Below are 144,179 nucleotides of genomic sequence, written 5' to 3'. Positions count from 1 at the left end.
TCTTTTGTGGAATTCCAGACCACATCTGGACAAGAGGAGATCGCTGTTCTCCACCAAGTAGCTGATCCTCATTTGCTGGGGAAACATTACTAATAATTGTTGTATTTTCTGTTGAAAACATGTCCAATTCCTAGATCCATTGAGGTACATAGCAGAGGTTCAAGGTATTCCATAGAAGAAGTTATTATTCTTCCTAACTATACAGATGGCACAGACACAAGCATACACCCAGGGCCACTGTTAGATATCACGGGACCCCGTACAGCATACCTGACAGCCTCCCACTGCCAGAGAAAATATCTAAATTATATTTATGGTAAAAATACACTAAAAACATTATTAATGGACACAATCCCAACCAAATTCCTGTGAAATCTAAATGATAAAACTGAGTTCATAAATAAAGCTGTGTGTGTAATTGAGGTCTTGGGGCTCATTCACATGGGTGCTAACCCTTTAAGGACCAAGGGACGTATGTGTCCCATGTTTTTATATGCCTATATCACTGATTAAGAACGTAAAATACTTTTTTTTGGTTTGAGTCAAAATATTAGTTCTTATCAACAAATGGATCTAGCTTTTTGCCAGTTATTTCATGAAATGGCTTAGTTACAGCAACTGAAGTAGAAACAATAAAGTGCAGCGCTACAAATAATATCCAAGTGACAATTATATATGCGGTCATCAAATATAGGAATATTGAAGATGATAAACAGTTCAGCGATGGGGGACTCTCAGGGAGTATAGATGCAATCCAATCCCAGGAATAGATAAATTGCCTGCTTACCAGAAGCGCAATCTTAATACGCATGTACAGGTTACATGTAGCCGGGGTCCCATGTAGGCGCTGCTTTATAGTACCCAGATGGTCCGTCGGTGGTAAGACGATGCTGGCCTGGTCGGATCACACTGCTCCTTGGATCCACGCAGAGAACCTAAAAATGCTGGGGCTGAGGTATGGGAACTCAGTGCCAGATGTAAGGAGTAAGAATACTCATAGTGTAGTATATTTTAAAATTATTTATTAAATCCAATAACGTAAACCATAAAAGTTACAAAACGCATGCCTGCAGCCTGTAGCCAGTATAAGCAGCTTGAAAAAGAGATTCTATACACTGACCAGTGAATACCAAAGGTGGGCCGCCGGACCTCCTGACCCGGCGGCGTAACGTCAAGGCGTGCGAAGGCTCCTAAGCAACTGAAGTGTACGAACTTTAAAAAAAAAAATTGCTTCTTTTGGCGTTCCATAAAAAGTGACCTAAATAGTCAGATGTTATTGGATCATCTGATATTTGTTGATACACTTGTGTTTGACAACAACAAATGGTTTTTGAGAGATTTTATCATTTGAACCAATCTGGCTGACATTTTTTGCTCTGGGACACATATGTCCCTATGGTCCTCAACGGACCATACCTTAAAGAAACCCTGCCACTATTCAGAGTTGTTTATCAAATAACTTTGGACAGGTATAGAAGTCATTCAGTCTGTGCTTTATCTGAGCTCTGTGGAACTTTAGGGACCGTGGATAAAAAGCACTTTTCCAGTTACTGTACAGTTTTACCTCTTGGAACTCAACAGCAACTGATAAAACTGTCATTAAGCATGACACTAGATGTACAGAGGCATATAGCTAATGCTATGCTAAGCAATAGCAGTGTTAGAAAGTAAAAGATAATTTGTACAGAATAAGTGGGACAAGATAATGTGCTACACTCTCTTCTGTAACCATTTGAGAAGAAGGGAGGGGGGAGTGAGGAGATGCAGCACAAAGAAATTCTGTATAACTGTCAGGGCAGGAGCTGTGGAATGGACAGGCAGGCCTAATGGCAGGGTCACGCACCGACTGACGACAACCACCACCCACAGATCAGAGTCCCTCAGGGCGCAGAGTCTAAGTCCCAGGCTGCCTTTCACCAGGGCCCCTGATGGTGGGGATGGACTTGACGCAGCCAGGGACCAGGTTGCGGCCCCCGAGACACCCCAGCTGCGGTAATGGCCACCGCCAATGGCGTGTAGCTGGTAGCAACCAGATAAGACAATAGCGTAGTCGGGCAGGCCGGGTCGATAACAACGGGACAGACAGTACAGAACAGTAGACAAGAATAACAGGTCACAAGCCGGGTTCAGCAACGGGAGGTCAGATAAAAGGATAACGCAGAGAATAGTCTAGTCAAAAGCCGAGTCAGTTTCCAGGAGAGCCACGAGAGTAGAAACGAAGCTTGTTGCAACACGAACATACAAGACACGAATGCAAGGAGCACGCGCGGACAACAGGCTTATATGTGATCAAAAAACACCCCTCTAGGGGATGGACAGCAGAGGTCTGAAGGCATAAAAGACTCCCACCATGCTCTGCAGAAACCCAAGATAGATGACAGCACATGGAGCAGCATAACCTCTGGGAAAGGTAGGACCTTGACAGTACCTCCTCAAGGACCCCTCCGCGACTCAAAAAGAGGCTTCTGAGGAAAGCGGGCATGAAAAGTGCAGAGGAGGGCAGGAGCATGAACATCCGCGGAAAGAACCCAGGAATGCTCCTCGGGACCATAACCGCGCCAATGAACCAGGAACTGCACCCGACCACGCACCAAACGAGAGTCCAGGATCCGGCTCACCTCATACGCCTCATGACTGTCAACCCGGATGGGACGGGGCCAAGGCAGAGAGGTAGTGAAGCGATTGCAGACCAGAGGCTTCAACAGGGATACATGGAAGACACTGGAGATCCGCATCCCAGGAGGAAGGGCAAGGGCATAGGCAACCGGATTCACCTAGCAGAGGATGCGAAAAGGGCCAACAAAACGGGGGACCAGTTTGGGTGCGGGCACCCGAAGATTGAGGTTGCGAGTAGACAACCACACCCGATCTCTGACCTAGTATGAAGGAGCGGGCAGCCGTCTGCGATCAGCCTGGAACTTCTGGCGCCGTGCTGAGTCCTTCAAGGACTTCTGGATCTGTCCCCATGAAGAACGCAGGGCAGTAAGATGGTTCTCCACAGCCGGAATGTCCTGTGGTGAGAACCTCTCAGGTAATACCGCAGGTTGGAACCCATTGTTGGCCATGAAGGGAGACATCCTGGAGGAGGAGTTGACAGCCGAGTTCCTGGCAAACTCCGCCCATGGCAGGAGATTGGCCTAATCGTCCTGATGGTCCGAGATATAGCAGCGAAGGAATTGTTCCAGGGCCTGGTTGGAATGCTCCGCAGCCCCATTGGACTGCGGGTGGTAGGCAGAAGAGCAGGAGAGCCTGATACCCAACTGGGAGCAGAAGGCGCGCCAGAACCTGGACACGAACTGACTCCCACGGTCCGAGACAATCACCCTGGGCAACCCAAGCAGGCAAAAAATCTCCCTGGCAAAAACCGTGGCCAGTTCTTGCGCCATTGGTAATCTCTTGAGCGGAACACAATGGCACATTTTGGAAAAACGATTGACGACCATGAGAATGACCGTATGACCCCGAGACACAGGGATGTCTACAATAAAATCCATGCCCAGGTGTGACCAAGGACGCTCCCCATTGGGAATGGGTTGCAGAAGGCCCAATGGAAGATGACGTGGAGATTTATTCTGGGCACAAACCGAACATGCTGCTACATAAGAGGCGATATCAGCACGGAGAGTTGGCCACCAGAATAAACGAGAGACGACCCAGGAACACTGGTTCCTCCCCAGATGCCCGGCAGTCTTGGAGTTATGGTAGGTACACAGGAGGCGGGTGCGCAATCCCTCAGGTACGAAACATCTGCCATCCGGTCTCTTGGGGGGAGCGTCAGTTTGAGCCGCCAAAATCTGCTCCCCAAGGGGAGAAGTCAGACTGGTGCGAATGGCAGCCAGGATCTGATCCGGAAGTATGACCGAGGTTGGCTCAGAGTCCTCCCTAGACAACTCAGAGTATTGCCGCAACAATGCATCAGCCCTGACATTCTTGGAACCAGGCAAATAGGAAACCACATAGTTGAAACGCAACAAGAACAAGGCCCATCTGGCCTGATGGGGCGTCAATCTCTTGGCCATCGAAAGATACGTCAGGTTCTTGTGATCGGTAAGAATGAGGACCGGAACCGCGGAGCCCTCGAGCAGGTGCCTCCATTCCTTGAGAGCCAGAATGCTGGCCAACAACTCCCTATCGCCAATCTGGTAGTTGCATTCTGCAGAGGAAAGTTTCCTGGAGTAGAACCCACAGGGAAGTAGGGGTCCATCGGGCGACCGACGCTGAGACAGGAGAGCGCCTACTCCCGTCTTGGATGCATCAACCTCGAGGACGAAGGGCAACCCAGGATTGGGATGAGACGTTATCGGAGCCGAAGTGAAGGTGGATTTCAGAGCCACGAAAGTTACGACGGCCTCGGATGGCCACTCGTGAGGATTACTGCCCTTCTTGGTTAGGTCTGAGAGAGGCTTTGCCAGCGTGGAGAAGTTCCTGATGAACTTCCGATAATAGTTGGCGAAACCCAAAAAGCGCTGAATGGGCCGAAGACCATTGGGACGAGGCCATTGCAGAACCGCCGCAACCTTCTGAGGGTCCATGGAGAATCCCACCGCAGAAATGATGTAGCCCAAAAAGGCAACCTGGGACCGGTGGAATTCACACTTCTCAAGCTTACAAAAAAGTTCGTTCTCACGTAACCGTTGCAGCACCCGCTTGACATCCTGGATATGGGACTCCATGGAGGCAGAGTAAACCAGGATGTCATCCAAGTAAACCACCTCGCACTGCTGCAACAAGTCACGAAAGACATCATTTATGAACTCCTGAAAGACCGTAGGCGCATTACAGAACCCGAAGGGCATCACCAGGGATTCATAGTGACCGGTTCTGGTGTTAAACGCGGTCTTCCACTCGTCCCCCTGCTTGATCCGTACAAGGTTGTACGCCGCCCTAAGGTCAAGTTTGGTAAAGACCGTGGCTCCCTTGAGGCGGTCGAACAACTCGGTAATCAACGGGATAGAGTAGGCATTCTTGATGGTGATATGATTGAGACCCCTATAATCGATGCAAGGCCTCAATTCGCCACCCTTCTTTACGAAAAAAAAGCCCGCTCCTGCTGGGGAAGTAGACTTACGAATGTGCCCCCGGGAAAGTGCATCCGCAACGTACTCCTCCATGGCCTGATTCTCCGCAACTGAAAGAGGATACACCCTGCCACGCGGAGGAGTGGCACCAGATTGCAAGGGTATGGCGCAGTCGTAAGAACGATGGGGAGGTAAGGCACCAGCGCGCACCTTGTCAAACACATCCAGGTACTCCCCATAGTCGGTGGGCAATGCAGAGTCCGAGGAGGCACACAACACCTTAACCGGCCCACGGATGCACCTGGCCCCACACTGTGGAGACCACGAGATAATCTCGGCTGTTCGCCAATTAAAGGTTGGATTGTGCTTCTGGAGCCAAAACCACAGAATAGTGCAGGGGAAGAAATGACCTGAAAACAGGCCAACTCCCTGTGAACAGCCCCAATAGCCCCAATAGCTACTTCAACCGGCAGAGTCTCGTGTGCAACCTGTGGCGGTTGCAGGGGCCTGCCATCTATCGCCTCCAGAACCAATGGGGTAACTTGAGCCTGCAGGGGAATGGAGTGCTGGGCGGCAAACGAGCTGTTGCAAACAACCCGCCGGCCCCAGAGTCTACCAACGCCTGGGCCGTCACCAAGCCCTCCGTCCAAGAGAGGACAACGATGATCAGTGGTTTATCTTTGCGGAACACCGGGGACGAGGAAACTCCACCCAAGATCTCTCCCCGACAGGATCTCAGGTGCGAGCGTTTCCCGGACGGACTGGACAGGACTGCCGAAAGTGCCCACCAAGGCCACAGTACAGGCACCGACCCTCCCGACGCGAGCGGCCCGCTCTCCCTCGGAAAGGCGAGCAAACCCCAGCTGCATGGGCTCACCACCAGACAAGCCCTCCCCAGGAGGCGTGGGAGGAGAAGGAGGAACGGGTGGGACAGAAAATGCAGGTGCCAGTCGGTTGGGAGGCCTCCGCAGGCGTTCCTTGAGTGAAGGCCTCTCCCTGAGCCTGGTGTCAATCAGGATTAGGAAGGAAATGAGTGCTTCCAGCTCCACAGGCAGTTCCTTGGCTGCAATCTTGTCCTTCAACGCATCTGAAAGACCATGAGAAAAAGCAGCCACCAGAGCCTCATTGTTCCAGCCCATCTCTGCTGCCAGGGTACGAAACTCTATGGCGTACTCGGCAACGGTCCGTGAACCCTGTTGCATGGACATGAGCAGCTTGGCAGCCAAGGCGGAGCGAGCCGCCACGTCGAATACCCTACGGAAGGCGTCGACAAAACCGGAAAACTCGTGAATCACCAGGTCATTCCTCTCCCGTAAGGGATTTGCGCAGGCCAAAGCCTTGTCTGAGAGCAGCGAGATGAGGAAACCCACCTTTGACCTCTCAGTCGGAAAAGCGTGGGGTATTAACTCGAAATAAATGCCCACCTGGTTGAGGAATCCATGACACTGACTCGGCTCACCCCCAAAGCGCTGTGGAAGAGGGGCTGAACCAGTCATACCTCTGGGCACCGCGGGTACCACAGCAGCCGCGGCGGTGGGCGCATTCACTGGAGCAGCAGCGGGAGCGACCACCGGAGTGACAACCGGCCTAATAACACCAGGAGTAAGGTGCGCGGTGCGTGCAAGCAGAGTTTGCAACGCCTGAGAGAACTGATCCAACAGGAGATCCTGTTGATCAAGTCTGGCGACTAACATGGGAAGCGAAGGCGTACCTGCACCATCAGGATTCATGGCATTTGTGTAATGTCAGGGCAGGAGCTGTGGAACGGACAGGAAGGCCTAATGGCAGGGTCACGCACCGACTGACGACAACCACCACCCACAGACTGGAGTCCCTCAGGGCGCGGAGTCTAAGTCCCAGGCTGCCCTTCACCAGGGTCCCTGATGGTGGAGATGGACTTGACGCAGCCAGGGACCAGGTCGCGGCCCCCTAGACACCCCAGCTGCGGTAATGGCCACCGCCAATGGTGTGTAGCTGGTAGGAACCAGATAAGACAATAGCGTAGTCGGGCAGGCAGGGTCGATAACAACGGGACAGACAGTACAGAACAGTAGACAAGAATAACAGGTCACAAGCTGGGTTCAGCAACGGGAGGTCAGATAAAATTATAACGCAGAGAATAGTCTAGTCAAAAGCCGAGTCAGTTTCCAGGAGAGCCACGAGAGTAGAAACGGAGCTTGTTGCAACACGAACATACAAGACATGAATGTAAAGAGCACGTGCGGACAACAGGCTTATATGTGATCAACCACACCCCTCTAGGGGATGGACCGCAGAGGTCTGAAGGCATAAAAGACTCCCACCATGCTCTGCAGAAACCCAAGATGGATGCCAGCACATGGGGCAGCATAACCTCTGGGAAAAGGTAGGACCTTGACAATAACTGAAGTCAGTCAGCCATCAGTGAGAAAGGTATGTTTGTTGGACAGTGCTGTCCCATTGCTGTATGATTGAAGTGTGCTGTATAGGAGACATTTTCATTACACAAGTATTATTATCTAATTATAGCAGTACATCAGGAGGCAGCTGAAGGAAAGCATTCACTTCTTCAGCTACATGAAGTGGCAGAGTCACTAACTGTCGTAACCCATTTTATTCGCTATTGTTCATCTGTTCTTAGCAAGGCCTCAAACACAATGGCACGGCGTGAACACTTGTTTACAATACGTGAAGAGGATATACAACGGCTGTTGTTTGTCGACCACAGTGATGAAGAGGACCTCACTCTCAATGACGAAGATCAGAGTTTCTTGCTTGAAGCTGTTGACAGTGTTACCCAGGAAGTGATCATAGAGCATCCTGATCCTTCATCATCAACTGAACCCAGCTCTAGCACAAACCTAGCTTGTACAGCTCTACCTGTCATACCATATCTTGAGGAATTGAATACCCAGTTAGCAGATGATTTGACGTATAAAGTCCTCCCCAAGGATCCAACATCTCTTTATAAGAAAGAATTGATGAAGTTGGTGAAAGTAGGGAAAGAAATGAAGATTTTAAATAAAAAAGAGGCAAAATTTTTAGTACCAGAATCCTGTAGAATCCCCGTAATCTACACGATCCCCAAATTACATAAAGATCAGACTAATCCACCAGGGCGTCCAATAGTAAATGGGATCGAATCAATTTTAGCGAGAATGGGGAACTACAGTTGCAAGAAAAAGTATGTGAACCCCTTGGGATTACGTGGAGTTTTGCATAAATTGGGCATAAAATGTGCTCTGAACATCATCTAAGTCACAACAATAGAAGAACAGTCTGCTGAACATAATACTACAAAAACATTAGATGTTGCCATGGTTTAATTGCACATAACATGTAAACATTCACAGTGCAGGGAGGAAAAAGTATGTGAACCTTTGGACTTAATAACTGGTTGACCCTCCTTTAGCAGCAATAACCTCAACCAAATGTTTCCTGTAGTTGCAGATCAGACCTGCACAATGATCTGGAGTAATTTTGGACCACTCCTCTTCACAAAACTGTTTCAGTGTAGCAATATTCTTGGGATGTCTGGTGTGAATCGCTCTTTTAAGGTCATGCCACAGCATTTCAATCGGGTTGAGGTCAGGACTCTGACTGGGCCACTCCAGAAGGCGTATTCTGTGCTGTTGCAGCCATTGTTTTGTTGAATTACTTGTATGCTTTGGGTTGTTGTCCTGATGCATCACCCATCCTCTGCGGAGCTTCAGTTGGCGGACAGATAGTCATACGTTTTCCTGCAAAATGTCTTGATAAACTCTGGAATTCATTTTCCCATCAATGACAACAATCCGTCCAGGCCCTGAGGCAGCAAAGCAGCCCCAAACCATGATGCTCCCTCCACCATGTTTTACAGTGGGGATGAGGTCTTGATGTTGGTGTGCTGTGCCTTTTTTTCTCCACACACAGTGTTGTGTGTTCTTCCCAAACAACTCAATCTTGGTTTCATCTGTCCACAGTATATTTTGCCAGTAGTGCTGTGGAACATCCAGGTGCTCTTTTGCAAACTTCAAACGTGCTGCAATATTCTTTTTGGACAGCAATGGCTTCCTCCGTGGTGTCCTCCCATGTACTCCATTCTTGTTTAATGTTTTCCTTATTGTAGATGTGTCAACAAAAATGTTAGCATGTGCCGGAGATTTCTGTAGGTCTTTAGCTGACACTCTGGGATTCTTCTTTACCTTATGCAGCATTCTGTGCTGTGCTCTTGCAGTCATTTTTATAGGACGACCACGCCTAGGGAGAGTAGCAACAGTGCTAAACTTTCTCCGTTTGTAGACAGTCTGTCTTACCGTGGACACATGAACATCAAGGCTTTTGGAGATACTTTTGTAACCCTTTCCAGCTTCATGCAAGTCAACAATTCTTGATCGTAGGTCTTCTGAGAGCTCTTTTCTGCGAGGCATGGTTCACATCAGACAGTGCTTCTTGAAACCAGTAAACCCAAAAGAGGTGTGTGTTTTTTAAGGGCAGGACAGCTGTCAGCAACACATCCAATATCATCACACTGATTGGAGTCAAGGTTGGCTCACTCCTGGCTCCAATTAGCTCTGGGAGAAGTCATTAAGCTAGGGCCTCACATACTTTTTCCTCCCTGCACTGTGAATGTTTACATGTTATGTGCAATTAAACCATGGCAACATCTAATGTTTGTGTAGTATTATGTTCAGCAGACTGTGTTCTTCTATTGTTGTGACTTAGATGACGTTCAGAGCACATTTTATGCCCAATTCATGCAAAACTCCACGTAATCCCAAAGGGTTCACATACTTTTTCTTGCAACTGTATATTGATATATTTTTACAACCACTGGTCAGAGAAACTAAATCCTATCTACGTGACACTAAACACCTGATACAAGAATTAGAAAAGGTAAAATACAAGGAAGTCCTGACATATATTTAGTAAGTGCAGACGTTGCATCTCTGTACACAATAATAGGACATGAGGAAGCGATTGAATCTGTGAGTTGGGGCCTCAGAGTGTTTAGCAATTTACCCTGGAAACAGAAAAAGTATTTAGTAGAGTGCTTAGACTTCAGTCTATCACATAATTATTTTTGGCATGCTGAGCAATTCTTCCAACAGATTAGGGGTGTAGCCATGGGAGTGAGATTCGCTCCGAGTGTGGCAAATCTATTCATGGCGCGTTGGGAGGAAGAAATGATTTACTCACATTATAGAGAAGAGTTATTGACATATAAACGTTTTATTGATGATGTGTTTATAGTGTGGAAAGGAAGTTTGGAATCCCTGCGAGAATTTTGTGACACTTTAAATAACAACCAGAAGAATATCAAATTAACATGGGAAATCAACAGTGAATGCATTAACTTTCTTGATTTGAATATTAGAATCATGAATAATAAACTCATCACTAAAACATACTTTAAAGAGGTAGACAGGAATGGTTATATTCCCACGGGAAGTTGTCACTATCCCCCGTGGCTAATGAACATTCCGAAAGGACAATTTGTCCGTTTAAGGAGAAACTGCACTCTAAAGAATGAATACTTGGAACAAAGTAATGTAATAGGTGATAGATTCCTGAAGAAGGGATATACACAAGAATTTATTGAGAAAAATAAGAAGGAGGTAGGAGATATGGATAGGTGTAATTTTCTGAAGGATAGAAATGATAAGAAGAAAGATCAAGACCAGTTGGCTATAATTTTAGATTTTAATTTACATTTTAAAATGGTGGAAGGTATTTTTAAAAAATATTGGCCTCTTTTGAAAGCAGACCCCGTGCTAGGCACTGTTTTATCAGACCGTCCGAAATTTATCTATAGGAAGGCCCCTTCTATAAGGTCGAAAGTAGTAAAAAATGTGATTAATCCACCCAACAAGAAAATTGTGACATTTTTGGATGTGGCTGGTTTTTTTCCGTGTAGGAAGTGTTACGCGTGTAGAGAAACCAAAGGGGCTAATAAGAAAAAATCGTCATTTAAATCGACAGTCACAGGAAATGAGTATAATATTAGTGAATTTATCTCATGTAGAACAGAAGGGGTGGTGTACTGCTTGGAATGTTCTTGTGGTCTTCAGTACGTGGGGAGGATGAAGAGACCCTTGTGGAAGCGATTACGAGAACATGTACAGAAAATTAAGAAGGGATCGGTGAAACACAGTGTACCTAGACATTTTTTGACCCATCATGATAAGGACCCCTCGACGTTAAAATTCTGGGGAATAGAAAAGTATAATGGTCATTGGAGGGGGAGTCATAAAGTAAGGTCCTTGAGTAAATCCGAATCGAAATGGATTTTTGATATGAAGACTCAGGTCCCGAAAGGTTTAAACGTAGACTTTGATTTAAACTGTTTCATTAGTGACTATTAGTGAATATAGAGGTTTACGTGGTAATATCTGGTCTTGTATGCTATATTAATTTATTGCTTTTTAATATTAAAGTTTTATTTATTTATATTTGTCATAAGGTATGACAATTTTATATAGTGATCTGTTTCACGCAAACATTTAGAAGGATTAATATTATGTCTATTAGAGATTTATTTTTGTATTTATTTCTATATCTTAGGAGTATAGGAATATTTATTGATCGGTTTTATTATGGTATTTATTTGTAAACCGATGCTATAAATGAATTCATGGGTATTTTATGGATTATATTGATTTTAGGGAATATTAATAAAAAATTAGGTTTATGGTTATTGTGATGGTATAGTGTAATCTGGAGTGTTTCCAGCAGGGGGAGTGGGAGTATGGAAGACGTTGCCCTTAGTTGTTTTTTATTTTATTTATATCATAATTATTCCCACAGTTTTAGTTTGATTGGCATAATTGTTTATAGAATATATGACATATGATATGGATTGTATTTGTAGTCCTTAGGTGGAGGACTACAAGTGCACCACTGTATAGGGGGAAGTAAGGATTATGTGGCCGGCCCGTTGCTCTGTATCCTCCTTTTAGTCTTTATGGTCACCGCAGTAATGGAAACTATATGAGGACTCCGAGAAAATGGCCGCTCGGGTCCGCCCTCAATGCTGATTGGGGTAGGAGTAGTATTTATAGAATCCAGCCCTCGGTGGGCGTTAACCCTGAGGAAGTCACGTGTTACCGTGACGCAACGCGTCGCTACGCGAGGAGGATTCTGGGAGCGCGGTGACGTAATTTCCGGCGTGGCGGCCATATTTGAAATCCCTGTATCAAAATACCCATGCAGGAGATTTATAGCATGGGGTATTGAAGGCCTGTGAGAAGACGAATATAAATGTGAGTGGGCAATCTTTTTTCATACTTACATCATTAAATAAACAGGTTACACTATGTTAGTCTCTCTTGTTTATTTATGAACCGAGGAGCTGACTGCGGATAGAGTATTAGAGGCGAGGCCCTGGTGAGCTATCTAAGAGGTGTCCTGTTTAAAGCAAGCTGACCCTGTGGGGTCGGGGTAAGGAGGTGAGAGGCCATCACGGCTAAAGTTTGGAGTTACACAGTGTGGTCACGTGTGACACATGCATGAAGATTGAAAAAGAAAAATAGTCTTTTGCTGCATTTGGACAATATATTTATTTTCTGTGGATTTATGTATCAACAGATGGTTGGAGTGATTAATATTTAGCACTAATTTGCACTTTATTTGTATGAATTGTAATACACGGTTTGCACTTTCTTTTTGTATGCACTATTTTGAACATTAATTTATTACCTTGTGGTATTATTTGGAGCACTTGTATTATTAGTGTTGCACTTTATATTTATAAATTATTTAGTACATTTAGAGATAGCGCTGCACTTTATATATATATATATATATATTCATTTATTCACTTTAGTTGGTAAGGAGTGTTGTGTCAGCAGCTTGGTGAATAGGGCCCCATTCCTAACGCAGGAAGTCCTTGCATTTAAATTTTTTGATATTCTATGGCTTACCGAAACGTAAATGTACACTCCAGACTTCAGCAGTGAACTCCGAAGAAGGAGAGCAACTGCCTCTGCTGAAAAAGTCACGATCTAGTTCAAAAACAGTGATCAGTGATCAAAGTCAGTGATCACTGGTTTTGACTTTAGGTGGAAAAGAGGAGCAACTAAAGTCATAACAAACACTACTGAATATGATTATGGACAAGTGAACTTGAAATTAGATGACTCTGCAGATATTGATGCTGTTGAAGTCTTTGAACAAGCATCTGATTTCAGCACTTTAGTCTCACTCGTTGTGGAGCAAAGTGAGCTTTATATGAAACAGAAGGGCATTCCATTCCAGACAAATGCAGATGAGCTTCGAGCCTTCTTTGGAATATGTCATGTTATGGGGTATCATGTTCTGCCATCGATCAGAGACTATTGGTCTACTCAGCCAGATCTTCAGGTACCATTTATAGCAAATACAATGAGTCGTGCTTGATTTGAAGCAATTCGCTGTGCTTTGCACTTTGCAAATAATGAGGACATTTTGCCTAGAACTCATCCCCAGTGTGATAGAGCTTTTAAAGTTCTTACATTGATCGAGCACTTCAATTGATGCTTCCAGGCCGTGAGAAATCCAAGCAAGCAACAGTCGATTGATGAGCACATGATAAAATATAAAGGTCAAAACATCATGAAGCAGTACATCAGGAACAAGCCTGTGAAATTGGGATTCAAGCTATGGTGCAGATGTGATGCTATCTTAGGCTACCTTTATCAGTTTGACATCTATACTAGACGAAAAACAGACACAGAACATGGTCTTGGAGAGAGTGTCATTGTTATGCTGACAAAACAACTAGAACAGCTATGCTGTCAGGTTTTCATCGACAATATTTTTAATTCTCCACTGCTGCAATACGAGATGTTGCAGAAGAAGATCTACCTTTGTGGCACAGTTTGTATGGACAGAAAAGATATGCCCAAAAACTTGAAAGCTGACAAAGAAATTAAACGAGGAGATGTGGATACTATGAGTGCAAATGGCGTCACATGTGTAAAATGGATGGACAATAGATCAGTGATACTGTTGTCAAATTTCCTTACATGCAAAAAGGATGATATGACGCATGTGCTGAGAAGGCAGGCAGGATGTGTAGAAAAGCTGCATATTCCATGTCCAACCATTGTTACCATTTAAAACAAGTACATGGGGGGTGTGGACCTGATGGATCAGAAGAAAGTGTCCTACGAGACAGACCGGAAGTCAAAAATAAAGTTTTATTTGAGGATTTTCTTTGACCTCTTAGATATTGCTGTAAACAACAGTCACTGCATTTATATACAAGCAAATGAAGAGAGGCACCCAGAGTACAAAGCGATTACACCACTGGAATATCGGCAGATGATAGCAAGGAGTCTGGTGGGTGGATACTCCAACAGACAAAGAAATGCTCCATCAGCGCCAGTCAGAAGTTCACGAAGTGTCCTTACAGCACCAAAGCCGACACATTCCATGATTAGAAGCGATAGACGCAAACAATGTGCTCAATGTGCCAAACATGGGAATGGAAATTGCAAGGACAGCCTCTGCGACACATGTAACGTGCACCTTTGTTACACAAAGACACGCAACTGCTTTGCTGACTATCATAGCCTGAACTGTTAGGCTATCACATATTGAGATTTTGCATCTTTGCATTTTGAGACAGTTACAGTACCTTGATGCATACATTTTTGGTTTTGGCCTACCATGAGGCTGTTAGCATATGTACATAAATACATGTTATTGTTGAAATTGTTTCGAGCAAGTATCTGAATAAATGTCAAAATAGTTTAAGAGTAGCAGAATTTGACTCAATTTATTATGACCTTCTTTAGCCACCTCCCGCCCGCCCTATAGTAAAATGACGGGCGCAAGGTGGTTCTCTCGTTCTGATAGGACGTCATATGACGTCCTTCCATTCTCACCGCGCATGCGCGGCTCAGGGAGCACGTAGCGCGGCAATCGCCGGTGCGCTGTGTCCTACTGACACAGCGGATCACGGAAAGAGCCGAAGATGTTGGCTCGGCCATGTGATCAGCTGTGTCCAATCACAGCTGATCACATGTAAACAGGGAAATGCCGGTTATTGGCATTTCTCTCCTCTCAAGCTGTCACGCTGACAGAGGAGAGGAGAGCCGGTAATCGGCTTTCTGCGGAGGGGACATGTACACTGATCATCAGGGCACTGATGACCAGTGTGCCATGATGATCAGTGTGGCCCCAGAAGTGCCACCTGTCAGTGTCCATCAGTGCCAGCAGTCAGTGCTCATCAGTGCCACGTGCCAGTGCCCATCAGTGCCACATCAATTCCACATATCAGTGCATACCAGTGCACATCAGTGCTACATATTAGTGCCCATCTGAGCTGCCTTTCAATGTCACCCATCAGTGCCACCTATCAATATCAATCAGTGCCACCTATCAGTGCCAGTCAGTGTCGCCTAACAGTGCGCATCAGTGCTGCCTATCAGTGCCACCTATCAGTGCCAGTCAGTGCCGCCTATCAGTGCCAGTCAGTGCCGCCTATCAGTGCCATATATCCGTGTCATGTATCAGTGTTGCCTTTCAGTGCCCATCAGTGATGCCTGTCAATGCCCATCAGTGCAACCTACCAGTGACTCCTCATCAGTGCCCATCAGTGCCACCTATCAGTGTCCATCAGTGCAGCCTATCAGTGCCCATTAGCTCACAATCGTTAAGGAGAAAAATCACTTATTTACAAAATTGTATAACAAAAACTAAGAAAAAACGTTTTTTTTCCAAAAATTTTCAGTGGTTTGAGAAAAAATAAAAATCCCAGAGGTGATTAAATACCACCAAAATAAAGCTTTATCTGTCTCAAAAAAATGATAAACATTTCATACGGGTACAGTGTTGCATGACCGCGCAATTGTCATTCAAAGTGTGATAGCGCTGAAAGCTGGAAATTGGCCTGGGCAGAAAGGGGGTATAAGTGCACTGTAGGCAAGTGGTTAGAATTCATTGTAAAATAAATTTAAAGTTCCAGAAACAGACAATGCTTGCAACCTTGTCTCTCTTGAGGACCATAGGGACACATTTGTCCTGTGTCATAACTCCTCGCCCTAAAATGACACAAGTGTGGAAATGGTTTTATTTATTGTTCAAATACATTATTAAAGGGAAAAAATATAATTATTTTTATATTGATGATGATAATTTTATGGTCCTCAAAGGGCTTAGGCCTGTAGAGTGGGAATCAGTGGTTTGTTTTTGTGGCTGTCGCCGTTTGCAGGCAACACTATGGATGCTGCAGGTCATAATTTGACAAGCATATGGGTGCAGGTGTACAGCCCTGAACACAGACAGTGAGCATTCAGGGCCACTTCCCCATGCCTTAACAGCTGTCAGATTAAAACCTGTATTCATACAGCTGCTGTGTCCCCATAGTGTAACAGGTGGCTCCAGCTACATGAACAACCCCCTCATTCGTGCTGTACAGGCCAGAGGACTTGTGTGAATGGGGCATTTTTTACTTTTTTTTCCTCAGCTCATTAATTTCAATGGGCTGCCTAACGTGTGGGAACATGCAAAAATACTGCAGGCATATTATTGTAAAAGTGTATAAAAATTACTAAGTAACTTGTGAGCCACTGAGGTATACTAACAAATATATATTAGATTGCTGGTTAATTTGCCCACTCTCATAAAATGTGCGTTTAACAACAATCAAATAATTAAATAATTACCGCGCTCTAATAGTAACAAAAAGTGCAAAGTGAAAATAAATATATAATATATGATGTCTGATATAAATAAATAATAAAATTAAAAATAAATTAATATAGTGATGACCTAATAACAAATCACTGAATGTGCAATCCTCATGCAAATGTGCAAATGTTCCATATATAAACCACAGAGAAATTCATAATGAGATTACTTAAAAACATAAATATAATTCATGATGTGATTAATAAAAAATAAATAATATAAATAATATATAATGTGGAAATGCAATGATACTGTCCCCAATGTGACTGTACAAATGGATATCCAGCCAAGGTAGATGTACTCTCCTTCAGTATAAAGATAAGTACTTTGCAATAGTGCTGTGAGCCTGTGTAGCTGCAGGGCTGTGAGGGAACTCCCTCCTTTAATCCACTCCTTAGTCCTCTGTCTTTATATTCCTCGTATATCTCATGCAAAAGAGAAATAAAAAATATGGTGCCTTATCCTAGAGATAAAAAACAGCTTTAATGTGCTTCCATAATGCACTCACATGTAATACAATTTGTTTGCGCTTTGAATGTGCCAATATCCGTGGCTTGCAGTTTAAAACAATGCGGAGGGTGTGTGTCCACACACCTTCAATACTCGCCGTATAGTGAATGGAATGCGCGGCGACGTTACTGCCCCTCCCCAACGCGTTGCGCTACAGGGATTTCGTAGCTTCGTCCCCCGGACGATCCATTTGTACAGTCACATTGGGGACAGTATCGTTGCATTTCCACATTATATATTATTTATATTAATTATTTTTTATTAATCATGAATTATATTTATGTTTTATAGTAATCTCATTATGAATTTCTCTGTGGTTTATATATGGAACATTTGCACATTTGCATGAGGATTGCACATTCAGTGATTTGTTATTAGGTCATCACTATATTAATTTATTTTTAATTTTATTATTTATTTATATCAGACATTATATATTATATATTTATTTTCACTTTGCACTTTTTGTTACTATTAGAGCGCGGTAATTATTTAATTATTTGATTATTGTAAAAGTGTGTTGCACCTAACCGCACAGTAGTGTGGTGCCATGCGTGTTGGTGGCTGTGACTGCGTCTGTGTTTACTAGACATGTGGAGGTACAAATAAGTTTTCATAATGGTACCTGTGCACATCTGCAGAGGGCATTGCATTTCTTTGCTGTGCTGGAAAAACGTGCTCTTGCATGCGTTTCTGCACCTCAATTGTTGTGAACAAGCCCTAAGGGCCAGTTCACAGTATAGAAACACAGTCTAGATGTGTTCCAGATGCGTTTTTGCATGCACTTTTTGGATACATGTTTAGTGTGTTCCAGAGCATTTTGGATGCATTTTTAATGTGTTCCAGTGCATTTCGGATGCGTTTTTGACGTGTTCCAGTGCATTTTTATATGCATTGCAGTTAATTTTTTTCCCCTCTCTTTTTCTTAAATTTAATTAGGGAAATGTGCGGTTTAATGCATTCCAGGGCATTTTACCGCGTTCCAGTACAGTTCTAGGCATAAACAATGCAGCCTGTTCGACTTTTTTGGCAGCACCTGCAACGCACTGGAACCGCAAGCGCTGATGTGCACTATGACATTGACAACCATATAACCTTCTTTCTGTGCGTTTTGGATGCAGAAAAAGCAACTGAAACACATGTAGTGTGAACTGGCCCTAAAGGTTATTATAGGTAAGGGAACGGAACTGACCAGGAATTGTGAATTCAATCAGACTAGTGGTGAGATACAATCAGGAATCATATAATAATGCGAGATCTGAGCTGTAGGTGATAGGAAATGAGACACATTAACTTGATCAGTAAATAAATAGTTAAATAAAAAGAGTGGGGCAGTGATACATAGATTTGCAAATGGAACAGGTGATGACAGGGGTGGGTGGGGGAGGGGTCAAGTTTTATAAGGAGAGAGGTTTAAGGGCTCGTTCACACTTGACTTTATTTCTAACTCTTGCCAAACGGCCCTATAGCATTTGACAGGTGTTTGGGAAGCGTTTACAACGCTCCTCAAATGCTCCCCAAACTCCCTATGTGCAGTTTTGAGGCATGTGATAAGCATTTGCCAAGCGTTAAAACTGCACCACAAATGCCTGTAATGGTTAAATGGTATTAACGCTCTGAAAACAGCTCGCAACCACACCGCAAACGTCTGCCAGGCATTTGAGGAGTGGCACCATAGACTTGAATGGGAGGCTTCAACTGCTCCTGACTTGACATGAGGCGCCAGTTTTGCCGTGACGCAATGCTAACACTTCAGTGTGAACAGCACTGTGTGCTGCCATGTGCAGGATTTTCATAGGCGTTTGAGAAGCGTACAAAACGCTTCCCAAATGCCTGTCTGACGCCTGCTGACAAAGCTAGTGTGAACGTAGCCTTAGAGAAGATAAACAAAGTTGCAATGAAATATAAACAGAAGGAAAATTGAAAGTTTCAAACTTGTCAGAAGAACAGGACACAGGTAACATTCACTCCCTTTCCACTTTCTAGTCCGTAGCCAAAATCTTAATTGATTGATCAATATTCCTGGCACTGACAGAACCCTGGAAATTGATCTCCATATTTTGGGCATTCACAAATATCAAGGAGCTTACAATCTAAGACCAGAAACTCAGACATATACTAGGCCCACTTAACCTAACATCATATCTTTGGAGTGTTGGCAGAAACACACCCGTGCAGAGAAAGCATGCAAACTGGGATGCAGACAGGTGCAACCATGACTGGGATTAGAACCCATGACCCAAGTGCTGTAAGTTCTAACCACTAAGCCACTGTAGGAGACAGAGTTTGAGCTGCAATGTAGAATAGTTATATTGTTTGAAAATAATGATAAAGCGAGCGCTGGTAAAATTATATAGACTGCTAAAATGGTATTACACAAGATAAATATAAATATAGGTATAGATATGAAGGTAGCAGCTAGCACTCAGGGTATTGGCAACAGTCCCAGAATAGAAATATGTTAAAGTAATAGTGCAGCGCTATAAATGCATGTTATCAATCATAAACGCATGTGAAATAAAAAAAAGTGCAAATAAGTGCAATAATGATGTAAACTGGTAAATGGTGCTAAAAAAAGTTCATATAATCATTCCTGAATAATGGAATGTCCTTCGTGTGAGAGTACCAACTCAGAGAGTGCCTATGAATGGCATGTGTGGTTTATACATGACGAACAGTAGTGCATGAACTCGTGAAAGGTAATCCACCCTTGGGACGGGTGTACGCTCACCAGAACAAAAGTATTAATGCGCATGGGTTATACACATCACACATCTGGGGGTGCAGCGGTATGCTGGCAGCTATGGAATAGTCATCCAGCTCCATCCATCCATTCCTGGGTGGGTGCCAAAATGGTCCTGGGGAGGAATTAGCTCAGCCACAGGAGCCAGAAAGGTGCTTAATAGTGTAGTACTTTATTTTAATGGTCACGAGTAACAATTTAAAATATCCACGTGGAGTAATAAAAATAATAGCAAAGTGAGTACCAAGATGGCGGCCGCTCCTCAATGGTGGCGGCGTGGCGTCAGCAATAGGGCTCCACCCAATGCGTTTCGTGTACCAACACGTCCTATTGGTGTGCCCCTGAGGACGTGTTGTACACAAAATGCATTGGGTGGAGCCCTATTGGTGACGTCACGCCACCGTCATTGAGGAGCGTCCGCCATCTTGATCCTCACTTTGCTATTATTTTTATTACTCCACGTGGATATTTTAAATTGTTACTCGTGACCATTGTAATAAAGTACTACACTATTAAGCACCTTTCTGGCTCCTGTGGCTGAGCTAATTCCTCCCCAGGACCATTTTGGCACCCACCCTGATGGATGGATGGAGCTGGATGACTATCCCATAGCTGCCAGCATACCGCTGCACCCCCAGATGTGTGGTGTGTATAACCCATGCGCATTGATACTTTTGTTCTGGTAAGTGTACACCCGTCCCAAGGGTGGATTACCTTTCACGATTTCATGCACTACTGTTCGTCATGGATAAACCACACGTGCCATTCATAGGCACTCTGAGTTGGTACTCTCACACGAAGGACATTCCATTATTCAGGAATGATTATATGAACTTTTTTTAGCACCATTTACCAGTTTACATCATTATAGCACTTATTTGCACTTTTTTTTTATTTTTCATACGTTTATGATTGATAACATGCATTTATAGCGCTGCACTATTACTTTAACATAGCATAGTTACATGATTAAAGAGAATGAAGATATATAATTATATTGGGAAATTAGAACTAGACATTCCCAATTATTTGAGATATAAGTGTGAAAATGTTTGACATTTGAAAATAGAATGTATGACATTCATTAGGAAATACATTAGTTGTCTGATGATTTTGGAGAAACAGCAACCCAAAAAAATAATAATATAATAATAATATAGGTGTACTTTTTATTTTGAAATTATAAGTATTCTCATATGCAAACAGAAAAACGCCAACGGGACAAAGCCCGCTGTCATGCGCCACCTAGCGAACATATACGGCATTGCAGCTAGAAATGTGCTAGACGTGATTCCGGATTTACTAACAGGAAAAGAGTCTTTTTTCAATGAGTTTGCTAGATGCCTTTCTGAAGACTGACAGGTCTTGATTGATTGAATTGAGTCTGCCTGAATGTTCAGCTTCTGCTGGTAGACTCAATTCTTAGTAATTCAGGGCCCTTTAGTCTGGCTGGCTGTAGATGGGATGACTTTAGAAAGATACAACAATCTATTTATATCTGTTATCACTGATCTTTTTTTTTTGCACTGAATGTTGCAATGATTTTTTTGTGTTTATCAAACATTCAAAGAGTATTTAATGAACCTCTCCAAAGACCACCTATCTATGACCAGCCTAAATTTATGTTCAATGTGCAGATATGATCTGAGTATCTCACTTTATTGTTTTGGCACAGTCTTTGCCCTAAACTTCAAAACTGGACTCTAAACTGGCCTAGACAATTGAAGTGGTTATTTATCAGGATAATAAGCAACCAACTAAAGATTTTTTTGGACAGGATACAAAGATAATATTCAAGTCTGTGTTCTATTTGAGTTTATGAACTGTGATACACTATATTGCCAAAGTATTGGGATGCCTGCCTTTACACACACATGAACTTTAATGGCATCTCAGTCTTAGTTCATAGGGTTCAACAACTTCAACTCTTCTGGCAAGGCTGTCCACAAGATTTAGAAGTGTGTCTATGGGAATGTTTACCATTCTTCCAAAAGCGCATTTGTGAGGTCAGGCACCGATGTCGGCAAAGAAGACCTGGCTCGCAGTTTGCGATTCAGAGTCCAGTGGTTTACACCACTGCATCCGACGCTTTGCATTGCACTTGGTGATGTAAGGCTTGGATGCAGCTGCTCGGCCATGGAAACCCATTCCATGAAGCTCTTTACACACTGTTGTGCTAATCTGAAGGCTACACGTAGTTTGGAGATCATTAGCAGTTGACTCTGCAGAAAGTTGGCGACTTCTGCGCACTGTGCGCTTCAGCATGTGCTGACCCCGCTCTGTCATTTCACGAGGCCTACCACTTCGTGGCTAACTTGCTGTTGTTTCCACTTTGTTATAATACCACTAACAGTTGACCGTGGAATATTTAGTAGCAAGGAAATTTCATGGATGGACTTATTGCACAGATGGCAACCTATCACGGTACCACACTTGAATTCACTGAGCTCCTGAGAGCGACCCATTCTTTCACAAATGTTTGTAGAAGCAGTCTGCATGGCTAGGTGCTTGATTTTTATACACCTGTGGCCATGAAGGTGATAGGAACATCTGAATCCGCTGATTTGTAGGGCTGGCCCAATACTTTTGGCAATATAGTGTATGTTGTGCCATGGTGCACAAATGCTTAATGCATTTTGCTATAAGCAGCAGCATTGTCATGCACTCAGGTACAGTACAGCCATGTGCACAGTCGCTATGAATATGCATATGTCTGTTGAAGCCAGACTTCACAAAGCTAGTCACAAGTTCGGTGGGTAAACACTTCCTGACATCTGTGCTCTCTTTCTCTGCTCACTGTACCTGATTGTCAGCCCTAGAGGGACAGCCCTGAAGACATCAGCTGTGATGAAATGTGTTGGGTGGGGCTTTTTAATGATGTCATCACACGTGCACACTCGATTGAGTGGCAAGCGTTTGCTATCCTTGTGAGTACCTTTTTTAATTTGATAAAGTGGCATTTTAAAAAAGTTAATGCACTATAGTCCCTCTATTCTCCTCTGTGTTTTGTGGCCATACTGTTGCTGTGTGTCAGGGATCCCGGGTCCTCGGCGGTGCGCGCATGCGCAGACGGCCGATCCGTCCCAGCCGGCGAGCGCAGAGTCCTCGGCGATCGCGGCGGCGGCCGCGCATGCGCAGTAGCGATTGCGGCTGCACCAATGGGAGAACAGGGCGCTCTATTTAAAGCTGCCCTGTGCATCTCCAGGTTGCCGCAAGGTCTTGTTCCTGATCCTGTAAGTACGCTTCCTTGTTGCCAAACTCTGCCTGTTCTGACTTATGCTGACCCTCTCCTGCTCTGACCCCGGCTCGTCCCTGACCATCCTTCTGCCTGACCCTCGGTACCGCGCTGCCCGCTACCTGCTGAACCTGGCTTGTGACCCCGACCATTCTAAGCTTACTCCCCCCTGTACCACGCTGCCCGCACGATACCGACCCGGCTAGTCTGACCTCGCTCACTCCTAGCTGTCACCCATCCATCCTGCTCGGATCGGGATCTGTCATCCGTCCATCCCGCTCGGATCGGGATCTGTCTTCCGTCCATCCCGCTCGGATCGGGATCTGTCATCCCATCCATCCGCTCGGATCAGACCTGTCATCCCCTTCACAGCAGGCTCATCCCGGGCACATACCCTCAGCGGGACCCCTCTGCCACCGCCGGGGGTGCCCAGGGGCGCGACCTGGTTCCAGTCTTGCACCAAGTCCATCCCCACCATCAGGGGCCCTGGTGAAAAGGCAGACTGGGACTTAGACTCCACATCCTGGGAAACCCCGTGCTGTGGACCACTAGAGATCCCGTTGGGCGGAGCCTGACAGTACCTTGCGGCCATGACTGAGCCTGGAAGGGGAACGTCCCCTCTGGATGACATCTGCCGACAGATGGAGACCCTTACACTAGGAATTAGGGGCCTACAGGAGGGTTATACAAAATTGGACAGTCGCATGCAGACCATAGCTACATCTACCAGGGGGTCTGGGGAACCCACTAGGGAGTCACCAGGGTTGTTACCCGCGCCTGAACCCCGTGTCCCCACACCAGAACGTTTTTCTGGAGACCGAAGTAGATTCAGGGCCTTTCGTAGCTCCTGTCAGCTATACTTTGACCTCCAGCCTCGGACCTTTTTCTCTGAATCAGTGAGGGTAGGGTTCATCATTGCCCTACTACAGGGTGGACCCCAAGACTGGGCCCACCGGCTCCTAGAGTATCGAGACCCACTGTTGAGGTCAATGACAGTATTTTTTGAGGCTATGGCCCTCTTGTATGATGACCCGCTGCGCACCGCAACGGCCGAGAGGGCCCTATATACACTCAGGCAGGGTCACCGGACAGTGGAGGACTATGCCGCCGAATTCAGGCGTTGGCGTAGTGACAGCCAATGGAACGAGGCGGCTCTGCACCACCAGTTCCGCATAGGGTTAGCTGAATCACTGAAGGACGAATTGGCCCGAATAGACATACCTAGTACTTTGGAGGCCCTAATAGCATTGACTATTCGAATTGACCACCGGTTGCGGGAGCGTTGGCAGGAAAGGTGCAACCAAGGACAAGGACCAACTGAAACACCCCCTCAGGCTTCAACCCAGTTCCAGCCGGCAAGCCAGAAACAGGATGCTATGGATACACCCAAGACCGGGCCACCGGGAAGGACACGGCCGACACTTACACCTGAGGAACGCCAGAGGCGTCTTACCAACCATCTCTGCCTATACTGTGGGGGAGCAGGCCATGTGGTACGTACCTGTCCAGCCAAGGGGGGTAAGTGTTCCGCTGTTTTTTCTACGGTCAATTCTACCAGTGTGGGCAACACTAGTTATCTAGCGGTACCTGTGTCACTTCAGCTACCGGGGAGAACGGTGGTGACCACAGCAATTGTGGATTCTGGGGCGTGTAGTTGCTTCATAGATTTGGACTTTGCAGTTCAGCAACAAATCCCCCTACAGGCTAAGGAGGTGGGATTGAATATTTTTCTGGCAGATGGATCCCGTATTAAGTCAGGGGTGGTGGACCACGAGACCCCACCTATCCGTACTATCATATCGACCCATCATGAAGAACTCCTTCGGTTAGACGCCATAGCATCCCCATTATTTACAATTATTTTGGGGCTCCCGTGGTTACGAGCCCATAATCCCCAGGTGGACTGGAAGACGGGTTCTATCCAGTTCCTCTCCACATACTGCCAGCAGCATTGCCTCCCTAAGACCTCCCCGATTCCGGAGACCTTGTTGTGTCTAGAGACAGATGTGGAACTGGCGCAAGTCATTCCTTCGGCCTACCATAGTTTTTTGGATGTGTTTAGCAAGCGGGGGGCGGACACTCTCCCCCCGCACCGAGGTTATGACTGCCCAATTGATCTCCTCCCAGGGTCGTAAATCCCATTTGGGCGGATATTCCCCTTATCCGAGCGGGAGTTAGGGGTGCTGAGAGAATATATCGATGAAAACCTCCATAAGGGGTTTATTAGACCCTCCATGTCACCAGCTGGGGCGGGCATTTTCTTTGTGGAAAAAAAGGACAAGTCCCTCCGGCCCTGCGTAGATTACCGGGACTTGAATAAAGTCACGGTGAAGAACCATTACCCGCTACCACTAGTCCCCGAACTTTTTCAGAGGCTAAAGTCAGCATCTGTCTTCACTAAACTAGACTTGAGAGGTGCCTATAATTTAGTCCGTATCAGAGAGGGAGACGAGTGGAAGACAGCATTCCGTACCAGATTCGGACACTTTGAACATTTGGTTATGCCCTTCGGCCTATGCAACGCTCCAGCCACCTTCCAGCATTTCATAAACGATGTGTTCAGGGACTATCTGGATATCTTCGTCATTGTATACCTAGATGATATCCTTATCTTTTCCCCAACCTTGGAGGACCATAGAGGTCACGTGAGGCGCGTGTTAGAACGGCTCCGCCAACACAGCTTGTATGCCAAGGCAGACAAGTGCTGCTTTGAACAGAGTAGTATTTCATTTCTGGGTCTAACCATCTCTCCCACGGGAATAGCCATGGATCCCCAAAAGGTTTCGGCCATCTTAGATTGGCCAGCACCCACCGATAAGAAAGCGGTCCAACGCTTTATCGGCTTCGCAAACTTTTATAGGAAGTTCATTAAGAACTTTTCGGGCCTAGTATCCCCTATCACCCAGCTGACCAGGCAGGGGGTCCGCTTCCAGTGGACACCTGAGGCACAGAGGGCATTCGAAGCCTTAAAAGAGTTGTTTACGGCATCTCCTATTTTGAGCCACCCCGATTCGTCCTTGCCAGATATCTTGGAGGTAGACGCATCCGAGAATGCGGTCGGGGCGATCCTGTCCCAGAGGAAGGGCATCAAAGAGCTTGTGCACCCGGTGGCTTTCTTCTCCAGGAAACTAACTCCTGCTGAAAGGAATTATGATATCGGGGATCGGGAACTCTTGGCGATCAAGGTGGCACTAGAGGAATGGAGATACTTGTTAGAGGGGGCGGTACACCCGATATTGATTTTCACGGATCACAAGAACCTAGAGTATTTGAGAACAGCTAAACGTCTGAGGCCACGTCAGGCCAGGTGGGCACTGTTCTTTTCACGGTTCTTTTTCCATATAACCTATAGGCCAGGGTCTAAGAACACGAAACCTGACGCGCTCTCCCGCATGTTTGGGTATCCCGAAGAGAGTCCCAAGCCAGACACTATCCTGTCCCCAGGGAATTTCCTAGCCCTCCAATCGGAGCTCCATTCTCAATTGCAGACCGCGTCCGTAGGTATGCAAGGTCCACCCGGTGTCCCCTTACTAAATAGGGAGGGACTCCTCTGGAAGGAGGATCAGATTGTGGTCCCTGAGGAAGCCCGTACATTGGTATTAGGATACTGCCATGATCACCCGCTGGCCGGGCACTTTGGGGTACGTAAGACCTTGGAGCTGTTGCAGCGTACTTTCTGGTGGCCTAATATGGCTAGAGAGTGCGAAACTTACGTAAAAACCTGTCCCGTTTGTCAGAGGAACAAGCCTACTAGGAATAAGGCTTGGGGTCTCTTGTGTCCATTACCAATACCCGACAGACCATGGACAATGATTTCCATTGACTTTATTGTGGAACTTCCACCCTCTCAGGACCACACAGCAATCTTTGTGATTGTAGACCGCCTGTCCAAGATGGCCCATTTTGTACCTCTAAAGGACACACCTACGGCCCTTGAGACAGCACGTGTGTTTATTAAGGAAGTGGTAAGACTCCATGGAATTCCCAGGGATATTGTATCTGACAGAGGGGTTCAGTTTACATCCAGGTTCTGGAATTCTATGTGATACCCTGGGAATTAAGCTATCATTCTCCTCCGCTTACCACCCACAGACCAATGGCCAGACGGAGCGTACAAACCAGACCCTAGAGCAGTACCTCAGGTGCTATACCACCTTCCTCCAAGATGACTGGTTTACTCTCCTGCCACTTGCGGAATTCGCATATAACAATGCGAGTCACTCGGCTACTAGACAGTCCCCGTTTTTCGCAAACTACGGGTTCCACCCTGTATTCCTGCCAGATCTGATCCCGGAGGTCGCAGTCCTGGCCACGCAGGATATGTTGAACTTTTTGTCAACCAATAGCAAGGTATTGCAGGAAGCAATGGCAAAGGCCCAGGGTGACAATAAGAGGGCATTTGATAAGAAAAGAAGGGGGGAATTGAGTTTACAGCCAGAAGACCAGGTTTGGTTGTCCACTGCAAATTTAAAAATGCCCTGTCCTTCGAAGAAATTGTCTCCCAAATTCTTGGGGCCTTTTCGGGTGAAACGGAAGATCAACCAGGTGGCATACGAGCTTGCACTGCCCGAGTCTATGAAGGTTCATCCGGTCTTCCACGTGTCCCTGTTGAAACCAGCAACTTGTCAAGGTCCTACCTTTTCCCTGAGGTTATGTTACTCCATGTGCTGGCATCCATCTTGGATTCTGCTGTGCATGATGGGAATCCTTTTATGCCTTCAGGTTTCTGTGGTCCATCCCCCAGAGGGGTGTGGCTGATGACATATAAGCCTGTGGCCCGCACATGCTCTTTGCACTTGTGTCTTGTGTCTTTGTGTTGCTATTACTCTGTTCTGACTCTCGTGACTCTCCTGGTATCTGATTCGGCTTGTGACTTGACTATTCTTTGTATTCTCCTTTGATCTGACCCTCTGTTGCTGAACCCGGCTCGTGACCTGTAATTCTCGTCTGCTGTCCTGTACTATTTTGTCCTGTTGTTGTTGACCCCGGCTTGTCTGACTACTCTTTTGTCTCTTCCACCAGCTACACGCCATTGGCGGCGGCCATTACCACAGCTGAGGTGTCTCGGGGGCCGCGACCTGGTTCCTGGCTGCGTCAAGTCCATCCCCACCATCAGGGGCCCTGGTGAAGGGCAGCCTGGGACTTAGACTCCGCGCCCTGAGGGACTTCGGTCTGTGGGTGTGGTTGTCGTCAGCCAGTGCGTTACATTGTTAGGCCTGCCTGTCCGTTCCTCAGCTCCTGCCTTGACACAACTCCAGACCCCTTCCCGGATCGAGGGTCTAAACCACCGGAGGCAGTAAACGTGGATGGGGAGGAGGAATTTGAAGTTGAAGCTATCTTAGATTGTAGGAAGAGGGGAGGCCAAACTCAGTTTCTGGTTAAATGGAAAGGATATGGGGCGGAGGAAAATTCATGCGAGCTGGCCCAAAATGTGCACGCCCCAAGACTTGTGCGGGAATTTTTTCAGAACCAGCCGTTCAGTAGGGGTCGGTTGGGCATCCGGAGGTTGCCCATAGGGGGGGGACAATGTCAGGGATCCCGGGTCCTCGGTGGTGCGCGCATGCGCAGACGGCCGATCCGTCCCAGCCGGCGAGCGCAGAGTCCTCGGCGATCGCGGCGGCGGCCGCGCATGCGCAGTAGCGATCGCGGCCGCACCAATGGGAGAACAGGGCGCTCTATTTAAAGCTGCCCTGTGCATCTCCAGGTTGCCGCAAGGTCTTGTTCCTGATCCTGTAAGTACGCTTCCTTGTTGCCAAACTCTGCCTGTTCTGACTTATGTTGACCCTCTCCTGCTCTGACCCCGGCTCGTCCCTGACCATCCTTCTGCCTGACCCTCGGTACCGCGCTGCCCGCTACCTGCTGAACCTGGCTTGTGACCCCGACCATTCTCCGCTTACTCCCCCTGTACCACGCTGCCCGCACGATACCGACCCGGCTAGTCTGACCTCGCTCACTCCTAGCTGTCACCCATCCATCCCGCTCGGATCGGGATCTGTCATCCGTCCATCCCGCTCGGATCGGGATCTGTCATCCCATCCATCCGCTCGGATCGGACCTGTCATCCCCTTCACAGCAGGCTCATCCCGGGCACATACCCTCAGCGGGACCCCTCTGCCACCGCCGGGGGTGCCCAGGGGCGCGACCTGGTTCCAGTCTTGCACCAAGTCCATCCCCACCATCAGGGGCCCTGGTAAAAAGGCAGACTGGGACTTAGACTCCGCGTCCTGGGAAACCCCGTGCTGTGGACCACTAGAGATCCCGTTGGGCGGAGCCTGACACTGTGATTGTTGTGGGTGCTAGTGACATCATTCTTAAAGGGGCCAAGTGCCCTGGCTTGCTGCTGCCATGACTTATTGCTGGGATCACTGTGGAGTGTGTGACATGTGTCCCATAGGTTGTCTGGATTTCCTGAGGCATATTTCTACATACAAGCCCTACTAACCTCAAGAATAGGAGGTCATACCATCTGGCAAGGAGGTAGTGTGTTATTGTGGTGTTGAGTACTGAAGTTCACACAGTTTCCACAGAGGAATGCCAGCACATGTTTTTCACAATATATGGGCTGCTTTTGATGTTCTGATTAATGTTCTAATGCACTTTTATTTCACTGGTCATTTTATATACAGGTATTGTCACATATTTACATTTGTTAATATTGTTTGGTATTAAAGGATTAGCACACTTATTTTTCATTATTACAGATACACTTAAACCTCAGGAAAAAATATTTTTAATAAAGAAGTGTTTCCATTATATATGCTTTGCCGTCTGAACCTGTTTTATTGAAGAGTGCATGATGCTCTGTCAGATGATCTGTCAGTGTAAAAAGAAAATGCCCTGCTGCTGTTGGTGATCAGTGGCAGAAAAAATGCTCTGCGTCATTGGTCACTGGGAGAATAAAATGTACTAAGATTAGTGGTAGGAAAAGTGGCCCTAGCATTAGTTGTCAATGTCCTGGTGTTAGTAGTAGAAAGAAAATGCCCCAGTGTTAGTGTTACAGCAAGGAAAAGGTGATGAATGGGAGAAAAAGGAAGCCCAGGTGTCAGTGTCATAGTTACATACAGTATGTTGTAGTTGTGTTTGTGTGTGTTTATGTCACTACTATTTGGTGAAATTTGCCATTGCTTCCTTTACCTCTGGACCACCACCAGCACAGGAAACAATGGGAAATTCACCAATTCTGACATAAAAAGTAGTCAAAACTTGAAAAACGTTTAATTCTTTCCCACTCTGTCCAAACTAAACTGTTTTGGCAGGTTGGTTTTAACAATTCCAAAGGCGCTGTGGACACCCTCTATTACTTTAACTTTTTTTATAAAATGGTTCAGAGAACATGAGCCTTCGTTTAAACGTTGTACTGAAACCTTCCACAAACTACACCACCTTTTTGTTTTTATCTGAAACAGCTTCTGCTCCTTGGAAGGTACCACAGGATATGAATTCTATCTAGAACAGGCCAGTGGACTAAACACACACCACATGAAATTGCAATGGTAAGAGCTGTATTAAAAAAAGAACAATAGTACACAAATCTCTGTGCATTTTAGTAGAAATTACAGCTAAAGTATAGTTGAGTTCTTGGTGACATTCTGGTACGCTTTTGGATGAAATGGATATATTAGACCATAGTGACATCTACAGGACATTTTGCTTTAAAGACTTCAGGGGGTGACTAAAGGAAGTATTGGTTCAGGGAAACTGTGAGCCCTTAAAAATTCAGCAGAGGAATGAGATCAATACAAACATTTCCTGTACACAGTTTCATGTTTACTGGGTTCACACTGCTGTGGTGCAGAATTTGCAGCATTTTCTGTGCGAAATTCGAACCCCATCAGAATCGTACCCCGTTCTTGCAAACAGCTGCGGATGTGTATGTTAACTTAACAACACCCCGAAATCAGTCTGCAAAATGTGGTGTGATGTGCAGAATCTGATTGCATAGGTGAATACCCATGAGATCCGATTCTAGTGCGGACCCAAAAAAGGGTCCTGCACCTTTTTGGTATGGGTGCAGTATGATTTGAGCCATACAAAATGTATGGCTCCAATCACACTGCACACAAATTGCATGTGATTTGCTCAGGAATGCGATGCAGTTCCTGTGCGAATCACATGCGATACACTGCACCACATATACAGTTGCAAGAAAAAGTATGTGAACCCCTTGGGATTACGCGGAGTTTTGCATGAATTGGGCATAAAATGTGCTCTGAACGTCATCTAAGTCACAACAATAGAAGAACACAGTCTGCTGAACATGTTGACACATCTACAATAAGGAAAACATTAAACAAGAATGGAGTACATGGGAGGACACCACGGAGGAAGCCATTGCTGTCTAAAAAGAATATTGCAGCACGTTTGAAGTTTGCAAAAGAGCACCTGGATGTTCCACAGCACTACTGGCAAAATATACTGTGGACAGATGAAACCAAGATTGAATTGTTTGGGAAGAACACACAACACTATGTGTGCAGAAAAAAAGGCACAGCACACCAACATCAAAACCTCATCCCCACTGTAAAACATGGCGGAGGGAGCATCATGGTTTGGGGCCGCTTTGCTGCCTCAGGGCCTGGACGGATTGTTGTCATTGATGGGAAAATGAATTCCAGAGTTTATCAAGACATTTTGCAGGAAAACGTACGCCCATCTGTCCGCCAACTGAAGCTCTGCAGAGGATGGGTGATGCAACAGGACATTGACCCAAAGTAATTCAACAAAACAATGGCTGCAACAGCACAGAATATGCCTTCTGAAGTGGCCCAGTTAGAGTCCTGACCTCAACCCGAATGAAATGCTGTGGCATGACCTTAAGAGAGCGATTCACACCAGACATCCCAAGAATATTGCTACACTGAAACAGTTTTGTGAAGAGGAGTGGTCCAAAATTACTCCAGATCAGATGTGCAGGTCTGATCTGCAACTACAGGAAACGTTTGGTTGAGGTTATTGCTGCCAAAGGAGGGTCAACCAGTTATTAAGTCCAAAGGTTCACATACTTTTTCCCCCCTGCACTGCAAATGTTTACATGTTATGTGCAATTAGACCATGGCAACATCTAATGTTTGTGTAGTATTATGTTCAGCAGACTGTGTTCTTCTATTGTTGTGACTTAGATGACGTTCAGAGCACATTTTATGCCCAATTCATGCAAAACTCCACGTAATCCCAAGGGGTTCACATACTTTTTCTTGCAACTGTATGTGAACCCAGCCTAAAGCTATATTTACTGTGCTTAGCATAATCAATTCTCCAATATTATGACATGGAGGACAGACTTTCCGTCCAATGACACATATCTGTACAAACTGTACGTTGCCTTTTTTGCTTTGACAGCCTGGTGTAACTTGCAGCTTTGCAGTGATAAAATCCCTCCCTGGGGTCCTGTTTACAAATGTAGTGGTGTGAACCGTGGTGGATCTCTCTTCAGCGGGCACTTGACAGGTGGGTGGGTGGCCAGGGGTAGTGACATTATGCAAGCACCATTTCTCAAATGCAAAATGCATGCTTCCTGTGCACTTTGTCACATATTTGGGAAATGCCAAGTGTGAATGTGGCCTAAGGGCTCTTTAACATATTAACACGCTTGGGACAAACAGATCTATGTAAAAAAAAAGGAGAAAAAAATAGGGCTGCCTCGATGGATCACTTGTTTTTTTTTTATTTCTGACATCATACTATTTTGTTTTTAAGGGTTTGTTCAAACGTGTGGCTAGCAAAGGTAAACCAATAGACATGTGCAATTTGTTTCGTGTTTTGGCCGAAAATGTCATTTTCAGAAATTCAGATGTATCCAAATCTATGAACAGACACAAAACCGAATGGCAATGATTCCAGAAAAAGTTATATTGAGATTACTGAATGCATTAACTTCATTCAGATGACATCATATCGTTTGATAATTAAATTTACGAATGGATCCGAGTTTCGTTCTAATTGTTAATTCGAATGCACATGATGCCAGTCGATATTATCCAATCAGCTCATGCCAATTCTTCTTATGGGTTGGAATAGCATCTGAAAATATTGAATCTATCTGATTCTAATCCAAATGCAATCTTCTGGAAAAACGAATATACGAACTGAATGCTGAAGATACAAAACTGATCGGTTCAACATAACGAATATGACGAAACTAAAATCTTCAATGACCAAATGCATCTGAACAAAGTGAAAATTTCTGGCGTGCACATGTCTATAAACTAGGCCATTGCAGCTTTACCACCCCCCTGACCAAGGGAATGCACCTGCTCAGAACTGTACATGCTGTTACTACCACGCTGTGCCATTGAACATGACTTGTGAGTTTATGGGTTGCACCACAACCGTGCATGTGATTGCAGCATTTACAAGGTTAAATCAAGCAGTGAGGAGGGAACTTTTTGCCTCCTCACCATCTGCCATACGCCTCTGAAAAGCACTTTGGATTGCTTTTCAAAGGGGCGTCAAAGTCTGCCACACATATAAAAGAGCCCTAAGGCTAGGTTCATATCTATACAGATTGCAGTTGATGCATTTTCTGGGTGCATTTTGTGTTTTTTTTTTACACCCATTTTTTTGCAGGTTTTTGTGCATTATGTGTAACTTTACCTGGTTGTCAAGGAGCAGGCGACCACCATGTCCTTGACAACCCATGAGTCATCAGGTGTCATCAGGTTTCCCTGCTGACAGCTGAATATAAACAAGCCTATTGCCGGCAAATAAAAAAATTGGGGAAAAAAACACCAAAATTAAATAAAAAAAAGTACCCCACCAAATCCATATCCAAGCATGCAGTCCAGCAGGTTACAAAAGGGGAGGACGAGCACGGGCCCCCCCTTCCTCAACCATACCAGGCCACTTGTCCTCAACATGGGGGGGGTGCTTTGGGGCAAGGTGAATCCCCCCCCCCCCAATGCACCTCATCTCCATGTTGATGAAGAAAAGGACCTATTCCTCACAGCCTTGGGCTGTGGGAGTCCGCGAGGGGGACTTATTGGAACCTGGAAGCCCCCTTTAACAAGGGGGCCCCCAGATCCCGCCCCCCCATGTGAATGAGTATAGGATACCTGTTCACCAAAAAAGTGTAAAAAGTGAATAAAAATCATACCAGGCTGTGACAAACTAGCTCATCAGAGCTGGAAGCGGAGTTCTTCCTTTTCTTGTTCCTTTCTGTTATTTGAGGTATTCCTCGCTCATTCCTCACATCCCCCCTTTCCAGTCCTGCAAGGCGAGGCAAACGTTATCTCCTGACAGATGGTGCGGGTCAGCCAGGTTAAGACATCTTGACTTGGCACCAGCAGTCTGGGGGAACTGTCACCTTTCTCACCTACGTCTGATAAGGCCGAACTTCTCAGAGGGCTGGGAAGCATTGACCCAAGACGGCGTAAGCCCACACATTATCAAACTGACCAGAGTAATTGCACATTCCTCAGGTGAACCGTATGTTTCATGTCATGTATTATGAAGCTATAGTTAATTCAGTTTCCCACTGACCACTCCCAAAACGTGTAGTAAGAGCCCCCCTCCCCTTTGAGAGGGACTTTTAAGAGAGACAAGTGACATTGACACTGTTATCATCCACCAGGTGGTGCCTCAGGCTGCCAACTGACAGACCTACTCAGAGCGTGGGGTCTAAGCCCGGGCTGTGCTTTCACCAGGGCCCCTGATGGTGGGGATGGACTTGAAACAGTCCCGGGCCAGGTCACGACCTCCGAGCAGGCCCACCAGTGGCTGAGGAGACCTCCGGGGACAGGTACCGGGAGAGCCAGATGTGAAGAGGATGGCGGCCCCAGCAGGGTAGTAACGGATCGTGGGCCTGTGAGGGTAAGCGGGGTACAGAATCGGTGGGCGAAGAATAGTCGGGTCACACGCAGGGTCAGCAGGGCAAGTCAGTCCGTAGAATGGTCAGGGCAATCCGGGTCAAACGCAGGAGCAGGCAGAGTAGTCAGGACAATCCGGGTCAATCACAGGAGCAGGCAGAATAGTCAGGGCAATCCGGGTCAATCACAGGGGCAGGCAGCGTAGTCAGGGTCAATCAGGGGCACTAGACAGGTGCAGGAACTCAGGATCACAGAAAGACCTTGCGGCAATCTGTGACAGTGCAGGGCATCTTTAAATAGTGCGCCCTGCACTGTCATTGGTCGGCTAGGACGCGCCCCCGGCTGTCATTGGACGCCTGAGGCGCGCCCGCGGCTCCTACTGCGCATGCGCGGCGTCCTGTCAGCCGCGGCTCGCCGGGACCTAGTGCCTGTGTCCCGGCGCGATCTGCCGCCAATGCGCATGCGCGGGGGACGGCGCCGCGATCCGGGATCATGGAGCCGCGATCCCTGACACTGCCCCCCCCCCAATGGGCACCCTCCGGGAGCCCCACTGATCTCTCCACCGCGGGTGACTACGACAAAATTCCCGGATGAGCCTGGGTGCGTGAATGTTCTGGGCGGGCTCCCATGAGTTCTCCTCAGGGCCATAACCCTTCCATTTCATCAGGAACTGTGTCTGACCCCCCCTCTTTCGGCAACTGAGGATAGTCTCCACTTCATATTCCTCCTGGTCACCTATGGTGACTGCCTGGGGAGGTCCGGTTTCACGGTCCGGGAAGGGATCTGGTCTGGATGGCTTTAGGAGAGACACATGGAACACAGGATGTATCTTGAAGGTCCGCGGAAGCTCGAGTTCGTAGGCCACCTCGTTGATTACTCGTCTTACCGGAAATGGGCCAATGTACTTGGGTCCCAGCTTCCTTGAAGGGCACAGCATCTTCAAGTTGGTCGTTGCCAGCCAAACCTGATCCCCTGGCTGAAGCAGTAATTCTCCTCTTCTTTTTCTGTCGAACGCCCTTTTACTGTCCACTTGGGCTTTAGCGATGGCTTCCTGAATCATTTTGTTATTGACAGAAAAGAAGTTCAAGATGTCTTGAGACGTCGGTACTGGATTCTCAGGCATTAGATCAGGGAGGAACGTGGGATGATACCCGTAATTGGAGAAGAACGGGGATTGACCCGTAGCTGAGTGACTCGAGTTGTTGTATGAGAATTCTGCGGAAGGCAACAACGACAGCCAGTCATCCTGAAGGTAGGATGTGTAGCACCGTAAATACTGTTCCATCGTCTGGTTGATCCTCTCAGTTTGGCCGTTGGTCTGTGGATGGTAGGCGGATGAAAGCGACAGCTTGATTCCCAGCAATTTACATAAGGCGTTCCAGAACCTGGAGGTGAATTGGACCCCTCGATCTGACACTATATCTTCAGGAACCCCATGAAGCCTCACCACTTCCTTGATGAAGATCCGTGCCGTTTCCGGTGCCGATGGGGTCTTCTCCAGGGGCACGAAATGTGCCATCTTTGAGAAGCGGTCGACGATCACCATTATTGCAGTGTAGCCTTGGGATGGTGGGAGTTCGACCACGAAATCCATGGCTATCATTTGCCAGGCCCGCTTGGGTATGGGTAATGGACGTAACAATCCCCATGCCCTGCTCCTGGAGGGCTTGTTTCTTTGACAGGTGGGACAAGTCCGGACGTAAAGCTCACAATCCTTGATCATGTCCGGCCACCAGAACGAGCGCCGTAGTAGTTCCAGAGTTTTCGTTACCCCGAAGTGGCCCGCCATTGGATGGTCGTGGCAGTGCCCTAGGACCAAGGTTCGCACTTCTTCTGGGACCATGATCCGGTCTTCCTTCCAAAATAGCCCATCATGGCTCTGGAGGGGTGACCCAGTCAGAGCTGGTAGTCCTACAGAAGCATCGAGAAGCCGGGAGCGAAGTTCCGTTTGTAGCGCGAGGAAGCTTCCAGAAGGTAAGATGGTGTCAGGTACCACGGCGTCGTCGGGGTCCTCAAACATGCGGGACAAAGCGTCTGGTTTGGTATTCTTAGTGCCGGGTCGGTACGTTATATGGAATGAGAATCGAGAAAAGAAAAGAGCCCATCTCGCTTGGCGAGGTCTCAGTCGTTTTGCCGTTCTTAAATACTCAAGGTTTTTGTGATCTGTGAATATTAGGATTGGGTGCGTGGCTCCTTCCAGTAAGTACCTCCATTCTTCTAGAGCGGTTTTAAAGGCCAGGAGCTCCCGATCTCCAATGTCATAGTTACGTTCCGCCGGTGTCAACTTCCTGGAGAAGAATGCCACAGGGTGCAGTAGTTCCTTGGTACCATTCCTTTGGGACAAAACAGCTCCTACCGCGTTTTCGGAGGCGTCCACTTCCAAAACATATGGGAGAGAAGAATCTGGATGGCAGAGAATGGGAGCAGAGGTGAACAATCTTTTGAGCTTTTCGAATGCCGTCTGAGCTTCGGGAGTCCACTTAAAGCGAACCCCTTGTTTCGTCAGTTGCGTGATCGGGGAGACCAGACCGGAGAAGTTCCTAACAAACTTTCTGTAAAAGTTAGAAAAACCGATGAAACGCTGTACCCCCTTTTTGTCGGCGGGTATTGGCCAATCTAAGATCGCCGTGACTTTCTGGGGATCCATCGCGACCCCCGCGGAAGAGAGAACCAGTCCCAAGAACGTGATTTCGTGCTGTTCGAAACAGCACTTTTCTGCCTTTGCGTATAGCCCGTGTTGACGCAACTGTTCTAATACCCGTAACACGTGACCTCGATGAACCTCCAGTGAGGGGGAAAAAATTAGGATGTCATCCAAATAAACCACCACGAAAATATCGAGAAAATCACGAAAAACATCGTTGATAAAGTGCTGAAAGGTCGCCGGAGCATTACAGAGCCCGAACGGCATCACCAAATATTCATAGTGACCGAATCTCGTACGGAACGCCGTCTTCCACTCATCCCCCTCCCTGATACGGACAAGGTTATAGGCCCCCCGCAGGTCTAATTTAGTAAATATCGTTGCCGATCTCAGTCTCTGGAGGAGCTCAGGGACTAGGGGTAAGGGATAGCGATTCTTTACCGTTATCTTGTTCAGATCACAGTAGTCTATGCAGGGCCGTAACAATTTGTCCTTCTTCTCTACGAAGAACAACCCGACCCCGGCTGGGGATGTGGATGGAGGAATGAATCCTTTCCGAAGGTTTTCGTCAATATATTCCCTCAGCACTCCCGATTCCGTTTCGGACAAGGGAAAGATACGGCCGAATGAGATTTCAGATCCGGGTAGGAGAGCAGATGGAGGACTCTGAGCAGGGGGAGTCAAGGGGGCTAATGACTCCATGCGGTCCTCCAGTCGGGCGCAGCGACTGTGGAAATTCTGGAAGGCCTGGGTCAAAGTTGCCAGGTGCTGGCAAATATCCTCTAGGGACGCCGGTCCACTTCCTGGCTCTGTCATGGCCGCAAGGTACTGTTATGATCCACCAGGTGGTGCCTCAGGCTGCCAACTGACAGACCTACTCAGAGCGTGGGGTCTAAGCCTGGGCTGTGCTTTCACCAGGGCCCCTGATGGTGGGGATGGACTTGAAACAGTCCCGGGCCAGGTCACGACCTTGGAGCAGGCCCACCAGTTGCTGAGGAGACCTCCGGGGACAGGTACCGGGAGAGCCAGATGTGAAGAGGATGGCGGCCCCAGCAGGGTAGTAACGGATCGTGGGCCTGTGAGGGTAAGCGGGGTACAGAATCGGTGGGCGAAGAATAGTCGGGTCACACGCAGGGTCAGCAGGGCAAGTCAGTCCGTAGAATGGTCAGGGCAATCCGGGTCAAACGCAGGAGCAGGCAGAGTAGTCAGGACAATCCGGGTCAATCACAGGAGCAGGCAGAATAGTCAGGGCAATCCGGGTCAATCACAGGGGCAGGCAGCGTAGTCAGGGTCAATCAGGGGCACTAGACAGGTGCAGGAACTCAGGATCACAGAAAAACCTTGCGGCAATCTGTGACAGTGCAGGGCATCTTTAAATAGTGCGCCCTGCACTGTCATTGGCCGGCTAGGACGTGCCCCCGGCTGTCATTGGACGCCTGAGGTGCGCCCGCGGCTCCTACTGCGCATGCGCGGCGTCCTGTCAGCCGCGGCTCGCCGGGACCTAGTGCCTGTGTCCCGGCGCGATCTGCTGCCAATGCGCATGCGCGGGGGACGGCGCCGCGATCCGGGATCATGGAGCCGCGATCCCTGACAGACACACACAGAGATCTCCCAGCATCATCGTAAGAAAAGGAGATCAAGAAATCACCCTGTTCTATAACTTGGATCTGCAAACCCAGGCATATGGGCAAGTAACTTAACCCTGTAATCTTCTTCCTAATTATCTCCTTGCTGTGTCTTTATATACATACCTATATATTTTTGTGACATCTCTTTGTAAATATTTTATTGCACCTGTCTGATGCTTTTAGTAATAAATCTTTCTTTCTGAAAGTGTTAAAACTGTTTTTAAGCGCTTACCTGCAATTCACAAATCCCTGCCTTTGAAGAGATGCTACTGTTTGTTATATCTCTATATAGCAGGTCCGCGGGCTGTGCTATATAGATCAATATTTCAATCATTATAGTGTATATTTGATAACGGGAGTTTCCCAGTCTCCGACAAAAGTGGTGGTGGCAGTAGAGGGTTAGTTGCGTAATTAACCCGACCCAGTAACAAGCGCATTTAGGCTGCAGGCACCGATTGTAGTCCATTAGCTGGGCAATCGCTGTGTTGGGTGCGGCTGAGTGTGGCCTTGTTACGCGCGTCACACCGCGGTTTTAAATGGGCCGGTCCTTCGGTCACGAGTTTGGTGAGAAGGTCTGGGGTCTGACGCCGTGGGCGTGACGTATTACTGTTAGTCGCGGTCGTGCGATTGTCGCCTGTTGGTGGCGGCGACCGCGGGCCGTGACACAGGCCACATGCCCGCAACATGGGGGGGGGGGGTGCGCTGCGAAAGAGGGGCTCCAGCCCACTCAAAGCACCTTGTCCCCATGTTGATGAGGACAAGGGCCTCTTCCTCTTATACACATCAGGCCCCGATCATCCTACTCACATAAAATTAATTCTGCAACCAAACACACCCCTCACCTATTGATTGACTCCAGCTGTGTAGAAGGTGGAGCCAGTGCTGAACATGCCCCATTATGTCACTAGCCGGCTCCCTGTTACAACAGGAGGATTGTGTGTGCCAGTGTGTGTACCAGAGAGGTATGGACCAATCCTCTGATCAGAGACTACTAAGTGCTCATGTGTGTGGACAGGCTCATGTGAGACAATTATGCAGAGTAAAGATACCATCATTCCCTGTGTATGAGTAGAAGGGGACTCCGCAGAGAAATTAAGAATTCATACAAGAGGTCCATAGGCCACAGAGAGAGAGAGAGAGTGTCAGCCTGTGCTGCACCCAGGTGCCCCTAGTTGGCAGTATGCCCTAGGCAGCTGCCCAGTTTGCCTAGTGGAAGCACCGGCCCTGACCGTCTGAAAGCTCTTAACCACTTGCCCTCCTGAGGATCTACCCCCCCCCCTTCCTGACCAGGCCAGTATTTGCTGTTTGGCACTGTGCTATTTTAACTAATAATTGTGTGGTCGTGCAATGCTGTACCCAAACAAAATGTATGTCTTTTTCACACAAATAGAGCTTACTTTTGGTGGTATTTGATCACCTCTGCGGTTTTTATTTTTTGCTCTATAAACAAAAAAAGACCAAAAATTTTGAAAAAATTTTTTTCACTCTTGGTTATAAAATATATCCAATAAACTCAAAAATTTAGGCCAAAATGTATTCTGCTACATGTCTTTGGTAAAAAAAAATTTCAATACGTGCACATTACTTGGTTTGTGTGAAAGTTATAGCATCTACAACTGGTATATATACTGCAATTTACGTAGTTTTTACTTTCTGACTGCCTATCACATTTCTTGAGATGCTAAAATGCCAGGGAAGTACATACACACCCCCCAATGACCCCTTTTTGGAAAGTAGACACCCCAAGGATTTTGCAGAGAGGCATGTTGAATCCATGGAACATTTTATTTTTTGCCACAAATTTTTTTAATATGCTTTTTTACACAAAGTTGTCACTTTAATGATAAAAGACTCATGCATGCCATGGGTATATGTGGAATAACACCCCAAAACACATTCTTCTACTTCTCCCGAGTATGGGAATACCACATGTGAGAGGTGAGTATTTTACAGATATAATTTTTGTCACAGGTTTTTGAAAAAGAAAAAAAGAAAAGAAAAAAATAAATTTTTTGTTTTCTTTCTTCATTTTCAAAATTATATCTGCAAAACACTCACAATGAATCTTAGCAAATACCTTGGCGTATGCGAACAAGAAAGTGATTGATTGTCCCAAAAGATTATAAAACATAAAAATAAATGCAATTCTTCAAAAAAATTCAAATATGTGAAACATCTTCCTGCTGGTGATTGCACCCAAAATCCCAGTGCTGTAAATCTTCAATACATGTGAATCACCACAGTGAACATAGATTTCCAGGTGGACTCTCACCTTCTCGCATGGACCTGTATGTGGACACAGGTCAAACAAAGCATCTCCTTTATTAGTGGGGGTAGCACATAACACATAACTTGCTCCTATGAATCACTTACAGGCGTTCTGGAGGCATAAATTACATATCTCAATTCCTGACTACCTATCACAATTTTGAAGGCCCTGGAGTACCAGGACAATGGAATTACCCACAAAATTACCCCATTTTGGAAATAAAACAGCCCAATGTATATTCTATGAGGCATAAGGAGTCTTTTGAACATGTCATTTTTTTCCACAAGTTTTCAGAAAATGTGGAAAGAAAATGAAAATGTATTTTTTTTTTACACAAAGTTGTCCATTTATAAGATATTTCTAACAAATAGCATGTACATACCAAAAATTGCATCCCAAAATACATTCTGCTATTCCTTCTGAGTATGAGGATACCACATGTGTAAGACTTTTCCACAGCCTGACCACATACAGAGGCCCAACATCCAAGTAGGACCTACAGGCGTTCTGGAGGCATAAATGACTCATCTGATTTTCTGACTACTTAGCACAATTTTGAAGGGCCTGGAGCACCAGGACAATGGAATTACCGTTGGATGCCTGCCTATCTTCTGGGAATGCTGCGCTGCTTGTACTCGCCACTGCACTGCTGGTGGATGCCTGCTCCTCCTCAGATCTCCTGAACCTCTTTGTTTGGACTCTCTCCTCCTCAGAATCCACTGCTTTCAATTGGCTCATCCTCAAAAGCTGAGTCTCACAAAGAAAATTCCCTGCTACTCTCGTCCATCATACTCAGTATCTGGAAAGCCTCCTCGCTGGTGTATAATTTTTTAGACATTTTGATGTTCACTGGTACAGATGTTTATCACTGGTACAAATGTTTCTCACTGGTACAGATGTTGATTTGACACTGGTACACTGTGACAGATATTGAGCACTGGTATTGTGACAGATGTGGATAACGGGTACTGTGACAGATGTGGATCACTGGCACTGTGACAGATGTAGATCACAGATGTGGATCATTGGTACTGTTGCAGATGTGGATAACGGGTACTGTGACAGATGTGGATCACTGGCACTGTGACAGATGTAGATCACAGATGTGGATCACTGGTACTGTTGCAGATGTGGATAACGGGTACGGTGGCAGATGTGGATCACAGGCACTGTGACAGATGTGGATCACATATGTGGATCACGAGTATGGTAAAATATGTGGATCATGGGTATGGTGACAGATGTGGATCACGGGTACGGTGACAGATGTGGATCACGGGCACGGTGACAGATGTGGATCATGGGTACTGTGACAAATGTGGATCACTGGCACAGATGTGGATCTCAGATGTGGATCACAGGTACAGTGACACATGTGGATCATAGGTACGGTGACAGATGTGGATCATGGGTACGGTGACAGATGTGGATCACGGGCACTGTGACAGATGTGGATCACAGATGTGGATCACGGGTACGGCGACAGATGTGGATCATGGGTACTGTGACAGATATGGATCACGAGTACGGTGACAGATGTGGATCACTGGCACTGTGACAGATGTGGATCACTGGTACTGTGACAGGTGTGGATAATGGGTACTGAACAAAGATGTGGATCACTGGCACTGTGACAGATGTGGATCACTGGTACTGTGACAGATGTGGATAATGGGTGGTTCATGGGTACGGGGACAGATGTGGATCATGGGTACTGTGACAGATGGGGATCACTGGCACTGTGACAGATGTGGATAATGGGTGGTTCATGGGTACGGGGACAGATGTGGATCACGGGTACTGTGACAGATGGGGATCACTGGCACTATAACAGATGTGGATCACAGATGTTGATCACGGTTACTGTGACAGATGTGGCTCACTGGCACTGTGACAGATGTGGACCACTGGCACTGTGACAGATGTGGACCACTGGCACTGTGACAGATGTGGATCATGGGTACTGTGATAGATGTAGATCACTGGCATGGGGCAGATGTGGATCACTGGCACAGATGTGGATCACTGGTACTGTGACAGATGTGGATCACGGGTACTGTGACAGATGGGGGTCACTGGCACTAACAGATGTGGATCACAGGTACTGTGACAGATGTGGCTCACTGGGACAGATGTGGACCACAGGTACTGTGACAGATGTGGACCACAGGTACTGTGACAGATGTGGATCACTGGCACTGTAACAGATGTGGATCACAAATGTGGATTACAGGTACTGTGACAGATATGGATCACAGGTGATCCACATCTGTCACAGTACCAATGACAGATACTGGTACTGTGACAGGGTGATGTGTGGGCGATGTGCTTGTGTGTACTCGCTGATCGCCTCTGCTTCTCCTCAATCACAGGCTCTGTGTGAGGAGAGGCAGAGCCGTTCAACTGAATGGCAGCTTTGTTGACATCACATGATGGCTGTGATTTGACACAGCCCTCATGTGATCAGAAGGGCCAATCAGAGGGCCCTTCTGCTGAGCGGTGTTTTGCTGTGTCCAAGGGGCACAGGCACACCGAGAGCGCGTAGCTGTACGGCCACGAGGCCGTGCTTGTTCTGAAGGACGTTCTTGAATGTCCACTCAGAACGACGAAGCTCCCACCTGGCCGTTTATGTGCAATGGCCAGGTGGGAAGTGGTTAAACTGCTGACAATAAGTTTGTTTATATTCAGCTGTCAGCAGTGAAGCCCACTGACAGCTAATGACTCATTGGCTGTTAAAGTAGAACTTCACTCTCTCAATCAACATTTGTAATCCCTATGCTTCTAGCATTAGCAAATAGATAGGAAAGTATATCATATTTATTTGTTTTAATTTTTTTACATTTCTTCAGTTACTTCCTGGTTTCCATGCCTAGGCAAATAATGTCATATATCCCAGCAGTCTTCAGGAGGGAGGGGTCTCAGCTCAGCTGCCTGAGCTAAGAGTAGATGGATTCCAGGAAGTATATGCTACATGAATCATCTGCCCTTACTCAAGATGGCCACGGACAAAAATGCCAAGGGGTGTTTTTCAAAATAAAGCATGGAGACACAGATGGATGGGGGAGTTTGCTTTGAATATTTAAAAGTAATTAAATAGCATTTTTGTTTGTGGCGTTCAGATGCAGTGCAGTTCCACTTTAAGGACATGGCGGCCGCCCACTCCTTAAAGGATAAGTTCAACTTTGGGAACGTTATGTGTCCTACCCATTTTTAGGGTGGAACATGTTCTCATAGCTGCAGCCATCGCCCCCCCTTCTCCCTCTGACAGATAGTACAAGGAGAGTTCTCCCTGCACTGTCACATTTGAAACCAGCGTGGCCGTATCATTCATTCACAGACTTCCATAAATGAATGAACTGCAAGTCCCAGGGCTGTGGAGCTCTGTGCTAGTTCGTTGAAGTTTCCTGTCAGAATATCTGCTTGCTCGTAAATCTGCTGCATGGCATCAGCGATCTACTGATCGCTGGTGCAATGCTTTCCAGTTTCCTGTAGACAAAAATAATAAATGCACATTTTTGTACCTGCAAAAGGTGAACTTATCCTTTAACAACCAGCTTAAGTCACACAAAATGCATTTAAAAAAAAAAAAGCATAAAATGTTTCAAGAATATTTGTTTGATTTTCTAACCGTTAGTGGGGTCCAATCGAAGTTTGTTTTCGACAGAGGTGACAAGAAAATTCGAAGGGACAGGAAGAAAAACTTTTCTTGATCAAATTCTCAGCCAGCATATGTCGTTCAGAAATTACATTAGTTTTAAAATCAAAAGTTAAAAGCAAAAGCCAAATTTTTGAACGACATTCGTCAATTCATCAAATGTTCAAAGAATTTTTTGTATGACTTTTGTTATATCGTCCGACCATCTACAGGTGTATGACCAGCTTTAGTGTGTGGTCCTTGGTTAGGCATCGGGGCTGATTTACTAAAGGTAAATAGACTCTGCAAGGGCATTTGCTCCACAGATCAGTGAAGCTGTGCTGCCTTCCGTCATCCAGTCATGTGCAGGCAAAATGCTGTTTTTTTTTTCCTTGCAGGTGATTTGTGCATTCTCTGCAAAGTGAAGCTGCACCTCATTTACTAAGCTCCGTAGCAAATTCCCTTGCAAAGTACACAGTCTATTCGCCTTCAGTAAACCAAGCCCACTGTATCACCTCGATCTGCAGTGCAAGTGCCATTGATTTCTTCTCCCCATCTGCACATCCTACAGATACAATCCAAACCAGTCCAGAGACCACAACTACAGGAAATACACCCTCCATATAGCATAAGATGGTGGGTGGATACCTCCTATATAATCACACGACGATGGGCGTACACCTCATACATATCACACGACGGTGGGCGTACACCTCTTACGTATCACATGACGGTGGGCGTACACCTCTTACGTATCACATGACGGTGGGCTTACACTTCTTGCATATCACATCACGGAGGGAGTATCACATGATGGTGGGCGGACACTCATTACATGTAACTGGATGATGACTGGACGTACAGCTTCCCTTGCTCTATCACATGATCTAGTAGAAGACCGGAAGTTGTTTGGCTGCCAATCGCTTAGCCTAGGTGGCTCTCCGTACTGGCGATGGCCTCCATTCTCGAGGAATACGAGGACTCCTTGTCTCGGGCCAACCTACCGAGCCAGACTCGGGTGCCTGGGATCCCGCTGTCCGGTAAGGCCTCGCAGCACACAGAAGATTGGGCTTATGTCGGTGTGGATGGGAGGATGTGTGTCTATTGCACGTTGCGACTTGTGGTTTGACAGCAGAGACCTACCCTGTCATACACCTGGGAGCACTTCTACAGCTTTACGCTGCCTGATCCATGGAGGGCCGATGCAGAGCCTCATTCGCGGCTAATCTCCACCATCTCTACTGTATCTCCTCCTTTCTGAAGAATTCCTGCCTGTCCCATGTTGATGACACTTCCTGTAATAGTCCCCCTAATGGTCAGGGAGCTGCCCACTACCTTGGGGCCCATGTAGAGGAACTGGCCGCTACCTTGGGGCCCATGTAGAGGAACTGGCCCACCCCCACCCGCCTGATCGCTGACATGCAGTTGCTCAAGGTGCAGTTTGTCAGGTGCAACGGAGTTCTTGAAGGATTTGTTCAAACAGGCGCTTGTATCCATCCTGTGTACAGTTTGCTTGTTTTGGCCTCTGTATCCACCCTGAACTGTGCGCAGACAGCCTATAGAGGTGGACACAGCGGCTGCACAGACACCGCTGCTTGTCAAAATCTGACCTTCATGCAGGAGAGGCTGAACAACCCTGATGATGGTTGTAAAGGCAGACGTTTTTCACCTTCATGCATTCTATGCACAAAGGTAAAAAAAAACCTTCTGTGTGCAGCTCCCCCCATAGCCCCTCCCAATATTCCCCTCGCGATCCAGCAATGTGCAGAGGAGCCTTGGCTGACCCCGGACTTGTTTTCCTCATTGGCTGTGATAGACAACAGTGGGATCCATTGACTCCCACTGCTGTCAATCGCAGCCAATGAGGAGAGAGTGGAGCCATGCCATGACTCTGTGGTCTTATGGACGTATAGAGCTAGGCTCGAGAGGGAGCATGCACCAGGGCCCTCATAGCAAGCAGCTTGCCTTTCAGGGCACTGGTCAAGGTGGAGGGGAGCCAGGACCGCCAGTGGGGGACCTAAGAAGAAGAGGATCAGGGCTACTCTGTGCAAAACCATTACACAGAGCAGGTAAGTAGGACATGTTTGTGTTGTGTTTTTTTTTTTTTAAATCTGAACCTTTAATACCACTTGATGGAGGCAGACATTGTGGGTTCTGGGGTGTTCAGCCGTTGTCTGATGGTCACTGATCTGTTTTTAGCTGCCGTATTTTCAGTAACAACTGACTGCCAAGTGACAGTAGTCTAGGTATTTCTATCATCCTGCAATGTCATTCTTGGTAGCAGAACACAACAATTGTGTGATCCATATCAAATTAATTGTTTTGACTGTTATAAATTTCATATTTCTCACTAGCCACAAAGGCTGTAAATCCTCTGTGTTCACCACAGGTATTTGCAAACCCAGATATTACCTTGTAATAGTGATATCCAGGGCTGTGGAGTCGGTAGATAAATGTTCTGACTCCGACTCCTCAGTTTTGTGTACCTCCGACTCCTCTGTATTAATAGGCGAATGTATTTTATACATTCCTTGAAGGAAAGAAAGGCAACATACATGTCATTACCACAGGACTACTGGCTGGGAAGCCAACAGTCTACTGTATTGAACAGTTTAAGAAAAAGACAAACACAATGAAAACAACAAAGTTTTATTAATTATTTTTTATTAATTAATCAAGTGGCTGGATAGTAGCAGCAGGCATAAACAACAGGAACTTTACCAGTCCAAAAATACAAACCACATTATTTGGTTGTTTTAGAACAAAAACAAAGATATCTATATCTATCTATATGAACCAAAAACAAAATCTGTAAAACCTAGAAATGGTTTATATTAATCTTGAAATGTAGTTCTAGGCTTAGCAAATGCAAATCAATTCAATGAAGAGTTCTAAGGAAGAGAATTGCCTCTGCCAGATCCTCTTTCATAGAGGCTCTTAAGTCAGACTTTATTATTTTTAGGGCTGAAAATAATCTTTCGACACTGACTTGGGTGGGTGGCATTGCAGTAACTAATCTGGCCACATCTCTAACGATAGAGAGAAGTAGAGAAGTCATTAATTATAACTTTTTGTGAATTGGGACATTTAAACTTTTTTTTAAATTCCAATCTAAATTTAATCGGAGTCGGAGCATTGTTTGCCGACTCCGACTCCAGGTACCCAAAATTTCCTCCGACTCCACAGCCCTGGTGATATCACTGTGCTCTACATAGCCTGTGCAGGAAGCAGAGCTGTGGGAGGGGCCAGGCAGGCTCCACCCACTACAGGCTTCTTGCAGAAACCTATGATGGGCATAGACTAGACCAGTTACGCTGCACAAGGAAAGAACAGCAGTGACTGGTCATGATTACAGGAGGCTCTAGCAAAACAGGGAACGTTTCAGGCCCTGTTCACACCATGGCGTTTGATCATGGGCAGAATTGCCATGATTCTGTGCACAATTTCAAAACACAAACAAAATAAGAAATTGCACAACAGCGTGAACAGGGGGCATTAATTTTAATGGCACCTAAAAATGAAGTGTGTTTTTGCCACTATTGTTGTGCTATAAATCACAGCAAACCATATCGTCCAAAAGAAGCTCCTGAACTCTTCACTTCACACAATGTGGTTTGCCGCAATTGCAGAGCAATTAATAGAGCAACTATCGCACCTGACCGCACCGCGTTTTTAGGTAATGTATGGCACCTAAACACGCCGTTGTGTGATTTATTTTAGCACAGCATTTTGAAATTGCGGGCAGATTCACAGCAATTCTACCTGGAATTCAAAACGCCATAGTGTTATTGGGACTCATCCTGGATTACTGCACAGATCTGGAAAAAATGCTCCAAGCACACCAAGGTTCAATTAACTACACATTATTATTATTGTTATAATTATACAAAATGTATGTAGCACCAACAGTTTATGTAGCACACATGAATCTTGTATTAAGATTTTGTTTTGTTTTTTAATCCTGGAGCCCAGCTCCAGGCAAAATTGGAAATTTTCTCAACACATCATGTATTATTGTCTTTCCTGGTGAAGGAAGATATTCTCACCCAAGTACACCATCCAGGTCCCTCCATTGGTACTGTTTCCTGCTGCGGGTAATGCCAGTCTGGATGAGTAAGCTGATCGTCACTGTCTGTGTCCCCTGCTGTCTCTTCACAATGACATCACTCCTCTTCTGGCTTCTGAAATTACCCATTTTCAAACAGCCAATGAGAAATGTCCACATCACACAAGCAGAGATGTGGACACCCAAAAGGACCTGCCAGAAGGAAACAGAAGAGTGAATGATCAGGACCTTAAAGCCGCCAAAAGTAAAAAGGATATTTAGATTTTTTTTTTTTCCCCATTACATCGATTAAGTAGTAGGTAGTGGTAGGGAGGGACAAGTGTGTGTGTTATGGAGGGGGCTGTAAAGTGGAATTAGACTCCACTGTATAATTTATTTTAAATGAGCCCCCAGGATGTTTATGCCATAATTTGTTAGTATGCACAGCATATAAGCATATTATGACAGACTTACCTATGAAATGATGCCCTCCAACACTCCACCTGGTCCTAGGCACTTCCATCTTTTCTCGGCCTTCCTTCCAGGGTTTTTTGTGTTCAGCTGCTTGAATGGCCAGGCCATGTTGAAATCACTCCCGCACATGCAGATAGTCACTTCATCACAGCACAGAGTGGTACCCTGAGCTGTGCATGCAGTTTTTAGTTTTTGGAGTTTAATTCTGCTGTAAAGTGCTGGGGGGCAGCAGAGGCACATTATTATTATTATTATTATTATTATTATTATTTACATTGCTTGTGTTCCACATTAACTTTTTCTATGCTTAAAGTTTGTATTGTAAGATGTAGTGTTTCCAATAGAAATTGCCAAAAGTTAGTTTGTCAGGTTCTCTTTTTTTAATAAACTGTTAACTGTTTGGTTGCTTTCAGGCTATGTTAATGCATGCCTAGAAAAGGAAACTCCAATATTCAACAAACAAAGGATCGATTTCACCCCTCCAGAGAATATCAACAGCTTGGTGGTGTGCAGTAATCAACTTTGCATGAGCCTGGGAAAGGATGCCCTTCTCAGGTATGGTGAGAGGGTTGAGTGGTGTTAGTGGTCTGTTGTTGTCTCATCTGTCTCATGTTCATGTTTGCGTTAAACAATCCAGACACTATCCTAAACAAGCAAACCCACAAGTATTCTGCTAAGAGGCTTTATACTTGTCTTTCTGGCAGGTGGGGGGCCAAGATCTTTGCTCTTTTGAAGAGCTCCAGTCAGGTACAGTTCCAGCAGTGAAAGTTTCAGCTAATGACAATCTTTGTGGTAGTAGTTCCATAGCCACAACTTTAGGGTTACATTGTCTATTGACTCCAGACAGCATTTAAAGGGAAACTAAAGGTAGGAATACTCAACTCTGCCCCAGAGGTCTGACATCCATTATCCACTCACTGGCATCTTCTTCTGGGTGCCGGTCTTTAGCCATCTTGATTGTCCTGTGTGGCAGAGGAATGCCAGCAGGCTGACACATTTATTTTATTGCAGAATAAACACTGCATGTCTCTTTTGCAATTGTCTTTATTTTTTTACCTTTAGTTTGTCTTTGTTATTTAGCAAGAAATGACTGCATAGAACAAAATGAATGTAACTTTAATACTGGGATATGGCTTTCACAAGACTACATATGAATTGATTTGTTACTGAAAGCAGAGGTATGCCCTAACATGTTGTTTTCTCATTTAGGATAGATTTAGTAAAGGCAGACCAGCCAAACCAAGCAGACCTGGGACGTAAAGATGACTTCAAAGTCTACAAGATGTTTTTGGATCCCACAGGTGCTTTTTTTTTTTAAATTTTATTTTTAATAATTTTTATTGAAGTGCACGAACAAGGTTTACAAAGGATAACGTTTACATTGAATCATATAGGTTCATATTCAACAATGATTAACATGCAATAAAAAGAATTAATATGATTAAATACAAAACCACATGTTTTGTCTACATTCATAGTGGGCTCATAATGAATGTGGAGGAATAGATCCACAAGCAGGATTCTTGATCATCAACACTGTACGGGGGGGGGGGAGAGTTAATTACTAACCCCATCCATCAAAGCTCTGCTTTCCAGACATGAGTATGCGGTTCACAATGGCAAATATGTAACGAAGTGTAGAAAAGAAATAGATTAGGTAAAGGCAGGAAACACAGGTGAACAAAGGGGAGTCAAATGTGGTATGAGAGGAGGGAAGGAGAAAAAGGGAAGAGGCTCCAGAGTCACCCATTTGTGTCTTTCCAGATTAGGGTTCTTTAGACCTTGTTCAGACATGCGGCAAGGGCTTCAACTGCTTTGAAAAGCATTCCACGCTTGGATCGCTTTTCAAAGGAGTTTGACAGGTGGCGAGGAGGCATTATTATTAGACAAGATTCATATAGCGCAAACAGTTTGTGCAGAGCTTATGTTGCCTCCTGACCACCGATTTAACACTTTAAATGCTGCATAACCACAGCAAAATCTCTTGAATTTGTGGTTGTGGCATGGCCCCATAGAATTGCATTAGCTGCATTTGGCGGTGGCAACACCCACTGAAAGCGACATGCTATCTAATTTTTTCCGTGAGGAACATCATTGTGTCTGTAGCATGTGTACAGCCGTGAGCAGCTGCTCACCATTCTCCTAATACAGTTATAAACATTAAGATGCTTCAGTGTTTTTGTTATTTTATAATATTTACTAGTTTGTTTTTTTTATAATGTACATGGGCACATTTTCTTGTGCAGTGTAAATACACTGATTCTGGTACCTGGGATGTGTGCAGCTCTATGCCACGATTTGTGTAAAGTAGTTTATGCACACAGACGTAATGCATCAAAAGCAGATTATGTGCATTACGTCTGTGCACTTTGCTCAAATAACAGCACATGGCTCTGTATGCTGACCTTCACCCATTCATGACTATGGGCGGCTGTAAGCGGCTTAGGACATCCCGGGCATAATAAATATGTAGTGTCTTTACATTGCATCGGAAAATGTGTTCATGTGCATGTAGTCTTAAATGCCCTTTCCTGTATATAAAGTTGACTTTTTCAGTTTTTGCATTGTTGATGATCATATAAATATTAATATGGCAACACTCTACAGTCTTGAGTAACACAGGACTTTGTTAGAGTTGTCAGTCATGGGTAGACAAACCATCATTCTTGTCACCTAAAGCTGTTTTAAACGCAAAACAGTTATATATTTAATATATTGCAGCTTACCAATTAAATGTGTCTTTTATTGGTTTTCTTTTATCTTCACTCGTTGGATCTGACCACTACTGTCTACAATAGTTCACTTTTATCCACATTAGACTCACTTGCACCTCTAACTACCCGAAGTATCAGGCCCTGGCCATTACAACCGTGGCAGACCGATGACACCAGAAATCTTAAGTGACATAGTCGCGCTCTGGAGCGATTGTGGTGTAAAACCAAATCTCAACAAGCTTTCACCCTATATAAATCTGCTTTATTGACCTACAATTTCTCCCTCCATGCTGCCAAACAAGCCTACTTTGTCACTCTCATCAATAGCGTGTTATCCAGTCCTTGTCCTCTCTTTTTACTTTTTAACTCTCTACTTTCTCCACCTCCACCCTGTAACTCACTCACTTATGAGATTGCAAATCATTTCAGAAACAAGATTGATGCAATTCGTAGGGGCATCTCCATTGACATCCATCCCACTTAGCATTCCTTATACTAAACCTCCCTCAACACTTTCTTCTTTTAACCTTGCTACTACTGAAGAGGTCACTAAAGTTTTCTCAGAAGCCTGTCTCACTACCTGCTCCCTGGATCCTGTCCCCTCACAACTATTACAGTCACCCTCTTCTTCTATTCTATGCTCCCTCACTCGCATATTCAATCTCTCCTTCCCCACCCCTCTAAAACATGCACACATCACTCCCATACTTAAAAAGCCCTCCCTGGACCCCACCAAACTGAACAACTTAAGACCCATCTTGCTGCTCCCGTTTACCTCGAAACTCTTTGAACGCTTAGTCTACAATCACCTGACAACAACCTTCCCGACTATCTACAGTCTGGCTTTCGCTCACTACACTCCACTGAAACTGCCCTACTAAAACTCACTAATGATTTACTGCTAAAACCAATGGCCACTACTCCATACTCTTACTACTTGACCTCTCTGCGGCTTTTGATACTGCTGACCATCCCGTCCTCCTCAAAAAACTCCACTCTCTTGGCCTCCGAGACTCTGCTCTCTCCTGGTTCTCCTCCTACCTATTGCAGCGCTCCTTCAGCGTTACCTATAATTCTGTCTCCTCCTCTCTACTCCCTCTTTCCGTAGGGATCCCTCAAAGTTCTGTCCTTGGACCCCTTCTCTTCTCCATCTACACCTCCTCTCTTGGTCACTTGATAAACTCCCATGGCTTTAATTACCATCTCTATGCTGATGACACACAAATCTATCTTTATACTTCTCACCTCACCCCTTCAGTCTCCTTTTGCATTACTAACCTAATAAGTGACATATCGGCATGGATGTCACTCCACTTCCTCAAACTCAATCTTTCAAAAACTGAGTTCCTAGTATTCCCTCCAGCCCTTGCCCCCTCCCCTGACTTTTCCATCAAGATCAATAACACAACCATCAGTCCCTCCCCTCATGCCATGGTGCCCCAAAAATCGCTGTCCAAATCTTGTAGACTCACCTCCGCAACATCTCCTATATACGCCTGTTCTTAACCTCTGAAACTACTAAGCAACTTATTAACTCCCTTGTTATCTCTCGCCTTGACTATTGTAACTCCCTCCTCATTGGCCTACCTCATCGCAGGCTATCCCCTCTTCAGTCTATCATGAATGCTGCTGCCAGATTCATCCACCTTACTAACCGTTCCTTATCTGCCATCCCTCTCTGCCAATCCCTCCACTGGCTTCCTATGCCCAACAAAATTCAAAACAATAACAATAACATATAAAGCCATTTATAACTCTGCCCCAAATTACATCACCAATCTTGTCTCCAAATATCACCCAAACCGTACTCTCCGCCCCTCGCACGACCTCCTGCTCTCTAGCTCCCTTGTCTCCTCTTCCAATGCTCATCTTCAGGACTTCTCCAGAGCTTCCACCATCCTCTGGAACTCTCTACCCCAATTTATCAGACTATCACCTACTCTGCTTTTATCTATGAAAACCTATCTCTTCAGGGAAGCCTATCCTGCCCTCAGCTAATAATGGAATCTTCTATTCCTCCTACCAGTCCATCCCCCACAGTTATTACCTTTTTGTACCACTAGATTGTAAGCGCCAAGGAGCAGGGCCCTCCTAACCCTCTTGCATTGAACTGCATTGCTGGTATATTGTCACTTTTTATATTGTAAAGCACTGAGCAAACTGTTCGCGCTATATAAATCCTGTAAAATAACCTGTGCGCTTTTTATTTTATGCACTATAAACAAAAAAAGACCGAAAATTTTGAAAAAAGTATTTTCTCATTTCTGTCATAAAAAATATCTAAAAAACTAAAATTTTATCATAAATTTAGGCCAAAATGTATTCTGCTACATGTTTTTGGTAGAAAAAAACCCCCAATAAGTGTATATTGATTGCTTTGTGTGAACGTTATAGCGTCTACAAACTATGGCATAGATAATGGAATTTGCTCAGCTTTTACTTTCTGACTGCCTATCACATTTCTTGAGTTGCCAAAATACCAGGACAGTACAAACACCAAAAAAATTACCCATTTTCGGAAAGTAGACACCCTAAGCTATCTGCTGAGAGACATATTGGCCCTGATTTACTAAGAATTGAGTCTACCAGCAGACGCTAAACATTCAGGCAGACTCAATTCAATCAATCAAGACCTGTCAGTCTTCAGAAAGGCGCCCAGCAAGCTGATTAAGAAGAGTCTACTTTTTAGACTCTTTCCTATTAGTAAATACTTAATGACGTTGGGCACATTTCTAGATGCAATGCTGGATATGTTTGCTAGGTGGCGTACAACCACAGGCTTTGTCCTGTTGCCATTTATCTGTTTGCATATGAGAATACTTAGAATTTAAAATAAAAAGCACACCTATATTATAATTTTTTTTTTTGAGGTTTCTCCAAAAGTATCGGCCAACTAATGCATTTCCTAATGAATGTCATACATTCTGTTTTCAAATGTCAAACATTTTCACACTTATATCTCAAATAATTTGAATATCTAGTTCTAATTTTCCAATATAATTATATATCTTCATCCTCTTTAATCCTGTAACTATTCTACATTACAGCTCAAACTATGTCTCCTATAGTGGCTTAGTGGTTAGAACTCAGAACTTACAGCACTTGGGTCATGGGTTCTAATCCCAGTCATGGCTGCACATGTCTGGAGTTTGCATGCTTTCTCTGCATGGATGTGTTTTGGCCTATACTCCAAAGATATGCTGTTAGGTTAATTGGGCTTAGTATGTGTCTGAGTTTCTGGCCTTAGATTGTAAGCTCCTTGACATTTGTAAAAGCCCAAAATATGGAGATCTATTTCTAGGGTTCTGTCAGTGCCAGGAATTTTGATCAATCAATGAAGATTTTGGCTACTGACTAGAAAGTGGAAAGGGAGTGAATCTTACCTGTGTCCTATTCTTCTGACAAGTTTGAAACTTTTCAATTTTCTTTCTGTTTATATTTCATTGCAACTTTGTTTCTCTTCTCTTAGGCTAAATTCACACTAGCTTTGTCAGCAGACGTCAGACAGGCTTTTGGGAAGCGTTTCTGCACATGGCAGCACACAGTGCTGTTCACACTGAAGTGTTAGCGTTGCATCATGGCAAAACTCGCCCTCTTGTCGAGTCAGGAGGAGTTGAAGCCTCCCATTCAAGTCTATGCTGCCACTCCTAGCAGGTGTTTGCGGTGCGGCTGCGACACGGTTGCGAAGCATTTGCGAGGAGTTAATACCATTTAACTTCATTATAGGCGTTCTGGTGCAGTTTTAATGCTTGGCAAATGCCTATCAAATGCCTCAAAACCGCGCATAGGGCGTTTGGGGAGCATTTGAGGAGCGTTAAAAAATGCTTCCCAAACGCCTGTCAAACGCTATAGGGTCGTTTGGCAAGAGTAAGGGCTCGTTCACACTTGACTTTATTTCTAACTCTTGCCAAACGATTCTATAGCGTTTGACAGGCATTTGGGAAGCGTTTTTAACTGATCAAGTTAATGTGTCTCATTTCCTATCACCTACAGCTCAGATCTCACATTACTATAAGATTCCTGATTGTATCTCACCACTAGTCTGATTGAATTCACAATTCCTGCTCAGTCCTGTTCCCTTACGTATAATAACCTTTAGGGCCAGTTCACACTACATGTGTTTCAGTTGCTTTTTCTGCATCCAAAACGCACAGAAAGAAGGTTATATGGTTGTCAATGTCATAGTTCACATCAGCGCTTGCCGTTCCAGTTCGTTGCAGGTGCTGCCAAAAAAGTCAAACAGGCTGCATTGTTTATGCAGAGAACTGTACTGGAACACGGAAAAACACCCTGGAACGCACTAAAACGCACATGTCCCTTATTAAATTTAAGAAAGAGGGGAAAAAAATTAACTGGAATGCATAAAAAAATGCACTGGAACACAACAAAAACACATCCAAAATGCACTGGAACATGCTAAAAATGCATTAAAAAAGTGCATGCAAAAACGCATCTGGAACACATCTAGACTTTCTATAGTGTGAACTGGCCCTTAGGGACTTGTTCACACCATTTGTGGTGCAGAAACGCATGCAAGAGCGCGCATTTTCCTGCACAGCAAAGAAATGCAATACCCTTTGCAGATTTGCGCAGGTACCATGATGAAAACTTAATTGCACCTCCACACGTCTAGTAAACACAGACGCATTCACAGCCACCAAAACGCATGGCACCACACTACTGTGCGGTTAGGTGCAACACACTTTTACAATAATATGCCTGCAGTCTTTTTGCATGTTCCCACATGTTAGGCATCCCATTGAAATTAATGAACTGAGGAAAAAAAAAAAAAGTAAAAAATGCCAGCATAAACGAGTGGGTTGTTCATGTGGCTGGAGCCACATGTTACACTATGGGGACACAGCAGCTGTATGAACGCAGGTTTTAATCTGACAGGTGTGCAGGCGTGGGGAAGTGGCCCTGAATGCTCACTGTACATTCACGTGTACATGTACAGGGCTGTACACCTGCACCCGTATGCTCGTCAAATTAGGACCTGCAGCACTTCCATAGTGTAACATAGGTTGCCTGCAAACGGCGACAGCCACAAAAACAAACCACTGATTCACACTCTACACTCTATTTGGACAGCAGCAACAAATAGGTACAGTCAACTTCTTGGTGGGAAAAAAAAAAGAAAAGCAGGATTGATGTTGCTAAAATAGAACGGTCCTGCTCATAAGAGCTTACAATCTAAAGATTATATTTCTAATGAACTGTGCTTTCACAGGTTACAGCAGGAAACAAACGGTTAATATGAATCAAGCAACATTTTCAGGGCCATAAAATGAACACACACCACCACTTAGTACGATTATCTATCCACAAAACAGGCTGCAGATCAAAATATCAATATAAAAATACATAAGACCATGCCAAAATACCAAACGCCTCCCCAAATACCCCACACATACATTTGTCATCAGGTTTGTCCTAAAAATGCATTTCAGTTTAAATAAGCAAACTATAGCCAAGTGCAGATTTGGAAGAGCAGAGCAATTGACATGTGTTAGGATTACAATGCAAAGATAATAAACACACAATCATTGTACAATAATACACAAACACACTTTAGAAGGAAAAAAATGCAAAACATTTACAGCCCACATCAAAACAAAGCCTGAGTGGGGTCTGGGGCAATTCAGCACAATATCTCTTCCACCCCAAACCACCACAAGCACAGACTTGCTGAAAATAACCTGGCCTAGTAAAAGGAAAATCACCCACTGCTGCAGGTCTTTAACCACTCGCCTACAGGGCACTTAAACCCCCTTCCTGCCCTTGCCAATTTTCAGCTTTCAGCGCTGTCACACTTTGAATGATTGCGCGGTCATGCAACACTGTACCCATATGAAATTTTTATCATTTTTTTGAGACCCATAGAACTTTCTTTTGGTAGTATTTAATTTCCTCTGGGTTTTTTATTTTTTCTTAAACCAAAAACCACTGAAAATTTTGAAAAAAAAACAGTTTTTCTTAGTTTTTGTTTAAAAAATTTTGTGAATAAGTGATTTTTCTCCTTCACTGATGTGCGCTAATGAGGCTGCAGTAATGGGCACTGATAGGCTGCACTGATGGACAGTGATAGGTGGCACTGATGGGCACTGATGAGGAGGCACTGGTAGGTGGCACTGAAAGGCAGCACTCCTATATGGCACTGATAGGTGGCACTGTTAGGCGGCACTGACTGGCACTGATAGGTGACACTGAAAGGCAGCTCAGATGGGCACTGATATGTGGCATTAATGTGCACTGGTAGGCACTGATATGTGGCATTGATTTGACGCTGATGGGCACTGGCAGGTGGCAGTGCTGGGGCTACACTGATCAGTGCCCTGATGATCAGTGCACATGTTCCTCTGAGGGATGCCGAGTACCAGCTCTGCTCTCCTCTCGAGCTGTCAGCGTGACAGCTTGTGAGGAGAGAAATGCCGATAACCGGCATTTCCCTATTTACATGCGATCAGCTGTGATTGGACACAGCTGATCACATGACCGAGCTGACATCTTCGGCTCTTTCCATTGATCGGTGATCCACTGTGTCCGATGGACACAGCGCACCACCGATCGCCGCGCTGCGCACTCCTGGAGCTGCACATGTGCGGCTAGAATGGGAGGACGTCGTATGACGTCCTCCCAGAATGAGAGAAGTGCCTTGCGTCCGTCATTGCCTTTTATGGCAGTCGGGAGGTGGTTAAATAACATAGGTTGCAATTGGAGCACACCAAACAAGGCTTCACCCCCAATGAAAGCCACACCCACCACTGTCATTCATTTGGTCAGAGAAAGGGTTTGCACCGGATTATCCAGCTCCAATCATCCTTCTCACCTGCGTTAACCCTTGGTACAGTGAGGAACAGAAGTATTTGAACACCCTGCGATTTTGCAGGTTCTCCCACTTAGAAATCATGGAGGGGTCTGAAATTCACATTGTAGGTGCATTCCCACTCTGAGAGACAGAATTTAAAAAAAAATTCAGGAAATCACATTGTATGATTTTTAAAGAATTTATTTGTCTTGCACTGCTGAACATAAGTATTTGAACACCTGAGAATATCAGTGTTAATATTGGGTACAGAAGCCTTTGTTTGCAATTACAGAGGTCAAACGTTTCCTGTAGTTCTTGACCAGGTTTGCACACACTGCAACAGGGATTTTGGCTCACTCCTCCACACAGATCTCCTCTAGATCTGTCAGGTTTCGGGGCTGTCGCTGAGCAACATGGAGTTTCAGCTCCCTCCAAAGATGTTCTATTGGATTTAGGTCTGGAGACTGGCTAGGCCACTCCAGAACCTTGATATGCTTCTTAGGGAGCCACTCCTTGGTTATCCTGGCTGTGTGCTTCGGGTCGTTGTCAAGTTGGAAGACCCAGCCACGACCCATCTTCAATGCTCTGACTGAGGGAAGGAGGTTGTCGCTCAAAATCTCACAATAAATGGCTCCATTCATCCTCTCCTTAATACAGTGCAGTCGTCCTGTCCCCCTTGCAGAAAATCACCCCCAAAGCATGATGTTACCACCCCCATGCTTCACAGTAGGGATGGTGTTCTTGGGATGCAACTCATCCTTTTTCCTCCAACCACGACGAGTGAAGTTTAGACCAAAATGTTCTACTTTGGTCTCATCTGACCACATGACTTTCTCCCATGCCTCATCTGGATCATCCAGATGGTCATTGGCAAACTTCATACGGGCCTGGACATGTGATGACTTGAGCAGGGGAACCTTCCGTGCTATGCATGATTTGAAACCATGACGGCGTAGTGTTCTACCGACAGTGACCTTTGAAACTGTGGTCCCAGCTCTCCATGTCATTGACCAGCTCCTCCCTTGTAGTTCTGGGCTGATTCCTCACCTTTCTTATCAGTGATACCCCACGAGGTGAGATCTTGCATGGAGCCCCAGTCCGAGGGAGACTGACAGTCATCTTTAGCCTCTTCCATTTTCTAACTATTGCTCCTACAGTTGATCTATTTTCACCAATCTGCTTGGCAATTGCCCCGTAGCCTTTCCAGCCTTGTGGAGGTCCACAATTTGGTCTCTGGTGTCCTTTTTAACAGCTCTTTGGTCTTGCCCATGGTTGTAGTTGGCATCTGGACTGACTGTGGGGTGGACATGTGTCTTTAAAGAGCTCAGGCAGGAGCTACTAAGTTAGATTAATGAGTGGAGTAGAGGTGGACTTTTTAAAGGTACAGTAACAGGTGTTTGAGAGCCAGAATTCTTGCTGTTTCTTAGGTGTTCAAATACTTATGTTCAGTAGTGCAAGACAAATAAATTCTTTAAAAATCATACAATGTGATTTCCTGAATTTTTTTTTAAAATTCTGTCTCTCAGAGTGGGAATCCACCTACAATGTCAATTTCAGACCCCTCCATGATTTCTAAGTGGGAAAACTTACAAAATCACAGGGTGTTCAAATACTTCTGTTCCTCACTGTATACAGGCCCCACAAATCAGAGTCAGAAAGAAAGAAATCCACAGTGAAGTGTACCTGTGCAGCATACAACAGAAAATTGAACAGGGTTGTGAAGGGGAACCCCATGGCAACATTTATTGGCATTATGGGCACAATTCACTCTTGATTATCACATGAGTTAAGGCAGTCACATGACCACATCTCACATGCAATACTGAAAACGTCAATTCACATTTGTTAGTATGCAGGATTTCCCATAAATTGGAAAAACACTCCGGAAATCAAACATAAAAAGATCTTACACCCCGTACACATCAAAGCCGATTTAGAAATCGTGCGACTTACAGTGAAGTTGCCGTTATCCTTGCAATTTGCAAGACATCTGACACAGATATCTATGCAAATCGCCACAAAAGTAGTACATGTACTACTTTAGAAATTAGTGTCGGAAACGCACCCATGTGACCACTCTAATAGCAGACAATAGAGTGCGACTTGGCATACGATTTGCAAATCACATGGCAAGTCGCACTCAATGTGACCGCTAATAAGAGCGTTCATATTGGTGTGGTTCAAACTTGGTCGGAGCCGCAACGATTTCTAAAGTAATGAATACACTACTTTTCATGTGATTTGCAGAGAGATCTGTATCAGATTTCTTGAAAATTGCACTTTAAATCAGCATATCCCCCAACTTTGAAATCATGCGACTTCACTGCAAGTCACATGATGTGCCCTTAGTGTAAGTCGCACCACTTCAAAATCCACTTTGATGGCCCCCAGTCACATTGGGTGCATTTTGGCATGCAATTTGCATTATAGGTGACTTGAAAATTGTAGGCCAAGCCGCACCCTATTGTCCACTATAGGCTCCGTTCACATCCAATCTGATTTTGAAATCGTGCGACTTCACTGTAAGTTGCCCGATTTCCAAATCGGATTAGATGTGACTGTGGTGTTAGCCCCCGGTCACATCGGGTGCAATTTGGCATGTGATTTGCAAGTCGCAGGGCATGCAAATTGCATGCCAAGTCGCATTCAGGGTGCACGATTTCAGGTGCGATTTGGGAATTGAAATCGTACCTGATATCGGATCTAATGAATGTGAATGTCTTAACGTATGATTTGCTGCATCACAATTTCAAAAGTAGTTCTTGTCTAACTTTTTCTGCATTTTGTAGCGATTTCACATATAGACTACATTAGAAATCGCAATGCAAAACACAACTGAAAACACAATAACTTGTTGGTAAATCTACATAAAACATGGTGAAATTGCCAAGAAAAATCTCAATTTTAAATCACATCTATTGTGATCAAAGATTTATTTCCTTTGTTGAATTGTCTGCTTGGAAGGCATGCGGTATCTGCATGCTCGGATAAGGGTCTGTTATGAGTTGGGGGGGGGGGGGGCTCCATGCCATTTTATTTATTTAAATTCTTTTCTCTCACTCTCTCGGCTTGACAAACCCTTCTCAATAGGGGGCGGAGTGCAAACCAGCATTATCAAATCAATCATTAGTCCAGGCCCTTATCTCACCCCATCATTTGAGATTCACATAAGGTGCAGCTTTGAAGGTGTTTGAACAGACAAGGCCTCATTCTAATTCACATTCTAGGAATCATTTAGACAGAAAGCAAAGATGCTGCCAGCACATCTATTTTAGGGCAGCCGCCCAGGGAGAACATGCAGCTTCATTGCCGTGGTTGGGATTCAAACCGACGACCCTACCGCTGTGAGGCAGCAGTACTAACCACTCATCCACGGAGCTGTGAGACTAATCCACCCTGTATTTCTGTGGTGTCAATCCACCCTAAATCCCTGGGCAAGGTCAGTGTAACTAGCCAGATATCTCAAATGTGACACACCTGTTGTGCTATGTTGCCAATTCAGATGTATGTTGGTTCTATGTATCCCAATACAAAGGATTGCAATACTAAAACAGGCGTACCTCGGTTTACCAACGCCTCGGTTAACGTCATTTTCGGTTTACGAATGAAAATCATTTGAAAATAATGCCTTGGTTTACAAATTTTTTTTTTTCACAATACGAAGTGTATGTCAGTGCTGATTTTTAAATGCAATTGCCAGACTTTTTTTTTTCTTCATTATAGTTCACAAGCTTAGATGTCACTTTCCCGGAGTTACAGGAAACTTTGTATGTTTTAATAAACTAAAAGTAAACCTTGTTTCCATTAGGAAAATAAACTCAAAGAAAACTTTCTCTTTTAGCTGGGAGAAAGTGACAACTGAATTTCTGAGCTATAGTGAGGGAAAAAAAAGCCAGAATTGCATTTAAAAAACAGCACCATAATAAATAAAAAGGCATGTGGTCCCCCCTCCCATCCATACCAAACCCATCGGGTCTGGTATAGATCTTGAGAGGAATCCCCACCCCAAAATAAAAAAAAATGGCGTGGGGTCCCCCCCAAATCCATACCAGACCCTTATCCGAGCATGCAGCCCGGCAGGTCTGGAAAGGGGGGGGGGGGGAGCGCTCGTCCCCCCCCCCCCCCCCTCCTGAACCATACCATGTCACATGCCCTCAACATGGGGGGTTGCTTTGGGGCAGGGGGGGCTCCTCCCCTCCCAAAGCACCTTGTTGATGGGGACAAGGGCCTCTTCCCCACAACCCTGGCCAGTGGTTGTGGGGTCTGCGGGTGGGCGGGCCCCCCAGATCCCGCTCCCCACGTGAATGAGTATGGGGTACATGGTACCGCTACTCAGTCACAAAAAAACAAAGTGTAGTGTAAAAAAAAAAAAGACAGGACATGGTCTTTGATCTAAAAGAATGTCCCCCGAAGTAGATCCAACGTCAATCACGATGTAAGCCGCCGGCGACGGAAATAAAAAAAAAAATAATAATAAGGTCCCGTTCCCGACGCTGGCTCCTGCGGTGTGACCGCTCCGGTGGTTTGACAGTTCTTAAATATGTAAGGTGCGGGGCCACTCAGATGATGTCGGTGGCTTACAGCATGATTGACGTTGGATCTACTTCGGGGGACATTCTTTTAGATTTTTCTTTTATTAAAGGACTTAACAAAGACAGGACACGGTCTTTGACTACACTACATTTTTTTTTTGTGAATGAGTAGCGGTACCATGTACCCCATAATCATTCACGTGGGGGGGGGGGGACCGGGATCTGGGGGCTCCCTTGTTTGCTTCCAGATTCTGATAAGCCCCCCGCCCACAGCCCCCCACAACCTCCAGCCAGGGTTGTGGGGAAGAGTCTCTTGCCCCCCTCTGCCCCAAAGCACCCCCCCCATGTTGAGGGTTTGTGGCCTGGTATGGTTCAGGAGGGGGGGTGCTCGTTTTTCAACCCCCCCCCCCCTTCCTGACTTGCCGGCTGCATGCTTCGATAAGGGTCTGGTATGGATTTGGGGGGGGACCCCACTCCATTTTTTTTTTTTTTTTCCTATTTTGGCGTGGGTATATCCCTTAAGATCCATACCAGACCCGAAGGGCTTGGTATGGATGGGAGAAGGGACCCCATGCCAGTTTTTGTTTTGTTTGTTTTTTTTTTTTGTTTTTTTTTTATTTGCTGACCTTTTTATTTTTAGATTCGGCTGTCAAAATATATATTATCTAGACCTTCGAAATATGTAAAACCATTACAGAAATAATTTTAAAGGATAAGAAACAAAAACAGCATCAATAGAACTAAGGAAATCAAATTAGAATACATAAAGATATGCCTAGCTACAAATAGTGCTGTTTGTCAAACACAGTAGACGCCATCCAGTGCCGACTTGCAGAGGACTTCACACAGAGATTTATTATTAAACAGCGTCTAAAAAGAAAGCGCCCACAGCAGATGGCTAAATTGTGTCCTGCACATGCTCATTTCTATCCCTGCATAGACGTTGGAAAAGCGTCTAGCTCTTGACTGTCATGAATTTCCTTAAAAACTATTTTTCCTGCGTCATCTTCTAGGACAGCTCACTTGGGAGATAGGGCTCCTCCCAGGAAACACCCGCTCCGCCTTTTTTATTATAAGTAGCCTCTCTCCCAGGTTGACCCTCAGTATTGGTGTTTCCTCTGGCCAGGACAAGCTACACCCACTTTTTTATTTTTCTCATGGCCGTCTGGCGAGGTACAGAGGCCACCAGGCTGGGACCCACTTCCTCCTATTGTTAGCAAGGCAGGGACCTTGTGGGGTGGCCTCAGCCAGGCCATTCACCAGGCACCCTTCTGGGGTGTCCAAGCGGTGCTCTCCAGGGGGGTAGAGCCCGCTCCACCAACCTATTTGGCAGTACTTTCACCAGTGGGTGGGGTAAGTACAGGCCTACCCTTTCCCCTGCATCGCGCCAGCCCAGAACGAGAAGGAGCCAGGAGGTGCGGCTGCCCGGAGCTAGGACACGCAGTTGTGTCATTTCTGGGCGCCGGGGTGTGACGTCGCTTCCGGTGCAGGAGGAACAGGAAGCGGACCGCCGCCATCTTGGTTGTGTGCGGCGGACCGCAAAATTTGCCCACACCACGGCCACTGCATCCACCAGTGGCCGAGAGAGGAACGTCGGCGCGAGGGGACCACAGGGAGAGGGCGGAGCCCGTCAAAACCTGTCAAAAACCGCCGTGGCGACGATGGAGATGGATCTGTTGGAGCTGGGGGAGTCCTGCAGCAAGGTAGGAGCCTTTTTGGCTGCCACTCATCTCTCTCTCTCCCTCTCCCCCCTGGGGCACCCCCCCCCCCGCTGCTAACCCTCTTTGTCGTCGGGGGGTCCCAGCGGTCGGGAGGGGTGGATGGGGGTCCCTCCTCTCCTATCGCGGCTTTCTGAGTGTTAGTGGGTGCACGTAAGCAGCCCCCGGGGGCCCCTTAGCTCACAGATACTCCATGTCTCCCTATCCCTAGATGGGCCCACAAGAGGAGGACAGAGGGGGAAAAGAGATTTCTTGTGAGTCAAAGAAAAAATGCGCTACCTGCAGAAAGAAGCTAGCTAGCGCTTGGCGGAAGAAATTGTGCCAAGAATGCATAAGCTAATTAAAAATGAGTCGGGATCCCTTTTAAAGATTTTCTGCAGAACATGACGCAAGAGACGTCCAATACCTTTCAGAGCTTTAGGGAACAGAGGCAGGAACCAGCCCAGGACAAGCCCCAACCAGGCACTTCAGGCGTTTTCCCACCGGGGAAAAGGAGGAAGCAGGACCAGGCTGCCGCCACAAGTCGAGAAGATGAACCATCCAGCATTTCGGACTCGGAGGAAGGCGAAGTTGAAGAGCACGCTCAAAAGTCACAAAGGTTCCTTTTTTAGGCAGAAGATATGAAAGGCCTTCTGAAGGTGATCTATGATACTCTGGACCTGGAAGAGGAACAACCAGATCTCTCCCTCCACGACCAGCTGTACGCAGGGCTACAAAAAAAGAGCGGCCGCACGTTCCCAGTGCACTCTACCCTATGGTCTACTATTAAGACGGAGTGGGAAGAGCCGGAAAAGAAGGCTTTCTTTCCTAAAAAACCTTAAAAGGCGATTTCCGTTCAAGGAAGAGGATGCTTCATTATAGGAATCCTGCCCGAAGCCGGATGCCCCCCTATCTAGGATTTTAAAAGCGATGGACCTATCCTTTTGAGGACGGCGGTTCCCTTAAAGACCCAGTGGACCGCAAAGCAGACACATTCCTTAAGAGAGCGTGGGAAGTATCTCCAGTGAACTTCAAGCCAGCAGTAGCAACAACTTGCGTTTCCAGAACCTTGGCTGTATGGCTGGGACAGCTTCACTCTCACCTGGAACAAGGTACATCGACGGAGGAGATCCTGAAATCGCTACCAGTATTGGAAAAATCTGTGGCTTTTATCGTAGACGCGTCAGCGAAGACTATCGGTTACACCGCAAGATCGACGGCGCTCATAAATTCAGCCAGAACAGCTATTTGGTTAAAGTCTTGGCAGGGGGATCTCGCCTCCAATTCCAAACTCTGCGGCCTACCCTTCGAGGGAAAACTCCTCTTTGGGCCAGAACTAACCTCGGTCCTGGAAAGATCGGCCGACAAAAGGAAAGGCAGTCCCCAGCAAGCAAGCGGGACGGAAGTTTTTTCGCCCCGACAGGCAGCATGCTACAAGAGAGGCTAGATTTCAGGGGCAGAGAACAAGCTGGGGCCCTAGGAGGGGCAGGAACGAGTCAAGGGGGAAGGGAGGCTTCCTCTTCAACCCCAACCAGAATAGATCCAAGACCCAGCCCAAGTGACTGGAGAAACCAAGTGGGAGGAAGACTGGGATACTTCCATGCACAATGGCTGAAGATTACCCAGAACACTTTCATCCTAGATGCAATCCACAATGGTTACAGAATAGGATAAGAGGGGGTGCAGCTCTATAAAAGAATCCACAGTATTCGTGAAAGATATTAAAATAGCAAATATAGTGACAATGTGCAAGTAAAAAGGCCACTGAATGGTGGCTATAGAAGTGAAGGAAGTGTAAAATCCATAAATAACTCCAAAACAGGAGTGCTGGTGAGATCTCAGATGATCCTCAGATGTCCAACATATAGAACCGTAAAGGGGGTGACCAGATATATGTAAAGATTGCGCACTCACCAGATACGCAATCTTCATGCGCATAGATAATAGAAAACCACTGGACATCCGGTGTCATCCAACTGGTCTGGTCAGATCTGGTCAAGTAACTCTCACTGCCTGGTGCTGTCACGCTTAGAAGTAGCCTTTTGATAGATGTGGCTGCTCTGTGAACGTATCTGGTTCCCATAGTAACTCAAAAAGACAGAGAGGGCACATAGTGCAGTATCCTTATGATGTTTATTCCATATGCAGGCACATATACGACAAAAAAAGGTACTGACAGATGAATACTGACCAAATGAATATGTAAGATGGCCACCGGGGCCCCTCGTGGCACCGGTGGCGTAGCGTCACACCTGCTGTAGCTCTCCCTGGTTACAAAATCGAATTTTCAAGACACCCCCCCCCCCCCCTCGAAGATTTTTCGCGACCCCCCCCCCTCCTTGCCAATGGACAGGGAAAAGGCAGACCATTGGTGGTCCTCCTGGAGGGGATGCTCCGGCAGAACGTGATTTGTCAGCTGGAGGAGGAAGAGAGGGGGAGTGGTTTCTACTTCCATTTCTTTCTAAGAAAGAAGACGTCCGGAAGTTACAGGATGATACTCAACCTGAAGAAGGTAAACAAATTTGTAAAGCCCAAAAAGTTCCGCATGGAAACCATACACACAGCGAAAGAACTCCTGCCACCAGGCGTATTTATGGCTTCAATAGATCTGAAGGACGCATATCTTCATGTCCCGATAAGGGAGGAGTCGAAGTTTCTGAGGTTTGCACTGAAAGGTGTACGAAGAACGATCTTATTTCAATTCAATGCACTCCCCTTTGGTCTGTCGTCAGCCCCAAGAATTTTCACAAAAATCCTAGCAGAACCTCTACAAGCTCTGAGGTTACAAGGGGTGAACATTTGGACGACCTGCTCTTATTCGCAGATACGGAAAGAGGCCTAAGATCGCACATGGAACAGACAATATCCTTCCTAGGGAAACTGGAATGGTTGATAAACAGGGAGAAATCACAGTTAGTCCCTTCCAGGAGGATCACATATTTGGGGTACATTCTGGATTCCACAAATACCTGCTTATACCTGACAGCAGAAAAAGCTCTCAGACTGCAGCAAGATACGAAGACCTTCCGGGGGATGGCGACCTGCACAGTCAAGACCGCAATGAAGCTGGTCGGGCGCATGACAGCCGCCATACCGGGGGTGCAATGGGCACAGTTACACTCCATTGTATTGCAGAACCACGTCTTCTCCCACTGGGATGGCAGCCAAGCAGCCCTAGAGTCCAGAATCCGCCTCACGCACAAGGTGAGAGAATCACTAAGATGGTGGGGGAACATCTACACTTTGGAAGCAGGAAAGAAGTGGAAGCAAGTCAGCCCAGTAAGAATCACGACAGATGCAAGTATGTGGGGGTGGGGTGCTCATATGGAGGACCGTCTGGCCCAGGGCAGGTGGGACGTGGAGATCTCGGGGAGATCGTCAAACTACAAAGAATTATTGGCAATCTTCAAAGCTCTTCTATCTTTTCAGGAAGAAATAGAGGGGAAAGAAGTTCAGATCTTGTCCGACAATACTACGGCAGTCTCATACTTAAACAGGCAGGGGGGCACGAGGTCCCCGAGACTGATGGATCTGGCAGAAACCCTTTTGAGCTGGGGGGAGAGAAACCTAAAATCCATCACGGCGGTGCATCTAAAAGGAGATCTGAATTAGTTGGTGGACCAGTTGAGCCGGAAAGAAGTTACTCAGAGTGGTGCCTCAGCCGTACAGCATTCAACCAAATCTGCACCAGATGGGGCACTCCCTCCATGGATCTCTTCGCCAACAAGGAAAACACAAAACTAGAGAGGTACTTCTGCCTGCAAAGGGACCCCCTGCAAAGGGAGTGCAGGAACAGACGTGCTAGCCCAACAATGGGAAGGAGACCTCCTCTATGCTTTCCCTCCATTCAGATTGTTACCAAGGGCAATACAGAAGATTCAGTCATCTCAAACCAGAGTCATCCTGATTGCACCATTCTGGCCCAAGAGATCATGGTTCTCCTGGCTGAGGGAACTGAGCTTAACGGACCCATGGATGATACCACCCTCGCGCGACTTACTCGCCCAGGGGGAAGTGCTACACCCACACCCGGAAAAACTATCCCTGACAGCGTGGCTTCTGAGTGGAAAAGGCGAGCTGGAAAAGGGCTGTCAGAAAGAGTGGTCTCCACCATCTTGGATGGACGGAAAAAATCGACAAACGCCATATACGATTAAATCTGGAAGAAATTTTCCTCCTGGAGGGAGAGGAATGAGTCACCGGGGGCCCCCATCCTAAATACAGTACTTGAATTCCTCCAAGCCGGGGCGGAGAAGAAACTAGCTGCCAATACTCTCAAAGTGCAGGTAGCCACTCTATCAAACTTTCTGGAGCTAAGATTGGCAGAAGACCCATTAGCCCTCAGGAACCTGATTACTATCTCTAGACGCCGAGTTCCGTCCACACCGAAATACCCCATATGGGACCTGGGCACAGTTCTGAAGAGTTTTCAACAAGAACCTTTCTAACCCTTGGAGGAATGTTCTCTCAAGCATCTAACCCTTAAGACCACCCTCCTCATAGCACTAGTCTCCGCCTGCAGAGTCAGCGAATTGCAAGCTCTCTCAGTAATAGAACCATACTGTACAATCCTGCTGGACAGAATCATCCTTCGCACGGATCCGGCATTTCTTCCGAAGGTCGCGTCGCATTTCCACAGGTCACAAGAAATAATAATACCATCCCTTGATGGCAACCCAAGCAGCGCGGAAGAGGGGGAAAAACAAAATCGATGTGAGATGTCTAATTGCATACATTGAACGCACGAAAACATTGAGACGTTCACCCCGTCTTTTCATCCTGTTCCAAGGCCCAAAGAAGGGATACAATGCCTCCAAAAGCACCATTGCAAAATGGATAAGAGAGGCCATCTCGGAGGGATACAAAACTGCGTCTCTGTCACCTCCACCTGGCGCATTCGACCAGGGCCACCACAGCCTCCTGGGCGGAAAAGGCTGGGGCCTCCCCCCGGACAGATCTGCAAAGCTGCAACAAGGTCCAGCTTCACCACCTTCGCTAGGCACTACCAACTAGACCTTATTGGCAGCAAGGACCAGGCATTCGGCAGGAAGATCCTACAAGCAAAAGGCCCGCCCTAATGAACATATTCCTATTCAGTCCTCTCAAGTGAGCTGTCCTAGAAGATCACTCGGGAAAACGCAGTTATTTACCTGTTAACTGTATTTCCCGGAATCTTCTAGGACAGCGTAACTCCCTCCCGATTATTGTGTACTTATATACTGGTGTTCCGTCATGTCATGAACTAGTGATAGATTGTCTCTACTGCCATTTTTTTTTTATGCTTTCTCCTAGGCCTTTGGTCATATTCCTATACTGAGGGTCCACCTGGGAGAGAGGCTACTTATAAGAAAAAAGGTGGAGCGGGTGTTTCCTGGGAGTCCTAACTCTCAAGTGAGCTGTCCTAGAAGGTTCCTGGAAATACAGTTAACAGGTAAATAACTGCGTTTTTACCCATTAAACAATATCTTGCATTTCAAAACATTTTTTCAAAGTGAAGTCAAGATATTTGGGAAAGCAAATTTCAATGTGAACATGTTTCTGCAGTGATTTTTCATTTTGTTAGACGTGCTTCTAGCACGTCTGCTTTCTTAGACTGATTCCTGGATTGTGCCTAGTTAGTAAATTTGCTTTCAAGTCTACTTGTTAGACTCTTTCTTTAGTAAATGTCTTTGCCGTCTAAAAGTAGACAGACTCTCGAAAAGTAGACTATCCCACGGAAATGTGTCTAGGCACATTAGTAAATCAGGGTCATTGAATCCATGGAAGATTGATTTCTTATTTTTATTTTTTTATCCACAAGTTTTTAGAAAATGACAAAAACATATTTAGTTATTTGTTTACACAAAGTTGGCAGTTTTAAATGCTATATTGCTCACACAAGCCATGGGTATATGTGGAATTACACCCCAAAATATATTCTGCTACTTCTACCGAGTATGGGGATACCACATGTGAGACTTTTTGGAAGTCTAGTCACATACAGGAACTAAAAATCCAATGACCACTTTAAAAGCCTGAAGGTGCGTAACTTCCTTATTTCACTTCCTCACTACCTATCACAGCTTCGGACCAAGCCCCCCCCCAAATGACCCTTTTGTTGGAAAGTAGACATCCCAAGAAATTTAAAAAGAGGCATGGTGAGTATTTTGCAGATCTTGTTTTTTCTCACAAGGTTTTGAAATATAAAAAAAGAAAGGAAAAAATGTTTTTGTTTTCTTTCTTAATTTTCTATAAATTTGTTGCAACAAACGAGATCTGCAAAATACTCACCATACTTCTTATCAAATTCCTTTGGTTGTCTACTTTCCAAAAAGGGGTCATTTTGGAGGGGTTTGGAGCTATCCTGGCATTTCAGGGCCTTTGAAACTGTGAAAGGTAGTCAGGAAGTGTAATGAGGAAATAAAGCCCTTTAAAAGCCTGAAGGTGCTATTTGGGGTCCTGTACTTGGCTCGACTACCAAAAAGTCTTTCACATGTGTAATTCCACATATACCCATGGCATGTGTGAGCAATAAATCATTTAAGTGACAATTTTTTGTGTTTTTAAAAAAAAAAACATTTTTTTTTTGTCATTTTCCAAAAACTTGTGGTAAAAGAAATTCTTCTATTGACTTAACATGCCTCTCAGCAAATAGTTTGGGGTGTCTGCTTTCCAAAAAGAGGTCATTTTGGGGGGTGGGGGCATTTTATGTCCAGCATAGAAGTTTATGCCATACATCACTCACTCTTCTAACCACCTGAAGATCAAGCCTTTTCTGACACTTTATGTTCATATGAAAAAGAAACAGTATTTTTTGATAGGAAATTACTTTGAACCCCCAAACATTATATATTTTCGTTAAAGCAGACACCCTAGTGAATAAAATGGTGGGTGCATAGTACTCACGCAGCGATTTTTTTTTTTTTCTTTTTTTTTTTTCAAACGCAACATTTTTTGAAAAAAATACACTTTTTTTTTTTTTTACTTTTAATGCACAAAAACACTATATATTGGACAATTATTTGGTAAAATATAAAAGATGATGGTATGCCAAGTAAACCGATACCAAACATAACATGCTTTAAAACTGCGCATGCCCCGTGCAAACTGCATATATTTTTAATATCCATAGGCAAGGCTTTAAAAGCCTTTACAAGGTACCATTTTAGATTTACAGAGGAGGTCTAGTGCTAGAATTACTGCCCTTGATCTGACGTTCACAGCGATACCTCGCATGCATGGTGCAACCGCTGTTAACATACTGGCATGGGGTCAATGCTCACGCATGCAAGTGTGTGTGTGTGTGTGTGTGTGTAAGGGGGGAGGGTGCTTTTTTATTTTTATTTTTTTAATTATTTTTACACTGTCCATTTTCATATATTATATTTTTTTTTAATCACTTTTAATACTATCACAGAGAATGCAAGTATTCCCCTGTCGTGGTGGTTTATGTAAGGATATATATTATTTATAAAGGGCGTGTCCCTTTCCCTTAGATGAAATATTACAGTGCCTCCAGCCGTTAAAATACGGCAAATATTTAATAAACCAATAATTTGGACACTTTGATAATTTGATCACCACTTATTATTATACCTTGAATTCTTTTAGCCAATATGATTTCGTACCATACACACAAAATTTGCCTTATAATAGATAAATATAAAAATTTATTTATGTACAAAAATTATATATATATTAACACAAAACGCAAAAGACTGGTGATAAATGAATATTGGTACACACAATCAAAAATATATCCTACCAATGTAAGACACACTAATAATGTCTCTAACTAATTACATCAATCACAAATTTTAAATGATATGATATTTATTAAATTTATTAATAATTAATAATTTCGAATATCTCAAAGGTTATATTCTCGCATGCCGTGGCCATAGGATTGCAAGAAGTAAGCCCTTGATATGTGATACTCTGGTTATTAATATTCAATAAATTATGAAATATGGAAAAATTTTTAATATGGCAATAAACAATTTTTAACAGTAACACAGTATCTTTCTACATATATCTAACTACCCAATATTGTTGTAATACACTAAGGTAATTTTATGATTCTACACAACAGAGAAAGTAATTAATACAAAATCAAATAAACATCTCACCACACCCGGACGTCAGACTAGGCAACTCTCCCGTGGATTTAGCTGGCAGTGGAACGCCTTTAGACTGATATATAGGCAAGTGATAGATTCAATAGGGGAGAATGTAGGAAGTTATAAGTTTAGAGGTTTAAAGTTTTAGGAAGTTTGAAAAGATGGAAGAGTAGTTATTTCAGCAGAGATCTTCTTCAGATGTCAGGTCTTTCCATGAGGTCTTTATGAGGTTTCTTCTTTTTCATGAGGTTTTTTTTTTATGTTACAGCACATGGGCTTTTTATATCCACTAGTCCATTGTTCTAAGATACCTTCCCACCAGGCTTCCTGATTGGCTAGTTGAGAAATGTGTGTACATAAGCTATTTCTCACCTGCCCGCCAGGTGGCGGTCATGTATCACAGAACAATGTGAGTATTTGATATGACTCATATCTTGGGTGGAATCTTCAGGTAATTTCAGGAATAAAATATACAGCACTTTCCAGATATAGCAGTGATCATACCTATGATATTCTAAATAGGGACCATGGAATATAGGTGTATATTCGGTTATTCCTCCTTGACGTATCATCCTGTTTGTTTCCTGATAAGACATGTAACTAATGCTAGTTTATAATACATCTTACTTCCCATCATCTCAATACTCAAGTTAGTGATATATAGTTCCCATTGCTGAGTATTTAGTGGTGTTTAAAGTCTATGACATCTTATTTATAATCTGTTTTTGTAGTACATTTTTGTAATGATATACAGTGAACTTTTAAACTTAAATGTCCTGAATTTCACCCCTTGGTTTCAGCATCAACATTTCCTCTGTGTAGGGAAAAAAATCTCTGTTTGCCTAGCCCTTGTATTGGACTCATGGTAAACAATTGTTAATGCTTTCACCCTTGGTGAACAATAGTAGATAGTAATAGTTTCAGAGGTTTGTTGGTTCATCACACTCTACAGGTTTTGGTTAAGCTTTCAAACAGTTGAGTTCCCGTCTCATTATTGTTGAAATGTTTACAAGTCAGAGTCCTATGTGTTTGACTTTCTGTAGATGCATTCTTCTCACTTCCATATACAAATAGCCCTTGTTGACAGTTTAAACAATCCCATTGTCTTGGAAAAGTCTTAATTCCCTGTTCTCTTCGGTTCTTTAACTAGAATTCTTGAAGGTTTAACCAAGACAAAATTAACTCTTAACATCCGGTTCTGCTGAGCTGTTTGCTATATAACATTATGTCTTGATAAAAGTCATATTTTTGACATGATTCCAAAAGCCCACAACAAAATCCCCCTTTGTTTTTGGGGTACAGGCACGTGTATAGGGGTGTCTGTATCGAAAAACATGAGTGAGGCTTTTGGCTAGGGTGATTGTTCGTCTTCTCCGGTGAAGGGAATGAAATAATAAAAAAAAATTTCCGATAATAAAATGGCAGCGGTCATGCTGGTTGTTCCTCAACTTGACTCGGCGTCTTTAGATGGACACTTCCGATGACGATCCTGGTCTTGTGATGAGGCCGGCCTGGCCTGGCACATCCACCTTGGGGTCCATGGGTCCTCCGCACGACAGGTCTCTTAGACGGTCTCCTAGGCGGGTTTTTTCCTCTGGACTGGCCCTTGGTGGCCTGGGACATCAGGTTATCGTCTCCGGATCGATCTCTGGCATCTGGTCTTTCCCACAGGACATTATAGCTTCCTTCTAGGGTCTGGTCATTGACACCTCCGATCGCCGGTCTGGTCATAGTCTGGGCCTTCCTTTCTAAATTATTAAAAATGAACAGTTTGAGTAATGGATATACATAAAATTATATTACCGGATCCTGTAAGGCAAAATATGAATTATACATTTAAAGGAAGTTTAAGAATGATCTCAATATCTCCAGATAGGAATTGGTGGGTTTAGTCTTCCAACAACTGCAATTGAGACTTCGGATGGCAAGCACGTAATTGATTGATGTGCACCCATCTATCACTGATTTCACCATACCGTGTCACCTGCAATTTATATGCGACCGGAGAGATTTTATCAATGATAGAGAACGGACCTTTCCAAGATGGAAGGAATTTCCGTTCCTTGATCTGGTCTCTTGCAAAGTTGTATAGATAGACCTTGTCACCAATCTCATATTCCTTCTTGGAGGTTTTGAGATCATAGTATGTCTTAGCACTAGTTGCAGCTCTTTCCAAATTTCGCTGGGCAAAGGCAAAAGCATATTGCAGATGTTTACGTAAATCCTCTATGTACTGGTGTGTGGTGGTAGCATTGATCAAATTTTGATCTGTAGTGCGATACAATAAGTGCTGGGGCAGTACCATCCGTCTACCTGTCATCAGTTCAAAAGATGACATTTTTGTAACTGTATTCGGAGTAGCCCTCAACGCCATCAGGACCAGCGGGAGCTTGACATCCCAATCTTTGCCTGTTTCCTTAACAAATTTCTTAAGGACATTAACGATGGTCTGATTGTATCGTTCTACACCACCACTAGAGGCTGGCCGATAGGCGATATGCAATTTCCTTTTAACCCCCAAAATTTTCCACAATTTGGCCATCACTTCGCTAGTGAAGTGCGATCCTCTATCAGACTCTATCCTCTGAGGTAAACCAAAACGAGAAAATACATGATTTATTAGCAATGCAGCACATGTCTCGGAGCTATTATTTGGTGCTGGTATACATTCGACATACTTGGTGAATAAACATGTAACTGTTAACATATACCGATTTCCTCGTGAAGATTTTGTTACTGGCCCAATAAAATCCATCTGAAGGTCTGACCAAGGCATACATATCCCCCTCTTCTGGAGAGGTGCTCTGTGAGTTGGCTTGGTAGGTTGAAATTGGGGACATATTAGGCAACCTTGGCAGTATTCCTTCACATCACGTAACATATGAGGCCAGTAGGCATAATCCCGCAGGATCTCATACGTGATCTTCTCTCCACGATGACCGGAAGTGGGAGCATCATGGGCATGCTGTAGCATCAAACCTCTAAATTTAAGTGGGACGACCCATTGTTGTACGCCACCCTTTGAGGTTCGTATCAACAATCCCTGGTATAAAGAGAATTGGGATTTGGATTTCATTAAGATACGTAAATCCTCCTTCCCACTACATACTTCCTTATTTATGGGATTTTGGTTGGGGTCTTCTATATGACTATAAAACAAGCCAATTATTGGGTCTTCTTTTTGGGCAGTAATTAAATCCTCACTAGGAGACTCGTGACTCCACTGTAATGCATTTGGATCACCAGCTGTTCTGGCCTGTTGCCTGGTGACAGCTTCAATCTGTACGGTACCTAAAAATTGGTCAATGTCTAACAGTTCACCGGTGATTGCCCCTTCCTTGGCTAGAGAATCGGCCAGATCGTTCTCTTCTTTCTCGGCACCTAGAACCTTGGAGTGGCCTTTGGTCTTCTTGAAGTGCAGGGTGAGATCATTGGACCTTACCAGTTCATCGATGTGACAAAAGAGCTTACCATGTTTCACGGGTTTGTGATTACTCTTGTTCATGTTGTTTCGCTTCCACCTAGGAAAATACTCCACAAAACTATTCCTGACATAATTGGAATCGGTTATGATGGCACACTCTGTGATGTTGAACTCTATAGCCATCTCAACTGCTCTAAGAATTGCAGTAAGTTCAGCAACCTGACTGCTTTTTGGTCCAAGTTTGTATCCCACAGAAATTGGGGTGACACCTTGGGTCCAAACGATTCCAATACCTGCCACTAGTTGGAGCTGTTCCCCATCCTTGTGATGAAAAGCACAACCATCCACATATACACACGGCAGCTGTTTACAGTATTCTTCATCATAAACCTTGTAGGGAGAGAACAGTTGTTCTTCCAGAAAGTCAGTGTCCGGGGCCTCCATAGCAGGCGTAGTTGCGGAACAATCATGGAGCTCGGCTAGGCCCTGGGCTACTGGACTTTCCTTGTTCTGTTTGTACCGAATTTCAAGAGGCCACCCTTGCAAAGACAAAGTCCAAGCAGTGATGCGGCTATTAGACACATTTCCTCCCTTGATACGTTCACTCTTTAAATACTGTAAAGGCTGGTGTGCCGTTTCAACAATGATTCTCTCTCCCTGAATGTAACTGCGAAAATTCTGTAATGCCCACACGGTGGACAATAGAGCTTTTTCACAGTCACTGAACTTTACTTCAACCGGGGACAAAGTTTTACTGGCATAGGCAATCACCTTACTGACATCATCACGTTTCTGGTAAAGAACAGAACTCATACTTACCTGCGTAAACCCTGTCTCTAGATAGAAATTTTTACCCCCTTCGGGATATCCGAGACACGGGGCTTGTGTGAGACGTTCCTTTAATTCCTTCATGGCGTCCTCCTGTTTCTTACCCCACGACCATTCGACATCCTTCTTCAGTAGGTGAAGCAGTGGCTTGCTTATCTCGGCGTAATTGTCAATAAACTTACGCGAGTAGTTTACCATACCTAGGAATGATCTCAATTCTTTAAGGTTAGTAGGGACTTTACAGTTCAGAACCGCCTCAACTTTCTTCTTTTGTGGGTTCAAACCTTCAGCAGTAACTTCATGGCCTAGGAAGTTTACCTTCGTGCGACACCACTGGGCTTTTTGTAAGGACAGTTTAACTCCTGCTGCTTTTAATTGGCCCAGGACATGCCGAAGTTCTGTAATGTGTTTGGCCATATCTGTACTTTTGATCAGGATATCGTCCACATATGCCAACGTCCCCCTTTCGAAGGCGTCTGGCATGGCCTTGTGCATGAATACAGCAAATTCATGTCCGGAATTTATGAATCCGAAAGGCATTCGTACCCAACAATATTGTCGATTCCCAAAACTGAAGGCCAGTTTGTATTGGTCTTCCTCACTCACCTTTATGGTCCAATACCCCTGTGCACAATCCAAAGCTGTGAAAACCTGGGATCCTTGGAGCTGGGCGAGACACTGGTCTATGTATGGGACCGGCCATCCTGACATGTACACACGTTTGTTCAGCTGACGGAGATCAGCGCATAAACGCCATTGTCCATTGGGTTTTAAAATACCCAGGATCGGGTGGTTGTAGGAGCTGTGGATGGGCCTAATTATACCCCTTTCATGTAACTTCCTGATAATCTCAGCTAGAGATTCATAAGAAGCTAATGGTAACCTATACTGTCTTACGAATACTGGTGGGGCATCTGGATCTGTTTGGATCCTAGCGATGTGTAGGTCAGTAGTCCCACAATCGTAAGAATCCTTGGCAAAGATCTCTTGGAATTCAAGGAGAAGCTCTCGGAGCAATTGTCGGTCGAGATCACTGGCACACGCGTCGGCGAGGGCCACCATCTCTTCCATTAACTCCTTGAATCCAGGAAAGCTTTCCGGCTGACCTATCTCATATGCCTCTTCAAGTTTTGTGGTGAGGTCATTGGGTATGTGATGTGTGTGTGTGTTCTCCTGCCATCCAGGTTCTTTGGTGTACTCTTGTTCTTTGATTGGGTGATCAAAGACAATTGATGTCTCTTCGATTCGACAGGTGCCATCTTTAGAATCGAATGGATAAATGGACTCTATGGTGAAAATACCCTCTGGTAGTGAATGGAATGTTTGTTCAATTAATTGTTCCTCCGACAGATATTCATCGGGGATGAGTCCAATCACCTGGTTAGTGACCCCAAAGGTGTAATATTCAGTCTCTACCGCTAGACCAATAAGGGTCTCTTTGGGTAAGACGATGTCCTGATTGGACAGGTTATGTATGTAAATGTACATCGGGGATTGATGTGTGTTGACTAGGGGCGTGTGTGTAATGTTCAGTCCCTCCCCCTGCATTTTATGGGAGAGGCATACTAATGCATCTGACCCCTTCAGTCTATGTCCCTTTTTAACTTGGATGGGGAGTATGAAATTATTTATGCCCTTAGGAATTGTAATCTTTTGGGCTACCTGGACTTCAACAGCATAAGGCATCTGTTGCTGGGATTTTAAAGCTAAGTCCAGATTTTGGTATTTTTCGGGGTCCCCCTTTAGTCGACTCCATAAACAGTCATTAATTAGGTCGACTTGCATTGCAAAGCGATGTAATATATCGTTGCCAAAATAAATTTTAGTTTGGGGATTATCCAAGACTAGGAACACATGGGCGGCTGTTTTGTTTCCTACAGTGACGTTTAAGAGACACCTAGCCATTGAATTGTGATCATCAGAGTCATCAAGGGAGTCTGAATTCCAATGACGCTGAGGTGTGGAGAAACGGATCATTTCCATTTCGGTCAGGTGTTTTATCAACCCATGGCTTACAAAGCTGTGTTCCTGTCTCAAATCTAGTTTGGCATATTTTGACCTATTAAGACCATTTATCCGGATGGGGATAAACAAGTCGCTGTTAACCCTTTCAATACCTGTCAAGAATTGGGTGTGATCTCCCCCTTTTCTTGGTTTATCCTCCTGATGAAAAGATATCGTAAGGATGTCATCTTGGAGGGAAATATCTTTGATTTTATCTTGGGGAATTCTATAAATGTGTTCCTCATCTCTTCTGATAGGGTTACAGTCATCAGGTTTGATAACCGTTACATCAGGAAGTTGGCTGTTCCTGAAATGGATTTCTAATGATCCAGGCCTTTCTTCCACCAGGTGGCAGTGTTGTCGGGAATGGGGAGTTTTAAGTTTCCCATATTTAATTGGGGTATTTACCTGTGACCACAGGACTTGGTTCACACAATCAACTATGGTGTTCAGCCTTTTTAGGAAGTCCATCCCAATTATCATGTGGTGCTGTGATATGCTAGCAATGATGATGGGGTGTCTCAGTTCCTTATTACCCAGTTTCAGTTTAAGCCAGGCGGTACCCATGACTTGTAACGGGTCTCCACCTACACCAATCAATGAGCTGTCAAAACTTTTAAGTCTCGGCTTGGTGGGCATGACATTCGCCACTTTGTCAAAATGCTCCTGTGACATGATGGTTGCTTGGGATCCAGTGTCTATTAAGCCGACAATCGAAAGATCACTGGCATCCTGCACCTGCACCGTGGCATAATATCTTCCATCAGATTCAGTCAGCTCACACATGAAATTAGTGTGGTTGAAGATCTGTGGGCCCTTCAATAACATATGACTGGCTCTTATCTCACCGCATGTGGTGGACACATCACCCTTATCCTCCCTGGTGGGATTCTTGGACTGTCTCAAGACAGAAGCACAACTAGAAGTTGGTGCTCCGTCTGGCTTGTCAATCCCGACGACTTCCGATGCCGCGACTATATTAGGGGCAATAGGTGGACACTGAAAAACAGGAGAATCATTAATAACCAACAACTGGTCCCCCTTTGCCTGAGAACTAGCTTCTCCATTAGTAGGCGTGTCAGGGACGGGGCACACATCTCCTGTCATTTGACTCAGTGTCCTCCCCTGTTGGTTTAAGGCTTGGTTGCCTGTTAATTCTGTGACCCTTGGTTGGTCACAGGAGCTGCTCCTAAAAAAGGATTGGATGGAAATTGAGTGACAAGCCTGTCCATTTGTTCAGCCATTTTGCTGACCTGTGCCTCTATTTGTCCAATACGCTCAGAGGAGTCATTCTGTTGATTCTCCCTTTTCCTATACTTGCGCTTGTATTTTGGACGAGACTGGTAATGAGACTCAGAGTCAGAACTACTGCTCTGGTCCCGACGCCATTGTTCTCTCTGAGGTTTTGGGGTCTCCCTGTTATGAAAGGGAGCCTGGGGTACTGTATCCCCCCTTTGAGCTTGAGGGTGTTCTTGGCGTGGAGGAAATCTTTGGAAGTCTGAGTTTTTATTAAAATTGGGATTCTTATTGTAATTATGGGGCCTGTTGAAATTGGGGTTCCCATAAAAATTCCCATGTTGGTTTTGGCGAGGATAATAGAACCTCTGAGGATACCATTGCCTCCTTTGATTCTCATCACTATACTGGCCCTTACCATACTTTTTATTCTTCTCACTTCCACTACCGTAGTTCCCTGGCTTTTGTCTATCCTTTCTCACCCACTGGTTTTGGGGTGCAAAGTTTTGGACCTCCTTCACTTGCTGGGCTTGAGGTACAAATCTAGGGGAACCATTGGTTTTACCCCCACGGACTACTTCCGCATATGATTTCTTCTCTGCCTGCAAATTTGGATTTGGAGGGGAGACGGTAGTGGCTGCTACTATCTTGGGGCTATTTTTAGGTTCTCTTTTTATCCCGCCCTCACTGGACTGTTGGATCGAGAATAAATAGTCACTCTCTCTCACCAACCAATCAAGAGAGCATCCCTTTCTGTAATCCTTTGCAAGTCCCAATTTTATGTAAGCAGGTAATGCTTCATAGAATAGTGTCTTGAATTCTGGCTGGTTAGGATTGGGATCCTTTTCAGCCAGGAAATAGGCATTTCTGAGGACAGCCAGAAATTCTGCAGGGCTTTGGTGAGGACCACACTTTAAATTGTAGGCCGCAGCCTTGGCAGAGGTTACAGTTTTATAAGGCCCAAATTCCATGTGGCACTTATGTTTAACCTCTCTCCAGGACTGATTGGAATAGGCCCTCAAGGTCTCAAAGAATTGCCGGTATTTCTCCTCAAACACCCATGGCAGCAATTCTATTTTGGTGTGGTCATCTCTAATGCCCAGAATCTCTAACGTCTGTTCATATGTTCTCATGTGTTCGGTAATCTCAAGGGACCCTTTCTTAGAAAACATAGGAACAGTGTCCTTCAGGAACTTAATAACCTTTGGGGTGTCATATCTCCTGAATGACCCCTGGGATTTCCCTTCCTGCCTATATGAAACCTCATATTTTTCTTCAGAGCGCTCTGGAGTGTATCTTGAAAGCTTAGGAGGTGACCTATATTCTGACCCTGACTCACTATCAGATACTTCGCTGTGATGCGGGTATCTCCGCTCATCAGCCTCTGGCTTGACTGGGTTGGTCCGTCTTTGGACCCCAGAATTTATTTGGGCCGTCAACCTTATAATCTGCTCCTCCAGAGTTTTCTGCTCAGATTTTATCAAGGTAAGTTCTGACTGGTCATGCTTATCCCCTGGGTGAACTTTAATTTTGACAGGAGATAACCTCTCTGATCTGAAGTACTCCACCTCATCTTTCAAGTCCTGATACTTCTTTTGAAGTTGTTTTAATTCCTGAAAGTTTCTTTCATATAGGTCCTGAGCACTTCGAAAGTCTCCGACCAATCTATCATAATGTTTCTCGGATTCGTCTAAACGAACACCGGCATGACCAAGCTTCCCTTTCAAAGACTCAATGTCCTGATTTTTGCTTTCTAACAAGAGGCGGGCCTCTGACAACTCTTCCCTTAGAGTCATGGTCCGCTGGGCAGCTCCAGCGGTCATGAACCATAACATGGGCCAAGCTTCTAGGAGAAGTCTGTCACGGCCTCTATCACTTTCTGCTCCAGCAAATGCCATTAAAAACCCAACAACCTGGCCCTTTTGGTTAAACAGGTCCTCAAAGGTGCTCATAGCCTGTTTTTTTTCTTCATCCACAAACTCATTATGGCTATCCCCCAGACCTAATCTCTTGCGGAGATAATCTATTACTCCACATTCAACATAATTCTGCCAAGCACCGGCAGCTTTCCGGGCTGGCTTCAGAGTTTCTTCCTCAACACCTTGGGCCGCCATATTTTCCTCGTTATGATTGGAAGAGGTGGATCCGTGATTACTGGATGCCATTTTGATACAAAATATATGTTTGATAACGTGTACAAATATACAATCACCAGTGCGTTTTGTGTTATGGTACGATTTCTATGGTTCTCAGCAGTGCCTCCAAATTTATGTCGTGGTGGTTTATGTAAGGATATATATTATTTATAAAGGGCGTGTCCCTTTCCCTTAGATGAAATATTACAGTGCCTCCAGCCGTTAAAATACGGCAAATATTTAATAAACCAATAATTTGGACACTTTGATAATTTGATCACCACTTATTATTATACCTTGAATTCTTTTAGCCAATATGATTTCGTACCATACACACAAAATTTGCCTTATAATAGATAAATATAAAAATTTATTTATGTACAAAAATTATATATATATTAACACAAAACGCAAAAGACTGGTGATAAATGAATATTGGTACACACAATCAAAAATATATCCTACCAATGTAAGACACACTAATAATGTCTCTAACTAATTACATCAATCACAAATTTTAAATGATATGATATTTATTAAATTTATTAATAATTAATAATTTCGAATATCTCAAAGGTTATATTCTCGCATGCCGTGGCCATAGGATTGCAAGAAGTAAGCCCTTGATATGTGATACTCTGGTTATTAATATTCAATAAATTATGAAATATGGAAAAATTTTTAATATGGCAATAAACAATTTTTAACAGTAACACAGTATCTTTCTACATATATCTAACTACCCAATATTGTTGTAATACACTAAGGTAATTTTATGATTCTACACAACAGAGAAAGTAATTAATACAAAATCAAATAAACATCTCACCACACCCGGACGTCAGACTAGGCAACTCTCCCGTGGATTTAGCTGGCAGTGGAACGCCTTTAGACTGATATATAGGCAAGTGATAGATTCAATAGGGGAGAATGTAGGAAGTTATAAGTTTAGAGGTTTAAAGTTTTAGGAAGTTTGAAAAGATGGAAGAGTAGTTATTTCAGCAGAGATCTTCTTCAGATGTCAGGTCTTTCCATGAGGTCTTTATGAGGTTTCTTCTTTTTCATGAGGTTTTTTTTTTATGTTACAGCACATGGGCTTTTTATATCCACTAGTCCATTGTTCTAAGATACCTTCCCACCAGGCTTCCTGATTGGCTAGTTGAGAAATGTGTGTACATAAGCTATTTCTCACCTGCCCGCCAGGTGGCGGTCATGTATCACAGAACAATGTGAGTATTTGATATGACTCATATCTTGGGTGGAATCTTCAGGTAATTTCAGGAATAAAATATACAGCACTTTCCAGATATAGCAGTGATCATACCTATGATATTCTAAATAGGGACCATGGAATATAGGTGTATATTCGGTTATTCCTCCTTGACGTATCATCCTGTTTGTTTCCTGATAAGACATGTAACTAATGCTAGTTTATAATACATCTTACTTCCCATCATCTCAATACTCAAGTTAGTGATATATAGTTCCCATTGCTGAGTATTTAGTGGTGTTTAAAGTCTATGACATCTTATTTATAATCTGTTTTTGTAGTACATTTTTGTAATGATATACAGTGAACTTTTAAACTTAAATATCCTGAATTTCACCCCTTGGTTTCAGCATCAACATTTCCTCTGTGTAGGGAAAAAAATCTCTGTTTGCCTAGCCCTTGTATTGGACTCATGGTAAACAATTGTTAATGCTTTCACCCTTGGTGAACAATAGTAGATAGTAATAGTTTCAGAGGTTTGTTGGTTCATCACACTCTACAGGTTTTGGTTAAGCTTTCAAACAGTTGAGTTCCCGTCTCATTATTGTTGAAATGTTTACAAGTCAGAGTCCTATGTGTTTGACTTTCTGTAGATGCATTCTTCTCACTTCCATATACAAATAGCCCTTGTTGACAGTTTAAACAATCCCATTGTCTTGGAAAAGTCTTAATTCCCTGTTCTCTTCGGTTCTTTAACTAGAATTCTTGAAGGTTTAACCAAGACAAAATTAACTCTTAACATCCGGTTCTGCTGAGCTGTTTGCTATATAACATTATGTCTTGATAAAAGTCATATTTTTGACATGATTCCAAAAGCCCACAACACCCCTATAACTTCAATGGTCATTGTCGTATATTCTTTTTTGAGAAATCTGGAGTCTATCATACTCTAGATATCTCCTTTGCCCTTACATTATCTAATCTCCCAAAGATCAGTGTGATCAGATGCTTTCCCAATTTACAAATGACGCTGCGAAATTGAAGTGATGAAATGCTTGTAGCTTCCGATTTCTTAGACTATAGAGATGATTGGCACCATTCCGGTCTCCAATCAGCTCTATGGTCAGCTGGCAGAAACACTGGCTGCATTCTCAGGTTCCTCCGATGGCACGTGACTGCCAGAGAAGGCCGTGGAAGGCAGGACCTCTTCTCCCGCAGCTTGTAAAAGTAATCCAGCAGCTAATTAGCCACTAGGATTGCTTTTACATGAAAGCCAATCGCCAGCTGAGAAAAACGATACCAGGATGATGCCTGATCATCATCCTGGTATAACCAGCATATTATAAAATGTATATGCTGAAGCATAGGGGCCATCCACCCACTGGCCACCCCATCCATCGATGTATATGTTCTTTTTTTTTTTTTTTTAACTGCGAATGAAAAATCTCATCCAACAGCGCTGCGCATACTGACTTGTGTATATTCTGAGAGCAAGTTCCTGTTGTCAGAATAGACAGGTCGGTGCCTCAGCTGAATGGCATTCCTGTAAAGAAAACCACAATGGTTAACAATAAAATGGTAAAATTAAGTAGAACAGTAACAACGACGACAACAAAAAAATAACTATTTTTGGTTTTTCAAATTTTTAATTTTTTGGGGGGGGGGGATTTGTACTTTTTTTTTTTTTTTTTTTAAACGAACTTTTTAAAACAGATTGTAGGGTCTCTCAAAATGCGATGGCCAGTTTCCTGACTACCTAACATCTTTTGAGATCCTGTGTAAATATGTGCCCTGAACTGTACTGTACCATATACTAATACTCCACTAGTGTGTGGTAGCTACGCAAGCAGTCCTTGAGGCAAAGACCAGGTTGGCCAGCACAGGAGGGACAAAAAAAGTGGGTGTCACGCCTAATTCCATGTCTGCTACAGATGCAACATCTTTTTTGGGGTGTCCTTTGGGTTGGGGTACCAGGAATGGCATTAGGAAAATGCCTCTCATGCAGCTGGCTAACTGCATCTCTGTTGGGGGTTTGGGCCACAGCACCTTCTGGAAGGATCCACTTCGCCCAGTTGCTTTGTAGAGCCAATTGAAATAAATCAACAGACACTTTTTTTGTACCAGTGTCTGGCTTTTCGGGAAACTAAGCACGGCTTCATCATCTGATCTTTGAAGCCTACCCCTCCCATGTTAAGGTTATAGTCGTGGACACAGAGGTGCTCCTCAACAACACCAGCTGCCATGGTAATTTGGATGGTCGTGTCTACCTGAATGGAAGACAGGACAAAAACATCCCGTTTGTCCTTCCACTTTACTGTGAGCAATCCCTCATTTCTCAAGCAGGCTCCCCCCCCCCCCTTTCTAAGAGGGGTATTTACAAGCTGTTGGGGGAAGCCTCGGCGATTAGGTCGCACGGTGCCACATGCGCCAATTCCAAGATTGTACAAATGTCTAAATAGTGGCACGCTTGAATAAAAATTGTTCACGTATAGGTGGTACACCATATGGAAAGGATGACACCAAGTCCCAAACTATCTTGCCACTGCTCCCCATGTAGTCTGGGTATCTTGGGGGCTGCACGTGACTATCTTTTCCCTCGTAAATCCAAAACTGTTGCACTCTCACAGGTTTTAAACATGTTGACCCCATATCTGGCACACTTGCTGGGGAGGAATTGTTTAAATGCAAGGCGGCCAGAAAAATTAATGAAGGACTCGTCAACGGAGATGTTTTGCTGGAGAGTATAGACATTGCAAGTTTTTGGTTAAGGTGATTTACGAGGGGCTGAATTTTGTGGAGTCAGTCAAATTCAGGGTCACCTCGAGGACAACAGAATGTGTTGTTGAAATGCATAAAACACATTATACTCTCATATCTATGCCTGGCCATGGCAGCAGAGAACATGGCAGCATATGATGCATCGGGTCTGTGGACCAACAAATCTGCAATTCATTTTTTTTTTTTTTTTTCTAGTAATGCCCATGTTGAGGGTTAGGCCCAAAAAAATGTAAATATGGAAACCGTAATGGGTTTCCATGCGAATGGTTTGGCAAAGTTTGAATTTGGGTTGGTGGCGATAAACTGTTGTGCATATAAATTGCTTTGATCCAGAATCAATGCATACAGATCTTCCGTGAAAAACCGCTCCAAAAAATCAAGGGGAGTAGTTATAATTGCTGTTTCCACCTGAATTCCGGGTTGGGCAGTAAATGGGGGAAGTATGGGTCCTGCAGAATTTGTGGGCTGCCAATCCGGATTTGCAAGCACATCTGGAAGGATACTAGGGGCTCTACGGGCCTGTATGCGAATTCCTAGTGGCTGCGGGGCACTACTTGTACTGCATTTATGGGACTCGCCACATCACCAAGTGATACTGCAGTGCTGATATGTAAAAGACCAGGATGTACTAGGCCGCTGGTGCTCACCAGTTCACCAAAAGGTAGAGCAGCACTAGTACTGGCACTCTGCTGCATATGAGTCATCGTGCGTTTGGAACATCTCAGCAACCTGGGAATGGGGTCGGGTATGCCTGATCTTAGCAGGGACCTCTTCTCCATCGTCTGAGCTATCTGTCTGGGTGAAATGGGGGGGGGGGTGTAAGCATAGGGGCTTAATGCAGGTGCCAGGGTTGATTCCACTAACACTGCATTTTTGGGGACACTATACTAATGTGAACGCTATTATAGTGCTGATCTGATCAGATATTGATCAGTTCAGACACTATACTAGCAATGGAGGTTTATTGTGTAAGTGAGCGTGTTCCCGGCAATCAAGGGGTTAAATGTGATTACTGGTGTACTGAGGGGCAATCTGACACTTTCTTGGAGGGGCGTGAAAACCACGGCAGCGTAAATCACGTGTATATATATATGTATATATATGTGTATATGTATATATATATATATATATGTGATTTTGCGCACCTGTGCCGCCCTGTAGCAGTATTCCTACTTTTTTGTTATAAAACATGTCCAGTAAAAAAATTTAAAAATCAAATTTCGACATAAAGTTAGGCCAAAATGTATTCTGCGACATGTCTTTGCTAAAAAAAAAAAAAAAAAAAAAATCTGAATACGTGTTAATTAATTGGTTTACGTGAATGTTATAGTGTTTACAAAAGGCTGTATAGATACTGGATTTTTTTTAATACTAATAATAGTGGCGATCAGCGACTTATGACGGCGATCAGCGACCTATGGCGGAACTGCGGTGGAAATTCTGATACTAAATAACTATTTTTGGTTTTTCAAATTTTTAATTTTGGGGGGGGGGGACTGACTTGGGGACACTGACATCCCCAGTGACACCAATACAGTGATCCGTGCAAAAAAAAAAAAAACCCGCTGACACTGTGCTAATGGCACTGGAGAGGAAGGTGTTAACATTTGGAGGCAATCAAAGTGTTACCTGTGCGAGGGGAGTGTTTTACTAGGGGGCTGGGGGTGTGTTCTTCACTGTTACACACTGTTCCGGAAAGCTGTGCCCAGCAATCCGGAACAGTGTGCTGAAAACTGACAGGGAGGAGAGCTCCATTGAAAACCATGCAGCCTTCCTCCCCGTCAGTGTTTTCCGGCAATCGCTGGGCTCCGGCGAGTAATAACCAGCCAGGACCTAGTGATTGACATCTGCGGCCGCAATCGGTGCCGCGGGTAGGGCGGTCACGCGCCTTGCGTGCGCTCCCTACCGTGAAATGCAGGATCACGTTTATATACGTGATCCTGCGCACAGGAGCCGCCTTGTAGCAGTATATGTACTGTGGGCGTTCCCCTAGTGGTTAAGGTGACCTCTGTCTATCTTACAATTTTAACTAATTACAATGTTAATGGAATTGTACTGTTTTCTTTTGACAAAGATCCTGGATCTCATTTTATAATTCTTTTTTTATTTTAGGGTCTCATCTTCTGGTTGCTCTGAACATTAGTGAGTGCCTATATCTCAATCGAAATGCCCAGAAAGCACGTTTTCTTTCTCGATGGAAGGGCCATATTATTGAAAGCATTGGGTGGAACAAGTTTCTAGGTAATGAGACATCCACGGGTCCTGTTCTGGTGGGCACGGCACAGGGTCAAATCTATGAAGCGGAAATCTCAACAAGTGAAGGTAGTCTTTTTAGCACCAACCCTGACCAGTACTTTCGATACCTTCATACCCTGGAGGAGGAAACCGGTCCTGCGCCAGTTTGCTGCCTTGAAATTAACCGAGGATATGAAAACCGTTTCTGTGCCATTGCAACAACTCGAAAAAGACTTTTCCAGTTTGCTGCTAAAATAACTGAAGGTAGTGAACAACATGGGTTTGCACCCCTTTTTAGTCAGCCTGCCGATGATCTCCCAAGTATCCAAGAATTTCCAGGTAACCTTGGCTACAGTGAAATTGCTTTCTATACTCCAAAACTCCGCACCTACCCAACCTCGTTTGCTTGGATGATGGGAAATGGAGTACTTTATGGTACATTAGACTTATCTCGTCCTGATTCGGTGCTGACAGATGTTCAGGTTTGGGAGTACCCATCTAGTGTTGACAAACCAATGTCTATTGTGCTCACACAGTTTCATTTCTTACTTTTGCTGCCTGACAGGATCAAAGCTATTTGTACATTAAATGGTCAGGTTGTTTTTGAAGATGTGTTTACAGAGAAGTTTGGCCCACTGAAAAGGATGGTGAAAGATCCTGTTATTGGGCAAATTTGGATTTATACAGAAAGGGCAGTCTTTCGATATCATGTCGAACGTGAGTCAAGAGATGTTTGGAAGATGTACATGAACATGGGCAAATTTGACTTGGCTAAAGAGTTTTGCAAGGATCGTCCCGAATGCATGGACATGGTTTTGGCTAAAGAAGCTGAACACTGCTTCCATAACAAGAAATATAAAGAGAGTGCAAAATGTTATGCCCTCACTCAGAATTACTTTGAAGAAATAGCACTTAAATTTATTGATGCAAAACAAGAAGAAGCACTGATGGAATTTCTCCTGAAAAAGCTATCTAACTTGAAACCTTCAGAAAAGATACAAGTTACTTTACTAACTACTTGGTTGACAGAGTTGTATCTAAACTGCCTTGGAACCTTAGAAAGTGACACATCAAAAAGAAGCTTGTATCTAAAAACACGTGATGAATTCAGAGCTTTTCTTAGCAGTCCCCGAAATAAAGAATGCCTCTTCAATAATCGTGCCTCTTTACATGACCTTTTAGCCAGCCATGGTGACACGGAAAACATGGTATATTTTGCTGTGTTAATGCAAGACTATGAACGAGTTGTAGCTCATCATTGCCAACATGATGATTATAATGAAGCTCTTCATGTTCTAACAAAGCATAGAGATGAAAAGCTTTTCTACAAATTTTCCCCAGTCTTAATGCAGTATATACCTAGGAAGGTTGTAGACTCTTGGATTATGATGGGAAAAAGACTGGATCCAAAGAATCTTATCCCTGCCCTTGTTAATTACAGTCAGGGTGCTGGTACTCACATAAATGAAGCCATTCGGTATATGGAGTTTTGTGTTTATGAACTCAAGGAAACTGAACAGGCCATCCACAACTATTTGTTGTCATTGTATGCACAGTTTCGACCAGAATCCCTTCTGTCATATTTGGAAATCGCAGGCACTAATCCCAACTCCATTTACTATGACCTAAAATATGCTTTGCGTCTCTGTGCAGAACATGGACACCATCATGCCTGTGTCCATGTTTACAAAGTAATGGAGCTGTATGAAGAAGCAGTGGATCTAGCGTTAAAGGTATAGTTTTGCAATATGTTGATTTAACTAACAGTATGATACTAATTCCCATCTATGTATTTCCTTTGTATGTTTAGCTGTTTGCCTGGAATTCAACTTTTAGGGTCTACTGTATTTAGACCGATCTGTACTGATATGATAGTGTTAAGTTACTAACCTAAAGGTGTGTGTGTGTGTGTGTGTGTGTGTGTGTGTGTGTGTGTGTGTGTGTGTGTGTGTGTGTGTGTGTGTGTGTGTGTGTGTGTGTGTGTGTGTGTGTGTGTGTGTGTGTGTGTGTGTGTTATCTCCCCCACCCAAAGGTTATTTGGGGAAAAAGCTGAACTTCGCTGCTGTCTATCTATCTTTTCTTTTTATTATAGAGCAAATGATTTTATTCCCAGGACCTGACAGCAGATAATTTTTCATTGGCAGAGATTGGCAGATTCTGGGGGTAGGAAGGGGGTGAAAAAAAAACAAAACACAATGCGTTCCTCAACCACCTCAATACTGGACATTTTCACCTTATTCCTGCCCAGGAAAATTTTAAGCTTTCAGTGCTCTCACACTTTAACAATTATTCAGTCATGCAACACTGTACCCATATAAAATTTTTAGCATTTTTTTTCATACAAATAGTTTTTTTTTGGTAATATGTAATCATCACTGGGTTTAAAAATGCCCCTCAAATGCCTGCTTTCAATGCCATTGTGAACGAGGCCTAATTGTTTCCCACAATTCTTTGGAAAACTAAGAAATTAAATAAAATTGTCATTTTAGCAACTTATTTCTCATACACGGCATATGCATACTTGCAACTACACCCTAAAACACATTCTGATACTAGAGATGCACTGAAATTCTGGTGGCTGAAACATTTTGTCCGAAAACACTCCTTTCGGCTGTTGGCTGAAATTAAAAAAAAAAAAATACAGGTGCCGAAAAAACCCCGCCCCTCAAAGCCGCCTGCCGGCCACCGCTTGGTTATTCAGTCTTACCTGAGAAACCATCGATCCTGGCGCAGCAATGTCACTTCCGGTTCTGGACACTTCTTTTTTTTTTTTTTTTTTTTAATATTTAAAAAGCACTAGATCAATGCTTTTTTGATCCACAATATATGCCCACATATGTAAATGGTGTTCAAACCACACACGTGAGGTATCGCCACGAACGTCGGAGCAAGAGCAATAATTCTCGCACTAGACCTCCTCTATAACATTACACTGCTAGCCTGTAGACATTTTTTAAGCATCACCCATGGAAATTTTTAAGTACCGCAGTTTCATGCCATTCCCTGAGCGTGCACAATTTTAAAGCGTGACATGTTGGGTATCTTTTTACTCGCCATAACATCCTCTTACATATTTAACAAAACAATTGGGGTATATATTGTTTTGGTTTTTTTCAATCAAAGTGTATTTTTTTCCAAAAAAATATATGTTCATTTGTAAAAACTGCGCATTTCGGTTTTGGTTTTCGGCCAAGTGCATTTTGAATTTTCATTTTTGGTTTGGGCACCAGAATTTCCATTTCGATGCACCACTATCTTATACTCCTTGAGTATGCTGATACATGTGAGATTTTTTTTTTTTTACAGCCTAGCCACATAGAGGGGCCCAAAATCCAAGAAGCATAAATTACGCACCTAATAATTTGACTACCTATCACACTTTTGAAGGCCCTGGAGCACCAGGACAATCAAAACACCCACTAAATGACCACATTTTGGAAAAGCAAACACCCCAAAGTATTTTCTGTGAGGCATAATGAGTCTTTTTGAACATATTTTTTTCCATGAGGTTTTTTTTTTTTTTTTTTTTTTTTTTACACAAAGTTGTCAACTTATAAGATATTTCTAACACACAGCATGGACATACTAAAAAATACACCCCAAAATACATTCTGCTACTCCTCCTATGGGGATACCACGTGTGTAAGACCTTTCCACAGCCTGGCCACATACAGAGGCCCAAAATTCAAGGAGCACCTTCAGGCATTATAGGGGCATAAATTACATATCCTGACTACCCATCACATTTTTGGAGGCTCACTGGGGACACAGATGTTTTTGTGCACTGGTATATTGTGACAGATGATGGGACACTACTACACCGACAGATATTTTTGTGCATTGGTACACTGTGACAGATGTTGATGGCCCACTGGGGAAACTGACAGATGTTGATGGTCTACTAGGGACTCCGACAGATGTTGCAATGGAACACTATTGCAGATTTTTACTTGTACACTGTGACATATGTTGATGTTGCTATGGGACACCGGCAGATGTTGATATGGGACGCTATTGCAGATGTTTTTGTGCACTGGTACACTGACAGATGTTGACAATACACTTGGGGCACTGACAGATGTTGTTGCAATGGGAAACTGACATGTTGATATGGGACATTATTGCAGATGTTGATGTGCACTTAAACAAGGGACATATGGTGTTTGGTGCACTGGTGTGGGATGGCTGCACTTTTTGTGATATGTGTGTAGCTGCATAGTAAAATCATCAGCTGCACACAGAAATGCATTCTTCAGCGATATCCTCCTCCTCCTCCCACCCCCTCACTGAGTACGAAAGGAGAGCAGACCCAGAGGCACGTGCCTCTGTTTAAATTGTGTGATGATGGCTGTGAATGGTCCAAGCCCATCACTTGACCAGGAGGGCCAATCAGAGAGCACGTCCTGATCTGTGATGTGCTGTGTCCATATTACACAGCCATTGTGGGATTGCGCTGCTGCTTGGTCCCAGGTTCTGCCAGTACGTGCGAGTAGGTCTTGTCAGAATGGCGCTTGCTCCACCCAGCCATTTATGTACAGTGGTCAGGTGGGAAGCTGTAAATTGAAACATTATAGGTCTTATTTACACTTGCAGATCTAGGGCAGTAAAAATACATGGTTGGGCTGCGTTTTTACCACTCCTCCCATCAACTGCAAAGGCAGCGGCCAGGGATGTACATGTCCCAGCAAGAATTAAACTCCCTGTCATGTTTGGCAGTCATTGCTGCTTGCAGAATATAACTTATTCATTGAATGGGGCCGTGGTGAAACTAAATGCAATGAACATGGTTGCAGGGCGGTATTGCAGCATTCAGGGGTTAAGCAGGTGGTGAGGTGACATTTCTTCCACACGACATGTCAAGCACCGCTGACATGTGATTTGAGCATGAAACGCTTTTTAGAGGAGCGGCAGTACTTGATGCATGTGTAAACAAGCCCTAAGGATTACATACACTTTTAAAGTGACACTAAACAATATCCTTAATTTACAAAAATAATTCATATGCATCCACTACTTAATGGCCCCATAATCTATTTTTTATGAAATTACTGGTGTTTATCTGACTCCTTGTAATATCCTATGCGAGCTGCTGAACTTCTTTTTCCGTATTACTTCTGTTTGTTTGGAAAGAGCAGTGCACATTAGTTGCTTGTTAATGTGTGCTGCCCTATGGACTTTTCAAGTCTCACAGCCTATCTTGAGAGTGGCTATGTTGTTACAGTGGGATAATGGAGAACAAATGTAGCCACCGTCAAACAGAAAGTTGGATCACAGCGGTAAAAAAACATTAATTTGCAGGAGCCAAATGTTTTATAGTGAGGAGTGGGTCCAAGCCTTGCTGTGTGTGTGAATGGATGCACACAGCCCGGCTCGGGAACAAGCCCACATGTCTGCCCTCATAGCAAGAACAGAAGAGGAGGAGCTGAGATCACTGATGGAGGAGGCAGGAGAGGAGGTTCAGGGCTGTTCTGCGCAATACCATGGTGAGTATAACCTGTTTATGTAAATAAAAACAGTTGCTATTAAAACTACTTTAAGAACACCTACTTGAAAAGAATATATATTTTTAAAACCAGAGTTTAAATGTCAGTAAAGACGGGCCAAAGCTATTAAGTGCTTTTGTTGTCCAACATACACAGTTTATTGTACAACATATAACATGTAAGTGACTTTGAATGTGGCTTGGTTGTTGTTACCAGACGGGCTGGTCTGAGTATTTTAAAAACTGCTGATCCACTGAGCTTTTCACACACAACAATCTTTAGGGTTTACAGATAATGGTCCAAAATATTCAGTGATCAGCAGTTGTGTAGATGAAAATGCCTTGTTGATGTCAGAGGACAATGGGCTGACTGGTTCGAGATGATGGACAACAGTAAGTCACATAACCACTTGTTACAACCAAAGTATGCAGAATACATCTCTGAATGCACATGTCAAACCTTGAAGCAGATGGGCTACAGCAGCAGAAACCCACATCGGGTGCCATTCCTGTCAGCTAAGAACATGAAACGGAGGCTACAATTCACACAGGCTCACCAAAATTGTACGATAGAAGCCTGGAAAAATGTTGCCTGGTCTAAGTCTTGATTTCCCTATAGATTTTTGTGCATGAAAATCCTAGTAGATCAGATGGTTGTGCATGAAAATCCTAGTAGCTCAGCAGTAGATCATAGTGACCTAAATCCCCTTTCCTCCCTATTCTGATGATCGGTTTGAACTTCATGAAGTCGTCTTCACCACATCTAAATGCCTATATGCATTGTGATGCCGCCATGTGATTGGCTGATTAGCAGTTTGTGTTATCAAGCAATTAGGTGTACCTAATAAAGTGGCCGGTGTGTGTAATTTAACCAGTTGCCTACCTTTTGGCATGTTGCACGCATCCATAAAATCTCCTCCTCTTTACACAAGGCATCTCCTGTATATCCAGGAGACTGCCTGCAGTTTCTCATCTCTCCTGCTCCCTCCTGTGAGACCTGGTGTCTGTAGAAAGAGGAGTTCCCAGGCCTATGATTGGCAGCCAATCTGAAGCCTTCCTCATTGAATGATCACTGAGACCACTAATCACTGTGATCATTCAGTGAAATATTTGTAAATAACAAAAGTAACATAGTAGCTGCCTTATCTCATCAGGTCCCTGGCAGACAGACTGTGAGTGAGAGAGCTGCAGCTAACACAGAAGAATGTTTGCTTATTGTGTGCACAGAGAATTAGTTAACCCTTAACACATACATGCCCTTATTTAACCCCATATAGAGTTTAACAGTTTCGTCTGCTGTTCAATGTTCCCGTTTTTTTTTTTGTTTTTGTTGAAAAAAAAAATAAATACTGTATAAAAAATATGTATATGTTTTCCTACAGTAATGGTACTTTTTGTTCAAAATATTGCTGATCAATGTTGAAAAAATTAAAATTTTTTCAAATATGCACTCATTTTTCCCCTTAACCACTTCTAGACCTTCACTGGTCTTTTGGAGATTATACTGGTGATGCCTGCAGTTACAGACATCTCCCTTGTACAGTTTTTTTAGAGACTGCGGTCAGCTCTCTGGTACAAGCAATCGGAGCAGCTAACTAGTCGCTTGATTGTTTGTACAAGCAGCGGGAGGGGACATTCCTGCTTTCGCGACTCTCTCGGGATCCCTGTCCCACTGGAACCAGCAAGCGCGTCCGCCAGGTAGCCAAACAAAGCTGGAATCTGCTTTGATCGGCTCTCCTTTTTATAGTAAATTGGATGACCTGATATCACTTCCGGTTTACTCGGAAACATTCTGCTTCATTTTTAAAAATCTGAAAGCATTCAAAAATACCGATCTTAATGTTTTGAATGTTTTCAAGTGCAGAGGTGGGATTTGAGGTCTTAAAGCAATAAAAGTGAACAAAAATGCAAACAGCGATCAGCACTAGACCTCCTCTGTAAATCTAAAGTGGTGACCTGTGAAGCCTTTAAGTGTTGCCTATGAACAGTAAAATGTAATGTCATTTGTCGCTTTTTTGTTTTTTGTACTCTTAATAGATTTTTATTGAAGTGTTGACAGAACAAAACAATTAACTATCACCAGTATCAAAGTAGATTAGCATAAGATAATAATGTACACATAATAAATACAGAGCGTCTGCCTTAAATATACATTGAACTTTAGAAATGGGAAAGGCAGTCAGAAAGACAGGTCTGGAGTGAAATGTTAAGGCGGCACTTACTCCAAAAACGCTTATGCTAGACTTCAGTCTCGACCTCTTCCCCAAGATCATTCTCCCAGTCAGACATATAAGAAAACTTTGAAGCCAGTAGCAGTCCATATATGAGAGAGAGACCCCCTCTTTGGCCTTTGTCATGTGTGCACCTCTTTTTGTATGGAGTGACCCCACATTGATCTGGTTAATGGGGCCTGAGGGAAACGCAAAAAAATGCGAGATCTGAAGGGAAACTGAACTGTTCCATTTGGGGCATTTCTAGAACCTCAATTCAATAGCGTAGCATAAAAGGCCCCCATGGGTAAAAAACTGCCCAATCTGATATGGCCCCTTGTCAAGCCACCATTTAAATGCCTTAATATCCCTCCCCGGTGGAAAGTTAGGATTATTAAAAATATGGGCCAGCAGACAGGAGGAAACCAATGCGTAATTATCCTTGAGTTTGTCCCATAACGAAACCGATTGAGGCAGCATTGGCACCAGGATAGGTGGATGGTTCCGAGGGAGACACCAAAGTAATTAGTCTAATGTGAAACCGGGAACTGCCATCCTCTCGATATACACCCAATCCAGTTTATTATTTCTCCTATATACCACCAAGAGTTGGGTCAGTTGTGCCGCCTGTTAATACCTACAAAAGTCTGGGAGTCCTAACCTACCCCTTGTCTTAGGACAAAAGAGGATCTTTTTAGCGAAGCAACAGCTCTTGTTGCCCCAAAGAAACCAAATCACTAAAGATTGAAATTTCTCCAACACCAATCATTGGACAGGAATGGGGAGATAACTAAAGTAATGTAGAAGTCAAGAGGTCAAGGTAATTTTAACTGAATGTAGTCTGCCCAGCCAAGAAAGATTTATATGCTGATTACTTCTATAAATCTGCCTTAAATTTGCGAAGAAGTGGTGGATAATTACATTTATAAAGGGATTCCACAGTAGCCGTAAGCTGAATCTCCAAATACGGAATGTGGGAGATACACCACTCAAAGGGAAATTAATCCTTTAGTCGAGTAATCAAACCTGCTACAACAGAGACATTCAGAGCCTCCAAACCCGTCGCGCTCCCAAAATTCCGTAATAGGCAGACCAGCTTGGGAGTAGAAGTTAACGGAGAGGTCAAGAACATCAAAAGGTTGACCTCAAACAGCGCGCACTTGTGTTCTTGTAGACTGCAACATACTCTGGGTATATCGGGGTCAGTCCCAATTGTTACCACAAGCATCTCACTTGCCATAGCAAAAATTAGGGGGGGGGATAAAGGACACCCTTGTTGAGTACCCGAGCGATCTGGATTGACTGGGAGTATTGTCTTGCAAGCGAACCTATGCTAGAGGGGAAGAATAAAGGGCCTGTAGTATGCCTTAAAAACGTGGACCAAACCCCGATACCTCTAAGAATCTAAAGAGGTAGGGCCAAGACAACATGTCAAAGGCCTTCTGTAAGTCTATAGATAATATAAATCCTTCTGGGGTGGACCACCATCCCAGTGGGCGCACAGCAGGGACACAACATTAATCGCTCTGCGGATCTGGTCTGGTCCCTGTCTTCCTATTTTGAAACCTACCTGATCTTTATGTATATAAGTGCTAATAAAAGAGGAAATGCGATTAGCTAAGATTTTAGATAAAAGTTTCAAATTACCGTATTTGCCGGCGTATAAGACGACTGGGCGTATAAGACGACCCCCTACTTTTCCTGTTAAAATATAGGGTTTGAGCTATACTCGCCGTATAAGACTCCCCCTCTTCCAACACACACCAAATAAAAATGAAAAAACATCAGATTTGATTTCAATATGGTATGCTATTTCAGTATGGTATTCCAATGATGGGGTGCTATTCCTCCCACTGACACCAATGATGGGGCACGATTCCTCCCACTGATACCAATGATGAGGCACTACTCCTCCCACTGACACCAATGATGGGGCACTATTTCATCCACTGACACCAATGATGGGGCACTATTCTTCCCACTGATACCAATGATGGGACACTATTCCTCCCACTGACACCAATGATGGTGCCCCATCATTAGTGTCCATGTGTGAGGAATAGTGTCCCATCATTAGTGTCAGTGGGAGGAATAGCGCCCCATCGTTGGTGTCAGTGGGAGGAATAGCGCCCCATCGTTGGTGTCAGTGGGAGGAATAGCGCCCCATCGTTGGTGTCAGTGGGAGGAATAGCGCCCCATCGTTGGTGTCAGTGGGAGGAATAGCGCCCCATCGTTGGTGTCCGTGGGAGGAATAGCGCCCCATCGTTGGTATCAGTGGCGGGAAAAGTGCCCCATCATTGGTATCAGTGGGGAGAATAGTGCCCCATCGTTGGTGTCAGTGGGAGGGGAGGAATAGTGCCCCATCGTTGGTGTCATTGGGGAGGAGGAATAGTGCCCCATCGTTGGTGTCAGTGGTGGAGGAGGAATAGTGCCCCATCGTTGGTGTCAGTGGTGGAGGAATAGTGCCTCATCATTGGTGTCAGTGGGGGAGGAACAGTGCCCCATCGTTGGTGTCAGTGGTGGAGGAATAGTGCCTCGTCATTGGTGTCAGTGGGGGAGGAACAGTGCCCCATCGTTAGTGTCAGTGGGGGAGAGGAATAGTGCCAAGAGTGTCACAGCATGGTGCTGCTGCACACTTACTGGCCGCTCCCTCACTCGATTTTCGTGGGGCCGCTCGGCTCCGCCTCCTCGCTGGTGATTGGTCGCCTGTGTGCCTTTCCAGTGCTGGTGCCCAATCACCGGTGAGGAGGCGGAGCCGAGCGACCATCGAGCGGCCGAACTGAAAGAAGGAGCAGCCGCGCTTCCTGGACCGGATCGTCGTGGGACCGGGACCGGAGCCAGGTAAGGTACAGCAGCCCCCTGCCCGCCCCTGTACTTAGTGTCCCTTCCGCCACCGCGCTGCCCCTCGAAAAGTGTCGCCGTGACACCGGCTTGCCGTATACCGGCGTATAAGACGACCCCCGACTTTTCAGAAGATTTTCATGGGTTAAAAAGTCGTCTTATACGCCGGCAAATACGGTATTATTGATCAGTGAAATGGGTCTATAGTTACTAACATCTTCCCAGTTTGGGAATTAAAGTAACAAGCTAAATATGGTGATAGGATTGTTTTATAATACAGCAAAGAAAAGTCATCCGGGCCTGGGGCAGAGCCTTTCTTGGCCTGCTTGGTTACTCCAATAACCTCTTCCCCAGAGATAGGGGCCTCCAGCTTGTTTCTGTGGGCCACCGTGAGACGGGGCAGTGGTAAATCCTGCAGAAAGGCATGAACAGCTTCCCTGGAGACCGAGGACCCTGACTGATACAGCCTAGTGTAAAAAGCATGAAAATTGCTCCATTATTTTTTTGCAGATTTTGTTTATATCCCCCCTGGACAGATTTTATTTTTGAGACTGTATGGGACCAAGCTTTAGGTGTTAGCTTAGCAGCAAACATCGAGCCAATTCTATCCCCTTGGCAGTAGAAATGAGTGTTAGTCTACCTCAAGTCCTTCTCGGCCCTGGTCATCAGTGCTAGGTTCAGTGACAGCCTAATAGATTCCAGTTTGGCAAGGGTGTCCCTATTGGGTTTGCGTTTATGAATTTTGCTAAGCGACTGTATTTCAGCGTCCAATCTCTCTGTCTATGTGACATTCCCGTTTGACCTGAGAGGACGGGCCCCTTATCTCTGGATAAAAAAGAAAGAAAAGAAACCGGATGAGGAAAGACTACAAAGAATATATAAGAATACAACCAAATAATATACGGTGAGTAGGGGAGGACCAGCCAGCCCTCACTGTCCACTGAGAAATCGTGGTCCCCCAAACCAGGAACCACTTCCTGAGCCAGTGTCAAACAAGGCACAGTGGAGCAGGTGAGACAGTGTGCCACCCCAGACCGGCCTAACAGCCACCATAAGATACAACTATTACTAAATAATGCTCAACTCTGTAAACCGAAAAAATTAGGTCGGGCTTACCTCCTCTGGAGCCCCCCGCCACCACCTAATTAAACTGTCCCCGCAAGACCCCGTGAAGAGAGCCCCCCCTCAAGCCTCCAGATCCCAGGTACCCCCATAGAAAGCCAGGGGCCCCAATGTCCAGGAGACAACCTCATCAAAACAAATACTAAGAAACCCGACCTATATGATTGGTCTATAACTTGCAATTTAACAGAAAAAAGTAAGAAATGTCAACATGTCCCACAGAAATCCTTGCATATCAAAAGTGTCCTATTCCAACAGGTGGAGAAAGTGGACCACAATCTACAGTTGCAAGAAAAAGTATGTGAACCCCTTGGGATTACGTGGAGTTTTGCATGAATTGGGCATAAAATGTGCTCTGAACGTCATCTAAGTCACAACAATAGAAGAACACAGTCTGCTGAACATAATACTACACAAACATTAGATGTTGCCATGATTTAATTGCACATAACATGTAAACATTCACAGTGCAGTGAGGAAAATGTATGTGAGGCCCTAGCTTAATGACTTCTCCCAGAGCTAATTGGAGCCAGGAGTGAGCCAACCTTGACTCCAATCAGTGTGATGATATTGGATGTGTTGCTGACAGCTGTCCTGCCCTTAAAAAACACACACTTGTTTTGGGTTTACTGGTTTCAAGAAGCACTGTCTGATGTGAACCATGCCTTGCAGAAAAGAGCTCTCAGAAGACCTACAATCAAGAATTGTTGACTTGCATGAAGCTGGAAAGGGTTACAAAAGTATCTCCAAAAGCCTTGATGTTCATGTGTCCACGGTAAGACAGACTGTCTACAAATGGAGAAAGTTTAGCACTGTTGCTACTCTCCCTAGGCGTGGTCATCCTGTAAAAATGACTGCAAGAGCACAGCGCAGAATGCTGCATGAGGTAAAGAAGAATCCCAGAGTGTCAGCTAAAGACCTACAGAAATCTCTGGCACATGCTAACATTTTTGTTGACACATCTACAATAAGGAAAACATGAAACAAGAATGGAGTACATGGGAGGACACCACGGAGGAAGCCATTGCTATCCAAAAAGAATATTGCAGCACGTTTGAAGTTTGCAAAAGAGCACCTGGATGTTCCACAGCACTACTTGCAAAATATACTGTGGACAGATGAAACCAAGATTGAGTTGTTTGGGAAGAACACACAACACTATGTGTGGAGAAAAAAAGGCACTGCACACCAACATCAAAACCTCATCCTCACTGTAAAACATGGCGGAGGGAGCATCATGGTTTGGGGCTGTTTGCTGCCTCAGGGCCTGGACGGATTGTTGTCATTGATGGGAAAATGAATTGCAGAGTTTATCGAGACATTTTGCAGGAAAACGTACGACCATCTGTCCGCCAACTGAAGCTCCGCAGAGGATGGGTGATGCAACAGGACAATGACCCAAAGCATACAAGTAATTCAACAAAACAATGGCTGCAACAGCACAGAATACGCCTTCTGGAGTGGCCCAGTCAGAGTCCTGACATCAACCCGATTGAAATGCTGTGGCATGACCTTAAGAGAGCGATTCACACCAGACATCCCAAGAATATTGCTACACTGAAACAGTTTTGTGAAGAGGAGTGGTCCAAAATGACTCCAGATCGTTGTGCGGGTCTGATCTGCAACTACAGGAAACGTTTGGTTGAGGTTATTGCTGCCAAAGGAGGGTCAACCAGTTATTAAGTCCAAAGGTTCACATACTTTTTCCTCCCTGCACTGTGAATGTTTACATGTTATGTGCAATTAAACCATGGCAACATCTAATGTTTGTGTAGTATTATGTTCAGCAGACTGTGTTCTTCTATTGTTGTGACTTAGATGACGTTCAGAGCACATTTTATGCCCAATTCATGCAAAACTCCACGTAATCCCAAGGGGTTCACATACTTTTTCTTGCAACTGTAAATTGCATGCAGAGAATCACGGGGGAGAAGAGTCCCTGGTTCTTCTAGACGTGGATCCTTGCCACAAAGGAGAGATCGGACATGGTAGCAGACTGTGTTTTGGAGGACCCGGAACCACTGCGAGTTGGAGAAGAAGAGCGGGGTTCCTGAGTAATGATTCCCAGCTGCAAAAGGAGATGTACCCCCTCCTGGAAGGATGAAAAGCTATAAGCTTTGATCCAGAAAGAGAAGGTGAGATGGAAAGGGAAGGACCAGCAATATTTAATGTCTTCCAAGTAAGGTCCAGCAGCAAGAGTTTTAAGAGCCCGCCTTCGCTGTATGCAGAGACATTTGCAAAAACTTGGATCTCATGGCCCTAGATATGTAAAAACGAGGTGTCCCGAGAACATCTCATCACAGCTTCCTTGACAGTGAAAAATTGGGGGTTTGCTATAATATCTCTCGGTAATCCATCAGCGCGATAGGGTTGTAAAGCCCGGTGTGTCCTATCCACCTCCAGCTTGTGATCAGGGATGTTGGGGAAAAGACCCTTCAGGAAGTCATAGACCATAGCAGGAGTGTCCTGGACAGTTTCCGGGATCCCTCTAATTCTGAAAATATACTGCCAGGATCGATTCTCTAAGTCGTCAATTTTGGCCAGAGCAGTCTCCAACTGATCCTGGAGATTCTGGATGCGTGCTGTATTCTGATTTGTCCTAGACGCCATCAAATCAAGCTTGTTTTCAGTGGTATTAATGCAAAAGCCTAGGCCCTGCAGATCTGCCTTAATATCTGCAGTAATATGCAAAGCTATCCTGGTCAGTCCTTTATCCAGCAGGTCAGAAAATTTAGAGCATGTGCCAGTTACATCCATGCAGCTGGGGAATGTAGAACCTGTAGCTGGGTAAGGGGGTACAGAGCTGGAAGGCCTAGGCTGTGAGAGAACCAAATCATCCGTATTGTGGTCAATGAGGGACTCCATAGAAGCTGGTGAGCCCCTAATATAAGCTGAGGTACTCACATGAGTGCTCTGAGTGTCCGGTAGGTCTAACAGGTCCCCCCCCCCATCCCCCAGAAAATGAGTAGACAGACCGCATGGCTGTGCAGCGGATCCGGCTGCCATCTTGGATGTCCAGGCCTGAGTCATGTCCACCTGCTGGTGGCAAGAGTGTGTCCGCTGCTCCATCTCCCTGGGTCCTTCTCGCTATTGGAGCTCCCTCTGGATCACCTACCCCACAAGGTAGCCATGGACGAGGGCTGTGGGCGCTGTGGCTGAGTAGAGTCTGCTGGCCTGGGACAGAGCTCTCCGCTTAAGTGGCCATCGTAGAAAGATCCGCGCATGTGCCTTTTACAATTGCACAATTTTTAGCATGATATTTATGGTATCTATTTACTCAGGTTAACATCATCTGGTATATTTTACAAAAAAAAAATGAGTTGTTAATTTTTTTTTTTTTAATTTTATTGCAAAAAAAAAGACAAAACATTTTTTTCCCAAAGATTGCATTTGAAAAATCGCTGTGCAAATACTGTATGACAAAAAAAGAAGTGGGTGGGGTTCTAAAACATTCTACCAAAAAATTCGGATTTTAAGTTGTAAAAAGAAGTGTCAGAAATGGCTTGGGACTGAAGTGGTTAAAATGCAAATAAATTTAAAACATTCTCAGGATGTTGGGATCAAAAGACAGCCCCATTTGTTCCCTAAAAAACCCATATATGTATAAATTTTGTATCATAAGTAATTACAAAGTTATAGACCCATGGATAGACACAGCAGAAATGTGAAATGACCACTCCTTCTCTGAGCTATAGTTAAGGGAAAAAAAAAAAGCTGGTAATTATAATTAACCACTTGCCTATCAGGCACTTTTACCCCCTTCCTGCCCAGACCACTTTTCAGCTTTCAGCACTCTCATACTTTGAATGACAATTGCACGGTCATGCAACACTGTACCCAAACTAAATTTTTATAATTTTTTCAGGACAAATAGAACTTTCTTTTGGGGTATTTGATCAGCACTGGAGTTTTTATTTTTTGCTAAACAAACTAAACTTTCTGTTATAAAGTTTTTTGTAAATAAGTAACTTTTCTCCACTGATGAGGAGTCACTGATGAGCACTGACGCCCTCCCAGAACTAGCCGACTGCACTGTAGCCATCTTTCGGCTATAGCACAGTCGGGAACTGGTTAAAAAATGGCATTGTTTTTAAATGCAATTGGCGGCTTTTTTTTCCTTCACTGTAGCTCACAGAATGAGCTGTCATTTTCCCTGAGGTAAAAGAAACAGTTTCTTTTTCGTTTTTTTCCCCAAGCTAAAAAAAAAAAAACAGATTCCTTTAGCTCCAGGGAAAGTGACAGCTCATTATCTGAGCTATAGTGAAGAAAAAAAAAAGTTGGCAATTGCATTTAAAAACTGGCACTGACATATAGTGACAGCCAGTGAGGGAGCCTCTCTGTATACACTGCTCCTCTCCTGCCCCCTCCTTGCACACACTGCTCCCCCCCCCCCCCCACAAAGTTGGCCTGTCACTATTGGTCCCCTATGTGATAGCAATAAAATTATCAGTTAAACAAAAGAAAAAATATATACATGAAAGTAGAAAAAAAATACAAAATAAATTGGAGTCTCTCCACCCCCACATATGCAGACATTTGATTTTGGTTCAGTTTTCGACCACATGCATTCTGAATTTTTGGTATCGGTTTTGACACCAGAATTTTCATTTCGGTGGACCACTAGTTTTTAACATTGCGCTGTTTATCTCCTTCTCACCTCCCTGCCTGTATCCGCCCCCAGAGATTCAGGGAGGGGAGAGGCCTTGCAGTGTTATGAGCACTGTCTGAGTGCTCAGCAGGAAAGGGCTCTCTTAATGCTCAGCAGAAGCCAGTCAGTAAAGGAGGCACCGACCCCAATCAGGGAAAAAGAAAAATTTCTTCAGGTTACCCTTGCACATGGAAACACTTGGCTTCTCGGTACAAGGATAAGTTCACATTTAAAAAAAAAAAAATAAAAGGCACCTTTTTTTGCAGGTAAAAAAACGTGCATTTAATTTTTTAAACTGATACCAATGATGGGGCACTTTTCCCGCCACTGATACCAACGATGGAGCACTATTCCTTCCACGTGCATTTAATTTTTTTTTGTTTTGTTTTTTTTATAGGATCCTGTAAAGCATTGCACCAGCGATCATCAGATCCAGCACACTGTCAGTGTACTCTGTCCATCCGTACATTGTACAGGCAGGCAGTTTCACACTGACAGGAAGAATCAATGAACTACCAGAGCACTCCACAGCACTGTAGTAGTTCATTGAGAACTACAAGCCAACATTCGCAAAGAATGTTGGTACTCATAAGTGATTCATTCACAGAACTCTGTGAATGGGAATGCAGCCATGTTGGCGGAGCCCTGCACAGCTGCACTTTTTTCATAAAGTGACAGCTTGCACAGAGAACTTCTCTCCGTACTGCTGTCTCACAGAGGGCTCAGATCGCCGAGTCACTGCAGGAGGGTGAACATTCTTCATGTTCCACCCTAAAAATGGGTAGAACATGTAACATGTTCCCGAAGGTGAACGTATCCTTTATCCGTTTTGCTGCAAGAACCGTTTTTGCACACGGCGAGGAGGCAGAGCCAAGCGGCCCCGCAAAAATCGAGTGAGGGAGCGGCCAGTAAGTGTGCAGCAGCACCATGCTGTGACACTCTTGGCACTATTCCTCTCCCCCACTGACACTAACGATGGGGCACTGTTCCTCCCCCACTGACACTAACGATGGGGCACTGTTCCTCCCCCACTGACACTAACGATGAGGCACTGTTCCTCCCCCACTGACACCAACGATGGGGCACTATTCCTCCACCACTGACACCAACGATGGGGCACTATTCCTCCTCCCCAATGACACCAACGATGGGGCAGTATTCCTCCCCCACTCACACCAAGGATGGGGCACTATTCCTCCTCCACACTGACACCAACGATGAGGCACTGTTCCTCCCCCACTGACACCAACGATGGGGCACTATTCCCCTCCCACTGACACCAACGATGGGGCACTATTCTCCCCACTGATACCAATGATGGGGCACTTTTCCCGCCACTGATACCAACGATGGAGCACTATTCCTTCCACGTGCATTTAATTTTTTTTTGTTTTGTTTTTTTTATAGGATCCTGTAAAGCATTGCACCAGCGATCATCAGATCCAGCACACTGTCAGTGTACTCTGTCCATCCGTACATTGTACAGGCAGGCAGTTTCACACTGACAGGAAGAATCAATGAACTACCAGAGCACTCCACAGCACTGTAGTAGTTCATTGAGAACTACAAGCCAACATTCGCAAAGAATGTTGGTACTCATAAGTGATTCATTCACAGAACTCTGTGAATGGGAATGCAGCCATGTTGGCGGAGCCCTGCACAGCTGCACTTTTTTCATAAAGTGACAGCTTGCACAGAGAACTTCTCTCCGTACTGCTGTCTCACAGAGGGCTCAGATCGCCGAGTCACTGCAGGAGGGTGAACATTCTTCATGTTCCACCCTAAAAATGGGTAGAACATGTAACATGTTCCCGAAGGTGAACGTATCCTTTATCCGTTTTGCTGCAAGAACCGTTTTTGCACACGTTTAAAAAATCATTTTAGGCCTGAAGATTACACAAAACCCCGAAACCAATGTATATTTTCTGAAAGCAGATGCCTTGGAGAATAAAATATTGGTAGTTCCACGGTTTTTATACCACACGATGTTACCACAAAGGTAATGTTTTTAGTAAAAAACACACTTACTGTATTTGCCGGCGTACAACACGACTTTTTAACCCATGAAAATCTTCTGAAAAGTCGGGGGTCGTCTTATACGCCGGTATACGGCGAGCCGGTGTCAGGGCGGCACTTTTTCGAGGGGCGGCGCAGTGGCGGAAAGGACACTAAGTACAGGGGCGGGCAGGGGGCTGCTGTACCTTACCTGGCTTCGGTCCCGGTCCCACGATGATCCGGTCCAGGAAGCGCGGCTGCTCCTTCTTTCAGTTTGGCCGCACGACGGTTGTGCGGCCGCTCAGCTCCGCCTCCTCACCGGTGATTGGGCGCCAGCACTGGAAAGGCACACAGGCGACCAATCACCGGCGAGGAGGCAGAGCCAAGCGGCCCCGCAAAAATCGAGTGAGGGAGCGGCCAGTAAGTGTGCAGCAGCACCATGCTGTGACACTCTTGGCACTATTCCTCTCCCCCACTGACACTAACGATGGGGCACTGTTCCTCCCCCACTGACACTAACGATGGGGCACTGTTCCTCCCCCACTGACACTAACGATGAGGCACTGTTCCTCCCCCACTGACACCAACGATGGGGCACTATTCCTCCACCACTGACACCAACGATGGGGCACTATTCCTCCTCCCCAATGACACCAACGATGGGGCAGTATTCCTCCCCCACTCACACCAAGGATGGGGCACTATTCCTCCTCCACACTGACACCAACGATGAGGCACTGTTCCTCCCCCACTGACACCAACGATGGGGCACTATTCCCCTCCCACTGACACCAACGATGGGGCACTATTCTCCCCACTGATACCAATGATGGGGCACTTTTCCCGCCACTGATACCAACGATGGAGCACTATTCCTTCCACTGATACCAATGATGGGGTGCTATTCCTCCCACTGACACCAATGATGGGGCGCTATTCCTCCCACTGACACCAATGATGGGGCGCTATTCCTCCCACTGACACCAATGATGGAGCACTATTCCTCCTACTGACACCAATGATGGGGCACGATTCTTCCCACTGACACCAATGATGGGGCACTATTCCTCCCACTGACACTAATGATGGGACACACTTCCTCACACACTGACACTAATGATGTGGCACCATCATTCGTGTCAGTGGGAGGAATAGTGTCCCATCATTGGTATCAGTGGGAGGAATAGTGCCCCATCATTGGTTTCAGTGGATGAAATGGTGCCCCATCATTGGTGTCAGTGGGAGGAGTAGTGCCTCATCATTGGTATCAGTGGGAGGAATAGTGCCCCATCATTGGAATACCATACTGAAATAGCATACCATATTGAAATCAAATCTGATGTTTTTTCATTTTTATTTGGTGTGTTGGAAGAGGGGTAGTCTTATACGGCGAGCATAGCTCAAACCCTATATTTTAACAGGAAAAGTAGGGGGTCGTCTTATACGCCGGCAAATACGGTAAGTTAATATTGGGGCACAAAAAGGCAATAAATTACCCATTTTTTGGTAGAATATAAAAGATGAGTAAATAGATACCTAACATGGCAAACCTTAAATTTGCGTGCGCTTGAGAATATAGGCAACACTTTTAAAGCCCCTTAGAGGTCATCAGTTTAGTGTCACGGAGAAGATCTAGTGCTAGCATTATCGCTCTCATTCCGGCATGCACGGCGATGTGTAACGTGTATCACAATTGACGTTTTCATGCGTAGGCGCCTTTTTATGCCGTTTTTTTACGTTTATATGTGTGTATATTTTGGGGGGCCTCAAAACTTTCAGGAGGAGGGGGTTATGTGCTTGGGTGTAACTTTAATTTTTTTTACAATTTTTTTTTTTTTTTTTTCTTCGCTTTTTTTTCCCCATCACATAGGAGACAAAAAGTCCCCTATGTGATTATTTTTTGGTGACAGGTTCTCTTTATTAAAACATGCAGGGTCAAACAGACCCTACATGCCTCCTCTGGGCTCCATGTACTGCTGTGCATATAGCATTGCATTACATTCTTTCCTGCCCTTCATGGTCAGGAACCTGTCAATGGGGACCTGGAAGTGATGTCATACACATCACTTCCGGGTCAGGACAAGGAGAGGAGAATGGACATATGTCCGCTCAACTCGTTTTCCCCCTACTGTCGGCACTTGCTATAACGATCCCAGGCCTGCAAATGGACAAGCTGAGCCCGGGATACATGCGGGAAGGGTGGGCACGGGCGAATGCATGGGGGGTGGGGGGGTATAAGAAACCTGCTTGCCCACTGCAGGTCTAAACAAAACAAAATCCACCTGCCAGAGGCCCGGAACCACACGTCCTTGGCGTCGGGCAATATAAATCATGCGCCCCTGAAGTAAAATGCTTCAGTAAATCCATCCTTTTTATTTTACTTGCTAAATGTGTTATTTTTTATTCTTTATTTAAGTTTTGTTACAATACAAAATGGATCATGGGACATGCAATGAATATGTACAGTTGTGTTCAAAATAATAGCAGTCAGACATCACTAACCTGATCAATCACTGTTTTTGGTAGAAATGATATTTTTACATGGCAAATAATTTGCTAGCAGGTGTAGTAGATTGATAGAAATCCAACAGTCATGACATGCATGCTGCTGATTCTGTGTAATTGAATCACTAATTGAAAGGGGCATGTTCAAAATGCCCCGGTCGCACTATCAAAGTTCCTCTATAGGTCGCTGATCACCATCATTACTACTATATAAAAAAAAAAAAAAATTTTATTCCATTGTACACTCACCAGCCACTTTATTAAGTACACCAGGTTGGACCCCCTTTTGCCTTCAGTACTGCCTTAATTCTTTGTGGCATAGATTCAACAAGGTGTTGGAAACCTTTCTCAGAGATTTCGGTCCATATTGACATGAGTCACTGTTGCCTTTCTATGAGCTCTAACTAGTCTGCCCATTCACCTCTGACATCAACAAGGCATTTTCGTCCACACAGCTGCCGGTCACTGTATGTTTTCTAATTTTTTTGTACCATTTTCTGTAAACCCTAGAGATGGTTGTGCGTGAAAATCCCAGTAGATCAGAAGTTTTTGAAATAGTCAAGCCTATCTGGCACCAACAACCATGCCATGTTCAAAGTCACTTAACTTCCCTTTCTTCCTCATTCTGATGCTTGGTTTGAACTTCAAGTTGTCTTCACCACATCTAGATGCCTAAATGAATTGCGTTGCTGCCATTAAGGTTGTACCAAAATTTAGGTGGCCGAATCGTTTTGGCTGAAAACACCCCTTTCGGCCGTCAGCTAAAATGAAAAAAAAAAAGCACTGATACAGGTGCCGAAAAAAACCCTGCCCTTCGGCAATTCTCAACCTTACCTGAGAAACCATCGAATGATCCCAGCACTGGGCATAGAGATGCGTGAAGGAAAGATGGCCTCCACTCATTTGTATGCCCTCGGAGGACCGGAGCGATGTCACTTCTGGTTCTGGCTATTTGTTTTTAAAGCACTAAATCAATGCTTTTTTTTTTTTTTTTTTTTTTTATCCAATGCTTAACATTGTAGAGGAGAGATGTGGGGTCTTATTGACCCCATATCTCTCCATGAAGAGGACCTGTTACTAATTATTTCTATCACAAGGGATGCATGCATTTCTTGTGATAATTATAAAAGTGATTAAAACATTTTTAAAGGGACAGTGCAAAAAAAACAAACAAAAAAATTAAATAATAAAAAAAGTTTGAAGTGCACCCGTCCTCCTGTGTTCGCACGTAGTGGTGAACACATATGTAGGCCATTCCCACATACGTAAATGGTGTTCAAACCACACACGTGAGATATTGCCACGAACGTCCGAGCAAGAGCAATAATTCTCGCACTAGACCTCTGTAACTTTACACTGCTAACCTGTAGAAACTTTTAAAGCATCACCCATGGAGATTTTTAAGTACCGCCGTTTCATGCTGTGGCGGAACCGTTCCGCCTGGGCTTCTTAGTAAGGAGCGATGCGTCTCAGCCAATGGTCCCCTTTTCTGGCAAGTCTTTCAGCGCTCTGTCAAGGCAGGTATTAGAGCTCAAATCCTTCCCTGCTATCCCAAACCACGAGTCGGAACTTCGTGTAGGGTGGAATGAATCAGTCTTTATTAAACACAGCTCAGTATATACAGCTTCACCCCCATCCCCCACCAGACAGCCTGGCATCGGGTTTTCCCCACCCACAACAAAACGCTACAACAAACAATACAGTATAAACTCTATAGAAATAAAAGACTACAAGTTCAAATTATCCTAAACAAACAGTGTAGAATGTCTGTCTACATAACAGCTGCTAACATATACAGCTTTACAAAGGGGAGAAAACTGAAACAGAAAGGGCAAAATGTTATCAGAAAGGGACGGTTCGTCACAAGGCTCCCCCCTTGTGTAACACCCGCCAGACCCGGCGAGACCTTCAAACGGGTCCGCTTGGGGCTGGTCGGTTTAGAGGGTGACTTCTCCAACTCTGTTTGCCGGGACAACCCATCCCGTCGGTCGTTACTGGATTGTAAAGTTATAGGGTTGGAGGGCCAAGCTCCACCGCAGCAGATGACCATTGTCCCCGGAGACCCGGTTTAGCCATACCAGAGGGTTGTGATTGGTGAGTATGGTGAAGGAGTGCCCGTACAGGTAGGGCTGCAATTTCTTGAGGGCCCATACCAAAGCAAGACACTCTTTCTCCACAGCAGCGTAGGCCACCTCCCGGGGTAACAATTTTCTACTTAGGTAGGCCACTGGATGGTCTTTCTTGTCGTCCCCGATTTGGCTCAGAACAGCGCCCAATCCAAAGATGGAGGCATCGGTGTAAACACAAAACCGTTTGGAAGGGTCAGGGGCAGCCAAAACGGGAGCATGGATCAGATCATGTTTGAGCTTTTGGAAAGCCGTTTCACACTCTGGGGACCACACAACCTGTCGGGGAAGATTCTTCTGGGTCAGATCCGTTTAGGGGTTTAGCAATGGCGCTGTAGTTGGGGATGAATTTATGGTAGTACCCCGCAGTGCTTAGGAAGGCAAGGACCTGGGTCTTGGTTAGGGGAGTGGGCCAATTTGCTACCACTTCCACCTTTGCTGGTGCCGGTCATTGCTTCCCACATCCTACTCGATGTCCTAGATATTGGACCTCGGGCACCCCAACATGGCATTTGTGAGGTCGGATGGTCAGCCCTGCTTGCCCAATGCGATCAAGCACTTCCCTGAGGTGTCGGAGGTGATCCTCCCAACTATCACTGTAGATAGCTATATCGTCTAGATAGGCGCAGGAGAAGTCCTGCAGTTCATCCAGCAGCTTATCTACCATTCTCTGAAAGGTAGCCGGGGCATTCTTCATCCCAAACAGCATGACCCTGGACTGGTACAAGCCGAACGGGGTGATGAATGCTGACTTAGGTATTGCGTCCGCATCCAGCGTAATCTGCCAGTACCCCTTGCAGAGATCGATAGTGGTAAGAAAATTACCTCTGGCCATCTGGTCCAGCAGCTCCTCTATTCGGGGCATGGGGTATGCATCGGTCACGGTCCGGTCATTGAGCCTGCGGTAGTCCACACAGAACCGGACGGTTCCGTCCTTCTTGGGTACCACGACTACTGGGGAGGCCCAGGGACTGCCAGAGGGTTCTATCACACCTAAATCTAACATTTCCCTAATCTTTCTTCTCATACCTTCTCTGATGGACTCAGGCACTCGGTAGGCTACCTGCTTCAGGGGGCCTGACCCTGGGTGTCTACCCGGTGGGCAGTTGTGGTGGTGTAACCGGGCAGAGACGAGAACAGCCCTCGGTGCTCTTTGAGCAGTTGGCGGGCCTGTTCCTGCACCTTGGGAGGCAGCCGTGTGCTGATATCTACATCCGCTACACTCAGCTGGGACTGTCCGTCCCCCGGCAGTCCTAGCAGAAGAAGCGTTTCTGAGTCATCGGTAGCCGGAGCGCAAATAGCAGCTACACTCTCCTCCTGTCGTTCGATGAACGGTTTCAGCATATTCACATGGAAAGTTCGCCGGATCCTTCCATCCGAACAGCGAGCTACAATGTACATGGTATCACAGAGTTGCTCTACCACTTGGTACGGGCCCTGCCAGGCAGCCTGTAATTTGTCATGCCTGACTGGTTTCAAGGCCAACACTTTCTGTCCTAAGTGAAACGTTCGGTCTCGGGCAGACCGGTCGTACCAACGTTTGTCGGCTCTGGGTGGCCTTAAGGTTGTCTAGGGTCATCAACTGTTGTAGCCTCTCCCCGAGCTCCAGCACATAGGCCACCACCGAGGTCCCCTCCTCGGCCACTGCTCCCTCCCAGTGTTCACGTAGGAGATCCAGGGGTCCCCGAACCCTCCGGCCGTACAGCAGCTCGAAGGGAGAGAACCCAGTGGACTCCTGCGGTACCTCTCGGTAGGCGAATAGGAGGTGGAGGAGATGCAGCTCCCAGTCCTTATGGGACATGGTGAATGTTCGGAGGAGCTGTTTCAGCATACCGTTAAACCGTTCGCAGAGCCCATTGGTCTGGGGGTGGTAGGGAGAGCTGTACAGCGATCTAATGCCACACAACTTCCAATGTTGCTGGGTAAGCTCGGCCATGAACTGCGTGCCTTGGTCGGTCTCCCAAGGAAATCCTACCCGAGTAAAGATCTGCAGCAGGGCTTGAGCAACTGTTTCTGCCTGCACATCTCTCAGCGCTACGGCCTCCGGATACTGGGTGGCGTAGTCGACAATGGTCAAGATATACTTCTTGCCTGTGGGACTAGGCCATTTCAGGGGCCCCACTAGGTCCACAGCGATATGACTGAAAGGTTCCCCGACTATGGGTAGGGGCCTCAGATTGGCCCTGGGCCTGTCTCCCGGCTTCCCTACCTTCTGGTAGACCTCACAAGACTGACAGTAGTCCTGAACGTCCCCCGATACTCCTGGCCAGAAGAAACTCTGGGTTAAGCGATGCAGGGTCCATCGCCCAAATGCCCAGCAAGGGGAATATCATGCACAATCTGGAGGAGATCACGCCGATACTTCCTCGGTACAACCATCTGCCGGTGAGGTATTTGAACAGCGCCCACCCCTGCTCCCCCTTGGACCCTGTACAACTTGCCCTGTGTTATGATCCGCCAGGTGGTACCTCAGGCTGCCAACTGACAGACCTACTCAGAGCGTGGGGTCTAAGCCTGGGCTGTGCTTTCACCAGGGCCCCTGATGGTGGGGATGGACTTGAAACAGTCCCGGGCCAGGTCACGACCTCCGAGCAGGCCCACCAGTGGCTGAGGAGACCTCCGGGGACAGGTACCGGGAGAGCCAGATGTGAAGAGGATGGCGGCCCCAGCAGGGTAGTAACGGATCGTGGGCCCGTGAGGGTAAGCGGGGTACAGAATCGGTGGGCAAAGAGTAGTCGGGTCACACGCAGGATCAGCAGGGTAAGTTAGTCCGTAGAATGGTCAGGGCAATCCGGGTCAATCACAGGAGCAGGCAGAGTAGTCAGGACAATCCGGGTCAATCACAGGAGCAGGCAGCGTAGTCAGGGCAATCCGGTTCAATCACAGGGGCAGGCAGCGTAGTCAGGGTCAATCAGGGTCACTAGACGGGTGCAGGAACTCAGAATCACAGAAAGACCTTGCGGCAATCTGTGACAGTGCAGGGCATCTTTAAATAGTGCGCCCTGCACTGTCATTGGCCGGCTAGGACGCGCCCCCGGCTGTCATTGGACACCTGAGGCGCGCCCGCGGTTCCTACTGCGCATGCGCGGCGTCCTGTCAGCCGCGGCTCGCCGGGACCTAGTGCCTGTGTCCCGGCGCGATCTGCCGCCAGTGCGCATGCGCGGGGGACGGCGCCGCGATCCGGGACTACGGAGCCGCGATTCCTGACATTGCCCTCCCCAATGGGCACCCTCCGGGAGCCCCACTGATCTCTCCGCCGCGGGTGACTACGACAAAACTCCCGGATGAGCCTGGGTGCGTGAATGTTCTGGGCGGGTTCCCATGAGTTCTCCTCAGGGCCATAACCCTTCCATTTTATCAGGAACTGTGTCTGGCCCCCCCTCTTTCGGCAACTGAGGATAGTCTCCACTTCATATTCCTCCTGGTCACCTATGGTGACTGCCTCGGGAGGTCCGGATTCACGGTCCGGGAAGGGATCCGGTCTGGATGGCTTCAGGAGAGACACATGGAACACAGGATGTATCTTGAAGGTCCGCAGAAGCTCGAGTTCGTAGGCCACCTCGTTGACTACTCGTTTTACCGGAAATGGGCCAATGTACTTGGGTCCCAGCTTCCTTGAAGGGCACAGCATCTTCAAGTTGGTCGTTGCCAGCCAAACCTGATCCCCTGGTTGAAGCAGTAACTCTCCTCTTCTCTTTCTGTCGAACGCCCTTTTACTGTCCTCTTGGGCTTTAGCGATGGCTTCCTGAATCATTTTGTTATTGACAGAAAAGAAGTTCAAGATGTCTTGAGACGCCGGTACCGAATTTTCAGGTATTAGATCAGGGAGGAATGTTGGATGATACCCGTAATTGGAAAAGAACGGGGATTGACCCGTAGCTGAGTGACTTGAGTTGTTGTACGAGAATTCTGCGGAAGGCAACAACGTCAGCCAGTCATTCTGAAGGTAGGATGTGTAGCATCGTAAGTACTGTTCCAGCGTTTGGTTGGTCCTCTCGGTTTGGCCGTTGGTCTGTGGATGGTAGGTGGATGAAAGCGACAGCTTGATTCCCAGCGCTTTACACAAGGCGTTCCAGAACCTGGAGGTGAATTGGACCCCCCGATCTGACACTATATCTTCGGGAACCCCATGAAGCCTCACTACTTCCTTAATGAAGATCCGTGCCGTTTCCGGTGCCAATGGGGTCTTCTCCAGGGGCACGAAATGTGCCATCTTTGAGAAGCGGTCAACGATCACCATTATTGCTGTGTAGCCTTGGGATGGTGGGAGTTCGACCACGAAATCCATGGCTATCATTTGCCAGGCCCGCTTGGGTATGGGTAATGGACGTAACAATCCCCATGCCCTGCTCCTGGAGGGCTTGTTCCTTTGACAGGTGGGACAAGTCCGGACGTAACGCTCACAATCCTTGATCATGTCTGGCCACCAGAACGAGCGCCGTAGTAGTTCCAGAGTTTTCGTAACCCCGAAGTGACCCGCCATTGGATGGTCATGGCAGTGCCCTAGGACCAAGGTTCGCACTTCTTCTGGGACCATGATCCGGTCTTCCTTCCAAAACAGCCCACCGTGGCTCTGGAGGGGTGACCCAGACGGAACTTGTAGTCCTACAGAGGCATCGAGAAGCCGGGAGCGAAGTTCCGTTTGTAGAGCGAGGAAGCTTCCAGAAGGTAAGATGGTGTCAGGTACCACGGGGTCGTCAGGGTCCTCAAACATGCGGGACAGAGCGTCTGGTTTTGTATTCTTAGTACCGGGTCGGTACGTTATATGGAATGTGAATCGAGAAAAGAAAAGAGCCCATCTCGCCTGGCGAGGTCTCAGTCGTTTTGCCGTTCTTAAATATTCAAGGTTTTTGTGATGTGTGAATATTAGGATTGGGTGCGTGGCTCCTTCCAGTAAATACCTCCATTCTTCTAGAGTGGCTTTAATGGCCAGGAGCTCCCGATCTCCAATGTCATAGTTACGTTACGCCGGCGTCAACTTCCTGGAGAAGAACGCCACAGGGTGCAGTAGTTCCTTGGTACCATTCCTTTGGGACAGAACCGCTCCTACCGCGTTTTCGGAGGCGTCCACTTCCAAAACATATGGGAGAGAAGAATCCGGATGGCAGAGAATGGGAGCAGAGGTGAACAATTTCTTGAGCTTTTCGAATGCTGTCTGAGCTTCGGGAGTCCACTTAAAGCGGACCCCTTGTTTCGTCAGTTGCGTGATCGGGGAGACCAGACCGGAGAAGTTCCTAACAAACTTTCTATAAAAGTTAGAAAAGCCGATGAAACGCTGTACCCCCTTTTTGTCGGCGGGTATTGGCCAATCTAAGGTCGCCGTGACTTTCTGGGGATCCATCGCGCCCCCGCGGAAGAGAGAACCTGTCAGGGATCCCGGGTCCTCGGCGGCGCGCGCATGCGCAGACCGCCGATCCGTCCCAGCCGGCGAGCGCAGAATCCTCGGCGATCGCGGCGGCCGCGCATGCGCAGTAGCGATCGCGGCCGCGCCAATGGGAGAGCAGGGCGCCCTATTTAAAGCTGCCTGTGCATCTCCAAGTTGCCGCAAGGTCTTGTTCCAGTCCTGTAAGTACGCTTCCTAGTTGCCAAACTCTGCCTGTTCTGACTTATGCTTGCCTTCTCCTGCTCTGACCCCGGCTCGTCCCTGACCATCCTTCTGCCTGACCCTCGGTACCTCGTTGCCCGCTACCTGTTGAACCTGGCTTGTGACCCCGACTATTCTCCGCTTACTCCCCCTGTACCACGCTGCCCGCACAATTCCGACCCGGCTAGTCTGACCTCGTCCACTCCTGACAGTTGCCCATCCATCCCGCTCGGATCGGGATCTGTCATCCCATCCATCCCGCTCGGATCGGGATCTGTCATCCCATCCATCCCGCTCAGATCAGGATCTGTCATCCCCTTCACAGCAGGCTCAACCCGGGCACATACCCCCAGCGGGACCCCTCTGCCACCGCCGGGGGTGCCCAGGAACGCGACCTGGTTTCAGTCTTGCACCAAGTCCATCCCCACCATCAGGGGCCCTGGTGAAAAGGCAGACTGGGACTTAGACTCCGCGCCCTGGGAAACCCCGTGCCGTGGACCACTAGAGATCCCGTTGGGTGGAGCCTGACAGAACCAGTCCCAAGAACGTGATTTCGCGCTGTTCGAAACAGCACTTTTCTGCCTTAGCGTATAGCCCGTGTTGACGCAACCGTTCTAATACCCGTAACACATGACCTCGATGAACCTCCAGTGAGGGGGAAAAAATTAGGATGTCATCCAAATAAACCACCATGAAAATATCAAGAAAATCACGAAAAACATTGTTGATAAAGTGCTGAAAGGTTGCCGGTGCATTACAGAGCCCGAACGGCATCACCAAATACTCATAGTGACCGAATCTCGTACGGAACGCCGTCTTCCACTCATCCCCCTCCCTGATACGAACAAGGTTATAGGCCCCCCGCAGGTCTAATTTAGTAAATATCGTTGCCGATCTCAGTCTCTGGAGGAGCCCGGGGACTAGGGGTAAGGGATAACGATTCTTTACCGTTATTTTGTTCAGATCACGGTAGTCTATGCAGGGCCGTAACGATTTGTCCTTCTTCTCTACGAAGAACAACCCGGCCCCGGCTGGGGATGTGGATGGACGAATAAATCCCTTCCGAAGGTTTTCGTCAATATATTCCCTCAGTACTCCTGATTCCGTTTCAGACAAGGGAAAGATACGGCCGAATGAAATTTCAGATCCGGGTAGGAGGTCTATGGGGCAATCGTAGGAACGGTGCGGAGGAAGAATGTCAGCTCCTCGCTTACTGAAAACGTCTAAGAAGTCATGGTAGGCCGGAGGAATAACCTGGGATAGATTGGTGTCGCCATCCAAGCACAGGAGGAACCGGGGAACCACGGATCCTGTGACGTGGCAGTGACTCAAACAATAAGGTGACCGAAATTGAATTGTTCCCTTTTCCCAGTCAATCTGGGGGTTATGGGCCCTCAGCCAAGGGAGCCCCAGAATGACTGGAAAAAGGGGGGATGCGATGGCATCCAAACGGAGGAACTCCTGGTGATGGTCTGCCATTGTGGTGAAAATGGGTGGTGTCTCCTGGTCCATCACCCCTGATTTTATACTGGACCCATCTGCCAAGAAGATGTTGAACCCCCTTTCTTTGGTCTGGAGAGGGATTTTTTGCCGGTGGGCAAAAGTTAGATCGATAAAACAACTACAGGCTCCTGAGTCAACGATTGCGGTCACCGACAATGTTCTTCCGGGGAGCTGTAAAGACACAGGAATGGCCAGGTAACTTGACTGATCATCCCTTCCTGCAGGTAAAGTAAAAGTAACGGGAGTGGACTTACTCATTTTTGCAGGACAGGAGCGCACCTGGTGACCAGCTTTCCCGCAGTACAGACATAGGTTCTGTGATCGTCTCCTCTGACGTTCCTCGACCGATAAGTGGGAACGGGTCAGTCCCAGTTGCATGGGTTCCGGGTTGTCCCCTGTTTCCGTGCTTCGCGGATGGTTCCCTGGGGCTGGAGCTGTGTCTCTCGATGGAATCCATGCCACCCTTTGACCCTGGCTGCTCCTTTCCAGCCGACGTTCCCTTAGTCTACGGTCAATTTGAATGGCCAACTCAATCAGTTTTTCCAGGGAGTCAGGTAGGCCTACTCGTGCTAGTTCGTCTTTGAGAGACTCAGACAGCCCGATGCGGAACTGGTGACATAAGGCCGCATCGTTCCATCTGGTGTCTCCCATGCAACGCCTAAAATCGGACACGTATTCTTCGGCTGTCCGGCGGCCCTGCCGTAGAGAGTATAGGGTAGCCTCTGCGGAAGCAGCCCGCTGAGGGTCGTCATACAAAACGGCCATGGCCTGAAAGAACTCGGTCACGGAGTCAAGATGGGGGTCGTGCTTCTCCATCAGACGGTGAGCCCAATCCTGGGGCTCATCCTGAAGGAGAGAGACTATAAACCCCACCTTGACGGTCTCGGTGGTGAACGTGCGGGGCTGCAAGTCGAAGTACAGGGTGCAAGCGTTCCTGAAGGCTCGGAAGCGGCTCCGGTCACCACGGAATCGTTCCGGCAGGGGAACGCGGGGTTCAGGAGCTAGGGGTGTGGCAACCGCTCTGGATACCGGGGTAGCGGGAGGTTCTGCAGATGGAGGACTCTGAGCAGGGGGAGTCAGGGGGGCTAATGACTCCATGCGGTCCTCCAGTCGGGCGCAGCGACTGTGGAAATTCTGGAACGCCTGGGTCAAAGTTGCCAGGTGCTGGCAAATATCCTCTAGGGATGCCGGTCCACTTCATGGCTCAGTCATGGCCGCAAGGTACTGTTATGATCCGCCAGGTGGTGCCTCAGGCTGCCAACTGACAGACTTACTCAGAGCGTGGGGTCTAAGCCCAGGCTGTGCTTTCACCAGGGCCCCTGATGGTGGGGATGGACTTGAAACAGTCCCGGGCCAGGTCACGACCTCCGAGCAGGCCCACCAGTGGCTGAGGAGACCTCCGGGGACAGGTACCAGGAGAGCCAGATGTGAAGAGGATGGCGGCCCCAGCAGGGTAGTAACGGATCGTGGGCCCGTGAGGGTAAGCGGGGTACAGAATCGGTGGGCAAAGAGTAGTCGGGTCACACGCAGGATCAGCAGGGTAAGTCAGTCCGTAGAATGGTCCGGGTCAATCACAGGAGCAGGCAGAGTAGTCAGGACAATCCGGGTCAATCACAGGAGCAGGCAGCGTAGTCAGGGCAATCCGGGTCAATCACAGGAGCAGGCAGCGTAGTCAGGGTCAATCAGGGTCACTAGACGGGTGCAGGAACTCAGAATCACAGGAAGACCTTGCGGCAATCTGTGACAGTGCAGGGCATCTTTAAATAGTGCGCCCTGCACTGTCATTGGCCGGCTAGGACGCGCCCCCGGCTGTCATTGGACGCCTGAGGTGCGCCCGCGGTTCCTACTGCGCATGCGCGGCGTCCTGTCAGCCGCGGCTCGCCGGGACCTAGTGCCTGTGTCCCGGCGCGATCTGCCGCCAGTGCGCATGCGCGGGGGACGGCGCCGCGATCCGGGACTACGGAGCCGCGATCCCTGACACCCTGGTTCCGCTCATACCTCACATCTCCCAATCCCCCAGGATCACTTCCAGCCCTCCGTCTGTAGGGTTCTAAGGTCCGGTCACTGGCTGTTTCTTTAGCGAAATCAGCGGGGGAATCCCAGGTCAGGGAAGGGACAAGCTCAGCAGGAGGTGGGTATTCAACTCTTACCGGAACCTCAGCAGGTGGAGCGTCAGCGTGCTCTCTAGCTTGGTGGCGAGTGGTGACCAGGTGAGCTTCAGCAGGGGTCTCGATGCCAAAAGTGGAGACCAGGGCTCCCAGATCATTTCCAAGGAGAACCTCAGCCGGCAAATTCTGCATTACTCCAATTTCAACGTCCCTGGCCCCGGCCCCCCAGTCCAGATGAACCCTTGCAGTAGGAATCCGGTAGACATGGCCTCCCGCTACCCGTACAGTCACAGACCGCCCGGTCTTGGCCCAGTCTGGTACCAGTTGGGGTTGGACTAGGGTGAGTGTGGCCCCAGTGTCCCGTAATCCTTGGGCCCGACGGCCGTTAACATGGACAACCTGTTGGTGATGTCGGCGATCGTCCGGGGTGGCATCGTCCAGGGCCTTGGAAATCTGTTCGGAGGTGGGAGCACTGCCAAACAGAGCCAAACGCCACTCCACCTCTTGTAAATCCGAATGGTATAGGGGTCTCCGTACGGTGCTAAGTGGGCCTGGCGTTTCAGGGGCCAATGAGCTGCTCTGTTCCTCAAACTCATCCTGTGAAGCGGAGTTCACTTCTGGCGGAGCAGTGTTCGCTTCAAGCGTATCAGAGTGGGCATCAGGTGAAGTGGGATGCGTATCCGCTTGGTCTAGGGCCATAATCTCATTCAACAGTTCCTCTCTGGTCTTGGAGCCAGCAACACCTCCCTGAGCGACAAGCAGGCTTTGGAGAGCTGGCTTCCGGAGGTCCCGTACATCCATCTGGCCGAGCAGGAACGTCTCCATGAAAAAGATGGGGTCTCGGTTGGTGGTTTGAACTTTCTCCGCAATGAGGAAAGATCCCACCGCTGCCAACCAGTTGTAGCGGAACCGTTCCGCCTGGGCTTCCTTCCTCATGCGGAACGATGCGTCTCAGCCAACGGTCCCCTTTTCTGGCAAGTCTTCCAGCACTCTGTCAAGGCAGGTATTAGAGCTCAAAACCAATCCTTCCCTGCTATCCCAAACCACGAGTCAGAACTTCGTGTAGGGTGAAATGAATCAGTCTTTATTAAACACAGCTCAGTATATACAGCTTCACCCCCTCCCCCACCAGACAGCCTGGCACCGGGTTTTCCCCACCCACAACAAAACCCTACAACCAACAATACAGTATGAGTTCTATAGAAATGAAAGACTACAAGTTCAAATTACCCCAAACAAACAGTGTAGAATGTCTGTCTACATAATAGCTGCTAACATATACAGCTTTACAAAGGGGAGAAAACTGAAACAGAAAGGGCAAAATGTTATAAAAGGGACAGTTTGTCACGCACGCCATTCCACGAGTATGCACAGTTTTAAAGCGTGACATGTTGGGTATTTATTTCCTCACCGTAACATCTTCTTTCATATTTTAGAAAAATTTGGGGTATATATTTTTTTGTTTTTTTTTTGTTTTGTTTTGTTTTTTTTAAAGTGTATTTTTTTCCAAAAAATACATATTCATTTTTAAAAACTGCACATGTCGGTTTCGGTTTTCGGCCAAGTGCATTTTGAATTTTCGGTTTCAGCACCAGAAGTTTCATTTCGGTGAACCACTAGCTGCCATGTGATTGGCTGATTAGCAATTTGTGTTACCAAGCAATTGAACTGGTGTACGTAATAAAGTGGCCAGTGAGTGTATACAGCGGGTAAAATAAATATTGAACACGTCACCAATTTTCTTAGTAAATATATTTCTAAAGGGGCTATTGACATAAAATTTTCACCACATGCCGGTAACAACTCGTACAATCCATACATACAAAGAAACCAAAACAAATAAGTTCAAAAATGAAATTCTGTGTAGTAAAATGGTATAACACGGGAAAAAGTATTGAACACACTGAATTAAATTTATTTAATACTTTGTACAAAATCGTTGGTATAGACCAGTGGTCGGCAAGCCGCGGCTCGCGAGCCACATGCGGCTCTTTACCCAGTCTAATGCGGCTCTTCTGTGTGCCGGGCGCCTGCTCCCCTCCCTCCTCTCGGTCGGCCGCTCCCCTGCCTCCTCTCGGTTGGCAGCCCCAAAAGTCCGCGCGGACCTTTTAATCCGGCTTGCGGATGTGGCTGTCAGGATGTGTGTAGGCGGGGCAGCGTGCCGAACGTGAGGGGAGGGGAGCTAGGCTCCTCTCACAGTCCGCCCTGAAGACCCGAACGGCGCGGGAAGACAGCGAGAGGAACGCAAAAGGTAAGTGAATTGACACGGGGGACTTGGCTTACTAGAAGGGGGGGGGGGAATAGTACTGTGGGGGATGAAATACTATATGAGGGATGAATTACTTTATGAGGGATGAAATACTATATGGGGGGATGAAATACTATATGGGGGATGAATTACTATATCAGGGATGAATTACTATATGAGGTATGAAATACTATATGGGGGGATGAAATACTATATGGGGGGATGAAATACTATATGGGGGGATGAATTACTATATGAGGGATGAAATACTATATGGGGGGATGAAATACTATATGAGGGATGAAATACTATATGGGGGATGAATTACTATATGAGGGATGAATTACTGTATGAGGGATGAAATACTATATGGGGGGATGAAATACTATATGAGGGATGAAATACTATATGAGGGGATGAAATACTATATGGGGGGATGAAATACTATATGGGGGATGAAATACTATATGAGGGATGAAATACTATATGAGGGATGAAATACTATATGAGGGATGAATTACTATATGAGGGATGAAATACTATATGGGGGGATGAAATACTATATGGGGGGATGAAATACTATATGGGGGGATGAAATACTATATGAGGGATGAATTACTATATGAGGGATGAAATACTATATGGGGGGATGAAATACTATATGGGGGGATGAAATACTATATGAGGGATGAATTACTATATGGGGGGATGAAATACTATATGAGGGATGAATTACTATATGAGGGATGAAATACTATATGAGGGATGAAATACTATATGGGGGGATGAAATACTATATGAGGGATGAAATACTATATGGGGGGATGAAATACTATATGAGGGATGAAATACTATATGAGGGATGAATTACTATATGGGGGATGAAATACTATATGAGGGATGAAATACTATATGGGGGATGAAATACTATATGGGGGATGAAATACTATACGGGGGATGAAATACTATACGGGGGATGAAATACTATACGAGGGATGAAATACTATACGGGGGATGAATTGCTATGGGGGATGAATTACTATATGGGGGATGAATTACTATGGGGGATGAATTACTATATGGAGGATGAATTACTATATGGGGGATGAATTACTATATGGGGGATGAATTACTATGGGGGATGAATTACTATGGGGGATGAATTACACTATGGGGGATGAATTACACTATGGGGGATGAATTACTATATGGGGGATGAATTACTATGGGGGATGAATTACTATATGGGAGATGTATTTTCAGTTTTAAAAATGTGGCTCTCAAAATAAATTTCAATCATGGTTTTGGCGAGATTTGGCTCAGTTGAAAAAAAAGGTTGCCCACCACTGGTATAGACAGCTTCAAGACGCCTTCTGTATGGAGAAACTAGTTGCATGCATTGCTCAGGTGGTATTTTGGCCCATTCTTCCACACAGTCTTCAAATCTTGAAGGTTCTATGGGCCTCGTCTATGTTTTCTGATCTCTAGTTCTTTCCAAGTCAGGTGATCGGCTGGGCCATTCTAGCAGCTTTATTTTCTTTGAAATTTGAGAGTTTCCTTGGCTTTGTGTTTGGGATCATTGTTTTGTTGTCTTGCTGAAATGTCCACCTTCATTTCATCTTCATCATCCTGGTATATGGCAGCAGATTTTTATCAATAATGTCTTGGCATATTTCTCCATTCATCCTGTCTTCAATGACATGAAATTTGCCAGTACCGTATGCTGAAAAACAGCACCACACAATGGTGTTCCCATCTCCAAACTTCACTGTTGGTATGGTGTTTTTGGGGTGATTTGCCATTTGACCTACAAACATGGTGTGTATTATGGCATCCAAAGAGCTCAATTTTGGTTTATCTGACCAGACTATATTCTTCCAGAATTTCACAGACTTGTCTAAATGTTTGCAGCAAACTTTCAATGAGCTTCAACATGCTTTTTCTTCAGCAATGGAGTCTTGCATGGTGAGCGTGCATACAGTCCATGGGGGTTGAGTGCATTACTTGTTTTCTTTGAAACAATTGCACCTCCTAATACCAGGTCTTTCTGAAGCTCTCCAAAGTGGTCCTTGGCTTCTGGACAACTCTTCTGATAATTCTTTTCACTCTTCTGTCAGAAATCTTGCAAGGAGCACCTGGTCATGGACGGTTTAGGGTGAAATGTGCTTTCTACTTGTGCTTTCTACTTCTGGATTATGGCCCAACAGTGCTCATTGGAAGATTAAGAAGTTTAGGAATCCTTCTGTAACTAATGCCATCAGTATGTTTTGCAACTATAAGGTTGTGAAGGTCTTGAGAGAGCTCTTTGCATTTTACCCATTATGAGATGTTTCTTGTGTGACACCTTGGTAATGAGACAACTTTTCATCAGTTGAGACTGAACCAGCTGATATTAGTTTGCACTGACGGGGCAGAATTGCTTTAAAATTACTGATAGATTTCAGCAGGGGTCTTAGCTTTCCATGCCTTTTTTGCAGCTCCCTTTCTTCATGTGTTCAATACTCTTTCCCTGTGTCATTCCATTTTATTACACATAACTTAATTTCTGCACTTATTTGTTTTGGTTTCTTTGTATAGATTGTATGGGTTGTTACCGACATGTGGTGAAAATTTCAATAGCACCTTTAGAAATCTATTTACTGGTGACGTGCTCAATACTCATTTTACCTGCTCTATATACCATCATTTGTAGACACTAAAACTAGACGCAAATACATTTTGGCCTTAATTTGTGAAAAAGTTTATTTTTTATTGGATATATTTTATAGCAGAAAGTTAAAAAAAAAAAAAAATATATATATATATATATATATATATATATTCAAAATTTTCGGCCTTTTTTAGTTATATAATACAAAATCCAGTGGTGCTCAAATACCAAGCTCTATTTGTGTGAGAAAAAAAAATATAAGTTTAATTTGGGTACGGTGTTGCATAATTGTGCAACTGCCAGTTAAAGTAGTGCAGTGCCAAATAGCAAAAAATTCCCTAGTCATGAAGGTGGTAAAACCTCGCATGCCACACTTTTCAGATCTTTATTTGTAAAAAATCCTGAAAACCATTTATAATTTTCCTTCCACTCCACAATTATGTGCTACTTTGCGTTGGTCTATCACATAAAATCCCAATAAAATACATTTACGCTTTTGGTTATAACATGACAAAATGTGGAAAATTTCAAGGGATGTGAGTACTTTTTCAAGGCACTGTATGCCATTTGGTCATTGCTGGAGTGAGTGCTTGTAGACAGGAAGCCGCTGATAAGAGGCAGCAGGAGGTTGGCAACGCTGAGATGCAATGAAGGGAAAACAGATTGTGAAGGGTATATAACCAATTCAATACCGAGCAATTTTACACCTTCCTGCCCAGGCCAGTTTTCAGGTTTCAGCGCTCTCACGCTTTGAATGACTATTGCGCGGTCATACAACATTGTACCCAAACTAAAATTTTATCATTTTCTTCACGCAACTAGAGCTTTCTTTTGGTGGTATTTAATCACTGCTGGGGTTTTTATTTTTTGCTAAATTAACAAAAAGACCAAAAATTTTGAAAAAAACACACGTTTTTCTTTGTTTCTGTTATAAAAGTTTGCAAATAATTGTTCTTCATAAATTTAGGCCAAGATGTATTCTGCTACATGTCTTTGGTGAAAATAACCCAAATTAGGATGTATTTTTTAGCTTGTAGGAAAGTTATAGAGTTCACAAACTATGGTATAAATCTGAATATTGATCAATCCTGAAGTACTGACAGCCAATCTAATTTCTTGAGGTCCAAGAACGTCAGAATAGTACAGATATCCCCCAAATGACCCTTTTTTGCAAAGTAGACAGTCCGATGTACTTCATAAGAGGCATGGTGAGTTTTTTGAAGTTGTATTTTTTTTTGTCATAATTTTTCGGAAAATGAAAAAATGAAAAATATTAGTTTCACTATTTTTTTTTTTTTCCATATTGTCACCAGTGCAGTACAGCGTCATCATATAACTGGAAATGGCGGTGATCAGGGACACTGACTGGTGACAGTATGAAAAAAAAATATATATATATATATATATATTTTTTTTTTTTTAATTACATTTTTTTTTTTTTTTTTTTAAGATTTTTTTTTTTACATATTTCACTATGACCAAAGTAGTACAATGTTACCATAGTAACATTGTACTACTTTGGGGAAGTGATCAGTATTTTTTTTTTTTTTTTACACAATTTGCTTATAGCAAAGAATTACTTTGCTATAAGCAAGCATTTACCTTTTTTTGTGCTTAGCTGTGATTTGGCCACAGCTAATCACATGACATGTGCATGTGATTTAGCTGTGACCATTCACAGCTAGACACTAGTATACAATGGATGGCATGAATGAAGCCATCCATTGTATACAACTGTCATGTGACCTGCTGTGATTGGTCACAGCAGGTCACATGGTACCGGCAACGGGGCCGATACTCAGATCTGTCATCGGCCGTGTCCGAGGTACACGGCTGGTGACGGATCGCGCCGCTGCACGGCTCTGCAGGAGCGCAATCTGCGCATGTGCGGGAGGATGCTATATGGCGTCCACCCGGAACGCTGATGATATTTGCCGGCCGCCATTCGGCCATAGGGCAGGCAGCAAATGGTTAATGAGAACAAAATGTAACTGTTCGATACATAGTGCTTTAGCAATCAGGTAAGATTTACACCTACTTTAAAGCGGAGTTCCACTCTCTCCATAAAAAAATAAGTCCGTAGCTACAAAAACTGTAGCTACTGACTTTTAAGAAACAGCCACTCACCTGTCCCACGATCCCGCTTTGCCCCCGCCACAGCTCGTTTCAACGGCCGCCCTGTATTCCAGGCGCCGGCATCTTCAGTGTGGGCACCTGGCTTTGACCGCTTGTGGCGGTCACAGCTTTCTGAATGGCCCCGTCGTCTTCTGGGACCTGTCGTGTCCTACAAGACTTTGGGGAGGGAGGGTAGGAGGACAGCTTCTGCCTCTGCTTTTGCAGCGGACGTGGGAGTGGGTACCTGTCAAATTCGGGTACCCATTCCCCACCCCCCGCTCCCCAAAGGTGCCAATTCTTAATGGGGAGCAGGGGACCAATCTTTAAAGCGGAACTTCTGCTTTTGGGTGGAAACTCCACTTTAAGGTGATCAAAACAGCTGTTCAACTGCAAAGCTGTACAACATAATAACCATATGTTACATTTTTTAAATGTATTTTTTATATTATAAAAGTAACTGATGGGATGGGTTCACTTACTAAGCCCTGGTTCACACCGAATGGGGCTTTGAAATCAACTACTTCAGTGCGATTTCAAAGCTGCTGATTAGTGCAACTTCATGTGCAGCTTGCTGATGTCTGTGCAACTTCATGCACAGATGTCAATGCAAGTCACACATGAAATCACTAAAATAGTGCAGGAACCTTTTTCAAAGTCAGTGTGACTCAGTCACACCTGTTTGAATTTTTCCCTAGCCACAAATAGGTTGCAACCTCGGTCTCTTAATTCGCTTGACAAGTTGCAGCGGTGTGATTTTGCTTTTTACAGTAATTTATCAATTTAGCCTTTATTTTGCATGTATTTTGTTATAGTTACTGTTTGACATCATGTCACTGTGTAATGATGCTATAATGACCGTATCAGACAACACTTATTCATAATGGGTGACAGTTGACTTTGTTGATTGAGTAAAGTGTTTGAAAGTAATTTTATACAATATTTGAGGATTACAAATAAATTAAAAGTAAAGCGAGCGCTCAAAAAATCAGCTGCTGAAACACTCCAAGGAATCACTGGACCTCATTACAGAAACATTAAATATATAGTGCAGCGCTGTAATGTAATTAAATAGATAAAAGTAAAATAGTTCATAAAGTCCTTTCACAATAAAATAATCAAACATGTGAAGGCCTCCTCCTCATTAGGTGACTGGAATCAAACAGAAAAAATGTGCACTCACCGACCGCGCATTTTAAATGCGCATGTGTGTAATTTTATCCAGATGACCAGCCAGGCATGCAGATCCAGAGAACACATAGATCATCCCTCTTAAACACTGACATCAGCCTTGGGTGTAGTAATATATCTCCAGGTCCAGAGAGCCCTCTTGCCCCAAATGATAGGTAGACAGGGGTCCCCCTCCTGGTTCCAGGTACCCCAGAAGTGGTAGATGTAGATCTGAAGCCCTCCAACAGGAGGGTCAAAGAAAAGAGGGAACGCCAATAGTGTAGTAGGTTCAAAACTTTATTAGATCAACAAAAATAGCCTAATGGCGTCCACCCTCTGATGAAGTGCCGTAGCACGAAAGGCCTCAGGAGGAGCCAGTAGCAAGTGTGACTTCCCGACTACTGAGACCATGAGGAGGTCCGGTGGTCTCTGATCTTTACCTCTGCCGGGTTAGTACACGTTTTACCTTTTTTTCACACTTACCAGTCCGTTTGATGGCCGATGGTATTTGTATGCACATGTGACCCTGGCTTTACTATTTTTGTTGATCTAATAAAGTTTTGAACCTACTACACTATTGGCGTTCCCTCTTTTCTTTGACCCTCCTGTTGGAGGGCTTCAGATCTACATCTACCACTTCTGGGGTACCTGGAACCAGGAGGGGGACCCCTGTCTACCTATCATTTGGGGCAAGAGGGCTCTCTGGACCTGGAGGTATATTACTACACCCAAGGCTGATGTCAGTGTTTAAGAGGGATGATCTATGTGTTCTCTGGATCTGCATGCCTGGCTGGTCATCTGGATAAAATTACACACATGCGCATTTAAAATGCGCGGTCGGTGAGTGCGCATTTTTTCTGTTTGATTCCAGTCACCTAATGAGGAGGAGGCCTTCATATGTTTGATTATTTTATTGTGAAAGGACTTTATGAACTATTTTACTTTTATCTATTTAATTACATTACAGCGCTGCACTATATATTTAATATTTAAGGATTACAGCCTCATTCACACTGGGCTTAAAAAAAGGTGATTTTTCAGGCGTTTGTAAAAACAAAACAAAAAAAAACGGCACATAGGCATTTACAGGCATATTAGAAGAGGAGTGTTTTACTGGCTGAAAAAAAATAAACACCAAAGGTGCATTCCAGAGAGGAGCTGAAGAGAAGATAAATGCTAGATGCATCTTAATGCACCTAAATGCTAGACTTCTCTAGCTCTTTGGTGTTAATGCAGTGCATTGGCCAGAATAAATTTGTATTAAAGCCAGTGGAATCTATTAACACTGAAAATGCTGTGTGCCTAATGCCTAAATGTTGGTCTTTTTAATGGAAGTTATACTTTTTTTAAATATATATATATGTGTACTTGTAGGTGGATGTGGACCTAGCAAAGTCTTGTGCAGATTTACCAGCAGATGATGAGGAATTGAAGAAGAAATTATGGCTTAAAATTGCTCGTCATGTGGTGCAGGAAGAGAAGGATGTGAAGAAGGCCATGGTTTGTCTCTCCAGCTGTAATCTTCTCAAGATAGAAGATATTCTTCCATTCTTCCCTGACTTTGTGACCATTGACCACTTCAAGGAAGCCATATGCAGTTCGCTTCAGGCTTACAACCAGCATATAGAAGAACTAAAGCAAGAGATGGAAGATGCCACGCTGAGTGCAAAACGTATTCGAGAAGACATGCAGGAGATGAGGAACAAATATAGCTCAGTGGACCCACAAGATAAATGCACTTCTTGTGACTTTCCACTTTTGAACCGCCCATTCTATCTCTTCCTTTGTGGCCACATGTTCCATTATGACTGCCTCATGCAGATAGTTGTCCCAAATCTACCTTCTTATAAGCAGATCAAATTAGAAGACTTACAGAAGAAGTTAGGAGCCACTGCACAGCCTTCCAAAAGCTGCTCTCACACAAAGGATGAAGACAGTTTAAGTCTGAGCAAAGGACAACCAAGCCGTGAGCAGATCAAGGCAGACATTGACGACATTGTGGCAGCTGAGTGTCCCTATTGTGGTGAACTTATGATTCGATCAATTGACAAAGCATTCATAGATCCTCAAAAATATAAGGATGAAATGCTCAGCTGGCTGTAAGAATTTGTTTTTCTTAGATGTTTCAGAAAACAGTCCTAACAGGGGTCAGGTTCCTAGTGTCCAGGGTTTAAGTATAAATCCTGTGAATACACTTGTGCCTATTGCTAATCCCTTCACTTTATGAAGAAGACTTGTCACTGTTTCCAGTGGTCCTATGGGCTGATCGCAATAGACTGCTTGCTTGTGACTCATAAACATTACTGGATGTTTTATTATGTTTTGCATCTCACCATCGTTTGAGTCTAAGTCATGTGATATGTGAATGAAAAATACCGTATGACAAAAGAATGCACAGTTTTTACCTGGTTTAAATTGCTTCATAAACCTAATACAAAATATATATTCCATGTGCTTGTTTTGACTTATTCTCTTTTATAGACTCATATCGTATGCTCATTAACCCCTTCCAGCCTAGCCCTGGCTTTTTTTTGTAAATGGGGTCTGTATGCCTGGGTGGGAGGGAAGGATTGGCTAATCAAATGACCACTATGATTGGCTGTCTCAGTGGTCAAATATTTGGGAGCTGGTCCCACTGACTCTCGAGCTGACTTTTGACAGATTGGGTGCTGGGAGCGTATTCTCAGTACAGAAAAGTTCCATGTGTGCGGACGTTAAAGCCCACCCTCTTTGTTGCCACACATACAGTATGCGTTAAATGGGTGGCAGGTGCTAATTAAAAAAAAAACAAAAATAAAAATTACTATAAATTATTTTTTTTATTTTTTTCATTTTAATAATTTTAAATACTAAAAAGGTACAAAGAGAAAAGCATAGACTTCAAGACTTCATTTCAGTAACACAAACAAACAAAACCAGCGCTCAAATCTTCATGCAGACTAGAAGGAATTCAGAATGCCAAACGGGGAGGTGCAGCCCTTCAAAGATCCGGAAATCTGGATATTGATAAACAAAAGCAAACAAGGGTGCACTCTCATCATGCATTACCGTGGGTGGTACACCACTTATTTATTATGAAATCAAATAGATATATACTCACAAACCAAAGGAGAATAAAAGCAGAATAAGTAGTCCGCAATGGCAGTCAATACAATGCTGTGCCCTAATTAGGGATAAGCTGACCCGTTTCAGGAGACGAACCCCCTTCTTCAGAGCTAAAGTGTATACCTGCTGGTCCAATACTTCTATACCAAAGAATGCTATAGAGGTCAAAAGACCGTCCCCCCACACACACATAGCGGTCCAATCACAGAAGAGGCTGATTGGATCCACCTCCAAAAAAAAACAGCAAACAATGCATATACATAATATCGATGTTAAATGAATAAAAATAAATAAACGCCACATCAATAAATAAGTGTATAGATGCAAAAATAAATGAATGGACTATACTCACTCATATCTCCAGAATGAGTTAGCATGACTCTAATGGAGCACATAGATGATCACTGTCCCAGGTGTTCAGGTGTTAATGTCCCATATAGTATGTAGTCTAGTCTATATTTGAATGTAAAGGTAAGTATGTAACATGATATATATATATATTGTATGAATCAATTAATCACTGATGGATCCACAACCAGCGTGGCATCTGTGCAGCTCACCACTCTGGTTTCATGTGGACGTGACTGAAAAGGCAATGGTAATGTTGGTGCGCATGTGCCCTGTGTGGCGTCCCATTCGCTCATACACACCATAGATGAGCCGCGTATGCGCCGAGGAGCTGCACCATCCGACACACGCCGAGGAAGTGTGTCAAACAGAGGGCGGAAGAAGAAAGCTTGCTCCCTGCGTAGTGCAGCACCGACATTCCCATTGCCTTTTCAGTCACGTCCACATGAAACCAGCATGGTGAGCTGCACAGACGCCACGCCGGTTGTGGATCCATCAGTGATTTGTAGATTCATACAATATATATATCATGTTACATACTTACCTTTACCTTCAAATATAGACTAGACTACATACTATATGGGACATTAACACCTGGGACAGTGATCATCTATGTGCTCCATTAGAGTCATGCTAACTCATCCTGGGGATATGAATGAGTATAGTTCATTTATTTTTGCATCTATATACTTATTTATTGATGTGACTTTTTTATTAATTTAACATCAATCTTTTATTATTTTTTTATTTTTTTTTTTGGAGGCCTCTTCTGTGATTGGACTGCTACGTGTGTGTGGGGGGGATGGTCCTTTTGACCTCTATAGCATTCTTTGGTATATAAGTATTGGACCAGCAGGTATACACTTTAGCTCTGAAGAAGGCGGTTCGTATCCCGAAACGTGTCGGCTTATCCCTAATTAGGGCACAGCATTGTATTGACTGCCATTGCGGGCTACTTATTCTGCTTTTATTCTCCTTTGGTTTGTGAGTATATATCTATTTGATTTCATAATAAATATGTGGTGTACCACGGTAATGCACGATGAGAGTGCTCCCTTGTTTGCTTTTGTTCATCATTGCAATAACATAATCTTCATAAGTCTATGCTACACAGAATGGAGAAAGCACCAAACATTGAAAAACAAAGGAGCAGAAGCATAGATATCATATTATTCCTGAGATGGGAAGTGCTATACTGAGACTTTAACAACAATCAAAACCATAAAAATAAAACTACAACTGAGAGAGCCCAATGATGGGCAATAGCAATACTGTAACAGCCAGGGGGAAGTAGATGTGGGGAATTAAGTGGTTTCTTAAATTTGTAACCTACCTAGCAAGTTGGTAAGGTCAGCTTTAATACCACTCCGTATATTGAAACGGTTTTGTGAAAAATGATATTTCCGAAGTAGAAAACGAGTGCTTTATAAATGTTTCACCTGGTAAAGAAATGCTTAGTAGGCCAATAATTTTGTAAGATAGTATCAAGTTTTTCCAAGTAGAATCCTCATCTTTTCTTGACTGCTGAGATATGTGGTGCTTAGGAAGAAGTCCATGCTTTAAGCAGCACTCTTCAGGCTATAAGCAGGCAAATGTTGATCCATTGAGGAAGCCTCGTGAGTGTCAATAACAACTAAGCCTGGGCGGCCTCCCTATCATCCCCAAAAAGGCAATGCATTGGATCCTTGGTGAGTTGAACGGGAGATGGGGAATTCAAAAGATGTAAGAGAGTACTAGGTCAGTATGTGAAAAGATGGAATTGCATGTCCAGAGACTATGGTGAATTTCTCTGTAGCACTGTCATCCCAGAAAACTTTAGACCAGGACTCTAGCAAGTGCTAATTTAAGCTAAATACCAGTTGGTGCTAAAATCATTTGATGGCCTTTCCCTAAAGCTGTTTTTTTATCTATCTGTTTTTATTTCTTAGAAAATAAGTGTTGCTGCTTGCCCCTTTCCTGGGTCCTGGACGCTAGTTGGAAATTGGCATGCTCTGTGTGCTGTGCCAGATGGTGGGTATAGTCAATTGTGCTACCAGTGGGAGGGTCCTGAAGGGGCATGGTTAAATAAAACCTGAGCCTTTGTGCTGCATACACAGCACACATGCCATGGTACTTGTACCCACAAAATATACTGGTTTTTTTTCCAAAACATTTTAATAATTTTTGAAAAAATATCTTTACAATAAAAAAAAATTAATTACACATTACAAAAAAAAAAGGAAACCCAAACACAAAAAAAAATTTAAAAAAATTGAGAAGGGAATCCAAATTTTGATATCAATTATCCTCATCTTTTCCTTAATCCTCTCTGTTACCCATTACCAAACCAACTCTAACCTCTAAATTCCTTTTTACTTCATTCATTGTTAATTTCTCACCTCCACCACTCTCTCTCAGTATATACATATTTTTCCCCTATAGGTCGAAGCCTAGCATCCTAGATGTAAAATATACTGTGTAAAATTGCAACAGATACAGTGGGGCAAAAAAGTATATTCCAGGACCTTGAAATGCTTCTTACGAAGCCACTCCTTAGTTGCCCGTGCGGTATGTTTGGGATCATTGTCATGTTGGAAGACCCAGCCACGTTTCATCTTCAATGCCCTTGCTGATGGAAGGAGGTTTGCACTTTTCTCATTTTGTCTCTCATAGTTGAGGTCTACCTATGATGCCAATTACAGGCCTCTCTCATCTTTTTAAGTGGGAGAACTTGCACAATTGTTGGCTGACTAAATACTTTGTTGCCCCACTGTATATACGGTCACCTCTCATATTCTAATTTTACAATTTGCACCCAATTAGGTGATAACATGGCCTTTTCTTGTGCTGTTATAGATTTCTCCATATATAGAGCCAATCATTGATACATTTTCTTCTACTTTTGCTCCCCCCCATAAACTTGTTTAATTGATCAGTTTTCTAAGTAAAGCAAGTTCTTTATATCTCTCTACCCTTTCCATAGTTGGGGGCAGTGGGTTGAGCCATTCTCTAAGTATGCACCTTTTTGCTGTTATTAGACACATATGGACCCATTCTGTATTGTATTTTTTTGACTGTCCAATTGGTGCAGTCTCCCAGTAGCTAAACAAAACTAGCACTGGATCTTCCAGAATGCTATAGCCACAGATCTTAGTACTTGCTTCCAGAAATTATAAACTAAGGGACAATACCAAAAATAGTGTGCTAACGTAGCCTTACTTTCTCCAAATTTTGGATACCTATGGTTCAGTATCCCTAAGTGTTTATGACCTACCTGATAGGTCAAGGTAGAAGGTGAGTGTATGGTGCACCTATTTGGTGATGGGAAACACTATGGATTAGCTTGCATGGTGGAGAAATGCGACCATTTGATTATTGCATCTTGGAGCACATAGTCTTTTTTTTTGTAATGTGAGTTCATATCTGACTGCGTATAATTTATAATTTTTAAAAAACAGTGTTGCACTATGGTGTATATATTTTTACTTTCACGGTTTTGGAGCTATAGATCCAATGAAGATATATCATGTGGAAGGAACACTACATGGATTAAAGATTTGGAGGCTACACAGTCCTTCTAAAAGTGCATTTGACCTATTATAATTCATAGGCCAAACTTCAAGGTAAGCAGAAAGTAGGGCTACAATTCAAACACTGTGTTGGATATTGCTGGATGATAGCACAACATTAGGAGTTATATATGTTGGATTGGACCGATACATCTTCACATTTGAACTTTTGTGGACTCTATTGCATGTTTTTAAAGTTTGTTTCACATTTTGAGGAGTTAGCGCATCACATTTTTTGTTTAATTATTTTAAATGTTATGTTGTCCACCTGAAAGTCTTGAGACCATTTTCGGATATTAGATCTACCTAGATCAAAGGCTCTATGCCTAGTCAACTATGGATAAATGACAGATATAGATAAATCTGTTTCTACTAAAGTGTCTAAAGAGGAGGTAGATATGTCCCGTACAGGATGCAATGTAATACTCCTTCCAGATGAAGACACTTGCATAACATAGAAATAATCCAATGGGGGAAGATGAAATTTCCAGTTTAAAGCCTGAAAAGTAAAAGTATATGGATCCCTGTATCCATATAAAAAAAATTGGTGTACATGTGTTAAACCCTGATTTGCCCATCTGTGTAAATGTTGTTCCCCTGCAGGAAATGCTGGATTATTTCTAATAGAGAGATATTTTGTACAATATGGAGATTTATTAATTTATTTTCCTACTTCTCTCCAATCCACTACAGTGTCTCCTATCGAGATATTATTTTGGCAAGCCAATAAAGGCAATTTTGCAAGTGGGCAATGCAAAAGGTACGTTAGATTCTAACGTGCTGTCATATTTGCTTCCAACTCCGTATTTGAAAACCTAGATCTGCCCTCTATCCAATCTATAGCATGTCTCAACAGACATGATAGATTATATAATCCTATATTGGGTAAAGCCATTCCCCCCTCTCTCTTAGGTAAATAGAGTTTTTTAAATGCAATCCGTGGTTTCTTACCATACCAGATGAATTTACAAAATGCTGAATTCGGCACATTCATGTCTTTATGCCTAGTGAGAAATGGTAGTGTCTGCAATCAATATAGTAATTTAGCAAAGCTTGACATCTTTACGAGATGGATTCGACCAAAGTTAAAGGTATTGATGCCCAGTCTGTCAGTTCTTTACAAATATTTTGAATCTTTGATGGAAAATTTAACATATATAAAGATGCTGTAGTCTTCCTCATTTTAATTTCCAAATATGTAACTGTATTGGCCACTGCAAAACTAACTTTATGGCACCATTTTAGTTCTGATTTAGAGGTTAACATTAAAACTTCACATTTAGTAGCATTAATTCGTAGCAATGAAAATATGCCATATTGCATGATTAACTCATATACTTTAGGGATATCATAGTTTGAATTTGTCGTAAATAATATAATATCATCTGCAAAAAGGTAGATTTAAAGTTGTTTTACTCCTGTGGGAATACCTGAGGTCTCCAAGGTAGATTGCAATAATCTAGATAGAGGCTCCATTGCAAAATGAAACAACAATGGTAACCTTGGGCAACCCTGTCTAGTTCCTTTAGAAAGAGGAAAAGAGGTAGAAATTAATCCTGGGGTATATACTCTAACAACTGGGTTTTTATACTCAATTGATCAGTGCAATCAAGGGGTAAAATCAAGGATAGATGTTACGCTATCAATTTTGAGGATTTTTACATCCCCATTTATTAATGAAATTGGACAGTATGACCCCAGTTGTGTTTGGATCTTTTCCTTTCTAAAGCAACACCTTTTATATATGCCTCTTTTCCTGTATTCAAACTGTCCTCTCCAGACCACGTCGGAATATAATGCATGGAATATTGGGGAAAATAAAGATATGCTGTTAATTACTGAGCCACAAACAAGAGCCCAACAGATATGTACAGATATGGCCAAAAGTTTTGAGAATGACACAAATATTAATTTTCACAAAGTCTACTGCTTCAGTGTTTTTACATCTTTTTGTCAGATGTTACTATGGTATTCTGAAGTATAATTACAAGCATTACATAGCTGTCAAGGGCTTTTATTGACAATTACAATACGTTTATGCAAAAAGTCAATATTTGCAGTGTAGACCCTTCTTTTTCCAGACCTCTGGAATTCTCCCTGGCATGCTGTCAGTCAATTTCTGAGCCACATCCTGACTGATGGTAGCCCATTCTTGCATAATCAATGCTTGGAGTTTGTCAGAATTTGTGGGGGTATTTTTGTTCACCCGCCTCTTGAGGATTGACCACAAGTTTTCAATGGGATTAAGGTATGGGGAGTTTTCTGGCCATGGACACAAAATATTGATGTTTTGTTCCCCAATCCACTTAGTTATCACGTTTGCCTTATGGCAAGGTGCTCCATCATGCTGCATTTTTCATCACTAAATTTGTTCTTGAATGGTTGAGAGAAGTAGCTTTCAGATAATGTTTTTGTACCATTCTTTGCTCATGGCTGTGTTCTTAGGCTAAATTGTGAGTGAGCCCACTTCCTTGGCTGAGAAGCAACCCCACACATGAATGGTCTCAGGATGCTTTACTGTTGGCATGACACAGGACTGATGGTAGCTCTCACCTTTTCTTCTCTGGACAAGGTTTTTGCCGGATGCCCCAAACAATCGGAGAGGGGATTCATCAGAGAAAATTACTTTACCCCAGTCCTCAGCATTTCAATCCCTTTTACCTTTTGCAGAATATCAGTCAGTCCCTGATGTTTTTCCTGGAGAGAAGTAGCTTCTTTGCTGCCCTTCTTGACCCCAGGCTATCCTCCAAAAGTCTTCTCACTGTGCGTGCAGATGCACTGACATCTGCCTGCTGCCATTCCCTGAGCAAGCTCTGCACTGGTGGTACTCCGATCCTGCAGCTGAATCAACTTTAGGAGATAGTCCCCCTGATAAATTCCCCCTGATGAAGCCACGTGACCCGGTGGTGTAACACGTAGGGGAGGGGCTCTGACGTCACAACGCTTAAAGTAACATACAGCAAGTATTTAACAAGACTGAAAAACTTTACTGTGGATTCAAATTTTAACATTACAATGCAGATTTAACTTGTAATACGTGTGAGTGCACTACTATATTTAATAAACTATGTTTTAAAAAGGATAAGGCACTATATTTTTTATTCCATGACCATTATACCTATGGAGAAAAATTCCTAAGGAAGCAAGGAGACCCCCTAGTGGGAAGAGGGATATTCCCGTCCACCTATCCGGCTCCAGGAAAACCTATAAAGAAGCAAGGAGACCCCCTGCTGGAAAGAGTGAACACTCCATTCATCCATCCATCTCAGGGAAAGAGGAATCATCCCATCCATTTACCACTTAGCCCCATTAAAGGGGCATATGTCTTTTATGACCTCACTTAATGGTTTGGTCATATACACCAGGTGAGATTAAGGTGTACAAATTTTTCTTATGATTGGTGAACTGCACAGCTTATAGTCTTGTATCGTAGCACTGGCAGAAGTGTCAAAGACAAGGATTTAATAAGGACATGTTTGTAGCAATAATATAATTGCAGAGATATCCTTATGCACAGTTGTGGAGCTGGATTGTTATTTATTTATTTACACATTTTTTTTCAATTGGTAGTGGAGCGCGACACTATTTCTTATTTTAATTTTCTGTGACACAATGATATGTGTATGTGTAGAGTGTAAGCGAACCACTAATTTTCATTTATTTATTTACACCATTTTTTGATAATTTTATTACACAGCATTGGTATTATTTTAAATAGTGTAATATACACCATAGTAGCTCACAAGACCCTACATTTCAGTATCCTAATGGGGTATACCTTCTCTCTGCTGGCCCTGTGTACCTTAATTGGGGTTGCCTTGTGACTAGTGGACTTCCCAGGGGGTGCCTTCCCTGTGGGTCCCTTTCCAGAGATGGAATCTCAGGAGTAAGTTTCCCCACCTGATCCACTCCTTGAGGTGGCTATTCCCTTGGGGGCTCTGTGCCTATTGACACACTGATGGCGGTCCTGGAGTCCATATATCTGAGCCTCTGGGGCATAAATTGACCGGTTAATTGATGATAGACAATTCGAAAAAATCTTAAATTACCAAATTCCTATACAAAAAAATAGAAAAAAAAATAATAAACCACCTTCCATTATCATAAACAAGACAATGTTGTCTTAGTACCAAAGATCATGTCTAGACATCATACGCACACTCATACAGCCCACATTATGATGTATTAAGGTATTCATTTCTGCAAAAGAAACTGTATGTATCCTCCACCTAAAGGTATCCTATCAGTGAGTCTGTGAGATCATAGTGACCCATCGTCAATTAAATGACCCAGAAGTGAATAACCACACTACTGTAATAGCTCTGGGCAACCAGAATACAACACATCTCACTCACATCTAAAAAACAAGGCATTATGACTATTAAATCTATCAAATATTGGATAATTCAGGAAGCATACAGTTGTGTTCAAAATAATAGCAGTCAGACATCACTATCCTGATCAATCACTGTTTTTGGTAGAAATGATATTTCTACATGGCAAATAATATACTAGCAGGTGTAGTAGAGTAATAGAAATCCAACAGTCATGACATGCATGCTGCTGATTCTGTGTAATTGAATCACTAATTGAAAGGGGCATGTTCAAAATAATAGCAGTGTGGAGTTCTATTAGTGAGGTCATTAATTTTGTGAAAAACAGGTGGCAATTATTGCCCTTATTTAAGGAAGGAAGGCAGCAAATGTTGTACATGCTGGTTACAGTGCATTTCTCTCTGAAATTCTGAGGAAAATGGGTCGTTCCAGACATTGTTCAGAAGAACAGCGTACCTTGATTAGAAAGTTGATTGAAGAGGGGAAAACATATAAAGAAATGCAGAAAATGATAGGCTGCTCAGCTAAAATGATCACAAATGCTTTAAAATGGCAACCAAAACCTGAAAGACGTGGAAGAAAGCAAAAAACTACCATTCAAATGGATAGAAGAATAGCCAAAATGGCAAGGACTCAGCCAAGAATCAGCTCCAGGAGGATCAAAGAAGGTTTAAAGTACTGTTACAATTAGAAGATCCTAAGGAGTTAACCTTGCATACCTTGGATGTTGTTTGGGCCTATATTTGTATCAGCCAGGGCTTGTCTTACCCTAGGTTCATAACTAAGCGTTTTCTCGCAGCGTTTTGAAGAAACATGGTACAGTCCATTTAACATGATTTCCTATGGGACATGTTCACATCTCTGCGTTTTCACCTGGTGCGCTTTTTTGAAAGGTTAGGGACTTTTTTTAATGCAAAAAGTAGCATTTTTAGTTCTATAGGCTTCAATGGAAATGCTGCAAAAAAGCATGCAGTGCGGTTTTTTTTTTATGCGTTTTTGCATTTTGCATTTTAAATCTGCCTAGCAACAAGAAAAACGTGTCAAAAACGAAACGCAATGCAGAAACCGCTCAAACGCAACCTGCATAGGTGTGAAGCTAGCCAAGGGTGGTGTTGAGTTTCTTCTGTTCTACTCCTGTAGGTGGCGCTATAACTCTATGGTTAAGAATAGAAGACACTGTCCGTCAATGAACTCCGTGAAATGGATTTTATGGTAATAAAAAAAAAAAAAAATTTTCTAGTGCTGATCTGGGATCTGAATATTTATGCCTATATTTATTTATCATGCTTTTGTTTACAGGTGCCTCATTTTGGATCTGTGTTTCTGTATCAATGTGTAATATATTTTTTAAGTGTGCTCCATGTTATATACTTCTAAGCCCCCCAGTTACTCTTGAGTGTTTTTTCTTTTGTTTCCTTGTGCCTTGCTACACGTTCTCCCATCTGAAAAACTGCTCTCCTCCCCTGGCAAAGCCCTGGAAAAAAACGCCTGAGCTTGATACACGTGCAAAAATGCCTAGGAAGAAAATCTCCACAATCACCAGTAATACACTCTACTCAGGTTTGAATGCAAGCTAAATTACTTTCATATGGGGCGGCTCCACTCCCATACAGCAGGGGTTCATGAGCAGATCCCCCTGCTGAATTGGAGCTGATCAAGGTAGTTATTTTTTTTTTTCAGTTTTGTGTTATCCGTGCTTTCAGTTTTTTTTGGTCCACATTTTGATAGTGAATTGTGGCAGACACGTTGGATAGATGGGCTGCCAGGTGTAAACAGACTTGAAAGGAGTGCATCACACCCCAGATATGCACTCTTAGGTCAGGTTCTCACTAGCCAGTGCTCTGAAAAGTGTGAGGTGTTCGGAGGCAATTTTTTTTTTTTAATCCTCTGCTGAGTGGTAGTTTTATAATGGTGGCTAATACACATGAGCCCATTGATTTGAACAGGCGAGTTTGTCAGGTGGTGCTGTGGTATGTCCACACTCTCCAGTTATAACATTACTGGTTTCCAGATTAATAATTTACAACAGTCACATCAATTCTCTCCAGATTTGTTTTATTATTCAGAAGTGAGATCTTTGCTCTCCAGATTTGTTATAGTATACATAGTGATATCACTACTCTCCAGATATTTTATATTATAGAAGAGTGATATAATTTCTCTCCAAATATAAGTTTTATAGGGCTGACATCCCCTCTATCCAGATATATCATACAGGAGTGACATCCCCTCTCTCCAGATATGTTATATTATACAGGAGGGACATCTCCTCTCTCTAAATATGTTATGTCATAGGAGTGATATCACTTCTTTCCAGATACTGTATGTTATACAAGAGTGACATCGACTCTTTGTCCAGACATAAGTTATTTTATACAGGAGTGACAATGCCTCTCCAAATATAAGGTATATTATACAGTAGTGACATCATGTCAGGAACAAGGTGGCAGCCGTCAGGCTAAGACTATCTGGTTAACCACTAGCCTGCAGGGCACTTATACCCCCTTCCTGCCCAGGCCAATTTCCAGCTTTCCGCGCTGTTGCACTTTGGCAATTGCGCGGTCATGCAACACTGTACCCATATGAAATTTTTATCATTTTTTTGTGACAGAGCTTTATTTTGGTGGTATTTAATCACCTCTGGGTTTTTTATTTTTTCTTAAACCAAAAACCACTGAAAAGTTTTGGAAAAAAAAAACATTTTTTGTTAGTTTTTGTTATAAAATTTTGTAAATAAGTGGTTTTTCTCCATCACTGATGTGTGCTAATGAGGCTGCAGTGATGGACACTGATAGGTGACACTGATGAGGCACTGGTAGGTTCCACTGATGGGCATTGACAGGCATCACTGATGGGCACTGAAAGGCAGCACTCATATATGGCACTTATAGGTAGCACTGATAGGCGGCACAGACTGGCACTGTTAGGCGGAACTGATAGGCAGCACTGATAGGTGGCACTGACTGGCATTGATAGGTGGCACTGACTGGCACTGATGGGTGACACTGAAAGGCAATTCAGATGGGCACTGATATGTGGCACTGATGGACACTGAAATGTGGCACTGATGGACACTGACAGGTGGCGCTGCTGGGGCTACATAGATCATCAGGGCACACTGATCATTAGTGCTCTGATGATCTGGGTACATGTCTCCTCCGAGGAATGCCGATTACCAGCTCTCCTTTCCTCACAAGCTGTC

General features: G+C 44.7%; 1 protein-coding gene across 1 annotated transcript; it reads left to right on the top strand.

Annotated features, from left to right (window-relative positions):
- Positions 1–45,910: 45,910 nt before the first annotated feature.
- On the top strand, positions 45,911–132,092 carry VPS18 (VPS18 core subunit of CORVET and HOPS complexes). The gene is made up of 5 exons (XM_089654325.1): positions 45,911–46,159; positions 50,052–50,193; positions 50,848–50,939; positions 89,216–91,071; positions 131,017–132,092. The coding sequence occupies exons 1-5, from the start codon at positions 46,072–46,074 to the stop codon at positions 131,743–131,745; spliced, it is 2,907 nt and encodes a 968-aa protein (XP_089510451.1). The 5' UTR covers positions 45,911–46,071; the 3' UTR covers positions 131,746–132,092.
- Positions 132,093–144,179: the final 12,087 nt, after the last annotated feature.

Source organism: Staurois parvus, unplaced genomic scaffold (assembly GCF_062004578.1).
Source record: "Staurois parvus isolate SC_StPar_1 unplaced genomic scaffold, SC_StPar_1.0 ptg000751l, whole genome shotgun sequence".
In the NCBI taxonomy this organism is placed as follows: domain Eukaryota; kingdom Metazoa; phylum Chordata; class Amphibia; order Anura; family Ranidae; genus Staurois; species Staurois parvus.
The sequence above is the reverse complement of the archived record's forward strand: the minus strand, read 5'-3'. Positions and strand labels throughout refer to the sequence as shown.

Bases quoted from the DNA above. Each gene is read 5' to 3' on its own strand.
- VPS18 (XM_089654325.1), top strand. From the start codon at position 46,072: ATGGCCTCCATTCTCGAGGAATACGAGGACTCCTTGTCTCGGGCCAAC. The intron at 46,160-50,051 runs GTAAGGCCTCGC...GGTTGCTTTCAG, and splicing joins GCCTGGGATCCCGCTGTCCG to GCTATGTTAATGCATGCCTA. The intron at 91,072-131,016 runs GTATAGTTTTGC...GTGTACTTGTAG, and splicing joins CAGTGGATCTAGCGTTAAAG to GTGGATGTGGACCTAGCAAA.